General features: G+C 44.0%; 2 protein-coding genes and 1 pseudogene across 4 annotated transcripts; all 3 read left to right on the top strand.

Annotated features, from left to right (window-relative positions):
- The first annotated feature begins 17,136 nt into the window (after positions 1-17,136).
- LOC139380856 (ETS translocation variant 5-like) lies at positions 17,137-31,876 on the top strand. Of its 2 annotated transcripts, none has more exons than XM_071123989.1 (13): positions 17,137-17,264; positions 19,114-19,247; positions 19,766-19,859; positions 20,041-20,088; positions 21,010-21,060; positions 23,585-23,708; positions 23,833-24,132; positions 25,307-25,611; positions 27,395-27,457; positions 27,918-27,986; positions 28,786-28,955; positions 29,177-29,278; positions 29,475-31,876. In XM_071123989.1, the coding sequence occupies exons 2-13, from the start codon at positions 19,200-19,202 to the stop codon at positions 29,691-29,693; spliced, it is 1,593 nt and encodes a 530-aa protein (XP_070980090.1). In that variant the 5' UTR covers positions 17,137-17,264; positions 19,114-19,199; the 3' UTR covers positions 29,694-31,876. The 2 variants fall into 2 exon arrangements, with proteins under 2 accessions (XP_070980090.1, XP_070980089.1); XM_071123988.1 differs by having other exon boundaries at positions 29,177-29,284.
- Positions 31,877-44,026: 12,150 nt separating this feature from the next.
- On the top strand, positions 44,027-53,197 carry LOC139380122 (uncharacterized; annotated as a pseudogene).
- A 3,405-nt stretch (positions 53,198-56,602) lies between these two features.
- On the top strand, positions 56,603-143,675 carry LOC139380855 (integrin beta-5-like). Of its 2 annotated transcripts, none has more exons than XM_071123986.1 (15): positions 56,603-57,248; positions 58,044-58,129; positions 58,561-58,768; positions 59,057-59,306; positions 60,149-60,317; positions 63,841-64,002; positions 67,465-67,560; positions 67,725-67,814; positions 75,255-75,389; positions 91,053-91,482; positions 126,600-126,822; positions 132,886-132,986; positions 135,960-136,079; positions 140,747-140,913; positions 141,508-143,675. In XM_071123986.1, the coding sequence occupies exons 1-15, from the start codon at positions 57,167-57,169 to the stop codon at positions 141,601-141,603; spliced, it is 2,415 nt and encodes an 804-aa protein (XP_070980087.1). In that variant the 5' UTR covers positions 56,603-57,166; the 3' UTR covers positions 141,604-143,675. The 2 variants fall into 2 exon arrangements, with proteins under 2 accessions (XP_070980087.1, XP_070980088.1); XM_071123987.1 differs by having other exon boundaries at positions 56,936-57,248; positions 58,564-58,768; positions 141,508-143,540.
- Positions 143,676-144,179: the final 504 nt, after the last annotated feature.

Genomic DNA, 144,179 nt, shown 5'->3' with positions numbered 1-144,179 from the left:
CCTCTAGCCATGCTCCTTACCTTCAGGTCCTTCCCACCCACCCCCTGTAGCCATGCTCCTTACCCTCAGGTCCTTCCCACCCACCCCCTGTAGCCATGCTCCTTACCCTCAGGTCCTTCCCACCCACCCCCTCTAGCCATGCTCCTTACCCTCAGGTCCTTCCAACCCATCTCCTCTAGCCATGCTCCTTACCTTCAGGTCCTTCCTTCCCACCCCCTCTAGCCATGCTCCTTACCTTCAGGTCCTTCCCACCCACCCCCTGTAGCCATGCTCCTTACCCTCAGGTCCTTCCCACCCACCCCCTCTAGCCATGCTCCTTACCCTCAGGTCCTTCCCACCCACCCCCTGTAGCCGTGCTCCTTACCCTCAGGTCTTGGGCCCACACACACGCACGCAAAGGTTGTCCCAGCCCACCATAAAATTCAGCTTTGTTTTGCCTATGCCTGAGATATGAGGCCTAGAGCCAAAGATACCCAAACTTAACATGTTTACCTTCCACTTACACCCTTCTTAAGAGTTATGAAGACTTAATGTTTATTCCTAAGCAACCCCATACTGTGCCCTCACCTTCAGTTATTCCCTAAAATACAGGCACTTGCACTGAGAACCCCAAACTATCTAATAAAATCTAATGCAAAGAACGCTGGGCTATTCCTTTGTCATGAGGAGTGTATGCATGAACATATGGAGAGCCCTCTCCTCTCTCCGGTGTGTAATTGCTTATTTACAGGCTCCTACAGAGACACTGAGACAGGTGTTTGAGCAGAAAGGGAGAGAAGAGCTCTCTCTGGGTGTGTCCTAAATGGCACCCTATTCCCAGTATATTGCACTACTTTTGACCAGAGCCCAGTTACCTGTAAGTGCCTGTAGTGTTACCCATGGTGTTACCTGTGGTGTTACCCTTGGTAAGGACTCTGAAAATTCAGAAATCTATGCTTCAAGATTGTTTTGATCACACGGACTGGGACATTTTGGTCACACGGACACATCATACATTGATTCGGTGGCTGAGTATATCAGGAAGTGCATAGAGGATCTTTTTCCCATTGTGACAATTAGAAACCGTGGATAGATGACAGCATTCACCCAAAACTGAAAGTGCTAACCATCACATGTAACTACGGCAAGGTGACTGGGAACATGGACAAGTACAAACAATTCAGCTATCACACAGGCAAAACGTCAGTATATCAACCTCAGGATGCTGAAGAAATTTGGCTTGGCCCCTAAGACCATCACAAACTTCGACATATGCACCATTGAGAGCATTATGTTGGGCTGTATCACCGCCTGGTCAGCCCAACGCATCACTGGGGGCACACTGCATGCCCTCCAGGACATCTATAACACCCGGTGTCACAGGAATGCCAAGCATATCATCAAGGACCTCAGCCATCCGAAACACAGCCTTTTCACCCCGCCACAATCTAGATAGTTGACACAGTACAGATGCAACAAAGCTGGGATCAAAGTACTGAAAACAGCTTTTATCTCCAGGCCATTACTGTTAAATAGTCACCACTAGCCGGCCTTCGCCAAGTACCCTGCCCTGAACTTCAGTCACTGTTACTAGCCGTCTACCACACGGTACTCAACCCTTCACCTCAGAGACTGCTGCCCTATGTGCCTTCGGAAAATACAGTATTCAGACCCCTTCACTTTTTCCACATTTTGTTATGTTACAGCGTTATTCTAAAAATATATATATATATTTAACACAATAATCTTCACACAATACCCCATAATGACAAAGCGAAAACAGATTTTTAGAGAATTTTGCAAATGTATATAAAAAACAGAAATACCTTATTTCCATGAGTATTCAAACCCTTTGCTATGAGACTCGAAATTGAGCTCAGGTGCATCCTGTTTTCATTGACCATCCTTGAGATGTTTCTACAACTTGATTGGAGTCCACTGGTGGTAAAATCAATTGATTGGACATGATTTGGAAAGGCACACACCTGTCTATATAAGGTCCCACAGTTGCCAGTTCATGTCAGAGCAAAAACCAAGCCATGAGGTCAAAGAAGTTGCTCCGAGATAGGATTGTGTCAAGGCACAGAGGGTACCAAAGAAATTCTGCAGCATTGAAGGTCCCCAAGAACACAGTGGACTCCACCATTCTTAAATGGAAGAAGTTTGGAACCACCAAGACTCTTCCTAGAACTGGCCGCCTGGCCAAACTGAGCAATCAGGAAAGAAGGACCTTGGTCAGGGAGGTGACAAAGAACTCGATGGTCACTCTGACAGAGCTGCAGAGCAACTTTGTGGAGATGGGAGAACCTTCCAGAAGGACAACCATCTCTGCAGCCCTCCAGCAATCAAGCCTTTATGGTAGAGTAGCCAGACGGAAGCACCTCCTCAGAAAAAGGCACACGACAGCCTTCTTTGCTTCGGGACAAGTCTCGTGTCCTTGAGTGGCCCAGCCAGAGTCCGAACTTGAACCCGATCAAATATCTCTGGAGACACCTGAAAATAGCTGTGGAGCAACGCTCCCCATCCAACCTGACAGAGCTTGAGAGGATCTGCAGAGAAGAATGGAAGAAACTCCCAAAATACTGGTGTGCCAAGCTCATACCCAAGAATACTCAATGCTGTAATTGCTGCCATCCTAATATTTATTTTCCACCATAATTTGCAAAGAAATTCATAAAAAATCCTACAATGTGATTTTCTGGATTTTTTATCCTTGTGTGTATAAGGTAATAATTGTTGGAGGTTCCGGACTGTGAAACGTCTCTGGAAGCTCTGGACTGGGAACTCTCGCCGGAAGCTCTGGACTGTGGAGGCGCACTGGAGGTCTGATGCGTGGTGCCGGCACTGGTGATACCGGGCTGATAACACGCACCTCAGGGTGAGTGCGGGGAAGAGGAACAGGATGGACCTGACTGGGGACACGCACTTGAGGGAGAGTGCGAGGAGCAGGAACAGGACACACCTGACTGGAAAAGCACTTGAGGGAGAGTGTGAGGAGTTGGCAAAGGACGTACTGGGTTGTGAGGTACACTGGAGACCTGGTGTGTATAGCTGGCATCAATTGTTCCGGAACTTTAACACACATTTCAGGACGAGTACGAGGAACTGGCACAAGTGGCATCGGACAGCTAACATGCTCCTCAGGGCAAATGCCGTGCATACTACGCCAAACCAACAGCTCTCTCTCTTCACTCTCTTCCAATTTGCTCAACGACTCCTCAAAGGTCTCCAACTCTCCCCTCCGTTCACTCTCCTCCAATTTGTCCAATAACTCATCGAGTCTCTGACTCACCCCTCAACTTCGCCGTCTGCTCCATGTGCCCCCCCCCAAAAAATTATTGGTAGTTTCTGTGGCCTACCTCCCCGACGTCATTGCTGTCCTCTCATGCTCCTAGGCGACTCCCGCCAAGGAAGGCGATCCTGTCCTGCCAGGATTTCCTCCCAAGTCCAGGATCCCTTCACATCCAGGATCTCTTCCCAAGTCCAGGATACTTCCTCCTCCAGGGCCTTTGTTGGTGGGATCTTCTGTCACATTCGTCGTAAGGATCAGACCAAGGCGCAGCGTGAGTAGAGTTCCACATAATTTTAATAAACTGAAACTCCCCTAACAAAACAACAAACAACCAAACGAAACATGAAGCTATACAAATAGTGCTGACAGGCAACTAAACATAGACAAGATCCCACAAACCCAAAAGAGGAAAAATGGTTACCTAAATATGATCCCCAATCAGAGAGAACGATAAAAAGCTGTCTCTGATTGGGAACCAAATCAGGCCATCATAGAAATACAAAAAACCCTAGATGATCAAAACTAGAGTACCCACTCTAGTCACACCATGACCTAACCAAAATATATAGAAAAACAGGGATATCTGAGGTCAGGGCGTGACACACACCTGTTAATTGAAATGCATTCCAGGTGACTACCTCATGAAGCTGGTTGAGAGAATGCCAAGAGTGTGCAAAGCTGTCATCTAGGTAAAGGGTGGTTACTTTAAGAATCTCAAATATAAAATATATTTTGATTTGTTGAACATGTTTTGGTTACTACATGATTCCATATTCCATATATTTCATAGTTTTTATGTCTTCACTATTATTTGACAGTGTAGAAAATAGTGAAAATAAAGAAAACCCTTGAATGAGTAGGTGTGTCCAAACTTTTGACCGGTACTGAATATTTTTATATTCCATACTCTGACATTTCTTAATTCCATTGTTAACATTTTGGGGATTTGCGTGTATTGTTTTGTATTGTTAGGTATTACTGCAATGTTGGAGATACGAAACATAAGCATTTCACTACACCTGTGATAACATCTGCAGAATATGTGTAAGCGACCAATAACATTTAATTTCATTTAATTTGTACATTACCATATAAAAAGGTACACCATTAAACTAAAGTAACTGACAGGCTGCCAGGAAGTTACCTTAAAAGAAAGTTATAATTTTTACAGTGTAATTATACAACTGGAAGCCCCACAGAGACAGAGCCTTTGGCTGGGAGTTTTTTCTTCACCACGCTGAGATCATAAGGCAGGAATTATCTCTCTGTGAAGTGTCCCAAATGGCACACTATTCCCTATGCCCATAGGGCTCTGGTCAAGAGTAGTGCACTACATAGCGAATAGGGTGTCACTTGGGACGCAAACTTTGTGAAGCTATTAATAGCAAGGCAAGACAAGTCGCATCTCGTCTAGCGTCGCAGGGAGCATCAGTTGCCCTCAGCACTGATTTTGCCAGTTTTTCATTATCTTGGAAATAGCACATTCACAGTCAGGCATTCCCTTTGGTACGACCGCCAAGAAGACATTCAATGATTAAGATATGAGAGTGGTACTACAGGGGTACTACAGTATAATGATCCAGCTGTGACGGGACCTAGTTTGCTGGAGTGGGGAATGAGAGATGGGCGTAACAAGGGACCCTGTAGAAAGGACCAGGTATAGCCAAGATTTGATAAGGCTTTAGTGAAGGCTATTTCTCAAGTGCAGCTTCCATACTTTCATTACTTTATTGTATGAATGTTACTGTGTTGTTCCTATATTTTTCCTCATTGTGGGCTAAAATAGCACCTAATTAACAAACACAAACAGATCCCTGGTATACCAGCAGGAGTTAACGGGACATCACCTTGTGTCTGTGTGTGAGAAGACGAAGAGCTGGATTAGTTCATAAGGAGCAGAGATCTGCTATCCTAGTGGTTTGTTTGTGTCACGCTGACCCAGTCCCTGCTGACACAAGTAAGGTTGGCCCAGGACAGGGAACAGGAAATAATGCTGCTCCCTGCAGGCCTCCTCCAGACGGACGCTCTCCGACACAGAGGTCCTTCAGGAGTGGGTTGCATTTGTACACACGCAGGATGCATAACTGTGGCATGCCATGTGGCACGTGTCACTGTGTGTGTTGCATTTATTTATGGAAAGAATAGAAATAGAAACACAATATGCCCCTGCTACCTCCAACCCCGATACACACACACACACCTCCTACCACATCCGCACCAACAGAGAGACAGGACATACAGATCAAATCAAATCAAGCTTTATTAATACAGCAAATGTCAGACATGGAATGCAACGCAATGTGCTCTACAGGAAAAAACGATTAAAATCAATGAAAATTAAAGCTGAAATATTTACTACAGTACACAACAAACAGAAGATAAAAACAGAAGAATGACACAAACTAAAAAACACCCTCAGGAAAAGCAAAGCTAAAAATATGTATTTTAAGATCTCTTTTAAATATGTCCACAGTTTCGGCCCCCTTCAGGTTCTCTGGCAGCCTATTCCAGATGCTGGGGGCATAATAACTAAAAGCTGCCTCTCCATGCCTCTTGGTCCTAGACTTTGGGATAGTTAAAGGCTGCCTCCATGCCTCTTGGTCCTAGACTTTGGGATAGTTAAAAGGCTGTCTCTCCATGCCTCTTGGTCCTAGACTTTGGGATAGTTAAAGGCTGCCTCTCCATGCCTCTTGGTCCTGGGCTTTGGAATAGTTAAAAGGCCAGTGCCAGAGGACCTGAGGGACCTACTGGGTACATAACTAAAAAGCATGTCTGAAATGTATTGGGGTGCACAATTGTGGATTGAGATTAAAAAAAACAATAGAAGAATCTTAAAACGTATTCTAAAGCTCACAGCCAGCCAGTGCAGAAACCTTAAAACCGGTGTAATGTGTGCTCTCCGTCTGGTCTTGGTCAGTACCCACGCTGCAGCATTCTGTATGTTTTGCAGTTGACCAATGGCTTTCACATTCCGAATGTGTGATTCGAAATTCAGTTCAGAATCTAAAGTAACACTTAGGTTTTTTACCTGCTGATTTATCTTTATTGCCCGTGAATTCAAATTTGGTGGCTAAATTCTCTCTCTGTGTTTTGGCTCTAACAATAAATATCTAGGTCTTGTCTTGATTTAGCTGGAGCAAGTTGTGAGCCATCCAAGTATTGAAATCACTAATTCAGTGTAATAGTTTATCCATGGAGCTAAAATACTTTCGTAACACAGAAATGTAAAGGTGCGTGTCGTCTGCGTAGCAGTGAAAATCAATGCTGTGCTTTCTGATAACGCTGCCAAGGGGTAACACAAACTCAGCAAAAAAAGAAACATCCTTTTTTCAGGACCCTGTCTTTCAAAGATAATTCATAAAAATCCAAATAACTTCACAGATCTTCATTGTAAAGGGTTTAACACTGTTTCCCATGCTTGTTCAACGAACCATAAACAAATAATGAACATGCACCTGTGGAAAGGTCGTTAAGACACTAACAGCTTACAGACGGTAGGCAATTAAGGTCACAGTTATGAAAACTTAGGACACTAAAGAGGCCTTTCTACCGACTCTGAAAAACACCAAAAGAAAGATGCCCAGGGTCCCTGCTCATTTGCTTTAATGTGCCTTAGGCATGCCTCAAGGAGACATGAGGACTGTAGATGTAGCCAGGGCAATAAATTGCAATGTCCGTACTGTGAGACGCCTAAGACAGCGCTACAGGGAGACAGGATGGACAGCTGATCGTCCTCGCAGTGGCAGACCACATTTCACAACACCTGCACAGGATCGGTACATCTGAACATCACACCTGTGGGACAGGTACAGGATGACAACAACAACTGCCTGAGTTACACCAGGAACACACAATCCCTCCATCAGTGCACAGACTGTCCGCAATAGGCTGAGAGAGGCTGGACTGAGGGCTTGTAGGCCTGTTGTAAGGCAGGTCCTCACCAGACATCACCGGCAACAACGTCACTTATGGGCACAAACCCACCATCGCTGGACCAGACAGGACTGGCAAAAAGTGCTCTTCACTGACGAGTCGCGGTTTTGTCTCACCAGGGGTGATGAGCGGATTCGCGTTTATCGTTGAAGGAATGAGCGTTACACCGAGGCCTGTACTCTCGATTTGGAGGCGGAAGGTCTGTCATGGTCTTGGGCAGTGTGTCACAGCATCATCGGACAAAGCTTGTTGTCATTGCATACAATCTCAACGCTGTGTGTTACAGGGAAGGCATCCTCCTCCCTCATGTGATAGCCTTCCTGCAGGCTTATCTTGACATGACCCTCCAGCCTTACAATGCCACCAGCCATACTGTTTGTTCTGTGCGTGATTTCCTGCAAGACAGGAATGTCAGTGTTCTGCCATGGCCAGCGAAGAGCCCGGATCTCAATCCCACTGAGCACGTCTGGGACCTGTTGGATCGGAGGGTGAGGGCTTGGGCCATTCCTTACAGAAATGTCCAGGAACTTGCACGTGCCTTGGTGGAACTGGCAAATCTGGTGCAGTCCATGAGGAGGAGATGCACTGCAGTACTTAATGCAGCTGGTAGCCACACCAGATACTGACTGTTACTTGACTCCTCCCCCCTTTATTCAGGGACACATTGTTCCATTTCTGTGAGTCACATGTCTGTGGAACTTGTTCAGTTTATGTCTCAGTTGTTGAATCTTGTTAATTTCATACAAATATTTACACATGTTAAGTTTGCTGAAAATAAACGCAGTTGACAGTGAGAGGACGTTTCTTTTTTTTGCTGAGTTTATATAAACTGAACAGTACTGGACCCTAAATCGAACCTTGTGGAACGCCACATGTAATGTGTATTTTCTCTGAGTTATGTTCACCAAGGGTGACAAAATAATTATTGACCTGTTAAATAGGTCCTAAACCAATTTAGAACTGGACCGGAGAGGCCAACCCACTTCTCCAGTCTGTCCAGAAGGAGGTTTGAATTATTTTTTTTATATCACCTGTATTTAACCAGGTAGGCCAGTTGAAAACAAGTTCTCATTTACAACTGTGACCTGTCCAAGATAAAGCAAAGCAGTGCGACAAAAACAACACAGAGTTACACATGGGATAAACAAACGTACAGTCAATAACACAATAGAAAAATCTATATACAGTGTGTGCAAATGTAGTAAGATTAGGGAGGTAAGGCAATAAAAAGGCCATAGTGGGGAAATAATTAACATTTATCATTAACACTGGAGTGATAGATGTGCAGATGATGATGTGCAAGTAGATATACTGGGGAGCAAAAGAGCAAAGATAAATAACAATATGGGGATGAGGTAGTTGGGTGGGCTATTTACGGGTGGGCTGTGTACAGGTGCAGTGATTGGTAAGCTGCTCTGACAGCTGATGCTTAAAGTTAGTAAGGGAGATTTTTGCAATTTGTTCCAGTCATTGGCAGCAGAGAACTGGAAGGAAAGGTGGCCAAAGGAGGAGTTGGCCAAAGGATATACCTGCTGGAGTGCGTGCTACGGGTGGGTGTTGCTGTGGTGACCAGTGAGCTGAGATAAGGCGGGGCTTTACCTAGTAAAGACTTATAGATGACCTGGAGCCAGTGGGTCTGGCAAAGAATATGAAGCAAGGGCCAGCCAACGAGAGCGTACAGGTCACAGTGGTGGGAAGTATATGGGGCTTTGGTGACAAAACAGATGGCACTGTGATAGACTACATCCAATTCGCTGAGTAGAGTGTTGGAGGCTATTTTGTAAATGACATCGCCGAAGTCAAGGATCGGTAGGATAGACAGTTTTACGAGGGTATGTTTGGCAGCATGAGTGAAGGAGGCTTTGTTGCGAAATAGGAAGCCGATTCTAGATTTAACTTTGGATTGGAGATGCTTAATGTGAGTCTGGAAGGAGAGTTTACAGTCTAACCAGACACCTAGGTATTTATAGCATTCCACATATTCTAAGTCAGAACCGTCCAGAGTAGTGATGCTAGACGTGTGGACAGTGTGGGCAGGGATCGGTTGAAGAGCATGCATCTAGTTTTACTAGCATTTAAGAGCATTTGGAGGCCACGGAGGGAGTGTTGTAAGGCGTTGAAGCTCGTCTGGAGGTTTCTTAGGGCCAGGGGGCAGTGTTTGGGAAGTTCGGATGACTGACGTCAGGCCCAGAAGCTAGGATACGCATATAGTTGATAGCATTGGATATAAAACACTCGGAAGTTTCTAAAACTGTTAAAATCATGTCTGTGAGTATAACAAAACTGATATGGCAGGCGGAAACCGGAGGAAAATCCATCCGGAATATTTTTTCTTGAAGTCACAGGCCATTTCAATTCTAGCCTATGGGATATACAAATAAAAAGGCCCCAGGTTGCAGTTCCTAAGGCTTCCACTAGATGTCAACAGTCTTTAGAAAGGGTTTCAGGCTTGTTTCTTGAAAGATTAACAAGTAGTTGTAGTTTTTCCAAGGTGTCCTAGGTGACTAGTAGTCTTGTTGCGCACTTGAATGAGGTGCACGCTCTTCGTTATTTATCTTCCCTATTGAACATACTATTCTCCGTCTTAAATTTGATCATTTATTAGATATTAGAGTACCTGAGGATAATTAGAAACATCGTTTGACTTGTTTGAACAAACTTTACCAGTAACTTTTTTGATTTTTTTGTATGCATGTTGAACAAGTGGATTACTGAAATCAATGGCGCCACATAAACAGACTTTTTTGGATATAAAGAAGGACTTTATCAAACAAAATGACCACTCATTGTGTAGCTGGGACCCTTCAGTGTGCTGCAAACAGAGGAAGATCTTCAAAGGTAAGTGATTTATTTAATCACTATTTGTGATTTTTGTGACGCCTGTGCTAGTTTGAAAAACTATTTTGATATTGGGCACTGTCCTCAGATAATCAATCGTATGGTATGCTTTCGCGTAAAGCCTTTTTGAAACCTGACAATGCGGTTGGATTAACAAGAAGTGAAGCTTTTAAATGATGTAGGACACTTGCATGTTCATGAATGTTTAATATTACTATTTTGTAATTTGAATTTGACGCGCTCCAACTTCACCGGATGTTGTCGATCTTGATCCCGGTAACGGGATCGGATCCCTTTAACACAGTATCCAAAGAAGTTTACAGAATGGTGTCGTCTGCGTAGAGGTGGATCAGAGAGGCACCCCCATAGAGACTGCCAGAGGTCCGGACAACAGGCCCTCCATTTTGACACACTGATCTCTATCTGAGAAGTAGTTGGTGAACCAGGCGAGGCAATCATTTGAGAAACCAAGGCTTTTGAGTCTGCCGTTAAGAATACGGTGATTGACAGAGTCGAAAGCCTTGGCCAGGTCGATGAATACATTTGCACAGTACTGTCTTTTATCAATGGCGGTTATGATATCCTTTAGGACCTTGAGCATGGCTGAGGTGCACCCATGACAACCTCGGAAACCAGATTGCATAGCGGAGAAGATACGGTGGGATTGAAAATGGTCAGTGGTCTGTTTGTTAACTTGTCTTTCGAAGACTTGAGAAAGGCAGGGCAGGATAGCTATAGGTCTGTAACAGTTTGTGTCTAGAGTGTCTCCTCAGAACATCAGCTATCTGGATTTGGGTGAAGGAGAAGCGGGAGGGGGGACTTTGGAATGTTGCTGCGGGGGGTGCAGAGCTGCTTTGCCAAGGTCGCGGAAGCCAGGTGGAAAGCATGGCCAGCCGTAGAAAAATGATTATTGAAATTCTCGATTATCGTAGATTTATCGGTGGTGGCAGTGTTTCCTAGCCTCATTTCAGTGGGAAGCTGGGAGGAGATGCTCTTATTCTCCATGGACTTTACAGTGTCCATAAAACATTTTGGAATTTGTACCAGATTATGTAAATTTCTGTTTGAAAAAGCTAGCCTTTGCTTTCCTCACTGACTGTGTATATTGGTTCCTAACTTCCCTGAAAAGTTGCATAACGCGGGGGCTATTCGATGCTAATGCAGTACGCCATAGGATGTTTTTGTACTGGTCAAGGGCAGTCAAGTCTGGAGTGAACCAAGCGCTATATCTGTTCTTAGTTCTAAATTTTTTAAATGGGGCATGCTTATTTAAGATGGTGAGGAAAGCACTTTTAAAGAACAACCAGGCATCCTCTACTGACGGGATGAGGTTAATATCCTTCCAGGATACCCAGGCCAAGTCAATTAGAAAGGCCTGCTCGCTAAAGTGTTTTCGGGAGCATTTGACAGTGATGAGGGGTGGTCGTTTGACCGCGGACCCATTACAGATGCAGGCAATTAGTCAGTGATCGCTGAGATCCTGGTTGAAGACAGCAGAGATGTATTTAGAGGGCAAGTTGGTCAGGATGATATCTATGAGGGTGTTAATCATATCCCATTTTAGGTCACCTAACAGTACAAACTCTGAAGATAAATGGGGGGCAATCAATTCACATTTGGTGTCCAGGGCACAGCTGGGGGCTGAGTGGGGTCTATAACAAGCAGCAACAGTGAGAGACTTATTTCTGGAAAGGTGGATTTTTAAAAGTAGAAGCTCGAATTGTTTGGGCACAGACCTGGATAGCATGACAGAACTCTGCAGAAGATTGCAACTCCGCCCCTCTTGGCAGCTCCATCTTGATGGAAAATGTTGTAGTTGTGGATGGAAATTTCAGAATTTTTGGTGGCCTTCCTAAGCCAGGATTCAGACACAACTAGGACATCAGGATTGGCGGAGTGTGCTAAAGCAGTGAATAAAACAAACTTAGGGAGGGGGCTTCTGATGTTAACATGCATGACACCAAGGCTTTTACGGTTACAGACGTCAACAAATGAGAGCACCTGGGGAATAGGTGTGGTACTGGGGGCTACAGGGCCTGGGTTAACCTGGTCGTCTAGTGCATTGGGAACAGAGAATAAAAGGAGCACATTTATGGGTGTAGATAGATTCAGTGGAGGTGAACCTAGGTGTTGAGTGACTATGAGAGAGGTTTCGTCACTACTACGCTAGGTGAGTGGGAGACACAGCATTCAGAAAGCTAGCGGGCCGAGGCTAGCAGATGGGTCTTCGGCTACATCGCAAAGGAAAGTCCTGTTGAAACCACATCGGACAATTACGTCGGCAGACCAGAGGAGATGGATCAGCGTGGCTCTGTGTCAACAATAAAGGGTCCAGGCCAATTAGCAAAAGAGGTATTGTAGCCCAAGAATTCGCTGGTATTTGGGCCTAGCTCGAGGCTAGCTCAAGGCTAACTGGTGCTTGCTTCGGGACAGAGGCATTAGCTAACAGTAGCCACTGCGTGGCAGCTAGCTAGCTACGATGATCCAGTGTAATGATCCAGAGTGGCAGGAATCCGGTGATGTGGTAGAGAGAAGCAGTCTGATATGCTCTGGGTTGATATCTTGCTGTGCAGACTGGCAGGTACTGTCCACGCTAAAGCTGGCTGGTGTCCAAGCTAAAGGCGAAGACCGCTTTATGGAGGTTGTAATGAATAAAAATAGCAGATCTGTACCACATTGGGTGAGGCGGGTTGCAAGAAAGCATATTTAGTTTGTAGATAGAAAGTGAGGTTAAAATATATACAAAAAAATGGCTATTTACACGGAATAAGACACGGGATAAGACAAAGACAAACAAATGTCTGACTGCTACGCCATCTTGGAAAACCAACCATCATGGTCAACAGTGTTGAACACTTAAATCTAAGAGTACAAGGACAGAAAGCTGTTTGCCACCTGTGTTTGCTTTAAGATCATTTACCACTTTAACTAAGGCTGTCTCTGTGCTGTGGTGGGCATGAAAACCAGATTGGAATTTCTCCAGAATTTTGCTTAAGAATGGAAGGTTGGAGATTGGCCAAAAATTGTTAAGAGCTTAAGAATCCAGATTACTTTTCTTCAGAAGGGGTTTCACCATAGCAGGCCAATAATAAAAAGGCCCTCTACTGTAAATTGACCTCTCCTCCTGAGACCTTAGGGGCCAGGCAACAAAGAATCCACTATCCATGTATTTATCTATTCCTACTATTCACATTTCCCTGGATATTTCTCATTGACGTTTTTAAAGGGAGGGTTTGAGTTTATATACAGAACTCCCAATTTAGTGGCTTTGGTGGAAATGACAAGGGTTTACTACTGTGACCCCTGTCCCTTAGACACTAATCCTACCACCACATCACATATGTGCACAGACACACACACAAGCGTACATGCACGCAAGCATGCACACAGGTACACACATACATGGGCACACACACACACAGGGTTCAAGTGGCTCCCTTCTGGGTTTATACTGTTTACAATTATAACATGAGAGTGGAACAAGTAAATTTTCAAACAGGACAGAACATTTACAGTTTGTCCTTTCTGGCCACCCGTGAGAGTGAATGTCATTCCAGGTAATGTGTTATCATTTTTTTATGATTATAAGTTCCCAGCCAGCACTGAACCTTAAATGATATATGTGTATGTAGTGTGATACTAATGAGCCTGGAAAGGTTTTCATTGACAAATCAAATCAAATCAAATGTGTCAAATGCGCTGAATACAACAGGTGTAGTAGACCTTACAGTGAAATGCTTACTTACAAGCCCTTAACCAACAATACAGTTTTAAGAAAATACCTTAAAAAAGTAAGAAATAAAACTAACAAATAATTACAGAGCAGCAGTTAAAGAACAATAGTGAAGGGGGTTACCGGTACAGAGTCAATGTGCGGGGGCACCGGTTAGTCAAGATAATATGTACATGTAGGTAGAGTAATTTAAGTGACTATGCATAGATAATAACAGAGAGTATTAGCAGCATAGAGTGGGAGGGGGTGGGGAATGCAAATAGTCTGGGTAGCCATTTGATTAGATGTTTAGGAGTCTTATGGCTTGGGGGTAGAAGCTGTTTAGAAGCCTCTTGGACCTAGACTTGGCGCTCTGGTACCGCTTGCCATGCGGTAGCAGAGAGAACAGTCTATGACTAGGGAGGCTGGAGTCTTGGACAATTTTTATGAACTTCCTCTGACACCGCCTGGTATAGAGGTCCTGGATGGCAGGAAGCTTGGCCCCGTTGATGTACTGGGCCACACACATTACCCTCTGTAGTACCTTGTGGCCGGGCAGTTGCCATACCAGGCAGTGATGCAACCCGTCAGGATGCTCTCGATGGTGCAGCTGTAGAACCTTTTGAGGATCTGAGAACCCATGTCAAATCTTTTCAGTCTCCTGAGGGGTAATGAGTTTTGTCTTGCCCTCTTCACGACTGTCTTGGTGTGCTTGGACCATGTTAGTTTGTTGGTGATGTGGACACCAAGGAACTTGAAGCTTTCAACCTGCTCCATTACAGCCCTGTCGATGAGAATTGGGGCGTGCTCAGTCCTCCTTTTCCTGAAGTCCACAATCATCTTCTTTGTCTTGATCACGTTGAGGGAGAGGTTGGTGTCCCTTCACCACACGGTCAGGTCTCTGATCTCCTCTCTAGGATCGTCTCTCTCTCTCCTCTCTAGGCTGTCTCGTTGTTGTCGGTGATCAGGCCTACCACTGTTGTGTCATCGGCAAACTTCATGATGGTGTTGGAGTCGTGCCTGGCCGTGCAGTCATGAGTCAACAGGGGGTACAGGGGCGGACTGAGCACGCACCCCTGAGGGGCACCCGTGTTGAGGATCAGCATGGCAGATGTGTTGTTACCTACCCTTACCACCTGGGGGCGGCCCGTCAGGAAGTCCAGGAATCAGTTGCAGAGGGAGGTGTTTAGTCCCAGGGTCCTTAGCTTAGTGATGAGCTTTGAGGGCACTACGGCGTTAAACGCTGAGCTGTAGTCAATGAACAGCATTCTCACATACAGTTGAAGTCGGAAGATTACATACACCTTAGCCAAATTCATTTAAACTCAGTTTTTCCACAATTCCTGACATTTAATCCAAGTAAAAATTCCCTGTCGTAGGTCAGTTAGGATCACCACTTTATTTTAAGAATGTGAAATGTCAGAATAATAGTAGAGAGGAGGATTTATTTCAGCTTTTATTTCTTTCATCACATTCCCAGTGGGTCAGAAGTTTACATACACTCAATTCGTATTTGGTAGCATTGTCTTTAAATTGCTTAACTTGGGTCAAACGTTTCAGGTAGCCTTCCACAAGCTTTCCACAATAAGTTGGGTGAATTTTGGCCCATTCCTCCTGACAGAGCAGGTGAAACTGAGTCAGGTTTGTAGGCCTCCTTGCTCACACATGCTATAGGATTGAGGTCAGGGCTTTATGATGGCCACTCCAATACCTTGACTTTGTTGCCCTTAAGCCAACTTTGGAAGTATGGGGGTCATTGTCCATTTGGAAGACCCATTTGTGACCAAGCATTAACTTCCCGACTAATGTCTTGAGATGTTGCTTCAATATATCCATACAATTTTCCTCCCTCATGGTGCCATGTATTTTGTGAAGTGCACCAGTGTGTGCACCGGAGGTCTACAATTCTTTTTCTGAGGTCTTCGCTGATTTCTTTTGATTTTCCCATGATATCAAGCAGGGGCAGGTACACCTCCAAATGACTCAAATTATATCAATATGCCTATCAGAAGCTTCTAAAACCATGACATCATTTTCTGGAGTTTTCCAAGCTGTTTAAAGCCACAGTCAACTTAATGTATGTAAACTTCTGACCCACTGGAAATGTGATACAGTGAATTATAAGTGAAATAATCTGTCTGTAAACAATTGTTGGAAAAATTACTTGTTTCATGCACAAAGCAGATGTCCTAACCGACTTGCCAAAACTATAGTTTGTTAACAAGAAATTTGTGGAGTGGTTGAAAAATGAGTTTTAAAATGACTCCAACCGAAGTGTATGTAAATTTCCTGACTTCAACTGTAGTTGTTCCTTTTGTCCAGGTGTGAAAGGGCAGTGTGGAGTGCAATAGAGATTGCATCATCTTTGGATCTGTTGGGGTGGAATGCAATTTGGAGTTGGTCTAGAGTTTCTGGGATAATGGTGTTGATGTGAGCCAGCCTTTCAAAGCACTTAATGGCTATAGACGTGATTGCTACTGGTCGGTAGTCATAGTGTTCTTGGGCACAGGGTCTATGGTGGTCTGCTTGAAACATGTTGGTATTACAGACTCAGTTCTTGATTAACAGGAAATAAACAGAAAATTAACTGAATTGCTGTAACCCAATTGAAGAATAATGAATAGGTAATTCCAACGTGAAAAGTCAACTTGGTACAAAATGAAAAATGGGTTGCATAGATATTAGTTTGCCTTTATTTTCTTTATTAGGTTAAACAAAAGGGGGAAAGTAAGTTGAGTGTTGAAAGAAATAGGTTGCAACTTGAAATATAGGTTTGCCAATAACCAAATATAACACTTGGCATTGAATCATATGGTTTAAACTAATTTATTATAGTCAGTTAACACATGTTTTATGTTGATAGTATGGGTATGATCTGTCTAGAATTTATATTTGTCTTAATTAAGGAACAGTTAGAGCAGGAAAGCAGCTGTGCACAGACTGTGCCACGTTCACCATCCGGGTAAATTGAATATTCCCAGGATTAAACTATCCATTCCTGTTTCAAAATGACGATCCTATCTGTCTTTGATAAAAACATACAAACACTTTGTTGAAGTGAGACTGTAACCATAGGTTTGTAGATTTCCACTGTCTGTTATTAGCCTACCAGGTTATTACACAGCTGGCCCTTTAAACATCTCACAGCGGTGACGAAACGTGAATGAAAGTGAATGAAACACAGCCATTCATTAAAAACAAATAATAGGACCTTTTGCCATCCACGTTTCCATTGGTCCTCGAGCACTTGAAATATAATTAATTAATTTCGAATGCCCATTGGTTACTCGCAAGAATGACAATGCCGACGAGCCAATGAGAGTGTGGCTCTGTGTACCACTCGAGCCCCAGGGAAAACCAAGCCATCGTTATCTAAAAGCTCAGTCAATTGTGTGAGTCGGATGGAACGCGTCAATTGATCATTGAACAGAGACGTTTCTGTCTTTTTTTTTGTATGGATTTTTCTATTTCGTTCTTGTCATACTGTAACTGAATTGAAACGCGCACAGGGTGAGTAGTCTGAAATCTGAGTTGTTATTTTGCCTGGATATCCATCTGTGGCGATGGAATATCAATAAGTTTACGATCGCCTGCAACAGCAAATTTAGATCTCTGCCATGGGCGAAAACGGATCGCCATCTTTCTCCAAGAAAACATTTACTTTGGCAACCATTTTCTCTCGATTTGTACTAATTGCTGTGTAGTATTGCTCGTTCTTTATCTGAGTCTACATATTTATTTTATCTCCGATTCGGAAGACTGTTTTCTGATTTTATGAATGGAGAGGTCAGGTTATTTTCTTCGTAGTGTTTCACACGGATCGAGTTTCACTTCATTAAAAAAAAAACATGTAAAGGTCCGTGAAGGGGGGGGGGGGGGGGTTGTCGGTCGGATGTTATTCATCAACCCCTTCAATTGCTTTGAACTTGCTTGGAAATAAATTACGTTAGCGTTTTCAAATACATAATCAGTTTTCCCAATTAGGAGTCTTGATTTTCATCAGCAGTCTGCAATATAGGCTATTGTCTTTTTTTGTTTGCCTACAACTTTCCACTTGCTGCTTTTATAGGGCAACTACCGAATTTTACTCCAGATATGATTTAACAACATATTGTTGGTATCCATTACTGAGAATGTTCAACAATTCTAAAGCACCATGCAACTAGACACGGACATTTTTAGAATATACATATTTGACCGAATCCATAACGAAGCCTGTATGGCAAAGTTAAGGTTGGTCAAATTCTCTTTCACCAAACAGTACCTATCCTGTAACTCCCAGTAATTGGATACCAACAATCTTTGGTTAGATCTCATTATCTGGAGTAAAAATCGGTGGTTACGTTTAGGCTACACCAAGTTACATGATCAAATGTGGGAACTTTAATTATATTTTGGGGGGGGGGGGATAAAACGGATCACCTGCTACTTTGGATTTGTGGCCATTGACAACGCCACTGTTTTCAAAACTTGTTTAAAATATGCTTAATGTTGTACACTATGATTTGTCCACTGTTGTACTACCATTTTATGCATCAGTAAAGTTGTCTGTGTATCTACTGTGTCGCTGTAATGGCCGGTTATCGCTGTATTAGTCATCCATTTAATATAATAAACGGGTGAAAGTATAGTGACTCGTGTCAAGCTCAAGGAGGTTTGGAGTGGGAGAGCTATCCACGTGGAATGGAAGGTTATGAATTTACTATTTGTTTTATTCCCAGCCCATTCTCTGACACTTTTTCTGTCGGGTTTTATGTGCAAGTGCGCGTAACTTCCCTATGCCCAGGGGATATGGAAGCTGTGCTAGGATTTTATATTTAAAGGTCACTACGAAACAAGTAATTTGCCTCAGTATGGAGAGGTATATTGTAACAAGATGTTTCTATTGGGATTTATTTATAGACAGGATTTTCTGTTTAATATTCTTCAGTAATTCGTTAATGAGTAAACAAAATTAAATAACACTCGTGCTCTATACAATACGGTGGCGTCAAATGCCTCAGTGTGTAGGGTTGAAGACCCATCCTTGAAGGTTTCCCCTGCTCAGTCATAGCTGATTATGAATGCAGTCTCCTAATCGCCTGAACAGATGGGTGGCTTTGCTTTATGTAAGAGTTACATACGTCACACAACTACAGCGTGTATTTAAGTTGTGCATGCAGGACATGCTCTAAACCAGCATGTTCAGTTAGAAGAGCTGTTGTTGCAATAGGAAACAAGAGCAAGAGGCTGTGCGGGTTATATGGGTTCTGATAGGACCCTAGTGAAGTGTCTATTTTTGTGAAAGAAACTGGATGATCGAGTACTCTAGCAGAGTTGAACTACTAACATATGTTTTCTATTTTGTTTTTGTCCACAGTTGAACAGTTAGTGCATAAAGTGACTTTTGCGATATCGCTTTAAAGCGAAGACCCTTTTTTGGGAACCTTTGAAGACCTGGATAACATGGACGGATTCTACGACCAGCAAGTCCCATTTATGGTCCTACCCAATGTAAGCATGCCCCTCATATCTTCATAGAAATATAATGACTAGAACGCTCAATGGGAATGCCCAATCTAATTATTCGATTTGTATGGTTCTCTTGGATGTCGCTTTAAGGCAGGCAGGCAGCCCCCTCCCTCCCACCTCTCTGATTCAGAGGGGTTGGGTTAAATGCCAGAAGACATTTCAGTTGAATACTTTGTTGGACCACTGACTAGATACCCCCCTTTCCCTTTATCAATCAGGAGCATGGTCGTCATCATTGGCTCTGTTCCAATATCCAAACTTCCATACTACTTGCAATACAGAGTCAGAATGTATTGACCATGTATTCTAAAATGGTTTGCTAGTGTGGCTATTCAAACAGAGCAATAGATTGAGGTTTGTCAACATTCCAACTAGAAGTGGAGGTGATGTAACATTCTCAAGTCACACCAGAGGCATATTTACATACACCAGAGGCATATTTACATACACAGCTGAGTCACACTAATCAGCTCTAACTAATAAGTTGGTTATGATTTCAGCAAAAATCTCATGTGGAGGAACCATACAGCAGACCAATCATAGACAGCAGGAAAAGGAAGTTTGTAGACACAGTACTCGCCCAGGACACGGAAGGTAATTGGACAACTACTTATTCGTTACCCTTTGACATCAGCATGAGCCACCCGACACAACTATACTTTTTATTCCTGTCATATGTAATGTGGATTGTTAAAGTGCTCTCTACTTACCAATCTGACATTTGAACAGAGGTCTGTAGGCTCAGTTTAAAAAAATAAAAGCAATTCTGTTTCAGACCTCTTCCAAGACCTCAGTCAGTTGCAGGAAATCTGGATTGCAGAAGGTGAGTTATCTAGTAATCATAAAATGGGTGGTTTAGGCCCTGAATGCTGATTGGCTGACAGCCGTGGTACATCAGACCATATACCACGGGTATGAGACAACATTTATTTTAACTGCTCTAATTGGTAACCAGTTTATAATGGCAATAAGGCACCTCAGCATATTGGCCATATAACACACCCCCCTCGGGCCTTATTGCTTAAGTGTACCACAGAGTTGATACTGAATGCTTCCCTTTTTCTGCTGAATTTCTTTTGATGTATTCTGTTGCTCTCAGCACAACCCGGCAGTGCTTGCCCTCTGGTAGACATTGGTTATGTTAATTCAATCTCATCCATAGACTTTGGAAAAGTAATACAATTCCCCTTGAAGTAGCTGTCGTCAATACAGGCAGAAAAATAAGTATTTTCTTTGGAAAGAGGGTGACCAAATGGAGAAAAATGTTTTGGGTGATTGAATTGTGTTTCCAGATGGTTTTTGAGATGCATTGAGCAAGTGGGCAGATTAACCTAAAAATGAGAATTTGAAATATTCATCACTTTTTTTTCTGTGCATTAAACTACAGCAAAGTCTCATAAATAAGCAACTATGCTGACCTAAGAGTCCTTGAATTTAACTACAACATTTCTATCAACGTTCACTTTTTTTTTTAAATTGTCGCACTCTAAATTAAATGACAAATCTTAACAGGCATTTTCTACCCTTGAACCACTGCAAGAGTGGTATTACTCGTCCATTGTCTTGGGATTTTAACAAAGTTCCTAAGTATTTCCCAATGTTAATTTTTTCTGTGGATTGAACAAAATAGCTTTGGTTCCTTTTGAATAAAGACATCAAGATGAGATTTACAGTTTGTTGTTCACCCAGTGGAAACCCAGTTAGTATACACTTGTTTAACACTCTCTCTTTTCTCCCTAAACAGCCCAGGTGCCTGATGATGAACAGTTTGTCCCGGATTTTCAGTCGGATAGCTGTGAGTACCTGAGATGTATTATTTATACCAGGCTGGGATGTAGAGGTGTCAAGTTCCCCGACGCACACAATGTTGCAAGATCTGATCTTGGGACTGCTGCTGTGCTTGTCTGAAAGACCTAGGCCTTCAGGATTAAACCGAGCTTCACTGAAGGAGCCATTTGCCCATAGAAATGTTAACTCAGTTCATTCTGTCTTTACTCTGCTCCATTGACTGGGTTCAGATAACAAACCCTGATGATCACTCTCTCATATTCTCCTGGTCTCTCTCATTCTCCTGGGCTCACTCACTCACACACCATCCTTAGAGGGCTTTCATCCTGCCAGGGCTTGATGCCATTCTTCTTACCCTAAAACATCCTTCTTTACTCTGAAGAGACTTTCCCCTCCTCCCATTTTGGGTTTAATCAGGCGATTGGCGTGGGGCATCACATGAGCCAAGCTCATAATCTGATTTCACACTTTCATGCACTCAAATCCAGCCTCTGGAGTGGGATGGATTCCTGGGGGTGGGGGTATCCAATAGAGTCCCAGTCCACACAGCCCTTCTCCCTCCCCCTCTCACAGTACAGCTTCACCTCCCCCATTAGTCAGCAGTGCACAGAGCCTTTTATATGGCAGCCAAGGGAAATATTTGAGTTATGTTCAGTGGAGTGTTTTATGATTTCCCCCCCCCCCCCTCTTACAGTTTGTTTTTGTCTGATGTGGCATCAGAGACAGGGTGTGGTTGCTGGCATCTGTCTTTGTTGCTGTTTTGGACCCCGATCTGCATGGTAGCCTAGCATACTGTAAATGACTGCTGAGGTGCTGCAATATATTATTAAGGTTGCTGCTGTCATGTGTGTTTAGACAGTGGGGCCCATGCTGGGGTGTGTAGTAGGGCTTGTGAGGTCTCTGTGCAGTATAGTTCTTGACCTAGCCGTTTGGGTGCATGTGTAAGTGTGCAGGATAGTGTAGCAGCGACCCCATAGCCAACCGGGCCAGGCTCTCTATTCACCAGCTGTCACATGGCAGCCAATGTCCTCCACACACACTCCTGTACTGAACCTTGCCCTCCAATCATCTCGACCCCTGTCTAGGAGAGTGGGGAGGAAAGACTGCTTATTAGCTGTGCCTTCATTTCCCATTCTTCATCCATTTTCTCTCGCTTTCATGTGTTCCATCTGAGGCAGTACTGCATGTGATCCTGCTCTGAGCTTTTATAGTATGCATGAGCAGGGAGCTCTGCTCACATGCCTATTGGTTCCCTGTCACCCCTCCCTTCCCTGGTCCATCAGTTAGGGTGACGTATCCAGCTCCTGTTACGCCTCTCGCCTGCGCATCCGGTTTCACTGGCCCATTATGTGGTGCGGGAAATGGGAGCCGACTGGAGATCTAATGGTTAGAGAGGAGAATTATTGAATTACGGCCACACTGATTCATGGGTAATGACCAGGGCTCCCCCTATTCCATATAGTGCTAACCTTTTGGCCAGAGCCCTATGGGTGCCATTTGGGAGGGAACCGGTGTCTAATGGACATCTGACGGGAGAGGACGGTGATGATAGTATGATACTGATGGAAGTCTGATGGAAGTTTTCTATTGGGCTGCCACCCGGGGCTGGGCTGGGCTGGGCTGGGCTGGGCTGGGCGGGGCTACGACGGGGTTGGGCTGGGCTGGGCTGGGCGGGGCTACGACGGGGTTGGGCTGCGACGGGGTTGGGCTGCGACGGGGTTGGGCTGGGCTGGGCTGGGCTGGGCGGGGCTACGACGGGGTTGGGCTGCGACGGGGTTGGGCTGCGACGGGGTTGGGCTGCGACGGGGTTGGGCTGCGACGGGGTTGGGCTGCGACGGGGTTGGGCTGCGACGGGGTTGGGTTGGGCTGCCACCCGGGGTTGGGTTGGGCTGCCACCCGGGTTGGGTTGGGATATGCGAAGGGGTTGGGTTGGGATATGCGAAGGGGTTGGGCTGGGATATGCGAAGGGGTTGGGCTGGGATATGCGAAGGGGTTGGGCTGGGATATGCGAAGGGGTTGGGTTGGGATATGCGAAGGGGTTGGGTTGGGATATGCGAAGGGGTTGGGTTGGGATATGCGAAGGGGTTGGGTTGGGATATGCGAAGGGGTTGGGTTGGGATATGCGAAGGGGTTGGGTTGGGATATGCGAAGGGGTTGGGTTGGGATATGCGAAGGGGTTGGGTTGGGATATGCGAAGGGGTTGGGTTGGGATATGCGAAGGGGTTGGGTTGGGATATGCGAAGGGGTTGGGTTGGGATATGCGAAGGGGTTGGGTTGGGATATGCGAAGGGGTTGGGTTGGGATATGCGAAGGGGTTGGGTTGGGATATGCGACGGGGTTGGGACGGGATATGCGACGGGGTTGGGACGCGACGGGGTTAAGTGGCTCACAGCGCTGATTGATAGTCTTGTTTTCCCCCAATGTCCATTCATTGAAAAATGGAGGATACTGAATAACCTCTGACTTGTTTTCTAGGTTGATTTAAGTAGCGCTAAAAGTGTTTGTAATGTGTTTCCCCTCTCTCTTCTCAGTAATGTTTCATGGCCCCCCACCATCCAAGATTAAACGGGAACTGAGTCCTTCTGAAGAGATTTGTCCTTGTAACCAGGAAAGGAGTCCCATGCCGTATGGAGATAAGTGCCTTTACAGCGACAGGTATGGACCGTTGTGTACACACACACATTTTATGTTACTTTTCACCACACCAACAAAAGAGACAAGTATTCTGACCATGCTGACACAAGCCTTCCGTCTGACCGGCCTCTGTCTCTCTCCACAGTGCCTATGAGAGGAGACCCAGTGGGGCCTATAAGCCATTGACCCCTCCCTCTACACCCGTGTCACCATGCAGCTCTACCAACACCCCAAGGACACACCCAGTCAGCCAGCAGACTCCTTCCCCTCATCAAATACCCTATCGGAACCAAGCGCAAGGGCCACACCCCCTGCAGCCTGACAACCAAGCAGTTGGCCCAGCCCACAACCAGCAGAGGCCACTCCCCCTCCAGAGCCCAACCTATGCAGTGCCCTGCCCCCCCTCACTCCTCAGTCAGGAGGGTAACTACAGCCCTGAGCACAGGTGATTGGTCCTATCCTGCCATGCTTACTGGTATAGGAGTTAATCATGAGGGAGCCTGAGGCTTACTGGTATAGGAGCTAATCATGAGAGAGCCTGAGGCTTACTGGTATAGGAGCTAATCATGAGAGAGCCTGAGGCTTACTGGTATAGGAGCTAATCATGAGAGAGCCTGAGGCTTACTGGTATAGGAGCTAATCATGAGGGAGCCTGAGGCTTACTGGTATAGGAGCTAATCATGAGAGAGCCTGAGGCTTACTGGTATAGGAGCTAATCATGAGAGAGCCTGAGGCTTACTGGTATAGGAGTTAATCATGAGGGAGCCTGAGGCTTACTGGTATAGGAGTTTATGCAAATATGGAGTTTAACATCCACATTGCTGAACAGGTGAATGACTCCATCCAGGTGTTTACTAACATCCTAACTAATGAGCCTGTCTGTATAGAAAACTCCTGACCCTAGGTTAAATGTAAACATCCAGCTCAATAAGACAGGCGTTCGCATTTCCATTGCATTCTGAGACACACCGTGCAATTTAACACAGCACCAGTGGAGAGGATCAGGCTTTGTGACTAATGCTGCCTTTAGGAGGGGTGTGGAAGGTCCCCTATATTGAGGAGTGAAATGTGCTGTCAGTGTGGGAACCCCCATGGGAACAACCCACTGCTCCGTCACCCCCACCTGTGACAGGACTCCTGGTGGGATGTGTTGACGCAGGGCATGTCATCACCAGCCAGTAATATGCAATCTTTGTGTAGCCAGAAGCTGTTGGCCTTGTCTCGATCTTACGGTCACCGGAGAATCTTTTATACCTGCTAGCTATTGACACCTGCCCCCATCTCATTTACAGCTTGTATTCGCAGGCTTGGTTCATTTGGTTCCTGAGTGGTGCGCGTTGCGTTTTGGTCTTAAGCTGGACGCTCAGTAGTTCCTCAATGGTCGAAGACTAACTCACATTTACTGTAAATGTATGCCTTATATATTTAAACAGTTTTCATCAAGATTCCATTCTCTTTAAATCTGAAATGTTTTTAAGCTACAGTTTTCATAGCCATCAGTAGTATAAGAGTCTAATGAACTTTAAATGCATCTCTCTGTTCAAACATTTGTTTATAGCCACAGTTTTCATTAATAATAACCTTCCACCCACCCTCTCCCATGTCTTCCTCCACCCCAGGTTCCAGAGGCAAATGTCGGAGCCATGTCTACCCTTCCCTCCCTCTGAGAGCCGGACTCACCCTCAGTTCCTAGCCCAACCGCAGGCCCCCAGCCACAGTGCCCTACCCAGGGACGGGAGGCCCCCCTACCACCGCCAGATGTCTGAGCCCCTGGTCCCTGGTCCCGTGCCTCAACACGGCTTCAAGCAGGAGCTGCTGGACCCTCGCTACACAGAGCAGGGTGTCCCCTCCATGGGTCCCCCTCAGGCTGCCTTCCACCCCATGGCCATCAAGCAGGAGCCCCAGGACTTCTGCTTCGACTCTGGTGAGTGGCTGGCTACCTTCAGGCTCCTCTGGATCGGTCACCTACACTACACAGACTACAGCATTACAGCTGACCCACAGGGTTGTGATAGGGTTTGAGGGGTGTGACTCTTGACATTGGTTCCAAATCTTTACCCTTAAGTGTACACTCCTTAATGCATTGGATTGGTGTAAACACATGAGTTTCCACCATATTTCTTCTACCCTTCCTTTCTTTCCATAAAGTGGAGTGAACAAGTGCACCCTTAGGACAAAGGGAAAGTGAAACAGGAAACCACCTTGGGGCTCTCTGATGCAGGTTGCTGTCCTAGGAGAGTTAGTCCCCTCCAGACAGGCTGCATAGGAGCAGACTGGTTATATGGTGAAAAGTGTCTGTCCCTGTTGATTTTGCTCGCTGGCACGCGGTTGTTAGTTTTAGCGCAGCAAATCCCAGAAACCATTAACAAACACAACCGTGTAGACCCTCGCCTCACACCGCCCTGCGTCAGCAGTCGTAACGCACATACAGACATCACTGTGTTACTTCCAAATACGTCAACCACTCTGCTCTGACAGTCAGGCCAGTAAAAATGGGTCTCTTAGCCTGACTTGAGCCTCGGCAGGACAGAGGGGATGAGCAAATGGGTCAGTCATCCCCAGGCACAGGGAAACCTACTTCACAAGTATAGGGCTACCTAGAATAGATTTGGGCCACTGCGCTGTGTTTACAGAGGGCGCTAGAATGCAAGTATGAACACTACATGGATGTAATGGACTTATGCCGCATGTCCTTGTCCCAATAGCAACGCTGTGTACCTAATAAGTTAGCCCACGAGAAGGAGAATTCTGTTTTACTTTTCATCTCGATGCCCACGCACCCCAGCTGTTGTCCCTATTCCGCCACCAACACCCACCTTTCCTTCCGTCCTCCGCCCAGGCCAGCTTTGCACTGTCCCTCTTTCATTCTCCCTCTCAGCTTTATGATTGGGGGGCCAGTGATGTAATGCCAAATCCTCTTAGCTTCTTACAACCTATAAATACATGCGTCAGCATAAAGGTCCACTGGCCCGGCCTCTGTCTCTCTCTGGATGGCTGGATAAGAGCATAGCCAGTAGCCACCATAGTCACATCACTTATTTGTCTCTCCTGGTTGGGACTGCTCACCACAACGGATGTGTCTGAAATGGCCCCCTGTTCCCAATACAGTCTACTACTTTTGGTTTCTGGGCAGAATGTGTGCACTATATACTGAATAGGGTGCCATCTAATGCAATTGGATAGAGGATCCATGATGCTTTAACTAGCCCAAACTTGAGAATACTAGTGTAAATGCTTTGTAAATATGGCCCTAAAGTGTGATAAAGATCTGATCCTTAGGAGAGGACAGGAAACCGAGGGGTGGAGTGGGACCGTGGGGGCTTTTCCAACTCAGCAGATCGGGGGGTGGGGCTTGACCCCATGGGGACCAGCCAGGCATAACATGATTTGTCATGATTTGATGTGGGTTGGCTAGTGGACATCTACAGCCCAGCTGATTGGTTGCTAGGTCGAAGTCAGTTGTATAATAGAGGAAGTGCTGCAGCGGCAGGTTGATAAGAGTTGAAGAATGTATCGTGTTCATCCTCATGTCAACAACCATGGGAATGGGTTGTTGCACCACACATAGACAGAGACGGAACGTATCCGTAAATGGATACTGCTTGTATGTACAATCTCCTTTTACTAGCGTGCAAGCAGAGCAGTGTTCTAAATATACTCCTGTCAGAGGTCGATGTTGATATGTTGTCTCGTCCTCCCTCTGTTAGAAGTGCCTATCTGTCAGTCTACATTTGGAAGAGCAGGGACCTTCTACCAAAACAACCATGAAAGTAAGTATCCATTTCCATCTTAGCAGTGGCATGTTTCAAGTTTGAATTCCTCTGTAATAAATACATAGGAAATCCTACTCAAAGCTCTCGCAATAAAAATGTTATGAGGGCTTACTGGTAGCTGTTGCCTCTCTGGTTGTGACTTATTGAGAGGTTATAAAGTGCTGCGTGGTTGGGGAATAGGACATGCTGCAAGGTACAAGTCAACATTAGAATGACGTCTCTTGAGATGTTGCATCTATCAATGAGGCCTGTTTTCACTGTTTCAACACCGCTCTGCAGCACTGCTGTCCGCATCATGTTCGCACAACATACTTTCCCACTCTTGTGAAGCTACCTGGCTATATTGCTTTGTGAGCAGTTTAGTCTCCCTGGAAATAGTAGCTGGCCTCCACAGCTAAATGTAGGCTGTGTTCCCATGCCCTCCCCTGGCTAGCTAATCTCTCTCTTCCAATCACAGGTTTCTCCTTTGACAGAGAGCCTCACCTGTACTATGATGATACCTGCGTGGTTCCTGACAGACTTGAAGGTAAGAAAATACTTTACATTACTTTACATGGGCCGGGCGAGAGGTATTTGAGCAGCATGGGGTTCATCCTGTCCTTGGGGGGGTTAGGGTTAGGGGGGGGGGGGGGGGGGGGGGGGGCTTTACAAGCATCACAGGGGACTCCGTCTATACTCAACTGCTGGCAGCATTTGAAAGGACAGGATTATTACTATGCCTGTTGCATCACTGACTAGAGAGGAGAACTGTAGAAAGTCTCCTTTGAGCAGCAGAGATGGCAGGCGGGTGCAAAATGAGTAGCCTGCTCCCCTTCACAGTCCACAGCTCATAGAAATGTCTCACCACACTAGCTAGCTGTCGGGTGGACTAGCAATTTTAACTCGCTAGTTCATTATAATTGAGGCCCCCATGATTAGCCAGATAATTAACATTTTGCACTAATGCCAAAGTTAGTTTTGACTATCTTAATATCCTTTTTGTGCTAGTTGGCTGTACCTGCACCAAAACTCCAGTATTTTTCCTTCATAGCTTGTTCTCCTTTTAAAATACGGAGCCAATTTTATTATCAGCTATTTTATTTCCATGACTGGTCAACATATTTTCTCATGGCTCTTGTCCATCTGCAGCAGACACATGGTGCGGAATGGCAATAGTCACATTATTGAATTGTAATACATATTGTATCGGCACCTAAGTATTGTGGTAATTGAGGTCCCTGTAAAAATTCCCAACTCTGTAAAAATAAAATACAATTTGCCTGACATGCTAGATGGCCAGGCTGCTCCAGAGTACAGTGCTCACTCCCCCCTCCCCCCAACCACAGGGAAGGTCAAGCAGGAGCCCTCAGTGTACCGTGATGGCCCACCCTACCAGCGGCGTGGCTCTCTGCAGCTCTGGCAGTTTCTGGTCACCCTATTGGATGACCCGGCCAACGGTCACTTCATTGCCTGGACAGGCCGGGGCATGGAGTTCAAACTCATTGAGCCAGAAGAGGTCAGTTGGAAATGTTTAAATAATTTTTTTGTTGATGAACTTGACAGATTCTCTTTCAAATGACTTTTTAGAGGTCAGTTCCTTGCCCTGGTCCTAGAAGTTGTTCAGGCCATTAAAAGTCAGTGTACTCATTCAATCCCTCCTTTTTTATTTAAATAAAAAATGAAGATGTTCAATCAGGCATTGTGACTGATTTAGTGTTTTCTGTCTGGTCTCTTCAGGTGGCTCGCCGCTGGGGCATCCAGAAGAACAGGCCAGCCATGAACTATGACAAGCTGAGTCGTTCTCTGCGCTACTACTACGAGAAGGGAATCATGCAGAAGGTAAAGGCAGGTTCACCCTTTCTAATCTTCCCCATTTTTCCTCAGCAACAGCCTGATGCTTCCTTGGCTCATTTGAATACGACCTTGGAGGGTGATGCAGCCATAGAGATCCATATTATATCATGTTAGAACTATTGTGTTCTATTTGATTCTGTGGATCTAACTAACTTGCTCTTCTCCGATTGGTCCTTTCCAGGTTGCTGGCGAGAGGTACGTGTACAAGTTTGTGTGCGACCCTGAGGCCCTGTTCTCCATGGCCTTCCCTGACAACCAGAGGCCCAACCTGAAGGCCGACCCAGACAGCCTGCCCTGCGTTGGGGTGGATGATGACACCCTGCCCCTCACCCACTACAAGAACACCCCTTACTTGGTGGACTCTGGGGAGCAGTGTGTAGTTCTACCCTACGGGTACTGACTGCCCCCCCCACTGCTCCTAAACCCAACCCAGAGATCAAGCTCCGACTGCTGAGGCTGAGCAAGAAACTGGATCAAACCTGAACCCGAAACCTCCCTCTCTCCGCTAAGTTACTCCTCCAATCCTGCCCACTTACGGATTAACATAACCCTCCCCCTAAAACGACTGAGGAGAAACCTGCACCAACCACGTTCCTTGGCATCATCTATAGTACCAAGAGAGGGGACCGTGGAAGTAAGGGTGTTATGGACTTCAGTGGCTCCGCCAACGCTCAACTCAAGGTGAACTGGTGTCATTGCTATGGAGACGAAGAGGAAGTAATGGACCAGGGGCCGTGTTATTATGGCAGCATGCCGGAGGACAGACCGATAGATCTCTGTGTAGACTGCAAGAATTGTAACAGTTCTGATTTTGGACAATCTGCTTTTTCTAAAATAATTATATTAAAAGTTAATTCTGACAAAAGTATCTATAAATAAAGCACTATTCTGTAGTTGCCTTTTTGGTCCCCAATAAATGTATTTTTCTGCCACGTAGTAACAATACGATCTGTGTAAGCAAGGGCTTTGATTTGCAAAAATAAATAGTAATATTTGAATATTTATAAAGAAACCTACATACCTGTTGGGTTCTGAGGACTTGGTATAGAAAAGAATGCTGTCTAGTCTACGATTGGTTAAGGATTTAGATCTGTAGTACTCCAGCCCAATAGGATATTCTATGGTTTCCATGGATGGATTCCTCAGACCAGTGACCTACGTTTTTGTTTTTAATGCTGCCCCAGCTGTGTATTTATCCAGTGTAATGAATGTTTGTGCTGGGCTAGCTGAGGTTACTAGTGAGTAGCCAGACTAGCTCGGAGTACTGTCGCTCGGAGTACTGTCGCTGCGTCTGGAATGACCCTATGCACTTCTTTACAAAACCCATATGGCTCTGGTCAAAAGTAGTGCACTGAATAGGGTGTCATTTAGGATGCAGACTCTGTCTTGTTGTCCATTCTCATTTCAACTGACACTCCACAACATTGATTTTTTTCATAAACTACTTCTATTTCCTAAAGGTTGTAACTAATCAGCGTTCCACCTCAAACAATAAATCCCCTGCAGGAATCTTTCATTTTCCAAAAAGGGACCACTGTCTATTTTTCCCAGAGATTTAGAATTTTTTAAAACATAAGGTTAACTCTTTAATTTTATTTTGTTGGGTGCTTGATGTTTCCGTGGCAGTGAGTGTACTAGATTCTTAAATGCACCAGGATGGCATCTTTCAGGACATTGCATGCGAAGGTGTGGAATTATACACCTTTCCCTGGAGTCCTCTTTCTACCAATTGCAGGTTGTCAACAAGAGACCTCTGCTTCTCTTTGCATGACAGTGTATTCAAACAAACTGTCCACTAACATATGGCTTTACTCTGGACAAAGAAGACAAATTGTGAAAGTTCTCTGCATTTTGTTTGTTTCTTAAATGGGGGGAAAAAGACAAACTTATATAAATATATATTTTTGCTAAGGCTGCATCTGATTTTATTGTATAAGCCTGTATAGTTCTGCCTATAACTCATGTATCCCTGTGACGTGATTATTACTGCAGATCGTTTTCTTTTTAGAGGCCGTTATTGGTGAGTGAAATGGTAGGATGAAGAGCGAGAAAATACTATTAGTTATAAAGAAGTAGTGTGACTTGGGTTCCGTTCAGTGTGGTGCAGTGGTCTAAGGCACTGCATCTCAGTGCAAGGGGTGTCATTACAGTCCCTGGTTCGAATCCAGGTAGTATCTCATCTGGCCGTGATTGGGAGTCCCATAGGGCGGCGCACAATTGGCCCAGCGTTGGCCGGGGTAGACCGTCATTGTAAATAAGAATTTGTTCTTCACTGACTTGCCTAGTCAGCCAAGGGGGGGGAAAAATCCCAAATGGCACCCTATTTCCTATATAGTGAACTACCTTTTGAAAAGAGCCCTATGGGCCCTGGTCAAAAGTAGTGCACTATATATAATGAATAGGGTGCCAATTCAGACAGTTAAGAGATGCAAGTATCCACCTCTAGTCTCTACCCTGACCTGACCAAGGGTTGTCTGAACTTGTATAGGCTTCACCTTCTCTCCCTCTTCACAATGTGTACCTTTACACTGCAAAGTTTATAATGATCTGTACTGGGTACAATAAACTCTACTTTCTGCTTCACTTCCGGTGGACTGATCTGTTTTGTCGTTCCCTGTTCCCGCTCCTCCTCATCCTCACACAGGCTGCGTTACCAAATGGCACCCTATTCCCTATAGTGCACTACTTTTATCCAGGACCCTGGTCAAAAATAGTGCACTATATAGGAAATAGGGTGCCATTTGGGACTAAACTGATGTTCTGCACTGAAGTGCTTGGCTTTGCTAATTACTGACAAGTCACCTTTTTTCCCTGTTTTTTCCTTCTCCAGTTGTGATATTTCCTTTGTTAAAGATTACCGTCTACTCTCCTATTGCAAATGGTTTAGCAATACTGACTAATATGGCAGGACTCCCTGGAAATCAGTGGCAATTGTTACAATGTACAGATGAATCATTGATCATCGTGCTCTCATGAATTACACCTTTTCTACCTGTACATGTCCTTGTTTATGTTTGATTTGTGTTTTTATGTCTGCACAGTGGTGACACAAATTCACCCACAGAGATAAAGACCTCTTGCAGTAAAATTAATGAAAGCAGTGAGTTTGTTTCACTCTTTTTATTTTAGGCTAGGATGACATGTCCAAAGGATTCTTGAAAGTTGGATTATTCTTCAAGCAGGCTAGTTTTAACTCTGCGTAGGAGTTGAATGTTCCCTGAGTATGTACAACGACAAACATTAGCCGAGTCTGTACAAGGACAAACAGTAGCTGAGTCTGTACAAGCTAAGCGCCAGTACAGAGACAAAGTAGAATCTCAATTCAACGGCTCAGACACAAGAGGCATGTGGCAGGGTCTACAGTCAATCACGGACTACAGGAAGAAATCCAGCCCAGTCAAGGACCAGGATGTCTTGCTCCCAGGCAGACTAAATAACTTTTTTGCCCGCTTTGAGGACAATACAGTGCCACTGACACGGCCTGCAACGAAAACATGCGGTCTCTCCTTCACTGCAGCCGAGGTGAGTAAGACATTTAAACATGTTAACCCTCGCAAGGCTGCAGGCCCAGACGGCATCCCCAGCCGCGCCCTCAGAGCATGCGCAGACCAGCTGGCCGGTGTGTTTACGGACATATTCAATCAATCCCTATACCAGTCTGCTGTTCCCACATGCTTCAAGAGGGCCACCATTGTTCCTGTTCCCAAGAAAGCTAAGGTAACTGAGCTAAACGACTACCGCCCCGTAGCACTCACATCCGTCATCATGAAGTGCTTTGAGAGACTAGTCAAGGACCATATCACCTCCACCCTACCTGACACCCTAGACCCACTCCAATTTGCTTACCGCCCAAATAGGTCCACAGACGATGCAATCTCAACCACACTGCACACTGCCCTAACCCATCTGGACAAGAGGAATACCTATGTGAGAATGCTGTTCATCGACTACAGCTCGGCATTCAACACCATAGTACCCTCCAAGTTCGTCATCAAGCTCGAGACCCTGGGTCTCGACCCCGCCCTGTGCAACTGGGTACTGGACTTCCTGACGGGCCGCCCCCAGGTGGTGAGGGTAGGCAACAACATCTCCTCCCCGCTGATCCTCAACACTGGGGCCCCACAAGGGTGCGTTCTGAGCCCTCTCCTGTACTCCCTGTTCACCCACGACTGCGTGGCCACGCACGCCTCCAACTCAATCATCAAGTTTGCGGACGACACAACAGTGGTAGGCTTGATTACCAACAACGACGAGACGGCCTACAGGGAGGAGGTGAGGGCCCTCGGAGTGTGGTGTCAGGAAAATAACCTCACACTCAACGTCAACAAAACTAAGGAGATGATTGTGGACTTCAGGAAACAGCAGAGGGAACACCCCCCTATCCACATCGATGGAACAGTAGTGGAGAGGGTAGCAAGTTTTAAGTTCCTCGGCATACACATCACAGACAAACTGAATTGGTCCACACACACAGACAGCATCGTGAAGAAGGCGCAGCAGCGCCTCTTCAACCTCAGGAGGCTGAAGAAATTCGGCTTGTCACCAAAAGCACTCACAAACTTCTACAGATGCACAATCGAGAGCATCCTGGCGGGCTGTATCACCGCCTGGTATGGCAACTGCACCGCCCTCAACCGTAAGGCTCTCCAGAGGGTAGTGAGGTCTGCACAACGCATCACCGGGGGCAAACTACCTGCCCTCCAGGACACCTACACCACCCGATGTCACAGGAAGGCCATAAAGATCATCAAGGACATCAACCACCCGAGCCACTGCCTGTTCACACCGCTATCATCCAGAAGGCGAGGTCAGTACAGGTGCATCAAAGCTGGGACCGAGAGACTGAAAAACAGCTTCTATCTCAAGGCCATCAGACTGTTAAACAGCCACCACTAACACTGAGTGGCTGCTGCCAACACACTGACACTGACTCAACTCCAGCCACTTTAATAATGGGAATTGATGGGAAATGATGTAAATATATCACTAGCCACTTTAAACAATGCTACCTTATATAATGTTACTTACCCTACATTATTCATCTCATATGCATACGTATATACTGTACTCTATATCATCGACTGTATCCTTATGTAATGCATGTATCACTAGCCACTTTAAACTATGCCACTTTGTTTACATACTCATCTCATTTGTACATACTGTACTCGATACCATCTACTGTATCTTGCCTATGCTGCTCTGTACCATCACTCATTCATATATCCTTATGTACATATTCTTTATCCCCTTACACTGTGTACAAGACAGTAGTTTTGGAATTGTTAGTTAGATTACTTGTTATTACTGCATTGTCGGAACTAGAAGCACAAGCATTTCGCTACACTCGCATTAACATCTGCTAACCATGTGTATGTGACAAATAAAATTTGATTTGATTTGATTTGATTTACAAGGACAAACATTAGCTGAGTCTGTACTAAGACAAACATTAGCTGAGTCTGTTCGAGGACAAACATTAGCTGAGTCTGTACAAAGACAAACATTAGCTGAGTCTGTACAAGGACAAACATTAGCTGAGTCTGTACAAGGACAAACATTAGCTGAGTCTGTACAAGGACAAACATTAGCTGAGCCTGTACAAGGACAAACATTAGCTGCTGTTCAGCTAAATGCATTTTCATGAGTTGGTTTACAATACAGTAGTCTTGAAAATACCATCTTTTTAAATACAGTACTAGCATATTCATGGCATATTTTAATAAAATGACGCAGTAAACAAGTCAACCTGCCAATACGTAACAAGAATGCAACCTGTATATTAAATATTTCTATGAATAAAAGATTCATGCTTTCCTCAGTCGAGTGTAAAAACTCACTAGGATTACATAGAGCTGTTAAGGACGAAGGAGTGATTTACAGATCGTGATTCTGTTACTAATACTACCTTTTCAACAGAGACCAATCACAAACTACAGCTGGTCTACTTCAGTAAGGAATAGTTCAGAAGGGAGATTAAGTTTTAAACTAGATCCTTTTGAAGTTTTATTCTATTGATACGCTCCCTCCACCACCACTGTGCATTCGATGGTGCGGTTGGTGGAATCTTATCCATTTGCCTATATGTTCACTAGCTACTGACTGTTGATGGAGGCCCTCTGAACCTGTCCAGCTCTTTATTCTTCAGTATTCCAGTGCTCTCTAAAAGCTCAAAGTGTATCGGGGCCAGAGATGGGTAGGCCCTCCATCACTTGTCTGGCTCGCTGCTCTCTTTCTCTCACACACTATTTCTTCATCTCTCTCTCTCTCGCTGAATCTCCATCGATTGGCAGAGAAAAGAGAGAAGAGTGCTTCTCAGTGCTGTTAAAGGCCCCAGTGGGACTCGCACAGCCCTGACATCAACTGCACCTGGACAGCTACTAGGGTTGGCTGGAGAGCCCATTGTGTCAGCATTGCAAATGGCACCCTATTCCCTATATAGTGCACTGCTATCGACCAGGGCCCATAGGGTGCCATTTGGGTCGCTGACTGTGAGTCTGCCTACGCTGAAGGTATGGAGCATCACTCTGTCATAACTGATGTTTATTTAATCAACTCTGCTACACTCTCAGTTCTCACCCTTGTGTTTCAAAATCTAGACACAGATGTTAGGCTATGTATGTCAAGACGTCGAGTTTCAATGATATATTTTCACCTCAGAAGGAGAGTACCGACGTCCTATATAACATACACTACATACCGTTACACTAGCCCACAACTTTCTTCATAAGTCTATAGTTAAGGAAGAAATGGCAGTTACGAATACATTTATTCTTAAGAAGGTTTTGGGATGCACAAAAGGAGGCTAGTTCAGCTTACAATTCCATCACTAAAACAATTCCCCAGTTTGAGGTCAAAAAATAGGAGATAGAAAAACATTTTTGTTTTCATGTAAAATGCATGAAATGTATGGCTCAGATGTACGGGTATGCAAAATATACTCTGAGGTCCTGGACATCAGCACTCTGTGAACCACATGGGAAGAACAGTTGCACTTTTGTATGTAAAATAGATGAGTGAGGGGTAGTTTTTTAACTGAACAGTTGACTATAATCACTGCAGTGGTAGGCCAGGCCTACTCAAAAAATAAGACCACAAATTCAATAGTGAATAAATAGAATCTAGTTTATTTTCAGAAATTGATTACCAAAGTCTTATCAATGTACGTACCTTCCTTCCCTGTAAATCTCTCTTTCTAATAATGCAAGTCTTTCCTCCCCCTCACTCTCCCTCTCTCCCAATCAGGATTTAGCACTGATCCCTATTTGACGAGCTTGATCCACTTAATGAGGATGCACTGATCAGATTGAGTCTGATCAGATGTCACATCACTGTGGAAATATCCACTCTTAGAAAGCCACTTAACCTTCAGCCCCACCATCTTCAATCCTCCCTGGAAATCTTAGTGCAGGCCAGATAGCAGACCTGGGTTCAAATAGTATTTGAAATCATTTTAAATACTTTATATGTGCTCAATTGAGCTTGCCTGGCTTAATACACCAACCGAATATCCCTAAAACTCGAAACACAGCCCATCTGGCACTACAGGCCAGCTAGAGCAAATGCTCACAGTATTTAAAAGATTTAAAATACTATTTGAACTCAGGTTTGCCAAATAGAACTGGCCCACTAATCACAATCAGCAGAGTCAGAGTCAAATATCACCCATGGTTTCTCTCACCTATATACAGTCATACTTTGTGGTGAAAAGACGGTCGGAAAAACTCTTAGAGAGCAATTTATGACAGTGTGCACAAACTAAATGGACGGTCCATCAACATACATTTCACCATACAGGCAGCTAATGACTAAATCCAAAGTGACTTATTGATCCTCTCTCTGAAAAACAAGATGTGGGACAGGCAGCTAATGCATATAGAGGTTTTAGTCACAGGGCCAGGACTCACTGCAGTTTGCTGCTTTCAATGCAGTAGGAGCGGTAAGAGACACACCCTAATCTGACTCAGAGTGGTTCCTGGTTTAGAAGAGTTTTATAGTAACATTTTAACAATGTAACTTAATTGGGGAGGACTGGCTCATGGTAATGGCTGGAGAGGAATGGTATCAAATACATCAAACTCATGGTTTAATGCCATTCCATTGACTCCGTTCCATAAAATATTATGAGTCGTCTTCCCCTCAGCAGCCTCCACTGGTAATGAGGCAAGGCTGCTGAGGGAAGGCTGCTGAGGGGAGGCTGCTGAGGGGAGGCTGCTGGGGGAAGGCTGCTGAGGGAAGGCTGCTGAGGGAAGGCTGCTGAGGGGAGGCTGCTGAGGGGAGGCTGCTGGGGGAAGGCTGCTGGGGAAGGCTGCTGAGGGAAGGCTGCTGAGGGGAGGCTGCTGAGGGGAGGCTGCTGGGGGAAGGCTTCTGAGGGAAGGCTGCTGAGGGAAGGCTGTTGAGGGAAGGCTGCTGGGAAAGGCTGCTAAGGGGAGGCTGCTGAGGGGAGGCTGCTGGGGGAAGGCTGCTGAGGGAAGGCTGCTGAGGGAAGGCTGCTGAGGGAAGGCTGCTGAGGGGAGGCTGCTGAGGGGAGGCTGCTGGGGGAAGGCTGCTGAGGGAAGGCTGCTGAGGGAAGGCTGCTTAGGGAAGGCTGCTGAGGGAAGGCTGCTGAGGGGAGGCTGCTGAGGGGAGGCTGCTGGGGAGGGCTGCTGAGGGGAGGCTGCTGAGGGAAGGCTGCTGGGGAGGGACGGGTCATAATAATGGCTGGAACAACGCTAATGAATTGGCATCAAATACATAGAAACCATGTATTTGATACCATTCCACGTGTTCCACTCGAGCCATTACCACAAACCCGTCCTCCCCAATTAAGGAGCCACCAACCTCCTGTGGATGTCACATTGTAACAGAAAATTCCTCTTTTTGAGACTAAAATAGGCTATTTGAGGCCTTGGCGTTTGGGACAACACAAAGTTTTTTCTTTGGATTATATGCAGATTTTTTGTATTATTTCATGAAACAAAACTAATGATGAAATGCGGTCTATTAGCTGGATTTAAATACGAGTGAGTAGAATACAGGAACATACGTAGGTACAGTGCCTTGCGAAAGTATTCGGCCCCCATGAACTTTGCGACCTTTTGCCACATTTCAGGCTTCAAACATAAAGATATAAAACTGTATTTTTTTGTGAAGAATCAACAACAAGTGGGACACAATCATGAAGTGGAACGACATTTATTTGATATTTCAAACTTTTTTAACAAATCAAAAACTGAAAAATTGGGCGTGCAAAATTATTCAGCCCCTTTACTTTCAGTGCAGCAAACTCTCTTCAGAAGTTCAGTGAGGATCTCTGAATGATCCAATGTTGACCTAAATGACTAATGATTATAAATACAATCCACCTGTGTGTAATCAAGTCTCCGTATAAATGCACCTGCACTGTGATAGTCTCAGAGGTCCGTTAAAAGCGCAGAGAGCATCATGAAGAACAAGGAACACACCAGGCATGTCCGAGATACTGTTGTGAAGAAGTTTAAAGCCGGATTTGGATACAAAAAGATTTCCCAAGCTTTAAACATCCCAAGGAGCACTGTGCAAGCGATAATATTGAAATGGAAGGAGTATCAGACCACTGCAAATCTACCAAGACCTGGCCGTCCCTCTAAACTTTCAGCTCATACAAGGAGAAGACTGATCAGAGATGCAGCCAAGAGGCCCATGATCACTCTGGATGAACTGCAGAGATCTACAGCTGAGGTGGGAGACTCTGTCCATAGGACAACAATCAGTCGTATATTGCACAAATCTGGCCTTTATGGAAGAGTGGCAAGAAGAAAGCCATTTCTTAAAGATATCCATAAAAAGTGTCGTTTAAAGTTTGCCACAAGCCACCTGGGAGACACACCAAACATGTGGAAGAAGGTGCTCTGGTCAGATGAAACCAAAATTGAACTTTTTGGCAACAATGCAAAACGTTATGTTTGGCGTAAAAGCAACACAGCTGAACACACCATCCCCACTGTCAAACATGGTGGTGGCAGCATCATGGTTTGGGCCTGCTTTTCTTCAGCAGGGACAGGGAAGATGGTTAAAATTGATGGGAAGATGGATGGAGCCAAATACAGGACCATTCTGGAAGAAAACCTGATGGAGTCTGCAAAAGACCTGAGACTGGGACGGAGATTTGTCTTCCAACAAGACAATGATCCAAAACATAAAGCAAAATCTACAATGGAATGGTTCAAAAATAAACATATCCAGGTGTTAGAATGGCCAAGTCAAAGTCCAGACCTGAATCCAATCGAGAATCTGTGGAAAGAACTGAAAACTGCTGTTCACAAATGCTCTCCATCCAACCTCACTGAGCTCGAGCTGTTTTGCAAGGAGGAATGGGAAAAAATGTCAGTCTCTCGATGTGCAAAACTGATAGAGAGATACCCCAAGCGACTTACAGCTGTAATCGCAGCAAAAGGTGGAGCTACAAAGTATTAACTTAATAAGTTAATAAGGGGGCTGAATAATTTTGCACGCCCAATTTTTCAGTTTTTGATTTGTTAAAAAAGTTTGAAATATCCAATAAATGTCGTTCCACTTCATGATTGTGTCCCACTTGTTGTTGATTCTTCACAAAAAAATACAGTTTTATATCTTTATGTTTGAAGCCTGAAATGTGGCAAAAAGTCGCAAAGTTCAAGGGGGCCGAATACTTTCGCAAGGCACTGTAGAGAGAGTGAGATGTTGATCTTCACATGAACCCCCTGATTAGACCCAATCCTGATCTCTCTCAAGGAGCTGTCACACTGCCCTTAATCCTGTATTGCACAACATACTTTACCTAGTGGACACACAGACACACACCAGACTCTTCAACCTCAGGAGGCCTTCACAGTGGTCTACAGGAACACCATCAAGAGCATACTGTTGGACTGCATTACAGCCTGGTACGGCCACTCCACCACCGCTGATTGCAAGGCTGCTGAATAGCTGCGACTAGGCAGTTTCCTGCTCCCCCTCCTGTAAATATGAAATACCTGTCGGTCAAACAACCTAAACTGGCTTTACTAGCACTTTCAGTTCCAGATCTAGTTCTTGTACCGTTTCCACCCATATTTTTGCTGATTAAAGTAAAAGCACACTGTACATCAAGGTTCCCCAAATGGCAGCATGCCACCCCCCCCCAAAAAAGTTTTTCTTAGCAAAAAATATACACTGCTCAAAAAAATAAAGGGAACACTTAAACAACACTCCAAGTCAAACTCCAAGTAACTCCAAGTCAATCACACTTCTGTGAAATCAAACTGTCCACTTAGGAAGCAACACTGATTGACAATAAATTTCACATGCTGTTGTGCAAATGGAATAGACAACAGGTGGAAATTATAGGCAATTAGCAAGACACCCCCAATAAAGGAGTGGTTCTGCAGGTGATAACCACAGACCACTTCTCAGTTCCTATGCTTCCTGGCTGATGTTTTGGTCACTTTTGAATGCTGGCGGTGCTTTCACTCTAATGGTAGCATAAGACGGAGTCTACTCCCCACACAACTGGCTCAGGTAGTGCAGCTTATCCAGGATGGCACATCAATGCGAGCTGTGGCAAGAAGGTTTGCTGTGTCTGTCAGCGTAGTGTCCAGAGCATGGAGGCGCTACCAGGAGACAGGCCAGTACATCAGGAGACGTGGAGGAGGCCGTAGGAGGGCAACAACCCAGCAGCAGGACCGCAACCTCCGCTTTTGTGCAAGGAGGAGCAGGAGGAGCACTGCCAGAGACCTGCAAAATGACCTCCAGCAGGCCAAAAATGTGCATGTGTCTGCTCAAACGGTCAGAAACAGACGCCATGAGGGTGGTATGAGGGCCCAACGTCCACAGGTGGGGGTTGTGCTTACAGCCCAACATCGTGCAGGACGTTTGGCATTTGCCAGAGAACACCAAGATTGGCAAATTCACCACTGTCGCCCTGTGCTCTTCACAGATGAAAGCAGGTTCACACTGAACACATGTGACAGACGTGACAGTCTGGAGACGCCGTGGAGAACGTTCTGCTGCCTGCAACATCCTCCAGCATGACCGGTTTGGCGGTGGGTCAGTCATGATGTGGGGTGGCATTTCTTTGGGGGGCCGCACAGCCCTCCATGTGCTCGCCAGAGGTAGCCTGACTGCCATTAGGTACCGAGATGAGATCCTCAGACCCCTTGTGAGACCATATGCTGGTGCGGTTGGCCCTGGGTTCCTCCTAATGCAAGACAACGCTAGACCTCATGTGGCTGGAGTGTGTCAGCAGTTCCTGCAAGAGGAAGGCATTGATACTATGGACTGGCCCGCCCGTTCCCCAGACCTGAATCCAATTGAGCACATCTGGGACATCATGTCTCGCTCCATCCACCAACGCCAAGTTGCACCACAGACTGTCCAGGAGCATGCCCAGGCGTTGTAGGGAGGTCATACAAGCACGTGGAGGCCACACACACTACTGAGCCTCATTTTGACTTGTTTTAAGGACATTACATCAAAGTTGGATCAGCCTGTAATGTGGTTTTCCACTTTCATTTTGAGGATGTCTCCAAATCCAGACCTCCATGGGTTGATAAATTTGATTTCCATTGATATTTTTTATATGATTTTGTTGTCAGCACATTCAACTATGTCAAGAAATAAGTATTTAATAAGAATATTTCATTTATTCAGATCTAGGATGTGTTATTTTAGTGTTCCCTTTATTTTTTTGAGCAGTGTATATAAATCAAAAACATTTTTTAAATAAATACAGTTGAAGTCGGAACTTCACATACACTTAGGTTGGAGTCATTAAAACTCATTTTTCAAACTATAGTTTTGGAAAGTCGATTAGGACATCTACTTTGTGCATGACACAAGTAATTTTTCCAACAATTGTTTACAGACAGATTATATCACTTATAATTAATTCACTGTATCACAATTCCAGTGGGTCAGAAGTTTACATACAAGAAGTTGACTGTGCCTTTAAACAGCTTGGAAAATTCCAGAAAATGATGTCATGGCTTTAGAAGCTTCTGATAATTGACATTATTTGAGTCAATTGCAGGTGTACCTGTGGATGTATTTCAAGGACTACCTTCAAACTCAGTGCCTCTTTACTTGACATCATGGGGAAATCAAAATAAAAAATGTAGACCACAAGTCTGGTTCATCCTTGGGAGCAATTTCCAAATGCCTGAAGGTACCACATTCATCTGTACAAACAATAGTATGCAGGTATAAACACCATGGGACCACCCAGCCGTCATACCGCTCATGAAAGAGACGCGTTCTGTTTAATGTACATTGGTGCGAAAAGTGCTAATCAATCCCAGAACAACGGCAAGGGACCTTGTGAAGATCCTGGAGGAAACAGGTACAAAAGTATCTATATCCACAGTAAAATGAGTCTTATATCGACATAACCTGAAATGCCGCTCAGCAAGGAAGAAGCCACTGCTCCAAAACCACCATAAAAAAGCCAGACTACGGTTTGCAACTGCACATGGAGAAATGTCCTCTGGTCTGATGAAACAAAAATAGAACTGTTTGGTCATAATGAGCATCGTTATGTTTGGAGGAAAAAGGAGGAGGCTTGCAAGTTGAAGAACACCATCCCAACCGTGAAGCACGGGGGTGGCAGCATCATATTGTGGGGGTGCTTTGCTGCAGTGGCTGGTGCACTTCACAAAATAGATGGCATCATGAGGGCGGAAAATTATGGGGATATATTGAAGCAACATCTCAAGACATCAGTCAGGAAGTTAAAGCTTGGTCGCAAATGGGTCTTCCAAATGGACAATGACCCCAAGCATACATCCAAAGTTGTGGCAAAATGGCTGAAGGACAACAAAGTCAAGGTATTGGAGTGGCCATCACCAAGCCCTGACCTCAATCCCATAGAAAATTTGTGGGCAGAACTGAAAAAGCGTGTGCGAGCAAGGAGGCCTACACCAGCTCTGTCAGGAGAAATGGGCCAAAATTCACCCAATTTATTGTGGGAAGCTTGTGAAAGCTTGTCAAACCCGAAATGTTTGACCCAAGTTAAACCATTTAAAGGCAATGCTACCAAATACTAATTGAGTGTATGTAAACTTCTGACCCACTGGGAATGTGATAAAATAAAATAAAAAGCTGAAATAAATCCTTCTCTCTACTATTTTTCTGGCAATTCACATTCTTAAAAATTCCCTGTCTTAGGTCAGTTAGGATCACCACTTTATTTTAAGAATGTGAAATGTCAGAATAATAGTAGAGAGAAGGATTTATTTCAGCTTTTAATTTTTTAGAGAACATTTTTAGAAAACCTCAATTATATTTTTTAACTTGAAATTTGATGACTTCTCCTAGAGTGACCCCAAAATTAGAAAAAGTTAACCATCGCCTTTGTTCATATTTTCATGAAAGCTGTACACCACCAGGGTACAAAGATTGTCTTAGGGTCATTTTGACCCAGCAGTTATAAAATAATTTACACACCGCAAAAACCACAAAGACACACACACACGCACGCACGCACGCACCCACGCACACACACACACACACACACACACACACACACACACACACACACACACACACACACACACACACACACACACACACACACACACACACACACACACACACACACACACACACACACACACACACACACACACACACACACACACACACACACACACACACACACACACACACACACACACACACTCACTCACACACATTCACACACACACACAATGAGAAATTGAGATTGAACTCAGCCAGCAGCTCCTGAAGAGGAAGATTACCATGGTTGGCACAGTTAGAAAGAACAAGCCTGAGCTCCCCCCTGTACTAATCGCAACAAGGGGGAGAGAGGCCTTCTCATCAAAGTTTGCCTTCACCTCCACCATCACTCTAGTTTCTTACCTCCCAAAGAGCGCACTGCACAAAACAGCCATCATCCTGGACTACAACCAAAACAACGGAGGCGTGGACAACCTGGACAAGGTGATTGGAACTTACAGCTGCAGAAGGATGACTGCCCGCTGGCCCCACATTGCCTTTGTGATATGGAACAAGATCAACCCTACCTGGATGCCTTATAAGCGGAACAAGAGGAGGGTGTTCCTGGAACAGCTGGGAAAGGCATTTGCAACCCCACACATTCAAAGAAGGGAGCGCCTCCCCCGCACAGCAGCCTCTGCAGCGCTTCTGAAAGCTGTTCAGGGGGCTGAATCTTGTCCTGATCCACCTGAGGCTGCATTCATCTGCACTGTCCATGGACACACACTGCATACTGTCCTACATGTGCTAATTAGAGTTGATTGATTTATTTTCTTCAGGTTTTTGTTTTGTATCTATTATCTTATTTTATTCTTATTTCTTATTGTTGTTTATACACCTTGTGGGTGGGGGCAATGGTTCAAAAAAATGGGAGAAGACTAGTATTTTGTAGATGAATTCCTCATTGTACAGTATATAAGAATTTATCACTATGCTGCCAAAAAAGTTCAAGACTGTTATTGTTTCCCTTCAATAAAATGCAGGTTTGTGATGAATGACAGGTTGATTCTTCACGCAAAATAGATTCGGGTGTTAAAATTCAATCAAGCTGCTTCATTTTAGGGCTTTAGTGAAGGCGGTCATTTTTTACCCTTAAGACAAGGGAGTTTACAGAATGTTAAAGACTACACACGAGTTAAACCACATCAGGAGACCACTTGAGGTCTGGGAAAAATCAAATAATTATTTAATTCAAGTGTGCAGGCACCTAGCACTTGATTAGCTGTGTTTCTGTAGCGTACGCATGAGATGGCGTATGCCAAAGAAATGGCCCCTGGATTGACGTAAATAACCACGGTATCATTCTGACAGGTAGGCATTGACTATTTTGTAGCTAGTTAACGTTTAATGGGTGGTTTAACATTTAATAAACCATTCCATCTACCAGAAGACAGTTAGACCTATCATTAGCATCGCTATATTTTTCCTGTTCCTTAATTGTTCGAAACCTGGACGTTTTACTTCCTGTTATGAGGCATGTCTTACCTTGTTTCAAAGTAGCCTATAGACAAAATCCCACCATAGAAACGTGGAGGCAATTATTTTTACAAGGACTTACTCATGTGTTCTCCAGTTCTATTGGTTTTCTTTCAGCTTTTCGTATTGTCTAGCACCCAAAGGCATTATCCTAATAATATTAGCAAACCATAATAGTTGTTGAATCTTTAAATCCCCTCTCTTTCTAAGTAGAATTACATCTCTGTCCCTGAAACCCTCGTGCATGTGTGGTGCTCATTTTAGAACGGTGTTTTCCCGCAAATAGAATTTTGGAATCATCACACATAGACCTACTGCCGTGTGTACATTGGTGTGACTAAAATGTGAATAAACAAGAATTTAGCAACCTTTTAAGCTAAACGTTCCAATCAGCCCTATTAATTGATACGGCATATACCTCCACGACACTACTTTGATACATATCAGTGGGGATTAAGAATGGAGTATATGCAATGCCCACTGAAAAATAAATGGGCATACGGAGTATACCCCCAACTATACCACTGCAGTTAGGCCTATGTCACAGATCCCCTATGCATCAGGGGTGATCCAGATGGATATTGTGCCTTACCAACGTGGGTTTCAAAATGCAATGAACAACTTGGCTGGTAAATCAACGGGAATCGCTTCAAAATGTTCAAAACACACTATTCAAAGTAATAAGCACAAGAAGGATGCTTCCTCTTACAACACCAATCTCATAACCAATGGAATGCATGTTCACTTTTTAACTTGAGCTAGGCCATTTTAATACAAAATAAATAATATTATGTCCAACCCATTTAGAGTATGTAGTTTGGAGAATCGGGATGCAACGTAGGCCTAACTCCGTACGTTTACAGGTCTGTGTTTGACCTGGTGAATGTCACCCGTTTCCAGGAGCTGACCCCAAGCTGCTGTGTTGGTACTTATCCCTGCCTGTAGAGGACAGGAAGTTTATACAAAGTACAGCAGGGACCAGGAAATGTATTACAAATGTATTACAGAGCAACACAAGAACGAAAGCTCCCACTTGTGTCATTATATTCTAAACAGTTGTATAGAATCCCTACCTAGTGATACCAAATGACTGTAAAATATTAATTCTATTGACATAGCCTACTTACTATAGACTCAGTAAAACTGAGCAACGGATTAGTTGTCCTTCCCCTCAACTTTCTTCTCCACAGAGGAAGGAGTATTCCATCAGCTTCTGCAGAGGCATCCTGCTCTGGAAGTAGCCAGACAACTGGTTTATGTGAAACGTAATGGCTCTGCTTGACTTTGAACTATTTTCTGTTTTAACCCAGGTTTAATTATCCTTAAGGAAGAATAGCCTACATACCATACTCACGTTACTCTGTATATTTTACTCAATTAATCATTTTCTTATACTTTTATAACAGTTTATATTTGATAACATAACATTTATCAAATATAAACTGGGGGAGGAGAGGAGGAGGAGGGGGAGTAGGAGGGGGAGGAGTAGTAGTAGGAGGAGGAGGTGGAGTAGGAGGGACAAGAGGAGGAGGAGGATGGGAGGAGGAGGAGTAGTAGGAGGAGGGGGAGGAGATGAGGAGGGGGAGGAGTAGTAGGAGGAGGAGGAGGGGAGGAGGAGGAAGAGGGGAGGAGGAGGTGGAGTAGGAGGCAGAGGAGGAGGGGAGGAGGAGGAGTAGTTGTAGGAGGAGGGGGAGGAGGAGGAGGAGAGGGGGGGAGGAAGAGGAGGGTAGGAGAAGAAGGATTAGTATGAGGAGGAGGATAGGGAGGCGGAGGGGGAGACGAAGCAGGAGGAGTAGACAGTAGTCGTGGAAGGAGTAGGAGAGGGAGGAGGAGGAGGTGTAGTAGTAGGAGGAGGAGGAGTAGTAGACAGTAGTAGTAGAAGAGGAGAGGAAGTAGGAGGTGGAGTAGACAGTAGGAGGAGGGGGAGGAGAAGGTGTAGGAGGGGGAGGACGAAGAGGAAGAGGAGTAGACAGTAGGAGGAGGAGGAGCCGGAGTAGTAGTAGTAGACAGTAGTAGTAGAAAGTATTAGTAGTAGTAGTAGTAGAAGACAGTAGTCGTAGACAGTAGTAGAAGTAGTAGTAGTAGTAGTAGTAGTAGCAGTAGTAGTAGCGGTAGTAGTAGTAGCGGTAGTAGTAGTAGCGGTAGTAGTGGTAGTAGTAGTAGCGGTAGTAGTAGTAGCGGTAGCAGTAGTAGTAGTTGTAGTAGTAATAATATACAGTAGTAGTAGTAATAGACAGTAGTAGGAGTAGTTGTCATAGTAGTGGTAGTAGTAGCAGCAGTAATAGTAGTGGTAGTTGCAGTAGTAGTAGTTGTAGTAGTAGTAGTAGCAGTAGTAGTAGAAGTAGTAGTAGTAGTAGCAGTAGAAGTAGTAGTAGTAGTAGTAGTAGACAGTAGTAGTAGAAGTAGTAATAGTAGTAGTAGCGGTAGAAATAGTAGTAGTAGTAACAGTAATAGACAGTAGTAGTACTAGTAGTAGTAATAGACAGTAGTGGTAGAAGTAGTAGTAGTGCTAGTAGTAGTAGTAGATGGTAGTAGTAGTAGAAGTAGTAGTAGTAGTAGTAGACATTAGTAGTAGAAGTAGTAGTTGTAGTAGCAGGAGTAGTTGTAGTAGTAGTGGTAGTAGTAGACAGTAGTAGTTGTAGTAGCAGTAGAAGTAGTAGTAGAAGTAGTAGCAGTAGACAGTAGTAGTTGTAGTAATAGACAGTAGTAGTAGTAGTAGTAGTAGTAGTAGACAGTAGTAGGTGTGGTAGCAGTAGAAGTAGTAGTAGAAGTAGTAGTAGTTGTAGTAGTGGTAGTAGTACTAGTAGTAGGAGTAGGAGGAGGACTTCATTAATCCCACGAAGGGACATTGATTTCATCACAACAGCATCAAAGTTGTTTTGCTTCAGCTTCATTGTTTCTTTATTTTGATACAACCATGTTATTTTTGTTCCTCTTCCCAACAACATGAAAGAAGATCTAAATCTGTTCAACTGTTCAGGGCACGGAGGAGTCCAGACAGTCTACCACCAGGTGGCAGCAGGAACAGTGCTGCAGTTCAGGGCCTGTCAGCCTCAGCAGCCCTTCACTACCCCAGCAGTGGGCTGTCTAGTCAGCCTACAGGACAGCTTCCAGTCAGCCTGTGGTGATACCAGTGGCGGCCATATTGGAGCCACAGAGGATTCTCCAGGCCGACAGGACGGGCACTGCACCTAGGTCCAGCTGCTGTCTCAGCTGTGGGAGGAAGGAGGGTGGCAGGATGGCAACAGCAGTAGTTTGATGGTGTGTAAGGACCCGTCAGCCCAGGCTAGCTTCTCTCTGGATATGGAGCTGGAGATGCAGAGCCTGTCTGCCATCCATGACCAATGAGTCCATGGCCATCTCCGTGTCCATGCACGACCAGACGGCAGACTTCCCCATGTTGGACCAGGAGACTCCTCCAGAGAACTTTAATTTCAACAGCACTAGGATGGACCGCACTAAGTGTAACAACAGGGGTGCAACTTTGGTTTTCGAAGTGGGGAGACATTATTATTATTATAAAAATGTATGTCAGATAAACACTCCAAACAGCCTCCCCGACCTCTCTGAGGAGTACGCATGGTCCTAAAGCACACCAGTGCCTTGTTTGTATCACATTCCATTGATAAAACCTGGGGGGGACCCATCCCCAGTGAAAGTTGCACCACTGTGTAACAACACCACCAACACCAGCATCAACACCAGCCAGTCAGCGGAGCCGGACTGTGACGACTCACTGTCACTCGTGGTCACCAAGTGAAGCACTGGGCAGCCCAGAGGAGCAGAGGAGGCGGCGCCACCTGAAGGCAGTATAGTGTCTTCCTGCACAGGAGACTGCAGCGAGTACTGTGATTGGATTTACGACAACTGCCCCGGGATCCTAGCTAATGAGGAGGAGGCCTCGAGGTACGAGCCAGCAAATAACAATGTTAACTATCACAGTGTTATGGATTAGGATGGGATTGTTCTCATGTATAAAGCAAGTAAATGAGGGGACACCTGATTCAAACGAGACACCCCCACTAGGCGAAACCAAGATGGATCAGTCTCAGTGCACACCAGACTCCACCAGAAGGTGTCGCAAGTCCTGAAGGTGGACGACAGAGAGATGAGACAGGTCCTGTCGGGTACCCCTCGACCAGCTCAGACCCCTGTCTGTCGACTCACAGAAGATCACCTCGGGGACCATCTACATCCACCCTACAGTTGAGCATCCTCTGGTACCCCTCCTTCCTCTCAGTACATTTAGGGTTGTACTATGCAGTCAGATAATTGACGAGTCTTTGGGAAATGCTCTGTCTGGGTAGGTATATTAATGAATTAAAGAATGAATGGATGAATAAATAAATAAATGAATCGAGTTGGATGTTGTTGAAATGTTATTATTTTTATCCTCCAGTGCCTCAGATAGGAGATCCCAGTAGTTTCAGGTAGGGGATATTCGCGTAGAGGGCGTCAGTATAGGTGGTGAAGAAGAGGTAGAGTTAAACAGACTGGTGTCCCAGTCTCTTTCATCGGTTCTTAGGACAGGAGGGTCCTATAGGGGGAAAGGTCCAGTGGTCCACCCGGAGACTGAGGGAAGCAGGTCTGGGAAGGCAGTCATCCTCCTCCCAAAGCAGCCTGTGGCCAACCGGGGGGCCAGGTAACGAGACCTATTCACTCATCCATGGACATGTTGAATGAATAAACATGCAATGCGTTGCACTATGGTGTTCCACAGTGTTCTCAGAGCTGGTTCAGATCCACCTGGATTTACTAACTCTCACACTCAACAGGTGGAACCAAAGACCACAACTCCAGCGAGGCATGGTACAAGGCAGCGGAGGACCTTGGGCCTGAAGGTGGGGCACTGAAGGAAGGAGGTCTGGCTGTGGTCTTGGAGGAGGGTGAAAATGGCAAGTATTTGGGTAGTGGAAAAAGCTGCATGACGGACAGAAGATTTTCCATACACAGATGTTTGAGTTTCAAGTGTTTCAAAGTGCATCGTTTGGGATTGGGTCGTAGTTCAGTATTTGAATATAGCTGAATTTGATGTTTCGCTAACACTACCTATCGGTAGGTACATAAGGACTTCATAACACATTCATAACACATTCATAACACAAACACAACACGTTCATAAGAAGTGTTTAAACATTCATTTATATTTTCATTTAGGAGACATTAGGGAAAAGGAGAAGGATCAGAGCTCCTTCCTATGCCTACCCTGTGATGTAACGGAGGTAAGCCTCAGTATGAGACGATGTCTCTTACTCAATTAATCTTTTCTCAATTCCTTGAGACTGTTTTGGAGAAGGTCCAAGGTCCCTCCCCTTTGGCCTTCTTCTCCAATTCTGTTTGAAAGGAAGCAAGGAGATAGGATGTGAGGAATCAAGTAAAGAATGGAATTGGGAAAGTGTGAGTAATGTGGCCACCAGAGAGCAGAAGATCCTAATAAAAGTTCACTGTCTGTCCAATTTTACAGGGAGAAGTAATGCTCTGGTTTGAGAACTATCAGGCAGCAACAACCTCAGTGTAGACTGAAACTACATACAGTGCCTTGCGAAAGTATTCGGCCCCCTTGAACTTTGCGACCTTTTGCCACATTTCAGGCTTCAAACATAAAGATATAAAACTGTATTTTTTTGTGAAGAATCAACAACAAGTGGGTCACAATCATGAAGTGGAACGACATTTATTGGATATTTCAAACTTTTTTAACAAATCAATCACTGAAAAATTGGGCGTGCAAAATTATTCAGCCCCTTTACTTTCAGTGCAGCAAACTCTCTCCAGAAGTTCAGTGAGGATCTCTGAATGATCCAATGTTGACCTAAATGACTAATGATGATAAATACAATCCACCTGTGTGTAATCAAGTCTCTGTATAAATGCACCTGCACTGTGATAGTCTCAGAGGTCCGTCAAAAGCGCAGAGAGCATCATGAAGAACAAGGAACACACCAGGCAGGTCCGAGATACTGTTGTGAAGAAGTTTAAAGCCGGATTTGGATACAAAAAGATTTCCCAAGCTTTAAACATCCCAAGGAGCACTGTGCAAGCGATAATATTGAAATGGAAGGAGTATCAGACCACTGCAAATCTACCAAGACCTGGCCGTCCCTCTAATTTTTCAGCTCATACAAGGAGAAGACTGATCAAAGATGCAGCCAAGAGGCCCATGATCACTCTGGATGAACTGCAGAGATCTACAGCTGAGGTGGGAGACTCTGTCCATAGGACAACAATCAGTCGTATATTGCACAAATCTGGCCTTTATGGAAGAGTGGCAAGAAGAAAGCCATTTCTTAAAGATATCCATAAAAAGTGTTGTTTAAAGTTTGCCACAAGCCACCTGGGAGACACACCAAACATGTGGAAGAAGGTGCTCTGGTCAGATGAAACCAAAATTGAACTTTTTGGCAACAATGCAAAACGTTATGTTTGGCGTAAAAGCAACACAGCTCATCACCCTGAACACACCATCCCCACTGTCAAACATGGTGGTGGCAGCATCATGGTTTGTGTCTGCTTTTCTTCAGCAGGGACAGGGAAGATGGTTAAAATTGATGGGAAGATGGATGGAGCCAAATACAGGACCATTATGGAAGAAAACCTGATGGAGTCTGCAAAAGACCTGAGACTGGGACGGAGATTTGTCTTCCAACAAGACAATGATCCAAAACATAAAGCAAAATCTACAATGGAATGGTTCAAAAATAAACATATCCAGGTGTTAGAATGGCCAAGTCAAAGTCCAGACCTGAATCCAATCGAGAATCTGTGGAAAGAACTGAAAACTGCTGTTCACAAATGCTCTCCATCCAACCTCACTGAGCTTGAGCTGTTTTGCAAGGAGGAATGGGAAAAAATGTCAGTCTCTCGATGTGCAAAACTGATAGAGACATACCCCAAGCGACTTACAGCTGTAATCGCAGCAAAAGGTGGCGCTACAAAGTATTAACTTAAAGGGGCTGAATAATTTTGCACGCCCAATTTTTCAGTTTTTGATTTGTTAAAAAAGTTTGAAATATCCAATAAATGTTGTTCCACTTCATGATTGTGTCCCACTTGTTGTTGATTCTTCACAAAAAAATACAGTTTTATATCTTTATGTTTGAAGCCTGAAATGTGGCAAAGGGTCGCAAAGTTCAAGGGGGCCGAATACTTTCGCAATGCACTGTAACTGTTGTTACACAAAGATGTCAACATAATTACAACTAGATCAATAGCAGAAAGACTTTTGTATTCACAAGGGCTTTAACCCTCCACATGAACGAATGGACTACATGTGAATGTTTTCACCTACGTTCTCTGTTCCTGTAGAGTTGCCAAAGTGACCATGAGTGGTCCAAAGGTGGCTGAGAGTGCAGTGCGTGAGATGGACGGGTACAGTATGCCGGGACAAACTGTGCATGTCGTTCACATCCACTGACCCAGCAACACTGGGAGCCAGGGTCAGAGTCAGGACCAGGGGGCAAACCCAACAGCAGCAGTCAGGTTCCACAGCCAGCACAAAGACAGGGCTATCTGGAGACGCCCCAGGCCCCCAAGACTACAAGACAACACCTAGACTACAAGACAACACCTAGACTACCACTTGACTGAAGGTTAGGGGGACAGGACTCTTCCTACCAATGGTAGAACGTTTCTCTACAGTTTTGTTATTGTTTTGGTTTGTAATCAGGGATTGTAGATATAAATATGATTTGTTTTCAATATGTTGCAATGCGTGGATTGCTCCCAAATTGTTTTGCCCATAATCCTTGTCTCTCTCCCATGTCTTTGATCTCTGCTCTCATCTGGCATTTCTCTCTCCAGCCCCTGCAGCTCAGCCTCCAAAAGAGGACAACCATGGGCAGCTTCAATACGCTGATGGCAGCGCTGTCAGAGCGCCACCCCGAGGTGGGGAAGCAGAAGATTGTAGACGCACTGCTGGAGCTGAGGGCCAAGCAGTAGGGGTTCCTCAGCAGCCTGCCCCTCAAGACCATCGTAGACATGACCTCTGACCTGCTGACACGATAAGCACGTCCTTTGTTTTTAAACACAGGTTACTAAATTTATTGTCAATTTTGATTCATTTTAATGAGGTAAGCAACTCATCCACTATGTTTAGTTTACTATGGTAAGCAGGCTATACCACCTGTTTTCAAGTCCATTCCCTAATTTTTCACTCCTCTGACATGCAGCAATGATTAATAATGGTGTAATAGTCTACAGTTCTCTTGACATTTTGTTTTATTTATTATAATAGGCTGTTTTACCAGTACGCCTTACTTTCACCCCTGCACATCTCTCATCATGTGTATGTTCTCGCACGTCTCTGTCTATGGTCAGCAGGTGGCGCAAGCTTCCAGTTTTTTGTTGATCACCGAATACTTGACGAAATATTCGACTGAGCCATTCTAGTGAGGTGTGAACCGTTGGGGTATCAATGCATATGTAAAAGAGTGCTGATTACATGTGCTCCCTGGATAATGAGGATTCACTGTACAAACGCTCTATCGTATCACTTAACAGAGATCACATCACATGACTGCTGACTGTGCTCAATAAGGCAATTAGGTTATATATTGACTAAGTGAGACAGTTTTTGTGGAAGACATTATACTGTATAGCTTAATTCTCACTTTATACCATCAATAGACTGGGCCAAGAGCCTAATTCAATATCCTCAATAAGCCTAGTTACTCAAATGGCAGTCACAGCCCTAAATGTAAAATGTATGGTGACCTTACTGCTGTTACAGTAGCATACTGCCTATTCTTTGTTGACTTCTGTAGGTCAATATCATGGATTTGTGTGTCAGCTACCAAGGTTTCAATGCAACATGTTAAAGCAGGGTTGTCAAACTCATTCCATGGAGGGCCAAGAGGCTGCTGGTTTTTTGTTTTTCCTTTCATTTAAAACCTAGACAACCAGGTGAGGGGAGTTCCTTACTAATTAGTGACCTCAATTAATCAATAAAGTACAAGGGATGAGCGAAAACCCAGAGACACCCGGCCCTCTGTGGAATGAGTTTGACAGGTACGTTACACGCTGATCACACCGGCTGCGTTGTGTGCACCAGCCTTGCAAAATAATTTTACACATACATATTAAAGGCCCTGCATGGTCAATCCGGTGTCTGCATTGGCCATGCAATATTTACAGTGAATCGGCCTCTGCGTGGCATTTATACTTCTTACGTTTCACGGAGCAGCGTGGAAGTTGTCAAGGAAGTGAGTTTGTGTTTATACAGGACCTCCTGCCCTCACCTACCATCAATCACCGCAATGTTACAACATTTGAGAAGTGCATGGCGATGCGGTGATGCCTCCGGAGGCTTCGCAATTGCATCACACCATCCATATGGTGGCTCCAACCACATTGTCAGATCAAGCATAAAGTGGCTCTTACACATTGCATTCTGAAATTATTCAGACCCCTTGACTTTTTCCACATGTTGTTACTTTACAGCCTTATGCTAAAATATATTAAATAGTTTTTTTCCCTCATCAATCTACACACAATACACCATAATGACAAAGCAAAAACACGCTTTTAGAATTTAAAAAATATATTTTAGAATAAGGGCTGTAACGTAACAAAATGAGAAAAAGTCAAGGGATGTGAATACTTCTGAATGCACGATATACGGAGCCTTCCGCATTGTCACAAATGTGTTTTTTTTACATTTACATAAGTATTAAGACCCTTTACTCAATACTTTGTTGAAGCATCTTTGGCAGCGATTACAGCCTGGAGACTTTTGGGTATGGCGCTACAAGCTTGGCACACCTGTATTTGGGCAGTTTCTTCCATTCTTCTCTGCAGATCCTCTCAAGCTCTGTCAGGTTGGATGGGGAACATCGCTGCACAGGTATTTTCAGGTCTCTCCAGAGATGTTTGATCAGGTTCAAGTCCAGGCTCTGGCTGTGCCACTCAAGGACATTCAGAGACTTGTCCCAAAGCCACTCCTGCGTTGTCTTGGCTGTGTGCTTAGGGTTGTTGTCCTATTGGAAGGTGAACCTTTGCCCCAATCTGAGGTCCTGAGTGCTTTGGAGCAGGTTTTCATCAAGGATCTCTCTGTACTTTGCTCAGTTGATATTTTATTTGATCCTTACTGGTCTCCCAGTCCCTGCCGCTGAAAAATATCCCCACAGCAGGATTCTGCCACCATCATGCTTCACTGTAGGGATCGTGCCAGATTTCCTCCAGATATGACGCTTGGCATTCAGGCCAAAGAGTTCCTTCCATCTGGGTTTCGTCAAACCAGAGAATCTTGTTTCTCATGGTCTTAGGTGCCTAGAGTCCTTGGGTGCCTTTTGGCAAACTCCAAGCCGGCTGTCAAGTGTATTTTACTGAGGAGTGGCTTCCTTCCGCCATAAAGGCCTGATTGGTGGAGAGGCTTTAGATATGGTTGTCCTTCTGGAAGATTCTCCCATCTCCACAGAGGAACTCTGGAGCTCTGTCAGAGTGACCATCGGGTTCTTGGTCACCTCCCTGACCAAGGCCCTTCTCCCTCGATTGCTCAGTTTGGCTGGCCAACCAGGTCTAGGAAGAGTCTTGGTGGTTCTAATCTACTTCCATCTAAGAATGATGGAGGCCACTGTATAGGGAGCCCTCCGCATTGTCACGAATTTGGGAGGCGATGCGGTACGGAGCTGAATTTGGCCTCTGCATGCCTCTGGAGGCTACGCAATTGCATTACACCCTACATACGGAGCCTCCGTCCACATTTTCAGATCGAGCATAAATGGGCTTTTATTTAAAAATGTCATCCTAACTGCTCTCGCATGTCAACGAGCGTCTGCATAGACAGGCGCTAAAATAGAACTTGGTTCTATTTGAGACACCTGAAGCACTGTCAGGCCTACGTTACCCATCCCCTCGTTGTTTTTTATGACCATATACCAATGTGGGTGATTGAAAGATGATTGAGGTTCACATTCCAGTCCAGTTGGTTGCAGTAAAGCATCTTAAAGTTGGTTGCCAACCGCCATATAAAATCCACAGAAGAAGAAGACAACTATGAGAGATTACTAGAAACTGACTAGGTGTGGATTAATTGTAGGAGTAGAGAATTTAAAAAAAAAAACTTTTTACATTTTAGGTAAAATAACAACACAATTTTTATATTCAAGGACAAATTATCTAGCAACAGCAAGCTAGCTGGCTAAATGTCCATGAATGTTTCGACCTGTCCAAAATAATATAGCTGGTTCAGAGTTCGTTTTGATATTTCAACCTGTGTCCTGAGCGAGTCTGGTGGAGATAGACAAAGCGAACTGGTGTGGAATGGTAAACAAAGAAAGGGGTTAACGGATACCCCCCCCCATTTGGAAATGTGCGGAGACTCAACCCACCAGCGGCAAGTGGGCGGAGACTCCAACTGGCAAAGCGTTGAACACAGAAGGGGACTGAAGAACAAACTTGTTGGGTAGGGGTAAACTATTCTCGTGAGCTGGAATTCTATTCTACATTTAGGCCAAACTTGTACCTACATTTAATTTTTATCAAGGGAATTGTTACACACCAAATAAGGGGTTATAACGGATGGGAAAATATTGGAAAACAAGAACCAAGGAAGTCGGCTATGGGTGAACTACGGACAACATGATAGGCCGGCTCTGCATAACTATTTGCAAAAATCACAGCTCTTGACTCTGAACCCAGTATTTAAAAAATATTGTTTTGTTTCTGTTATGTGGAATACTTCTGAGGGACAATGAATTGCAATGTTTGTTTAGAGGCCGCGTAACATTATCGGGCCAATTCGCTTTGCTGGAGTTTAAATGTGACAAAGACTTGTTCACTACTCTGCACCGACGGAGAGGACAGAACGTGGATCTATCGAAAGGTTCGACTGTAGACTTTAGTGCCACAAACGTTCCAGAAAACTTATCGAAACGAGGCTTTTGAATAACGATCCAATACGAGGAAATTATGTGGAACCCGTGGCAGTTGTTGTACCGTACAGCTCTTGGCTGCATGATTCTGGAAATATTTATTCACAATGTTGCACAAGGTAAGAACGTTTTTCTTAAATGTTTTGATACCCAGTTTTCGCAAAACTTGTCTTGTAATGGCCTATAATGGCAGTATTCCACGGGAAAGTGCTGACTAGTTTTCATTTTAGAAGGCAACGATACGTGTATTAACATCTGGCCAGTTGTTACAGTAGCCGCGAATATCCTGCAACAATGTTGCCATATACACTAGAAAACCACAAAAGGGTAACGTTATTTAGTAATCAGTCTTTCTCTTTGAAATGTTTGAGATGATTGTCATGTTGCATTGAAGTATAAATCCTATTTAGTAGAAAGAGGAGGAAGGGAAGCGCTACTAAGGTACACAATAGTACATGTTGGTAGACAGAAGGTGCTCTTTGTTAAAAAGGGGTAAATTGGTCATCAAAAAGAAAGGAGGACCAAGGCACTATTAATATAATTAATTAAAATGCCTTTATTAGTATGGCATGTTCAATAGAAACCAAATCATATTTATTTGAATTATGTAGGCTATTTCTAAACGGTGGTCATCAGTTATAGTTATTTAATTGCTTCAAAGGTCTATGTTTCACTCTGACGCGTAAGAAATAATTCAAGACTAAATTATAATTTGCCATACCCTACCTGCGCGCTTTAGCACGAATCAAACTGAATGTAATGTGTCAAATAGTAGGCTATTGTATTACATCGTTTATTAGACTGTGACTTTAATGCATATGTCCTGAGTTTCATTGGCTAGTAATGAAATGTCATGAATGATCAAATAGAATCTCTGGAACAATGTTGGTAACTTTGACTTTTTCCACTTTCAGGTCTGAATGTGTGTATGAGTGGCAGCGCTATGTCTTGTGAAGAATGCCTCATCATCCATCCAAGCTGTGCCTGGTGTGCGCAAGAGGTAGGGCACGTGCCACATTCCTCCAACTTGTTGGGTTTATGATGCACCACGTGGTGACAGTAGTAATCCTCACACTACATTTCTAAATGTGGCATACTGAACCCAATAGCTGGCTGAGTGTGCGTGAGGTGAGGACTCTCATATGGTTGTGTAATATTTTATATACTCAGGAGTGATGATGGCATGTTGTTTCAAAGAGCCAAAACATGTCAGTGTACCAGTGCAGTTCTGGAACCATTGTTGATCTCTGTTTATAGTGGAGTGTCTACATACCTCCTGTTATAGAGGACCTATAACTAAAATAATAATATAAAAGATTCCCACCTCCTCTATTTTCCCTTACCATACTCAACTGAAGCCAGATCTGAGTCAGACCAGTGTGCTAACTCTACACGGGATTACAGGCGCTATTTGTTTTGTTCTTCCGTCAGAAGTTTGGCAGTGCGAGGACCCTGATGTCGCGGTGTGACCTGCGTCAGAACCTGCAGAAGAGGGGCTGTGAAGCCCATCATATGGAGAGTCCCAGTAGCAGCACCACGGTAGTGAAGAGCGAACCCCTCAGCTCCAAAGGCTCTGGGCCTACCCAGTATGATGTCATCCAGATCATGCCCCAGAAGATCTCCCTCAGTCTCCGACCAGGTAATCCTCCAGTCCTAGCCTAGTAGTCCAGTTGGTTTGTTTCATGTATGGCATGAAAACAGGAAAAGTTACCCACTTTACATGCAATATAAGGTAAGCCTAGTTCACCATCTCAGACCACAATGGGCTGCCAAGGCAACAGAGTTTGAACCTAAGGATTTGGAGAGTCCTGAGCTGTACGAGAAAAAAACAAAACGTAAAAAGGCAACCTAGCAGAACAATTTGTGTGCTGATTGATTTGTCAGCCTACTAAAGCAATGACACGTTATCCATATCCCCTCCCACAAGGTGACCAGACATCATTCAAAGTGCAGGTGCGTCAAGTGGAGGACTACCCAGTGGACCTGTACTACCTGATGGACCTGTCTCTGTCCATGAAGGATGACCTGGACACCATCAGGAACCTGGGCACCAAACTGGCCGATGAGATGAGGAAACTCACCAGCAACTTCAGACTGGGCTTCGGATCCTTTGTCGACAAGAACATGTCCCCCTTCTCCTACACGGCCCGCAAGTACCAGGACAACCCCTGCAATGGGTGAGGACTCAGAAAGGGCACTACTGCTACTGACTTACAGTAGCATGGTCATGGGTTTGGGTGTAGGATTGAGAATCAAAAAGGAGGATTGCAGTTTAATTTTGGTCCATGTTGTGACTGTGGTTTTTGCTGTGCAAGTGCAGATTTCTATTTTTTACTAAGAAACTGTCACCAACAGACACAAAATGGACACTGTCCTCATACTGTAAGGTTAGTGATGCTGAGGCTTGTTGTGGATGATGATGGCAGGCTGAAAGGGACCAGACATCACACACACATACCACATTTTCCCCGAGGTGAGATTAACGCTGCACTAACTTACTGACATCATCACACATCACTTCCCAGTTAGGTTATTCCCTGGGTCCTGCGTGTGGACTGTGTGTGTCGCAGTCAAAGAGACAGTACTGCTGGAAAACATTAAAGACGCAGAGGACAGATCATAACATCTGGGCCTCTCATCCTTAACACAGCCCTTCCCTCTCCCCCTTGCAAAAACAAGCTATACAAATGACTCAAATTCAGGATCTGTGTTTCCTCCAGGATGAAGGGTGTGTTAGAATGTCCCCGAGGTCTTCCTCTTGGGGAAACTGTTTTATTTACATTACGTACACATCCTCAATGTAGCCAACAGACCTAGGTTGAAACAGTATTTCAAATAGTTTTCCTGAAGGAGAGCCTGTGTGGATGTGCCAGATGGGCAGGGTTGGCACTTTTGGGACCATTTAATTGGTTCCATTTGGGACAGACAAGCTCAATCAGAAAAACAATGCCAGGTCGGTTACATGCATAGCATCCTCTATGTAGTTAAACATTTTATTTAAAACTTTCTCTCTCCACAGATACAAACTGTTCCCCAGCTGTGTCCCCTCCTTCGGGTTCCGCCACCTCCTCTCCTTGACTGACAAAGTGGATCGCTTCAACGAGGAAGTACAGAAACAGATGGTGTCTCGCAACAGGGACGCTCCGGAGGGAGGCTTCGATGCCATCCTGCAGGCTGCCGTCTGTAAGGTGAGCTGAGGCCACGGTGCGACTGAAGGGACGTGACTGACTGGCATGTCAACCTATAACCCTAACCTTAACCCTAACCAATCAGGACCAGGTCTGCTGTAAGTTAAGTCCTTTTAGTTTTTTCCCTGTGAGCTGTCAGTCAGACAGACATGATGGATTTAGGCCCTGGTAGTGTTCATTGGCACACACAATGGAAAACTCAAATATGGCATTTCTTATTGGACAAGTCTAGGTAGTTCCTTCCTGTTCCCGGTTAGTTTTTTTTTCACTGTTGGCCTAATTAGCCCAAGTCACAAACACTATTGACCAGGGGGTTGAACAGGAATTGTAGTCTGGTGCAGCTGTTTAAATAAGGAGATAACTGACTCACTAACAGAGAAACAGGCCCAGTCATATCCCAGTGTTGGGCTGTTGTCTGAACAGGAGTTAATTGTTTTTACTGGAAGAGAATGTCTCCCTTCCCTCCCAGCTCTACCATGTAATTGGGTGTAGCACCTTGGATTGGACAGTTTGGTGGTTGGTCAAAACTTTTTTCATATCTTTGTTTCACTTACTTTGAATGATGAATAAGTTGCATTGTTGACCAATTCAAATCAAATCAAATTTTATTTGTCACATACACATGGTTAGCAGATGTTAATGCGAGTGTAGCGAAATGCTTGTGCTTCTAGTTCCGACAATGCAGTAATAACAAGTAATCTAACTAACAATTCCAAAACTACTGTCTTGTACACAGTGAAGGGGATAAAGAATATATACATAAGGATATATGAATGAGTGATGGTACAGAGCAGCATAGGCAAGATACAGTAGATGGTATCGAGTACAGTATATACAGTGCCTTGCGAGTATTCGGCCCCCTTGAACTTTGCGACCTTTTGCCACATTTCAGGCTTCAAACATAAAGATATAAAACTGTATTTTTTTGTGACGAATCAACACCAAGTGGGACACAATCATGAAGTGGAATGACATTTATTGGATATTTAAAACTTTTTTAACAAATCAAAAACTGAAAAATTGGGCGTGCAAAATTATTCAGCCCCCTTAAGTTAATACTTTGTAGCGCCACCTTTTGCTGCGATTACAGCTGTAAGTCGCTTGGGGTATGTCTCTATCAGTTTTCCACATTGAGAGACTGAAATTTTTCCCGTTCTTCCTTGCAAAACAGCTCGAGCTCAGTGAGGTTGGATGGAGAGCATTTGTGAACAGCAGTTTTCAGTTCTTTCCACAGATTCTCGATTGGATTCAGGTCTCGACTTTGACTTGGCCATTCTAACACCTGGATATGTTTATTTTTGAACCATTCCATTGTAGATTTTGCTTTATGTTTTGGATCATTGTCTTGTTGGAAGACAAATCTCCGTCCCAGTCTCAGGTCTTTTGCAGACTCCATCAGGTTTTCTTCCAGAATGGTCCTGTATTTGGCTCCATCCATCTTCCCATCAATTTTAACCATCTTCCCTGTCCCTGCTGAAGAAAATCAGGCCCAAACCATGATGCTGCCACCACCATGTTTGACAGTGGGGATGGTGTGTTCAGCTGTGTTGCTTTTACGCCAAACATAACGTTTTGCATTGTTGCCAAAAAGTTCAATTTTGGTTTCATCTGACCAGAGCACCTTCTTCCACATGTTTGGTGTGTCTCCCAGGTGGCTTGTGGCAAACTTTAAACAACACTTTTTATGGATATCTTTAAGAAATGGCTTTCTTCTTGCCACTCTTCCATAAAGGCCAGATTTGTGCAATATACAACTGATTGTTGTCCTATGGACAGAGTCTCCCACCTCAGCTGTAGATCTCTGCAGTTCATCCAGAGTGATCATGGGCCTCTTGGCTGCATCTCTGATCAGTCTTCTCCTTGTATGAGCTGAAAGTTTAGAGGGACGGCCAGGTCTTGGTAGATTTGCAGTGGTCTGATACTCCTTCCATTTCAATATTATCACTTGCACAGTGCTCCTTGGGATGTTTAAAGCTTGGGAAATCTTTTTGTATCCAAATCCGGCTTTAAACTTCTTCACAACAGTATCTCGGACCTGCCTGGTGTGTTCCTTGTTCTTCATGATGCTCTCTGCGCTTTTGACGGACCTCTGAGACTATCACAGTGCAGGTGCATTTATACGGAGACTTGATTACACACAGGTGGATTGTATTTATCATCATTAGTCATTTAGGTCAACATTGGATCATTCAGAGATCCTCACTGAACTTCTGGAGAGAGTTTGCTGCACTGAAAGTAAAGGGGCTGAATAATTTTGCACGCCCAATTTTTCAGTTTTTGATTTGTTAAAAAAGTTTGAAATATCCAATAAATGTCGTTCCACTTCATGATTGTGTCCCACTTGTTGTTGATTCTTCACAAAAAAATACAGTTTTATATCTTTATGTTTGAAGCCTGAAATGTGGCAAAAGGTCGCAAAGTTCAAGGGGGCCGAATACTTTCGCAAGGCACTGTACATATGAGATGAGTATGTAATCAAAGTGGCATAGTTAAAGTGGCTAGTGATACATGTATTACATAAGGATACAGTCGATGATATAGAGTACAGTATATACGTATGCATATGAGATGAATAATGTAGGGTAAGCAACATTATATAAGGTAGCATTGTTTAAAGTGGCTAGTGATATATTTACATCATTTCCCATCAATTCCCATCAATTCCCATTATTAAAGTGGCTGAAGAATATTCAGCTATATGTACCTCTTTGTTCCCCTGTAAAAAAAAAACACAAGGGGTTCCCTTCAAGGAACGTAAATAGCAAATGGGCATGGTAACATGTCCCACATGCTGTCCCACATGCTGAACTACAACTCCAGCCAAAACACATTTGAAGTATGGCATAGCTGAATATGACAGGGATGCATCTAGCATGCTGTTCAAAAAGACTGTGTGCCAACTCACATCTCTTTCTTTTGTGTACTGTGGCACATAATGTACTGAGTTGGGCATCACATGGGTGCCTTTATATGCCTACACACTGGTGAAAGGTCAGGTTTGTTTAGTGTCAAGCCATTACTCATCACTGTGTTGAGACTAATGCGCTCTCTGCTTCTGTACTCTTTTGTTGGCCTCTGCTTCCCGTTGACAATGGCCTTGTTCTGGATAAAACACTTGTGTTACCCTCCTTGTTTATCTGTGGGTCAGTGGTTGTCAAGCTGGTGGAAAGTGATAGGGTTTTCCTTTCCTGGGCTTAGTGAAGTGATATTGTTTTATAGGGTCTGGAACTGTTACTCTCTGTATAGCTGAGAGGTTGTGTTGTTGTGCCAAGGTCTTTTACAAACTCTTTATAGAACATATCTCAAATAAATTCCATAAACAATTTCTCAATAACTATCTAGGATCAGTTGGGGAACACGCCTCTTTTTTGTTATTAAGCCTGTATGTTCACGTCTGTTTTGATCTCACGGACTTATCCCCTGTGCATTTACACATAGCCTACTATGGAGGGGACTAATTTAGACCCAAGTTAGGTGTCTCTAAGACTTTCAGGGATGTGACCATCTCTTTTCCCCTGTGCAGGAGAGGATAGGCTGGAGGAAGGAGGCCTTCCACCTGCTGGTGTTTGCCACAGACGATGTACCTCACCTGGCCTTGGACGGTAAGCTGGGAGGGCTGGTCCAGCCCCATGATGGGGAGTGCCACATGAATGAGAAGAATGAGTACAGTGGCTCCACCAACATGGTAAGACAAGAGTCATGGTTACCATAGCTATAACATCACTGTCATTATAACATGGTTACCATAGAGCTAGAACATCACTGACATCATTATAACATGGTTACCCTAGAGCTATAACATCACTGTCATTATAACATGTTTACCCTAGAGCTATAACATCACTGTCATTATAACATGGTTACTATAGAGCTATAACATCACTGACATCATTATAACATGGTTACTATAGAGCTATAGCATCACTGACATCATTATAACATGGTTACCCTAGAGCTAGAACATCACTGACATCATTATAACATGGTTACCCTAGAGCTATAACATCACTGTCATTATAACATGGTTACTATAGAGCTATAACATCACTGACATCATTATAACATGGTTACTATGGAGCTAGAACATCACTGACATCATTATAACATGGTTACCCTAGAGCTATAACATCACTGTCATTATAAAATGGTTACCCTAGAGCTATAACATCAGTGACATCATTATAACATGGTTACCCTAGAGCTATAACATCAGTGATATCATTATAACATGGTTACCCTAGAGCTATAACATCAGTGACATCATTATAACATGGTTACTCTAGAGCTATAACATCACTGTCATTATAACATGGTTACCCTAGAGCTATAACATCACTGTCATTATAACATGGTTACTATAGAGCTATAGCATCACTGACATCATTATAACATGGTTACCCTAGAGCTATAACATCACTGTCATTATAACATGGTTACCATAGAGCTGTAACATCACTGACATCATTATAACTTGGTTACTCTAGAGCTATAGCATCACTGAAATCATCATAACATTGTTACTCTAGAGCTGTAACATCACTGACATCATTATAACATGGTTACTATAGAGCTGTAACATCACTGACATCATCATAACATGGTTACTCTCGAGCTATAACATCACTGTCATTATAACATGGTTACCATAGAGCTATAACATCAATGACATCATTATATCATGGTTACTATAGAGCTATAACATCACTGACATCATTATAACATGGTTGCTATAGAGCTATAACATCACTGACATCATTATAACATGGTTACTCTAGAGCTATAACATCACTGACATCATTATAACATGGTTACTATAGAGCTATAACATCACTGACATCATTATAACATGGTTACTATAGAGCTATAGCATCACTGACATCATTATAACATGGTTACTATAGAGCTATAACATCACTGACATCAGTATAATATGGTTACTATAGAGCTATAGCATCACTGACATCATTATAACATGGTTACTATAGAACTGTAACATCACTGTCATTATAACATCATTACCCTAGAGCTATAACATCACTGTCATTATAACATGGTTACTATAGAGCTATAGCATCACTGACATCATTATAATATGGTTACTATAGAGCTATAGCATCACTGACATCATTATAACATGGTTACTATAGAGCTATAACATCACTGACATCATTATAATATGGTTACTATAGAGCTATAGCATCACTGACATCATTATAACATGGTTACTATAGAGCTATAACATCACTGACATCATTATAACATGGTTACTATAGAACTGTAACATCACTGTCATTATAACATGGTTACTATAGAGCTATTGCATCACTGACATCATTATAACATGGTTACCCTAGAGCTATAGCATCACTGACATCATTATAACATGGTTACTATAGAGCTATAACATCACTGACATCATTATAACATGGTTACCCTAGAGCTATAACATCAGTGACATCATTATAACATGGTTACTATAGAGCTATAACATCACTGTCATTATAACATGGTTACTATAGAGCTATAACAACACTGTCATTATAACATGGTTACTATAGAGCTATAACATCACTGACATCATTATAACATGGTTACTATAGAGCTATAACATCACTGTCATTATAACATGGTTACTATAGAGCTATAACATCACTGACATCATTATAACATGGTTACCATAGAGCTATAACATCACTGTCATTATAACATGGTTACCATAGAGCTATAACATCACTGTCATTATAACATGGTTATTATACACATTGCCATTGTGATATATTGCTTGGGTTATTCAATAGATATTGAAATTCTCTACTCAAGCGGCACCTCTCAAGAATGGACTTTGCTTTGCTTTGAGGTAAAGATAACTTGTCGGGCGCATGAGTCTGCCTGGCTCTGCTTCCGCTGGAGCTCCTGTTTACTTTCCTGGGAACTCACTTCATGTCTTATTGCAGCTGCTTATCTCCTGACAGCCACAGGAAGTGCAAGTTAAAAGCTGTAATTATCTCAGGGAAAGTTCACATAGAAGTTAATTTAGACAACAGAGCTCAGCAATGGTCCCATGTGGCTCAGTTGGTCGAGCATGGCACTTGCAACGCCAGCGTTGTGGGTTTGATTCCCACAGGGGACAAGTATGATAATGCATGCACTCCCTACTGTAAGTCGCCGTGGATAAGAAATTACTAGAAAGTTAAATGTCTTGAGAGAGGGCATAAAGAAATTCTAGAAACCATGCTAAACAGATATTTTTTTTCATTTAGTTTGATTTAAACAAAGATATATTCATGCACACAGTTTGAGTTTACATAGCTATCGCTATTTGTCCAAAGAGCTAATGTAATGAAAACATAATTAACATCATGTGAATTTCAATCAATCCAACTCAATAATATGAAAATTGGCTAAGTGAATAAAAATATTCTGGTATTCGGGTGGTTTCTCCCGGAATCGCTAAATGTTTCTATAGTTATTTGCTCTGTGTCATTGGATGCTCTGGGCATTGTAGTCATGTTACATCCGATCGCATTAAGTTCAGTGGAGGTACTCCAACACAAATCCAAAGAATTCACCATCCGTGGATCCTCAGCAACAGGCTTCTGTAGGTTCTGTAGGGTTCTCCTCTCTCATCTGATTGTGGGACGAAAGGAATACGCACTTCCTAGAACAGAGCTCTGTTTTTCAGGGAAACCGTTGAACTGGAGAAGGTGCAGAGGCAAATGTTTGTCACAGTCCATTTCAAGTGTAACTCTCACTGTTGATTGATTTGGATGTACACTATGATATAGGCTTACTGAAGCCAAAAATCTCTAATCTGATTGTGAGAAAGTGATTATTTATTCAATGCTTAAACATTTTCACTCATTCATACCTTCACTATAGCGAACATTTTACTTAAGTGGAAGTTAGGATTCACATTTTAATGCACAACTCTAGTGCAGAGCTGTAAGTTCATAGGTCTAAACCACTTCAGTGTTCTTTGTCCTTTCTGCTGGTGAGAAAGGAAATGTCAGGGGACTCTAACGTAAACACTACACTGGAATCAGGGGAGAAATCGCTTCTCTTCACTAACTTCCTGACGGGGTGAGATGGAAGCTAAACTATTGAGAACTTTAAAGAAATGTCTCTAACATAAGATTTGTCTCTGTAGGACTACCCCTCTCTGGCTCTACTGGGAGAGAAGCTGGCTGCAAACAACATCTATCTCATCTTCGCTGTGACAAAAAGGCTGTATGTCATTTACAAGGTATATATTTTTTATTGAATTGTATGTTCAGTATTGAGATTAGCTGTGTGTTTGGTGTTTATGGTGTGTACAGTGTGGTGTGTACAGTTTGGTGTGTAGAGGGGCCTTTATTGTGCAAATATTTGTTTATTTAATAACATTTCTTCCATCTTGTGTTTATGCAGAATTTCACAGCACTGATACCTGGAACCACAGTGGAGATTCTGGATCAGGACTCCAAGAACATCATACAACTCATCGTTAACGCCTACAATGTAAGTAAAGGAGGGTTCTCTTCCATTTGGAGCACAGATTGTGTGTGCTTTAGAAGAAAAGAGTCTCAGCTGTCCTCTTTTGAAATGGATGTTGGTTGAAAACATTTTGAAACTGAGGGGAAAAGACAGGTATTCCCTGAAATTGTTGTTTTTCCTTTTTGTGCCCTACTGAACTTGACCCTGGTCTCAAGAGGAGAAGAGGAAGTATTGAATGTTCATGTTTTAGCATTAGAGATGGATACCCTCACCCAGCCCTTCTATTTAGTGTGGGGTTCTGGGGGTTTACTTCTGTCACACGCTACAGCCCTGTGTCTGTAACTCCGCACTAGTCTAGCACTTTATGGTCACAGAACAAAAAGCAGGTTTATGGCCCAAATCCCGAGACTGAGACCCTCCTGTTACTCCCCAGTCCACCACACAGGAAATAGATTCCAGCATTCCAGTACTTTGAAGGAAGGATTCTGGAAGGGGCTGAAAGGGGTTCTAGAAGGGCTGAAAGGGGTTCTGGAAGGGGTTGAAAGGGGTTCTGGAAGGGGCTGAAAGGGGTTCTAGAAGGGCTGAAAGGGGTTCTGGAAGGGGCTGAAAGGGGTTCTGGAAGGGGCTGAAAGGGGTTCTAGAAGGGCTGAAAGGGGTTCTGGAAGGGGCTGAAAGGGGTTCTGGAAGGGGCTGAAAGGGGTTCTGGAAGGGGCTGAAAGGGGTTCTAGAAGGGCTGAAAGGGGTTCTGGAAGGGGCTGAAAGGGGTTCTGGAAGGGGCTGAAAGGGGTTCTGGAAGGGGCTGAAAGGGGTTCTAGAAGGGCTGAAAGGGGTTCTAGAAGGGCTGAAAGGGGTTCTGGAAGGGGCTGAAAGGGGTTCTAGAAGGGCTGAAAGGGGTTCTAGAAGGGCTGAAAGGGGTTCTAGAAGGGCTGAAAGGGGTTCTAGAAGGGCTGAAAGGGATTCTAGAAGGGCTGAAAGGGATTCTAGAAGGGCTGAAAGGGGTTCTAGAAGGGCTGAAAGGGGTTCTAGAAGGGCTGAAAGGGGTTCTAGAAGGGCTGAAAGGCATCCACATTCTTGTGTATTTTTAATTTTTGTGTATTGTAATCCAAGGAGTCAATTTGAGGGACAGAAGAGAAACTCATTGTGTAGCAGGTTTAGTTTTTCGTAAGGTTGATAAATATTTGTCCTGGGAACATTGCTGAGATGGTTCTAATTGAGGTCACTGCTATGCTGGAAAAACGGCAACAGACTGGTGTGCTAGGAGATTTGCATCTTGTCCTTGTTTAGAATTGTAATTTCATTTTCCCTTGGTTATATGGAACAAGAAACACCACATTTATGGAAAAAATAAGACCAGAGATTTAAATTCCCACCAGACTAATTGATGGGTCATGCTAAATCTATCATCTTCATTATACCAAAGTTAAGCCGGGGCCTCTAATGATCTTGAATTATAATTTGACGTTAATGTTTATGATTGTCATAGCAGACACTCTCCTAATCCATTCTCAAATCATCCATCCATCCATCATCCTTCCGTCTTGTATTATTGTGCTGTGGTCAGTTGACTAAAACCGGACTCTAGGTCACCGTATATCTACTTTGCCACTGTGGTTCCTGTTTGGCCATAGAAGGGATCTTAAAGCCAGTCTGATTTGAGTGGTTAGGCTACATTGCCCCAGCCCCATTTCTCAGCTTACCAAACAAAGTGGCGTTCAGGCTGTTGAAATGGCAGATTGTGTCTTTAATGCGCTGCAGGAAGGCAGTTACTGTAAATAATTCACTCGTTTGTACTAGTTGAGAGGAAACAACATGTAAGGGATGAAATAATGTCTTTCTCTGTGTATTTTGAATATTTTTTCTTGTTTTAGTCAAGTTTTCCTTAAAAATAATTCCAATCAAGCCGTGTCATTTTTGTCAAACAAAACATTTTACTTTCTGAGATCGAGAGGACTTGTTTTTGCATAGTTAAGTACACAAGAGTTGATTCTAGAACTGGTAATTATGGCAAACAAAGTGTTGAGACTGTCAAATATGGATGACCACCAGCGAGCAAAGTGTTGCCTATATTCTGTACATCTATTCACTTGTCAAGATACCACAACATTGGCTTCGTAGCACGGTCTTTATTGAGGGTGGTGCGGTTTCAACGCATAAGCAATTTAGCTATTTCAACACATTTTGTTATCAGAGAAGAAAAAGTCATTCTCAGTTCATTGTGTTCTTTTCCCAATACAGGCCAAAGCAAGGCAGAGATCAATCATGGGTATCTGTCTGTCAGTCAGGCATGGTTCAATCAATCATGGGTATCTGTCTGTCAGTCAGGCATGGTTCAATCAGTCATGGGTATCTGTCTGTCAGTCAGGCATGGTTCAATCAGTCATGGGTATCTGTCTGTCAGTCAGGCATGGTTCAATCAGTCATGGGTATATGCCAGCCTGGCATGGTTCAATCAGTCATGGGTATCTGTCTGTCAGTCAGGCATGGTTCAATCAGTCATGGGTATCTGTCTGTCAGTCAGGCATGGTTCAATCAGTCATGGGTATCTGTCTGTCATTCAGGCATGGTTCAATCAGTCATGGGTATATGCCAGCCTGGCATGGTTCAATCAGTCATGGGTATCTGTCTGTCAGTCAGGCATGGTTCAATCAGTCATGGGTATCTGTCTGTCAGTCAGGCATGGTTCAATCAGTCATGGGTATCTGTCTGTCAGTCAGGCATGGTTCAATCAGTCATGGGTATCTGTCTGTCAGTCAGGCATGGTTCAATCAGTCATGGGTATATGCCAGCCTGGCATGGTTCTGATAACCCTCCTGTCACAGTTCTGTAGCTGTGATGCGTTGGAGAGAACACATACTCTCGTAAAATACAGACACGGCTGGCACGTAGTGGAAAAGCCACGCTATTGTACACACACTCCGTATCCATGCCAACCGAACCGCTGTGGGGTAGGATCATAAGAGACAGAATAAACCATTATAAACCTTGCTTAACCAAGGCATTTTATTCTCTCCTATTCTCCATGTTTCTCTCTTTTCCATCCCAACTGCTAACAGAAACAGATTGGATTACAAGTTCTTGCTGGTTTCATTATAAAATGCTGAGTGGTGGTGTTTCTGAGTGGATCCAGTGCCAGGGGTACTGGAAAAATGTAACCAGGGTTGCACATTTTGGGGAATATTCAGAGGTGGAAACTTTCCGTGGGAATTAATGGGAATATATGGGAATTAATATTAATACCATTTAAATGTAGATTTTTTTTGCATTGGATATATTTACCATATCATATTTATTTATTTATTTCACCTTTATTTAACCAGGTAGGCAAGTTGAGATCAAGTTCTCATTTACAACTGCGACCTGGCCAAGATAAAGCAAAGCAGTTCGACACAAACAACAACACAGAGTTACACATGGAGTAAAACTAACATACAGTAGAAAAATCTATATACAATGTGAGCAAATTAGGTGAGATAAGGGAGGTAAAGGCAAAAACAAAAAGGCCATGGCGAAGTAAGTACAATATAGCAAGTAAAACACTGGAATGGTAGATTTGCAGTGGAAGAATGTGCAAGGTAGAGATAGAAATAATGGGGTGCAAAGGAGCAAAATAAATAAATACAGTATGGGGAGAGGTAGTTGTTTGGGCTAAATTATAGATGGGCTATGTACAGGTGCAGTAATCTGTGAGCTGCTCTGACAGCTGGTGCTTAAAGCTAGTGAGGGAGATAAGTGTTTCCAGTTTCAGAGATTTTTGTAGTTCATTCCAGTCATTGGCAGCAGAGAACTGGAAGGAGAGGCGGCCAAAGGAAGAATTGGTTTTGGGGGTGACCAGTGCGATATACCTGCTGGAGCGCGTGCTACAGGTGGGTGCTGCTATGTTGACCAGCGAGCTGAGATAAGAGGGGACTTTACCTAGCAGGGTCTTGTAGATGACCTGGAGCCAGTGGATTTGGCGACGAGTATGAAGCGAGGGACAGCCAACGAGAGCTTACAGGTCGCAGTGGTGGGTAGTATATGGGGCTTTGGTGACAAAACGGATGGCACTGTGATAGACTGCATCCAATTTATTGAGTAGGGTATTTTAGGTTATTTTGTAAATGACATCGCCGAAGTCGAGGATCAATAGGATGGTCAGTTTTATGAGGGTATGTTTGGCAGCATGAGTGAAGGAGGCTTTGTTGTGAAATAGGAAGCCATTTCTAGATTTAACTTTGGATTGGAGATGTTTGATGTGAGTCTGGAAGGAGAGTTTACAGTCTAACCAGACACCTAGATATTTGTAGTTGTCCACATATTCTAAGTCAGAACCGTCCAGAGTAGTGATATTGGGCGGGCAGGTGCAAGCAGCGATCGGTTGAAGAGCATGCATTTAGTTTTACTCGTATTTAAGAGCAATTGGAGGCCACGGAAGGAGAGTTGTATGAAGATGAATATGAAGACAGAGGCATAAACCTTTTACCTTATCAAGTAGACATAATTGCAAATGATGAAATCCTTTCAATAGAAATTTAAAAAACAATTTAGTTACGAATTGAACTTTAATTAAATGAGTTGACTCTTCACACGGGATGATTTTATTGAACAACAAAGAAAGGGAATATTGAATGATCCATCGCATCTCCCAAAAATGTTTTCAACATGCATCTGTAAAATGATAGTCTAGAAACTAAGGCTTTGGTTGTCTTCCTCTCAGACTTCCATGTCTTCTCCCTGGACCTGCTCAATGTCCACTTCTTGAACATCAGACTATGAGGCCTCATCTTCACTGTCACTTTCCAACCTTGTTGGGGATGGCTTGTTGTCAGGCTCAAAAAGCCTCAAATTTTCCCAGACAGCTACCAAATTTTCAACCCTTGTTGGTCAGCCTATTGCGTGCTTTGGTGTGTGTGTATGTGTGTGTTCCCAAACAAGGACGAGTTGCGCTCTGAGGCGGCTGATGTTGGTGGGATTTGTATGATGGAGGCAACAGGGGAAAGAGCCTCAGATCAACAAAGTCCCTTCCACCAGGTGGCTGATGCAATATGGCAGTCGTGCCAACAAATCTCATCTCCAACCCAAAGCCCTTGCTTGGAAGTGTACTTCGCCAGACTGCCAAGAACCTTGCCCTCATCCAGGCCAAGGTGGTAAGACACGATAGTGATGACACCATTGGCCTGGTTGATCTCTGCATCAGACAGGATGCTCTTGCCAGCATAATTGGGGTCTAACATGTACGCTGCATCATATATGGGCTTCAGGCAGAAGCCTGAACATCTCTTCACACTTTTTGATGTATTTCAGAACTGCAGTTTCCTCTGATTGGAGCAACAGTGAAGTGGGCAGGGCAATACAGATTTCTTCTCTTACATCTGCGCGCAGAGTATGAACAAAAGACAGGATGACAATGTCTCCCTCAATCCGTGCAATGGTTACTGCTATAGGTTTCAGGAGTTTCAGGCTGCTTACCACTCTCTCCCAAAATACATCATCCAGGAGGATCCTCTTGATGGGGCTGTCCATATCGGCAGGCTGTGATATGGCCATTTCTTGGAGAGACTCCTTCCCCTCCAAGAGACTGTCAAACATGATGTCAACACCACCCCCAATGGGTGTTGCTGGGCAGCTTCAATGTGGTGTTCTTATTCGTCACACTTTGCTTGGTGAGGTAGATTGCTGCTATAACTTGATGACCCTTCACATACCTAACCATTTCCTTAGCTCTCTTGTAGAGTGTATCCATTGTTTCCAGTGCCATGATGTCCTTGAGGAGCAGATTCAATGCACGACCAGCACAGCCAATGGGTGTGATGTGAGGGTAGGACTCCTAGGACCAAGCAGCCTTCATGTTCACAGCATTTTCTGTCACCAGTGCAAATACCTGCTGTGGTCCAAGGTCATTTATGACTGCCTTCAGCTCATCTGCAATGTGAGACCAGTGTGTCTGTTGTCCCTTGTGTCTGTGGTCTTGTAGAATACTGGTTGAGGGATGGAGATGATGTAGTTAATTATTCCTTGCCCACAAACATTCGACCACCCATCAGAGACTGCTTTCTCTATGATTTGCTTGACCTTCACTTGAACTCTGTTGAACTCTGCATCCAGCAAATTAGTAGATAAAGCATGTCTGGTTGGAGGGGTGTATGCTGGGTGAAGAACATTCAGGAATATCTTCCAATACACATTGCCTGTGAGCATCAGAGGTGAAGCAGTTGAATACACAGCTTGAGTAAGACATTCATCAGCATTTCTCTTGCTACGTTCCTCCATTGAGTCCAAAAAAAACTTCTGATTCCAGGAGGACCATGAGCTGTTAATATCGATAAGGTGTCTGATTCATCATTTTCACCTCGAATATAAGTTTTTTGTCAGAGGTTGCTTGTTGTGAGCGCTGAGCGATCTTTATGCGCTTGGCCATGATTCTGCATCTTTATTGCATCCTTCACATATGATTTGGCACAGTATTTGCAAATGTACACAGCTTTTCTTTCTACATTAGCTGGAGTGAAACGTCTCCCCACATCAGATAGTACTCGTGGCATTTTCCTGTAAAGATTAGAAGAAAAAAAATGTTTAAAAAAAAATACAATTCCATGTACAGATAAATATTTAAGCAGTTAGATTAAACAACTCCTTTGTAAGATACTTTAAAAAAAAAATGAAACATGTATGGAAACAGGTGAATTAACACTCCTCAGTTAGTAGGCTAAAGCAAGCTAAAACCCACATGGTAGCAACAACTAACTAGCAGAAATTGTTAACAAGTTAGAAATTATTTAAACACAATTTGCTGTAGACTACTATTTACTAGTTAACAAAAAATAATGTATATCATATAAAATATATTCACCCCACCCAGTATTGTAATCAAAACAAAGCATGTAGTCCTTGGCTCAGACAGTGTAGTAGTGTGCCCTCAATAGCATCTCAGTAGTGTGCAAGATCTTGAGAAGCAGCTGTACATGTGATGGAAGAATGCACTGTGCATGCAGAGGGTTGCAATTCTATTGAATTGGGGATATTTTAACCATAATATGCCACAAGACCTAGAATTGCCTTGTGTGTATCCCACAAAAAAAGGTTCACTGTTATAAGCAAACTTTTTTGATGAATTTAAGCAACATTTCCAAAATTCCCGGGCTTAACTTCCTATGGAACATTTCCTAAAATTCCAGAAATTTACCGGAAAGTTTCCGACCTTTTGCAACCCTAAAAGTAACATTCAGATAGTATAGAAACCACCAGGGAACCTCTGTGCCAACTCTAATATACAGAGATACTTTAACTCTCATGTGATCTATTGATTAGTCTTTGATCAGACTTGTGTTTGGATAGTTGACCAGTCTTGTTTTCAAATAAATCAAACATTTACTACTTTGATGTAAAGGTCAAAAGTACTTATTCATAAAGGTCTATGTTTTTGTGTTCAAAGCATATGCTTTTGTGAGTTTATTCAAGCCTCTCTCTGTGTCTGTGTCCTCCCTCCAGAGCATCCGGTCCAAGGTGGAGCTGATCGTGTGGGATCAACCTGAAGACCTCAGTCTGTCCTTCACTGCCACCTGTCAGGACGGACAGCCTCTCCCAGGCCTCAGGAAGTGTGCCGACCTCAAGATTGGAGACACGGTGAGTCATACATAGGCCTCCTGGCTTTCCATGGATTTTCGCTATGTGGCCAAGCTGGAAAGTCAAAATTGGCTGTATCTTAAAAATGTATACTGAACAAAAATATAAACGCAACATGTGAAGTGTTGGTCCCATTTTTCATGAGCTGAAATAAAATATCCCAGAAATGTTCCATACGCACAAAAAGCTTATTTCTATAAAATGTTGCGCACAAATTTTTACATCCCTGTTATGAGCATTTGTTCTTTGCCAAGATAATCCATCCACCTGACAGGTGTGGTATATCAAGAAGCTGATTAAACAGCATGATCATTACACAGGTGCACCTTGTGCTGGGGACAATTAAAGGCTACTTTAAAAAGTGCAGTTTTGTCACAACACAATGCCACAGATGTCTCAAGTTTTAAGGGAGCATGAAATTGGCATGCTGACTACAGGAATGTCCAAATGAGTTGTTGCCAGATAATTTAATGTTAATTTTTTGACCATAAACCGCCTCCAATGTCGTTTAAGATAATTTGGCAGTACATCCAACCGGCCTCACAACCGCAGACCACGTGTAACCACTCCAGCCCAGGACCTCCACATCCATCTTCTTCACCTGCGGGATTGTCTGAGGAGGGTGGGTGCTGAGGAGTATTTCTGTCTGCAATAATGCCCTTTTGTGGGGAAAAACTCATTCTGATTGGCTGGGCCTGGCTCCCCAAGTGCGTGGACCTGGCTCCCAAGTCGGTGAGCCTATGTCTTCCCAGGCCCACCCATGGCTGCGCCCCTGCGCAGTCATGTGAAATCTATTTCAATTGACTGATTTCCTTCTATGAATTCTAATTCAGTAAAATATTTGAAATTGTTTCATGTTGCGCTTTATATTTTTGTTCAGTATACATTACCAGTCAAAAGTTTGGAGACACCTACTCATTCAAGGGTTTTTTCTTTATTTTTACTATTTTCTAAATTCTATAATAGTAGTGAAAACATCAAAACTAGGAAATAACACATATGGAATCATGTAGTAACCAAAAAAGTTTTAAACAAATCCAAACATATTTTATATTCTTCAAAGTAGCCACCATTTTCCTTGATGACAACTTTGCACACTCTTGGCATTCTCTCAACCAGCTTCACCTGAAATGCTTTTCCAACAGTCTTCAGTTCCCACATATGCTGAGCACTCTGTGGTCCAACTCATCCCAAACCATCTCAATTGAGTTGAGGTCGGGTGATTGAGGAGGCCAGGTCATCTGATGCAGCACTCCATCACTCTTCTTCTTGGTCAAATAGCCCTTACACATCCTGGAGGTGTGTTGGGTCATTGTCCTGTTGAAAAACAAATGATAGTCCCACTAAGCGTAAACCAGATAGGATGGTGTATCTCTGCAGAATGCTGTGGTAGCCATGCTGGTTAAGTGTGCCTTGAATTCTCAATAAATCACTGACAGTGTCACCAGCAAAGCACCCCCACACCATCACACTACCTCCTCCATGCTACACGGTGGGAACCACACACGCGGAGATCCTCTGTTCACCTAATCTGCGCCTCACAACGATACGGCGGTTGGAACCAAAAATCTAAAATTTGGCCTCATTAGACAAAAAAGGCAGTTTTCCACCGGTCTAATGTCCATTGCTAGTGTTTCTTGGCCCAAGCAAGTCTCTTCTTATTATTGGTGTCCTTTAGTAGTGGTGTCTTTGCAGCAATTCTACCATGAAGGCCTGATTTCACGCAGTGTCCTCTGAACAGTTCATGTTGAGATGTTCATCTTGAACTCTGTGAAGCATTTATTTGGGCTGCAATTTCTCAGGATGGTAACTGTAATGGACTTATCCTCTGCTGCAGAGGTAGCTCTCTGTCTTCCTTTCCTGTGGCGGTCCTCACGAGAGCCAGTTTCATCATAGCGCTTGATGGTTTTTGCGACTGCACTTGAAGAAACTTTCAAAGTTCTTGAAATGTTCCATATTGACTGACCTTCATGTCTTAAAGTAGTGATGGACTGTCGTTTCTCTTTGCTTTTTTGAGCTGTCTACAGCTGCACCATCGAGAGCATCCTGACCAGTTGCATCACTGCCTGGTATGGCAACTGCTCGTCATCCGACCGCAATGCACTACAGAGGGTAGTGAATACGGCCCAGCACATCACCAGGGCCAAGCTTCCTGCCATGGCCCAAAACAGTGACTGGAAATGTTGTTTTATCATTCTAGGAACTACTTCACAAAATAACCTTCATTATCACCGGAGTTGACAATGGAAGGCTGCTGGTCTGTGATCCCAAGTATATTATATCTCCTGCCGTTGTGGCCTTGAGTATGGCACTTAATTTAACCCCCCACAAAGTAAAATACTGCACTGATGGGCTACTGTTTAAAACACGTGTCAACCCTCCATCTGGAGAGATATTGGGTGTACAGGATTTTTATCCAACAATGCTCCTACACACCCTAGTCAGCTTATCAAGGTACTGTTGAGCAGCTTATTTTAAAAAAAATGTGTTAGAGCAGGGCTGGAGCAAAATCCTGCACATCCAGGATTCTCCTGGAGTATGGTTTGCTGCCCTGCAACATTATAATTACTGTACAACCAAATACTTTTTATGTCTTTATAAAATAATTCCCTCATTCAATGGACGAGGGATCCAATTGCTAACGGGGGCAACTTCAAAGCAAGATAGCTAGCTAAGACGTTTATCTATTTGTAAGGATAACATATTCAGGGTTCATTACAGAGCGACGTACAGTGCATTCATCTTAAGATAGCTAGGTGGGACAACCACATATCACAGTCATTGTAAGTACGTTTTTCCTCAACGTAGCTGTCAGTAAAGTCATGTGAGAGGATTTTTTTTGGAAGCTGATTTACTGCATTTCTACACAATAAAACAATTCTAAAATGCTATTTTGAGAACAGCAAACACAAATGATGATGATGTGTAGCCTAACGGGTGCGCCATGATGTGCCAAATCTTGATTTAGAGCATTATTATTAAAGGGAAGGCATAAGAATAAGCCGGAGCCGATCCGTCGTCAGTATTGTGGAATAATTTGAATGTTCAGGTAAGATTTGAATTAAGAAAGCTGATCTGAGAGCAGCGCTGCCTTTCTTTCGATCCTATCAGTATCGACACATGCCTCAATAACGCACTTAGCGAACGCTCTCTCTGCGTGGTATTTTGGAAAACGTTACTTTCGTCTGTTGCAGGACAGATGCACCGTTAAAACACTCGTAAGCCTACGTTCCATTGCTATTGGGAAACCTGGCCCGGGTGGTTAATTGTGTTACAACAGCAAATCAAATGTTATTTGTCACATGCGCCAAATACAACCTTACAGTGAAATGCTTACTTAAAAACCCTTCATTTAACCAAGAATGCAGTTAAGAAAATCCCTAACAAAGTAAGGGATAAGAATAACAAATTATTAGAGAGCAGCAGTAAATAACAATAGCGGGGCTATATACAGGGGGTACCAGTACAGAATCAATGTGTCAATGTGCGGGGGCACCGGTGTCGAGGTAATTGAGATAATTATCTCCATGTACTTAGAGTTATTAAAGGGGCTATGCATAGATATTAACAGAGAGTAGCAGCAGCGTAGGTGGGGGGGAAATGAAAATAGTCTGGGTAGCCATTTGATTAGATGTTCAGGAGTTTTATGGCTTGGGGTTCGAAGCTGTTTAGAAGCAAATCAAATGTATTTATATAGCCCTTCGTACATCAGCTGATATCTCAAAGTGCTGTACAGAAACCCAGCCTAAAAACCCAAACAGCAAGCAATGCAGGTGTAGAAGCATGGTGGGTAAGGAAAAACTCCCTAGAAAGGCCTGAACCTAGGAAGAATCCTAGAGAGGAACCAGGCTATGAGGGGTGGCCAGTCCTCTTCTGGCTGTGCCGGGTGGAGATTATAACAGAACATGCCCAAGATGTTCAAATGTTCATAAATGACCAGCATGGTCAAATAATAATAATCACAGTAGTTGTCGAGGGTGCAGCAAGTCAGCACCTCAGGAGTAAATGTCAGTTGGCTTTTCATAGCCGATCATTAAGAGTATCTCTACCACTCCTGCTGTCTCTAGAGAGTTGAAAACAGCAGGCCTGGGACAGGTATCACGTCCGGTGAACAGGTCCTCCTTGGTAACAATGATCTCTCAAATGTGAAGACAACTTCTTCAGGGTTAGGAGAATCTAATAGAATTTACCACATATAATTTTGTCTTGATAGTACTCTGTGAATATCAAATGTCATTGTCAAAGATGAGAATAGTTTTCCCCTGAGTAAAGGAGATTGTCCTGCTGGGCTACCGTTTACAACATAAAATTAGTGTGTTTTGGCAGCCAGCGTATCACAGCTGTATCAACTTTTGCTCATGCATGCAAGCACACACACCACATCTGCTCCCCCCCCACACTTAATTTCTCTCAACCTCTGAGCTAACAGGCCAACTGTGTTACGCAGTCAACTCTTTCATTGAGACAGACTGGTGAATCATCTGCTGCTCCCTCCACTCCACTTCTATATTCCAGCCCTCTCTCCCAATCACAGCAGTGATGTCCTGTGATTTGCAGATGGCCCTGACAGATATGGCAGCTCTGCTTCTAGCTCCTAAGCAACTTTGCTTAGGAGCTATTTTATTTTTTGTGTGTTATTTCTTACATTATTAGCCCATAATTTGTCTTGTGTTATTACATACAGCCAGAAATAACTTTTGGATATCATAGCAGCGGTAACTCCCCAGCATTACGACCAGGAGTGTGACTTTCCTGAGTTGGATCCTTTGTTCGTACCCCATCCACCGCTTTCGAGTATATTACTCGCTGGTATTGAGTCTCTGGATAACAAAGTGGATGAGCTCAGGGCAAGGATCTCTTTTCAGAGAGACATCAGGGATTGTGGCATACTCTGTTAGACGGGAACATGGCTCTCTCGGGATGTACTGTCCCTGTTCATACAGCCATCTGGGTTCTCGGTACATCGCGCAGACAGGAATAAAGAACTCTACCGGGAAGAATAAAGAAGTGTTTCATGATTAACTACTCATGGTGTGATTGTGATAACGTACAGAAACTCAAGTCCTTCTGTTCACCTGCCCTATAATACCTCACATTCAAATGCTGACCGTATTACCTCCCAAGAGAATTCTCTTCGGTTATAGTCACAGCCGGGTATATTCCTCCTCAAGCCGATACCACGACAGCCCTCAAAGAACTACACTGGACTTTATGTAAACTGGCAACCACATATCCTGAGGATGCATTTGTTATAGCTGGGGATTTTAACAAAGCAAATTTGAGGAAAATGCTACCGAAGTTCTACCAACATCTTGACTGTAGTACTCACGCTGGTAAAACATTGGACCACTGCTACTCAACTTTTAGAAAATGCCTACAAGGCCCCTGTCCGCCCTCCCTTCCTATAGGCAGAAACTCAAACAGGAGGTACCTGTGCTAAGGTCTATTCAACGCTGGTCTGACCAATCGGAATCTATGCTTAAATATTTTTTTTCATCACACACACTGGGATATGTTCCGGTAGCCTCTAAGAATAACATCAACGGATACAGTGACTGAGTTCATCAGGAAATGTATAGGGGATGTTGTACCCACTGTGACTATTAAAACCTACCCAAACCAGAGACCGTGGATAGATGGCAGCATTCGCACAAAACTGAAAGCACGAACCACTGCATTTAACCACGGCAAGGTGACTGGGAATATGGCCAAATACAAACAGTGTAGTTATTCCCTCCATAGGGCAATCAAACAGACAAAACGTCAGTACAGAGACACAAAGTGGAGTCGCAATTCAACAACATGAGACGTATGTGGCAGGGTCTACAGACAATCACAGACTACAAAGGGAAAACTAACCACTTTGCAGACAGATGTCTTGCTTCCGGACAAGCTAAACTCCTTCATCGCCCGCTTTGAGGATAACACAATGGACTGTGGGCTCTCCTTCTCTGTGTCCAACGTGAGTGAGACATTTAAGCATGTCAACCCTCGCAAAGCTGCCGGCCCAGACGGCATCCCTACCCTACGGACATATTCAATCAATCCCTATCCCAGTCTGCTGTCCCCACACGCTTTAAGATTGGCACCATTGTTCCTGTTCCCAAGAAAGCCAATGTAACTGAACTAAATGATTATCGCCCTGTAGCTCTCACTTCTGTCATCATGAAGTGCTTTGACAGACTAGTCAAGGATCATATTACCTCCACCCTAACTGTCACCCTTGACCCACTTAAATTTTCTTACCGCCCCAATAGGTCCACAGACGATACAATCGCCATCACACTGCACACTGCCCTATCCCATCTGGACAAGAGGAATACGTATGTGAGAATACTGTTCATCGACTAGAGCTCAGCATTTAACACCATAGTACCTTCCAAACTCATCATTAAGCTGGAGTCCCTGGGTCTTGACCCTACCTTGTGCAACTGGGGCCTGGACTTCCTGACGGGCCGCCCCCAGGTGTTGAGGGTAGGAAACAACATCTACACCCAGCTGATCCTCAACACTGGGGCCCCACAAGGGTGCGTTCTCAGCCCTCTCCTGTACTCCCTGTTCACCCATGACTGCGTGGCCATGCACGCCTCCAACTCAATCATCAAGTTTGCGGATGACACTACAGTGGTAGGCTTGATTGCCAACAGCGACGAGACAGCCTACAGGGAGGAAGTGAGGGCCCTCGGAGTGTGGTGTCAGGAAAATAACGTCTCACTCAATGTCAGCAAAACAAAAGAGATGATCATGGACTTCAGGGAACAGCAAAGGGAGCACCCCCTATTCACATAGACGTGACAGCAGTGGAGGAGGTGGAACGTTTTTCACACTGCCTTATCCCATCTGGACAAGAGGAATACCTATGTAAGAATGCTGTTCATTGACTATAGCTCAGCATTCAACACCATATTACCCTCCATGCTCATCATTAAGCTTGGGGCCCTGGGCCCCGCCCTGTGCAACTGGGTCCTGGACTTCCTGACGGGTCGACCCCCAGGTGGTGAAGGTAGGAAACAACACCTCCACCTCAACACTGGGGCCCCACAAGGGTGCGTGCCTAGCCCCCTCTTGTACTCCCTGTTCACCCATGACTGCATGGCCTGGCACGTCTCAAACGCAACAGAAGTAGGCCTGATTACCAACAATGACGAGACCGCTTACAGGGAAGAGGGGAGTGCCCTGGGAGACTGGTGCCAGGAAAATAAATAACCTCTCACTCAACGTCAACAAAACAAAGGAGCTGATCGTGGACAGGAAACATCAGAGGGAGCACACCCCTATCCACATCGATGGGACCGCAGTGGAGAAGGTTGAAAGCTTTAAGTTCCTTGGCGTACACATCACTGATGATCTGAAATGGTCCACCCACACAGAGTGGTGAAGAAGGCGCAACAGTGCCTCTTCAAACACAGGAGGCTGAAGACATTTGACTTGGCCCCTAAAACCCTCACAAACTTTTAGAGATGCACAATTGAGAGCATCCTGTCAGGCTGTATCACCACCTAGTACGGAAACTGCACCGCCCGCAGTGGCAGGGCTCTCCATAGGGTGGTGTAGTCTGCCAAACGCATCACCGGGGCCAAACTACCTGCCCTCCAGGACTGAAAACAGCTCTTATCTCAAAGCCACCAGACCTGTTAAATAGCCATCACTAGCCGGCTTTCACCCGGTTAAGCAATCCTGCACCTTAGAGGCTGATGCCCTATATATAGTTGAAGTCAGACGTTTCATACACCTTAGACAAAAACATTTAACCTCTAGCGTCTAGCCATCCCGGATCCGGGATCGTGAATACAGCCTGAAGCTCATTACCATAACGCAACGTTAACTATTCATGAAAATCGCAAATTAAATGAAATAAATATAGCCTATAGCCTTTTGTTAACAACACTGTCATCTCAGATTTTCAAAATATGCTTCTCAACCATAGGAAAACAATCGTTTGTGTAACAGTAGCTAGCTAGCGTAGCATTTAGCATTAGCATTAGCGTTAGCGTTACCAGAAAAGCATTCAAATAAAATAATTTACCTTTGAAGAACTTCAAATGTTTTCAATGAGGAGACTCTGTTAGATAGCAAATGTTCAGTTTTTCCTGAAAGATTATTTGTTTAGGAGAAATCGCTCCGTTTGGTGCGTCACGTTTGGCTACCAAAAAAAACTGAAAATCCAGTCATCAAAACGCCGAACTTTTTTCCAAATTAACTCCATAATATCGACTGAAACATGGCAAACGTTGTTTAGAACCAATCCTCAAGGTGTTTTTCACATATCTCTTCGATGATATGTCGTTAGTGGAAGTGTGCTTTCTGTCCTGAATCCCAGGAGAAAATGCCCGCAACTGAAGATTACGCACCAATTTAGACAAAGGACACCGGGCGGACCCCTGGAAAATGTAGTCTCTTACGGCCAATCTTCCAATGATATGCCTACAAACACGTCACAATGCTGCAGCATCTTGAAGAAACGACAGAAAGCGTAGGCTCGTTCCCACAGCCATATAAGGAGACATTGGAAAACAGAGCTTCAGAAATTCTGCTCATTTCCTGTTTGAAGTTTCATCTTGGTTTCGTCTGTAGCATGAGTTCTGTGGCACTCACAGATAATATCTTTGCAGTTTTAGAAACGCTAGACTGTTCTCTTTCCAAAGCTGTCAATTATATGCATAGTCGAGCATCTTTTCGTGACAAAATATTGCGCTTAAAACGGGCACGTTTTTTTTATCCAATAATGAAATAGCGCCCCCATAGACTCAACAGGTTAAACTCAGTTTTTCACAATTCCTGACATTTAATCCTAGTAAAATTTTAAATTGTTTAATTTGGGTCAAACGTTTCGGGTAGCCTTTCACAAGCTTCCCACAATTTCTCCTGACAGAGCTGGTGTAACTGAGTCAGGTTTGTAGTCCTCCTTGCTCCCACATGCTTTTTCAGTTCTGCCCACAAATATCTATAGGATTGAGGTCAGGGCTTTGTTATGGCCACTCCAATACCTTGACTTTGTTGTCCTTAAGCCGTTTTGCCACAACTTTCAAAGTATGCTTGGGGTCATTGTCCATTTGGAAGACCCATTTGCGACAAAGCTTGAACTTCCTGACTGATGTTGCTTCAATTTATCCACATAAGTTTCCTCCCTCATGATGCCATCTATTTTGTGAAGTGTACCAGTCCCTCCTGCAGCATAGCACCCCCACAACATGATGCTGCCACCCCCGTGCTTCACAGTTGGGATGGTGTTCTTCGGCTTGCAAGCCTCCCCCTTTTTCCTCCAAACATAACGCTGGTCATTATGGCCAAACAGTTCTATACTTGTTTCATCATACCAGAGGACATTTCTCCAAAAGTACGATTTTTGTCCCCATGTGCAGTTAATACAGGTATTGAGTGGAGAACAGGAGGGCTTCTTAAAGAAAAACTAACAGGTCTGTGAGAGACGGAATTCTTACTGGTTGGTAGGTGATCAAATACTTATGTCATGCAATAAAATGCAAATTAATTACTTAAAAACATACAATGTGATTTTCTCGATTTTTGTTTTAGATTCCGTCTCTCACAGTTGAAGTGTACCTATGATAAAAATGACAGACCTCTACATGCTTTGTAAGTAGGAAACACTGCCAATTTTGCAGGTTATCAAATACTTGTTCTCCCCACGGTATATATTTCCATTCTTTTACTTTTAGATGTGTGTGTATTGTGAATTGTTTTTAGATACTACTGCACTGTTAGAATACTACTGCACTGTTGGAGCTAGGAACACAAGCATTTCGCTACACCCATAATAACATCTGCTAAATATGTGTATGTGACCAATAGACTTTGATTTGATTTGGTTCCGTCTTTTTACTCCAGCAGCTTTCTCATAGCTACTAGTTTCCCTAATGAGCCAGTGTTTGAATGAGCTAAGTTCCTCGTGACTCACATGTCCCCTAAATCTCATTACCTCGTTAGAAAGAGACTAGCTGTAGTGGACGAGGAAGAGAGACAGGCCGACAGACTTTCCATGTGTTATGCTGTAGTGGACGAGGTAGAGGGACTGGCTGACAGGTCTTCCATGTGTTGCGCAGTAGTGGACGAGGTAGAGGGACTGGCTGACAGGTCTTCCATGTTGTGTTATGCTGTAGTGGACGAGGTAGAGGGACTGGCTGACAGGTCTTCCATGTGTTGCGCAGCAGTGGACGAGGTAGAGGGACTGGCTGACAGGTCTTCCATGTTGTGTTATGCTTAGTTGACGAGGTAGAGGGACTGGCTGACAGGTCTTCCATGTTGTGTTATGCTGTAGTGGACGAGGTAGAGGGACTGGCTGACAGGTCTTCCATGTGTTATGCTGTAGTGAACGAGGTAGAGGGACTGGCTGACAGGTCTTCCATGTTGTGTTATGCTGTCGTGGACGAGGTAGAGGGACTGGCTGACAGGTCTTCCATGTTGTGTTATGCTGTAGTGGACGAGGTAGAGGGACTGGCTGACAGGTCTTCCATGTTGTGTTATGCTGTCGTGGACGAGGTAGAGGGACTGGCTGACAGGTCTTCCATGTTGTGTTATGCTGTAGTGGACGAGGTAGAGGGACTGGCTGACAGGTCTTCCATGTTGTGTTATGCTGTAGTGGACGAGGTAGAGGGACTGGCTGACAGGTCTTCCATGTGTTGCGCAGCAGTGGACGAGGTAGAGGGACTGGCTGACAGGTCTTCCATGTTGTGTTATGCTGTAGTGGACAAGGTAGAGGGACTGGCTGACAGGTCTTCCATGTTGTGTTATGCTGTAGTGGACGAGGTAGAGGGACTGGCTGACAGGTCTTCCATGTTGTGTTATGCTGTAGTGGACGAGGTAGAGGGACTGGCTGACAGGTCTTCCATGTTGTGTTATGCTGTAGTGGACGAGGTAGAGGGACTGGCTGACAGGTCTTCCATGTTGTGTTATGCTGTAGTGGACGAGGTAGAGGGACTGGCTGACAGGTCTTCCATGTTGTGTTATGCTGTAGTGGACGAGGTAGAGGGACTGGCTGACAGGTCTTCCATGTGTTACGCTGTAGTGGGCAAGGTAGAGGGACTGGCTGACAGGTCTTCCATGTGTTATGCTGTAGTGGACAAGGTAGAGGGACTGCCCAGGAGGAACGTCCCACAATTTTGCAGTCATGTCTGGTTCTTCAGCCATGAATGTTGTTATGCTGGTGCATATGGAATAAAGTTGTTTTGTTGATTGTCTTTCTTCCATAACTCGTGTTTCCTTGGTAGCTTAGAATACCACCTTGGTTTGGTTTGGAAAGATGTCGCAGGGTGATGATGTCATGACTGTTTACTCCTCCACAAAGCCACTCCAACACACATTGCTCATTATCATGCAGCAGTTTTGTATTAGTCTTTCCTCCGCCTTCGAAGTGTTCAGGATTGTTCAGTCTTTTAGGACACACAGAGGCTCTCTCAGCATGGTCTCTGACCTCTTCATCACTAGGCATGTTGATGTTCGCTTCTTATTGAACGAGGAAGGCTAACGCTGAGATGCATCTGTAAACTCCTATGGCATCTAATAACATAGTAGTTAAATTAAAATACATTTTAAATGTATTGGTCACATACACATGGTTAGCAGATGTTAATGTGAGTGTAGCAAAATGCTTGTGCTTCTAATTCCGACAATGCAGTAATATCTAACAAGTAATCTAACAATTCCCCAACAACTACCACAACCACACACAAATCTAAAGGAGTGAACGAGAATATGTACATATAAATATATGGATGAACGATGGTCTACAGCCATGTCTCAGGGTTAGAGGAACTGGAGAAAGAAGATATAGCCCAGGAAACCCAGAGGAAGAGAGATGAGATCATGTATCCTGAGTGACAGGGCTCTGCTCTGTCCCCAAAAGACTCAGATCTGTGCGTTACGTGTGGAGCTGAAGCCAACATCAACACAGCCCTAACGTCCAAGTGTTTGGCTTTGGGGCTGCAGTCCAAGAGGCTGTGGGCGTTAGTATTTGATGGGAGCTGAACCCCTCACATCTTCACATCCCACGACCCCTCAGGTCTCCTGCAGACTGGTGTAATGCTCCTTCCCTGATCTGTATCCACTGGGATGCGGATGAGTGGCTCCCAAAGATGGCGCCGTACTGGATGGTACGGGACTCTCAAAACTGCATTATTCTTTGCTTTTAAAAAACATGGGTGTCGGACAAGATACTCCCCCATGGCTATCCAACTCAATGGATTCTCCATTCATCGGGAGGACAGGACAGTGGAGTCGGGGAAATTGGGGTGGGGGGGTTCCTCTACATATCACCAACTGGCGTGATAACTCCAGCGTGGTGGAAGTGTCGACCCACTGTTCACCTGTCTTGGAATACCTGATGGTCAAATGCTGACCCTTCTACCTCACGAGGGAGTTTTCAGTTGTTATCATGACTTGCATACATTCCACCTCAGGACAAGAAAAATGACAAGCTGGCACTTAATGGACTGTACAAGGCTATAAAAAAGCAAGAAAATCTACATCCAGAGGCTGCCTTTCTGGTTGCCGGCGATTTTAATTCCGCATCACTGAGACTAGTGATGCCCAACTTCAATCAATACGTCTCCAACGCCACTAGGGCCGATAAAGTCCTAGACCACTGTTATTCTACCCATAAGCAAGCATACAAGGCCCTCCCTCGTCCGGCATTCGGCAATTCAGATCATGACTCCCTACTCCTGCTTGCTGTTTACAAGCAGAAACTCAAACAGGAAGTACCCGTGACTCGCTCCGTTGAGAAATGATCACCAGAATCTGAGATTATCATAAAGGACTGCTTTGCTACCGCTGATTGGAATATGTTTAGAGACTCTGCCGATAACATTGACATGCTAACCACCTCTGTCACCAGCTTCATTAGAAAGTGTATTGGCGACATTGTCCCCACGGTGAGGATTCGCTGCTTCACCCATCAAAAGCCCTGGATTAACCCAGAGGTTGGCGGTAAACTAAAGGACAGGGCTACCAGACACAGAGCCATCGTAGACAACCCTGAGGCTAAGGCAGACGACAGAAATAAGTACAAGAAGTCCTGTTCAAATCAAATCAAATCAAATTTTATTTGTCACATACACATGGTTAGCAGATGTTAATGCGAGTGTAGCGAAATGCTTGTGCTTCTAGTTCCGACAATGCAGTAATAACCAACAAGTAATCTAACTAACAATTCCAAAACTACTGTCTTGTACACAGTGTGAGGGGATAAAGAATATGTACATAAGGATATATGAATGAGTGATGGTACAGAGCAGCATAGGCAGATACAGTAGATGGTATCGAGTACAGTATATACATATGAGATGAGTATGTAAACAAAGTGGCATAGTTAAAGTGGCTAGTGATACATGTATTACATAAGGATACAGTCGATGATATAGAGTACAGTATATACGTATGCATATGAGATGAATAATGTAGGGTAAGTAACATTATATAAGGTAGCATTGTTTAAAGTGGCTAGTGATATATTTACATCATTGTAAATGACCTCTGTTATGACCTCTGCAAAGTCATCAAACGTGAGAAAGGACAATATAGGAATAAGGTGGAATCATACTACACAGCCTCCGACGCCGACCCGATGTGGCAGGGGCTACAATCCACTACAGTCCATTACAAAGGAAGACGACTGTATGCACGCGTGGACAACAACAACATTGTGCCGGGTGTGAGGACCGTCACTGACTTAGAGGATTGGGTGATCTCGCTCTCTGTGGCTGACGTGAGGAAGGTCTTTAAACTGGTCAACACTTACAAGGCCGCGGGGCCCGATGGTATTCCAGGGCGCATTCTCAGAGCTTGTACAGAACTGCTAGCAAGCATATTCATGGTGATTTTCAACCTGTTTATCTTATATCCTGTTGCCTAGTCACCTTACCCTTATACATATCTACCTCCATCACCCCTGAACATTGTAAATATGGTATTGGAACTGACCCTGTATATAGTATGCTTACTCCTATACATATCTACCTCCATCACTCCAGTATTCCTGCACATTGTAAATATGGTATTGGAACTGACCCTGTATGTAGTATGCTTACTCCTATACATATCTACCTCCATCACTCCAGTATTCCTGCACATTGTAAATATGGTATTGGAACTGACCCTGTATGTAGTATGCTTACTCCTATACATATCTACCTCCATCACTCCAGTATTCCTGCACATTGTAAATATGGTATTGGAACTGACCCTGTATGTAGTATGCTTACTTACTTACTGACTTACTGTGTTCTTCATATTTCTTCTTATTTTTATTTTTTTCCGGTCTTACATTGTTATTGATTGTTAGGTTTTGAGTTTGCAAGAAAGGCTTTTCACTGTACTTAAATGTTGAGTGAACCTTCTCAGACAAGTCATTAGACTTCTTCTAGTGCTGCATGTGTTACACTCATATTGTTGGCCATATTGTGTAGATTAGTTTTCCTCCTTGCTGAACTTTGGTGATTAAAGGAACCATGCTTATCCAGAGATGTTTTGGTTGAACGTATTGAAAAGTCAACCACATTTCTTATGAATTCTATTGGATGTTATTGAAGTCGGTCCTCATTTGTTTTGTTTTGTCTGTTTGTTTCGTTTGGCCTCTGGCACTTTAGAATACAGTCCAAGGTTTCATGGAAGGTGATGATATGAAACTGACATGCGTTCTGTCGTTTTGTAGATTTCTGGTAATATTTATTTAACCGGGGGAATTCACGCCAGTATCCCATCTAAATGGAATGAAACCACAAAGATTAACATTCTGACTCATCTACAACAGGCAGTGTGTGGATGGTAGCTGTGCAGTTCAGCTACACATTCACGGACACACACACACTGGAGATGTTTGCTGTGCAGTTCAGCTACACACACACACACACACACACACACACACACACACACACACACACACACACACACACACACACTAGAGATGGTTGCTGTGGCAGTTGAGGTACAGAGAGACCAACACTAACCCTGCACAGTAACAGTTCATGCTGAGACAGGCCATGCTACAGGGAGGGTGGTGTTTCTGTCTTGTTCAGACTTCCTTCCTAAGAGCAATCAAATGGATGGAGGTCCTGTTCTGTCTGTGTCATCTGCTCAAATTGGCTGATTAATCAACTTTTTGATTTATTTTATTTTACCTTTATTTAACTAGGCAAGTCAGTTAAGAACAAATTCTTATTTTCAATGACGGCCTAGGAACAGTGGGTTAACTGCCTTGTTCAGGGGCAGAACGACAGATCTGACTCAGCCACATCAACTCTTATCTGAACTCTATCCGCCCTCTCTCTCTTTATCTTGCTCTTCCCCTTTCCCTCTGAACTTGCTGTCTCTGTCTCAGTCTGTGTCTCTGTGTTAGTGTGTGTCTGAGTTAATTAAGTCCACATGTATAAAAAACAGCTTGCAGGTCATATGTAATACACAGTCCTGTCCCAGCCAAGCCTAATGAAAGCAGAATAGGTTCTGAGTCATATGGAGGAAGATAATTAAAATGTAATGGTTCCAGGTCAAGGTGGCCATTTAAAAATCCACTTATGAATAATAGTCATTATTACATTGTTTTTTTGTAAGGCCCAACTCCTTGATTGAGAAGTGTTCTCAAATTGTGGCACATTTGTTTTCTCTAGTCCAGTCCATATACTGACCCTGTTGTACTGTTCTTCTTTCTTCCAGGTGTCCTTCAACGTGAGTATAGACGCCAGAGGCTGCCCCGCCCCAGGTACCCAGCAGGGTTTCACCATCAAGCCTGTGGGCTTCAAGGATCATCTGGAGGTGTCTGTGGACTACCGCTGTGCCTGTGGCTGCACCGACCAGACCCAGGCTAACAGTACCCACTGCAGCTCCATTGGACAGTACACCTGTGGTATCTGCCGCTGTGACCCGGGCTACCTGGGTGCCCGCTGTGAGTGCCAGGAGGGTGAGGCTGGCAGCATGTACCTGAGCGCCTGCAGGCAGGCTGAGGGGATGCAGATATGTGGTGGGAGAGGGGAGTGCAGCTGTAACCAGTGCCTCTGCTATGAGTCAGAGTTCGGGAAGATCTACGGGACCTTCTGCGAGTGTGACGACTTCTCCTGCGCTCGACACAAGGGCATCCTCTGCTCGGGTATGTGTGCATGTATTACAAAGGAAATTAGTATCCTGACAAACAGTAGTGCTTCATACAGTACTTGATATATGTGCAGAAAGAAACCCTGAACAAACCTTCCAAGAGCCTTACATGTGTGGTTATTTAGGGTGTGTCTAAGTTGGCTTGTGCTTTCATGTTGATGCAGAGTTAATGTTTTACTATCGTATCTTTCTCTGGGCTGTGTTTTCTTGACTTTAACACAGAGTGCTCTAGAACCCAGGAGAGTTGTGGTGGGCGTGTGCAGGATTCAGGAATACTTTCTACTACCAGAACCAGAGCTGAAAGATCCATTTTGTGTTCCGTTCTTAACAAAACTATTCTCCTCCATCCACCAACATTCTCCTCATCTTTCTTTAATTATTTTTGTTCCCCAGAGCATAAATGTACTCTTTTGATTTAAAGATGCATGCCCTGATGTCGACCACAAATAATGTCAAATTTTCTCCATCCTGAAAGCCCTGCTTAAAGCCCATGCGTTAGATGTCTGTTACGCTGGTCAGCAGGCAGGCAGGGTTGCTAGCTGGACGTATAACTGACTGAGTGACACACTAAACAGGCTGTCCTATTACGATTCCCAGAACATCAGGTCCAGTCCAAGCAGCCTCTGTGCATTTTGGGTCGAGACCTGCTGGATGTTGGCCCAGGCCCCCTGGTTTACCAAATCACAGAGAGAGCTTTGTAACAGAGGCCTCGCTCAGTGCTTTGTGTATTCCCAAATACTGTGGGGGTTATACCCAGTTAAAGTGCCTTGTTTAATTTATTCAGCAGAGGCGAATACACAATGGCCATTTGTTGATTGTTGGTCGGACCATAAGCAGGCCCTCTGGGTAGCATGTAAACTGGGATGGGAGGGGGGGGGGTTATTTAAATGTTAACAGTCCAGTACGCTCTGTGGTCCCCCACACTCTCTCTCTCTGTCGCTCTCTCTCTCTCACACGCACGCACGCACGCACACACACACACACACACACACTTCTCCTCCTCTCTGTTCATGGTTCTCAATCTATAATGAGTTCCAAATGATTCAGAATGATAGTCCTCTCCCACACTTCTTTGGCATGGTTACTTAATCGCTGAGGAGTATAAACACTAAACAATGTTGTAAAAATATTCTGTGTACCAGCACTGGTCTCCTAAACCCACAGATGGTTATGGGAAGGTTCTGCCTGCTCTGTAGCGAGTCCCATTCCCCTCCTGTTAAATGCTTTAAAACAGCATTGTACACAGTTTAGATTTGTTACGCTGCGCTGATAAAAGCTCATTTGCTAAGCTGTGCTGTGTAGTGTTGAGAAAAGCACGCTGGTTGGATTGAACTGCAGTAGGATCCAGACTGATTAACTGCTAAAAGGCATTCGGCTTGAGGAAATAAATTGGTGTGGTGTCCTGTATGGGTTCTCTTTTCTAGCTCAAAGCATTTTAATTCTGCCAGCCTTTGCATCATTACAGCGAGGTCTGGAAGTCATCTGGAAGGGAATCTTGTTGTTTTTGAAACAGTACTGCACCACCATATCAGTATAATGGAGCAGTAGGTACCAGCTTTATTGATCTGACACCGCTATTTGGGCAGAACTCACCTGTGTCAGTATTGAACATTAAATAGGTATTTGTAGAAACCACTGTTAGTATTTTTTTTAAAGCGGCAGGTAGCCTAGTGGTTAGAGTGTTGTGCCGGTAACTGAAAGGTTGCTAGATCGAATCCCCGAGCTGACAAGGTAAAAATCTGTCGTTCTGCCCCTGAACAAGGCAGTTAACCCACTGTTCCTAGGCTGTCATTGTAAATAAGAATGTGTTCTTAAGTGACTTGCCTAGTTAAATAAAAGGTTAAAATGGTATTGATGAATGAGTGTTCGCAGGTGACGGGCTCTTTCTTAAATATCTTAATCTCTCAAATTTAAATTTTATTTGTAACGTGCCGAATACAACATCGTGAAATGCTTATTTAGAAGCACTTTAGAAGCCCTTGCAGTTCAAGAAATCGAGTTATATATTTACTAAATAAACTAAAGTAAAAAAAAAAAGAAGTAAAATCAAAATGTAACACAAGAAAATGACATAACAATAATGAGGCTAAATGCAGGGGGTACCGGTACTGAGTCAATGTGCGGGAGTACAGGTTAGTCGAGGTAATTTGTAAAGTGACTATGCATAGATAATAAACAGCGAGAAACCCAGCCTGAAACCCCAAACAGCAAGCAATGCAGGTGTAGAAGCATGGTGGGTAAGGAAAAACTCCCTAGAAAGGCCTGAACCTAGGAAGAATCCTAGAGAGGAACCAGGCTATGAGGGGTGGCCAGTCCTCTTCTGGCTGTGCCGGGTGGAAATGATAACAGAACATGCCCAAGGTGTTCAAATGTTCATAGATGACCAGCAGGGTCAAATAATAATAATCACAGTGGTTGTAGAGGGTGCAACAGGTCAGCACCTCAGGAGTAAATGTCAGTTGGCCTTTCATAGCCAATCATTCAGAGTATCTCTACCGCTGCTGCTGTCTCTAGAGAGTTGAAACAGCAGATCTGGGACACGGTAGCACGTCTGGTGAACAGGTCAGGGTTCCACAGCCACAGGCAGAACAATAGCACGACCAGGTGGACTGGGGAGAGAAAGGAGTCATCAGGCCAGGTAGCCCTGAGGCATCGTCCTAGGGCTGTGAGTGAGTGAGTGAGTGAGTCATAAGAGACTGTACTGTAGCAGCAACAGTATGTACAAAATGAGTTACAAACAATGCGAAAAAATACCACAGTTGGATAGGAGCCTTTAAAATGGCAGCCTTCCCCCTCAGCGCCTCTCCAATTCTTTGAGATTAGTGCAATGAAGACGAGGAGATTAGGAAAGGACAGAGTTTAGACCATTGAGAAAGGGCGAATGACACCAGCATACTTGCCCTCCTCAGGGTTTAGACCTACAGTAGGCTGTGGGGGTCAGGGGTTAGAGAGCAGACCTACAGGAGGATGTGTGGGTCAGGGTTTAGAGAGCAGACTTACAGGTGGCTGTGGGGGTCAGGGGTTAGAGAGCAGACCTACAGGAGGATGTGTGGGTCAGGGGTTAGAGAGCAGACCTACAGTAGGCTGTGGGGGTCAGGGGTTAGAGAGCAGACCTACAGGAGGATGTGTGGGTCAGGGTTTAGAGAGCAGACTTACAGGTGGCTGTGGGGGTCAGGGGTTAGAGAGCAGACTTACAGGTGGCCAAGCGGATCGAGTTAGCAGCCAGGACTACATTAGGAAGGGGAAGCAGCTCTGCCTCTCTAGGGCCTAGACAATCTTCCCTCTCTTTGACTCTTCCCTGCTTCACTCCCTCCGTTTGATGTGACTACTGTGTCACTGGGCCAAAAGGCATGCCAGGACCAGGCCAGAACTCCTTCCTGCAAGGGGATTGGTTCCTGCTTACTCAATAAAAGACAGCTGTGGAGTGAGACAGGAGTGAGCCCAGCTCTGAGGTTGTACCGTAGTAGTTTTTTAAACAGAAATGTTTTACTGCAATTTTAAAAACAAAGATACTTGACTCTGCCAACCTGTACCATCTGCTATTTGTGTTTCTGGAATATTGTTATAAACAGTAATTGAGCTTTTTCCTACATTTCATTATCTATTGTCACTGTAAAGTGACTTTTCATGATTCTGGTTTATGTTTTTGGATATGGTGTTTCCTTCTGCTCTTGGATAGCCTCTTGATATTGTTTGCCCTGGCCGTCTCCAAGTAGAGTGTGAGTGAGGATGACAGTCTGGCGTAGGCCAGGCACGCTCCACACCCAGCGATTGCTTTTGTCATGTCTGTGCTGCCTGGTGCTGGTGCTTTGGGGATGCAAGGTAGTGCCAAGCCAAACCTCCATAGTGCCTAGCCGCCTACACAGTTGTGCTTTCTGGCCAGTGACTGTCAGCTCTAAACACCTGAACCAATTACACCCACATAAAACCCATTATTCAATCAACTGGTGTATGTAATGTAGTTGGCAATGGTTCAATTAAATATTTCAAGGACTTTGCATGAATGGAAGATTTGAGTTGGTAGGGGTGGTTCAGGTGAGGTGTGTGGAGATGTTTATTCACAAAGTTCCACCTTACCCTCTGATAGGATAGAGGGAATTTTCACAATATTTATGTACGGAACTAACGGTAAGTTCCTAGAGCGTAAGAGGCTAGGGGTTGGACAAAGTTCACCTTGTGATACTGAGCACACACAAGAATATCTTATGACTGTGCAAGGACAGCCCTGTTCTTTGTGACTTTGTGAGTGGTCTGTAGAACGGGGGTCAGGTCAGGGGCATTAATCTGCCTCTAAAGTTAGTTTGACTGACAGGAGCAACGATGGGGCAGGGGTGGTGTCAGTACCCTCTTGTGGGGCCACGCTGTGGCGTGTGTGTGTTGGTTCTGCTCATCTGTGCTCTCGAGACTAATGGTCTATGTATTTCTCTGTATTCACATGCAATCTAACCTTGGTGTCTTCTGAGGCCTGTGCTGAGTCTGTCAGGATAATGAAGTGTAGACTAGAGGTTGAGCAATTTATGATTTTTCAACGCCGATACCGATTATAAATAAGGAAACATGTTCAATTTGGTTTAAATAATGCAAAAACAAAGTGTTGGAGAAGAAAGTAAAAGTGCAATATGTGCCATGTAAGTAAGCTAACGTTTAAGTTCCTTGCTCAGAACATGAGAACATATGAAAGCTGGTGGTTCCTTTTAACATGAGTCTTCAATATTCCCAGGTAAGTCGTTTTAGGTTGTAGTTATTATAGGAATTATAGGACTATTTCTCTCTATACCATTTGTATTTCATTAACCTTTGACTATTGGATGTTCTTATAGGCACTTTAGTATTGCCAGTGTAACAGTATAGCTTCCGTCCCTCTCCTCACTCCTACCTGGGCTCGAACCAGGAACACATCGACAACAGCCACCCTAGAAGCAGCGTCACCCATGCAGAGCAAGGGGAACAACTACTCCAAGTCTCAGAGCGAGTGACGTTTGAAACGCTATCAGCGCGCATCCCGCTAACTACCTAGCCATTTAACATAGGTTACACCAGCCTAATCTCAGGAGTTGATGGGCTTGAAGTCATAAACAGCGCAATGCTTGAAGCACAGCGATGAGCTGCTGGCAAAACGCACTAAAGTGCTGTTTGAATGAATGCTTACGAGCCTGCTGCTGCCTACCATCGCTCAGTCAGACTGCTCTATGAAATCATAGACTTAATTATAACAAAATAACACACAGAAATACGAGCCTTAGGTCATTAATAAGGTTTTTGAGAATGTAACCATTCCGTATTTTATCTAACGGGTGGCATTCATAAGTCTAAATATTCCTGTTACATTGCACAACCTTCAATGTTATGTCATAATTACATAAAATTCTGGCAAATTAGGCGGCCCAAACTGTTGCATATACACTGACTCTGCGTGCAATGAACGCAAGAGAAGTGACACAATTTCACCTGGTTAATATTAACTGCTAACCTGGATTTCTTTTAGCTAAATATGCAGGTTTAAAAATATATACTTCTGTGTATTGATTTTAAGAAAGGCATTGATGTTTATGGTTAGGTACACATTGGAGCAATGATATGCACCGCATCGATTATATGCAACGCAGGACACGCTAGATAAACTAGTAATATCATCAACCATGTGTAGTTAACTAGTGATTATGATTGATTGATTTATCTTTATAAGATAAGTTTATTGCTAGCTAGCAACTTTCCTTGGCTTCTTACTGCATTCGCGTAACAGGCAGGCTCCTCGTGGAGTGCAATGAGAGGCAGGTGGTTAGTGTTGGACTAGTTAACTGTAAGGTTGCAAGATTGAATCCCCGAGCTGTGTGTGTGTGTGTGTGTGTGTGTGTGTGTGTGTGTGTGTGTGTGTGTGTGTGTGTGTGTGTGTGTGTGTGTGTGTGTGTGTGTGTGTGTGTGTGTGTGTGTGTGTGTGTGTGTGTGTGTGTGTGTGTGTGTGTAAAATAGACGCCAAGAGAGAGTTAAAAGATGTTCATTGAGGCAATGGTAAACTTTCTTTTCTTCTTTCTGTGCATGCATGGATCAGCTAAGTCTGTGTGTGAAAACCATCGGCTGCTTTTGACCAGGCCTGTCTCCGTAAACCTAGACGTGGTAGTCTTCTGCTCTGTCACATCTACAGCAGGTTCGCAGTAACAATCTAACTGCTCAATAGCACCAAATGCCAGGAATAGCTTGGCTTCGTTTCCAGATTTTCCAGACCGCAAACCCTTTCTCTCCATAAATCTGCAGCCTCAGATTCTTGTAGAAGCTGGCTGGAGATGGAGGACAAACAGTAAATGGGAACATGTGTTTATTTGTCTGTTAGTGTGTGTGCGCGAGTGCGCCTGTGTGTGACTCTCTGCCTGGCACGACCGTGACTGTGCCTTATTGAAATGAGAGCATCTGGCCAACTTCCAATCCCTCTCTGACATGGTTAGCCTATTTGAAAAAATAGTTATCCTAGCTTGTAACTAGTCCAATGTTTGCAAAACATTTAGCACACACAAGCACTTTGGTTTTATTGCTTGATGTGTCAAAATGAGACATCCTTTATCCTACAGCTTCTCCTATTCTCCTCCTCAGCCAGACACTTCCAGAGCTTTGTTCTAAGGAACTATCTGCAAAAACAGGATTCTGAGATCAAATTGTATGTCTCATGTGCCGAGTACAACAGGTATTACCTTGAAATGCTGACTTACAAGCCCTTAACCAACAATGCCGTTTTAAGAAACTATTTACTAAATAAACTAAAGTAAATAATTTGCTTTAAAGTTCTGAATCCTCATTGTTTTGAATGGTGTCAACAATTTGTATGCTGTATTGTTTTGAACTTAACATGAATTTGGGTATTTAGAGTACTATAAAAGTAAAGAATATTGAACTGAACAAGGCTATTTCAACAAAAATGCAGATAGAACCTGCCTAGTTAAATAAAAAATAAAATAACCTTATAGTCCCTAACTCTATTACAAAGACTACAGACATGCTAAACACCATATGTGGGGTAGTGCCAGAGGTACCTTTATTTAACTAGGCAAGTCAGTTAAGAACAAATTCTTATTTTCAATGACGGCCTAGGAACAGTGGGTTAACTGCCTGTTCGGAGGCAGAAATATACAGTGGGATTAGTGTGGTAGTCCAAAAAGAACAGGCCTAACTGGAACGAAGCTAATACCAGTACTCAAGATGTCCCAATCACCATCATGATTTGTAACTCCTGCTAACACCAACTGTAGCACCTACTCTTTCTGTAGTAGTAGTCGTCTGATTTCATTCAATCACTTTTGTTTTTGATTGGAACATAGTTTGAGCAGGATCTGAGGTTCTACAAGGCTGAAGCAGAAGTTCATTAAACATTTTGGCACAGCAGTGGAGTCAATTAGTGCTTTATTTGTTGTAAATTGAACACACAGCAATTAGTAGGCAATCTGTTCTGGGTTAATGCTTGACAACATGTAAACTACCGAGCTCAGCAAAGAGCTGTGAGCACAAACGTGCCTAACATATTGCTGTACGTATGTGTGTGTTTGATCATTTTGTCCCTTACCAAGTGTCCCCTCTCCCTTGCTAGGCCCCTGAAACTCCCTTGTCCCCTCACAACCCCCCTCAAACCTGACTGAACCTGACCAGGATAAAGACCCATACTCCCTCAGGATTGTTGTTTCTCCACTCTCTCCTTTAACTATAGACACAATAGAAGCCACTCTCCTCCCGTGCCTGCTGTGTTTGGGGCTGGTCTTGCCTCTTAGAAATACTTCAAATACAAGGATCTCCCTCTCAACCCCCCGTGTCTGCCATGTAATAAAGAACCCCAAAAGCACTGCAAGTGTTGCTGCTGGAAACCTACAGCTCTCTCTCTCTGCACCATCTGGGTGTATTTGATGAGTGGTACTCCAAGACTTGCATCCAAAATGACACTGTATTCCCTATGTAGTGCACTACTTTTGACCAGGGCCCGGACACACCCCAAGACTCATGTGCTGCTTAGAGTAGAGTCTCTCTGAAATATGCAGTGAAATGTGACACAGGAAAAGGGGCCAGATCTCTTCTCACAGCTTCTCACAGCTTCTCTTTAGTCCATTGTCCTGCTTTAGTAGGTAGAGGGTGTTACGGCTCTCGTTGGGAGAAAGAGTCCAAGGCGTACATCGTCTTTTTATTGATGACACTAAACAGAAAATAAGATCCACAACTGAAAGTGGGGAAAAGGGCTACCTAAGTATGATCCCCAATCTGAGACAATGATAGACAACGATAGACAGCTGCCTCTGATTGGGAACCACACTCGGTCAAAAACAAAGAAATAGAGAACATAGAATGCCCACCCAAATCACGCCCTGACCTAACCAAACATAGAGAATCACAAGGTTCTCTAAGGTCAGGGCGTGACAGAGGGTTAACCGCTGCTGCTGCAGGCCCACGCTGTACACATCAAACACTGTGGCCCACAGGGCATGTAGGCTACTTCCACGTCACGGCAAGGATCTGAGGTTACTGCCCCTAGGGCAGACAGAAAGCAGAATAGTGGTTTTTGGACAGGCAGGAAACAGAATAGTGTAGTTTTAGGACAGACAGGCAGCGGAATAGTGTAGTTTTAGGACAGAAAGGCAGCAGAATAGTGCAGTTTTTGGACCGACGGGTGGCAGATTAGTGTAGTTTTAGGACAGACCGGAAGCAGAATAGTGTAGTTATAGGACAGACCGGAAGCAGAATAGTGCAGTTTTTGGACCGACGGGTGGCAGAATAGTGTAGTTTTAGGACAGACCGGAAGCAGAATAGTGTAGTTTTAGGACAGAAAGGCAGCAGAATAGTGTAGTTATAGGACAGACCGGAAGCAGAATAGTGCAGTTTTTGGACCGACGGGTGGCAGAATAGTGTAATTATAGGACAGAAAGGCAGCAGAATAGTGTAGTTATAGGACAGACCGGAAGCAGAATAGTGCAGTTTTTGGACCGACGGGTGGCAGAATAGTGTAGTTTTAGGACAGAAAGGCAGCAGAATAGTGTAGTTTTAGGACAGAAAGGCAGCAGAATAGTGTAGTTTTAGGACAGAAAGGCAGCAGAATAGTGCAGTTTTTGGACCGACGGGTGGCAGAATAGTGTAGTTATAGGACAGACCGGAAGCAGAATAGTGTAGTTTTAGGACAGAAAGGCAGCAGAATAGTGTAGTTATAGGACAGACCGGAAGCAGAATAGTGCAGTTTTTGGACCGACGGGTGGCAGAATAGTGTAGTTTTAGGACAGAAAGGCAGCAGAATAGTGCCGTTTTTGGACCGACGGGTGGCAGAATAGTGTAGTTATAGGACAGACCGGAAGCAGAATAGTGTAGTTATATCAATCCAAACCATCACACTCTGGATATATGTAATTTTACTACAAATGGCTGTCATGACTACCTCTTTGTAGATACAGTGCCTTGCGAAAGTATTCGGCCCCCTTGAACTTTGCGACCTTTTGCCACATTTCAGGCTTCAAACATAAAGATATAAAACTGTATTTTTTTGTGAAGAATAAACAACAAGTGGGACACAATCATGAAGTGGAACGACATTTATTGGATATTTCAAACTTTTTTAACAAATCAAAAACTGAAAAATTGGGCGTGCAAAATTATTCAGCCCCTTTACTTTCAGTGCAGCAAACTCTCTCCAGAAGTTCAGTGAGGATCTCTGAATGATCCAATGTTGACCTAAATGACTAATGATAATAAATACCGGAATAAAAAGTGCGCCTGTTAACCACACTCTGCTCTCCTGCACCTGACTTCGCCTCCCGTACACATGTAACATGTCTTCTATGGCATGTCACTAAACTGTAATTTGTAATACAGTATAACAGGTCACTTAACACTAGATTCACAAAACATTTGCACCTGAGCAAAGTCAGTAACTTTACGTTCTCCCCAAACCTCAGGTGGGAAGAGTTTACAGTGTTTGCTTATCATTTTGTGGGCCCAACGCATGTTTTAAAAATGACGTGGCAGTATTCTGTGGCAGTATTCTGGGTGGTGCCTCAGCCCTCATAAGTCGTCGCAGGTCACAGGTTCAACCCATGGATCTGGACTCTTAAATAAAACTCTATTGCTTGGAAGAGATGAAAAACCACACCTTTGTAAATGGTGCTCTTGGAGTTCTATGGCACCTCAGACCTCAGATCCTCAGACTCTCAGATCCACAGACTCTCAGATCAACAGACCCTCAGACCCTCAGATCCTCAGATCAACAGACCCTCAGATCCACAGACCCTCAGATCCACAGACCCTCAGATCCACAGACCCTCAGATCCTCAGGTCAGGGTGCTAGAGAAAGAAGTAAATAGAGGAATTGGAAGTAAACCCTGCTTTCAGTTTCTATTATTTATCCAGATACCAGTCACTTTCTCCTAATCCCCGTTTATACAGATACCAGTCACTTTCTCCTAATCCCCGTTTATACAGATACCAGTCACTTTCTCCTAATCCCCGTTTATACAGATACCAGTCACTTTCTCCTAATCCCCGTTTATACAGATACCAGTCACTTTCTCCTAATCCCCGTTTATCCAGATACCAGTCACTTTCTCCTAATCCCGTTTATACAGATACCAGTCACTTTCTCCTAATCCCCGTTTATACAGATACCAGTCACTTTCTCCTAATCCCCGTTTATCCAGATACCAGTCACTTTCTCCTAATCCCGCTTATACATATGTAATTAAAATACTCCAGTATCCCTGCACATTGTACATGTGGTATTGGCACTGACCCAGTATATAGCTTCCTCTTATTTATTGTGTTGATGTGTTTTACCTGCCCATTCATGGTCCTTCTGTGTTTCGGTAGATAGGGGTTCAAATTGGGAGTGATGTGTTTTACCTGCCCATTCATGATCCTTCTGTGTTTCGGTAGATAGGGGTTCATATTGGGAGTGATGTGTTTTACCTGCCCATTCATGATCCTTCTGTGTTTCGGTAGATAGGGGTTCATATTGGGAGTGATGTGTTTTACCTGCCCATTCATGATCCTTCTGTGTTTCGGTAGATAGGGGTTCATATTGGGAGTGATGTGTTTTACCTGCCCATTCATGATCCTTCTGTGTTTCGGTAGATAGGGGTTCATATTGGGAGTGATGTGTTTTACCTGCCCATTCATGATCCTTCTGTGTTTCGGTAGATAGGGGTTCATATTGGGAGTGATGTGTTTTACCTGCCCATTCATGATCCTTCTGTGTTTCGGTAGATAGGGGTTCATATTGGGAGTGATGTGTTTTACCTGCCCATTCATGATCCTTCTGTGTTTCGGTAGATAGGGGTTCATATTGGGAGTGATGTGTTTTACCTGCCCATTCATGATCCTTCTGTGTTTCGGTAGATAGGGGTTCATATTGGGAGTGATGTGTTTTACCTGCCCATTCATGATCCTTCTGTGTTTCGGTAGATAGGGGTTCATATTGGGAGTGATGTGTTTTACCTGCCCATTCATGATCCTTCTGTGTTTCGGTAGATAGGGGTTCATATTGGGAGTGATGTGTTTTACCTGCCCATTCATGATCCTTCTGTGTTTCGGTAGATAGGGGTTCATATTGGGAGTGATGTGTTTTACCTGCCCATTCATGATCCTTCTGTGTTTCGGTAGATAGGGGTTCATATTGGGAGTGATGTGTTTTACCTGCCCATTCATGATCCTTCTGTGTTTCGGTAGATAGGGGTTCATATTGGGAGTGATCATTCATGATCCTTCTGTGGAGTGATATTGTGATGTGTTTTACCTGCCCATTCATGATCCTTCTGTGTTTCGGTAGATAGGGGTTCATATTGGGAGTGATGTGTTTTACCTGCCCATTCATGATCCTTCTGTGTTTCGGTAGATAGGGGTTCATATTGGGAGTGATGTGTTTTACCTGCCCATTCATGATCCTTCTGTGTTTCGGTAGATAGTGGTTCATATTGGGAGTGATGTGTTTTACCTGCCCATTCATGATCCTTCTGTGTTTCGGTAGATAGGGGTTCATATTGGGAGTGATGTGTTTTACCTGCCCATTCATGATCCTTCTGTGTTTCGGTAGATAGGGGTTCATATTGGGAGTGATGTGTTTTACCTGCCCATTCATGATCCTTCTGTGTTTCGGTAGATAGGGGTTCATATTGGGAGTGATGTGTTTTACCTGCCCATTCATGATCCTTCTGTGTTTCGGTAGATAGGGGTTCATATTGGGAGTGATGTGTTGGAACTGCCCATTCATGATCCTTCTGTGTTTCGGTAGATAGGGGTTCATATTGGGAGTGATGTGTTTTACCTGCCCATTCATGATCCTTCTGTGTTTCGGTAGATAGGGGTTCATATTGGGAGTGATGTGTTGGAACTGCACAATTAGTCACAATTCAAAATCAAAATCACAATATTGACAATATGCAATATTCATATCGCAAGATATCTATATCGCATGCAATATTGTGAAAGGCATCTCAGCTTTTATAGTTTATAATTGTTTTTCTTGTTCTTAACCAATTGTTCCAAGTAGGGTTGTGACTGTCATGGAATTTTGGATGACAGTAATTGGCCAGTCAAATGACCGCGGTCTCCGTAATAACCATTTTGAATAGCATATTTGTTTTACATTATTATAAAAATAAAAGCTAAATGTACGCACATTCTCTCCTCTTCTTCGCTGACTGCATGTGTTCCCATAGAAATAGAAGGAGCAGTCCAGAGGTGTGGACTCGAGTCACATGACTTGGAGCCTCAAGATTTGAACCTCAAGAACTCCTTTGTTAGGCAAGTCTAAATAAGTTCAGGAGTAAAAATGTGCATAACAAGTCACTTAAGTTGCATTTGCTCTGTGTGCAATAATAGTGTTTAGCACGATTTTTAAATGACTACCTTATCTCCTTATCTCTGCACCCCACACAATTATCTGTAAAGTCCCTCCGTTGAGTAGGGATTTTCAAACACATATTCAACCACAAAGACCAGGAAGGTTTTCCAATGCCTCTTAAAGAAGGGTACCTATTGGTAAATGGGTAAAACAATCAAATAATCTGTGCTTCAGAGCAAAACATTTGCGTGGCTTGACTGTTGACCAATGACCAGTCATCAGCATTTGCGGGTAAACCTACGTTAATATTATCCATATAAAATGACGTTTAGCAATGTGCTACAGACACATCTTTGCCAGAACATTTCGGTTTTCGTTCTGTTCCTCAAATTTCGTTATTTTCCGGTTCTGTTCCCTGTATCGGTTTTAACCCTTGGTTATAATTATATACCTCAGTGGTGGTACTGGCTATATGTCTAAAGGCTTGTTGTAACATCACACTGCCTTCAATAATTATGGGATGAAGATGTGACATAATTTGGCAAATTAATTACAATATTTGTAGGAAGAAAAAGGAAGAAGAAAGGGAAAAAAAGGCTACAGACAGATCCTGCTTTCCATCCGATCCTGCAACCCTCTAGCATACAGGTAGACCGTAGGATCCTGCAACACCCTAGCATACAGGTAGGCTGTATGATCCTGCAATCCCCTAGCATACAGGTAGACCGTAGGATCCTGCAACCCCCTAGCATACAGGTAGGCTGTATGATCCTGCAATCCCCTAGCATACAGGTAGACCGTAGGATCCTGCAACCCTCTAGCATACAGGTAGACCGTATGATCCTGCAACCCCCTAGCATACAGGTAGACCGTAGGATCCTGCAACCCCCTAGCATACAGGTAGGCTGTATGATCCTGCAATCCCCTAGCATACAGGTAGACCGTAGGATCCTGCAACCCTCTAGCATACAGGTAGACCGTATGATCCTGCAACCCCCTAGCATACAGGTAGACCGTATGATCCTGCAACCCCTTAGCATACAGATAGACCGTATGATCCTGCAACCCCCTAGCATACAGGTAGGCCGTATGATCCTGCAACCCCCTAGCATACAGGTAGACCGTATGATCCTGCAACCCCCTAGCATACAGGTAGGCTGTATGATCCTGCAACCCCCTAGCATACAGGTAGACAGTATGATCCTGCAACCCCCTAGCATACAGGTAGACCGTATGATCCTGCAACCCCCTAGCATACAGGTAGACCGTATGATCCTGCAACCCCCTAGCATACAGGTAGACCGTATGATCCTGCAACCCCCTAGCATACAGGTAGGCCGTATGATCCTGCAACCCCCTAGCATACAGGTAGGCTGTATGATCCTGCAACCCCCTAGCATACAGGTAGACCGTATGATCCTGCAACCCCCTAGCATACAGGTAGACCGTATGATCCTGCAACCCCCTAGCATACAGGTAGGCCGTATGATCCTGCAACCCCCTAGCATACAGGTAGGCTGTATGATCCTGCAACCCCTTAGCATACAGGTAGACCGTATGATCCTGCAACCCCCTAGCATACAGGTAGACCGTATTATCCTGCAACCCTCTAGCATACAGGTAGACCGTATGATCCTGCAACCCTCTAGAATACAGGTAGGCCGTATGATCCTGCAACCCTCTAGCATACAGGTAGACCGTATGATCCTGCAACCCCCTAGCATACAGGTAGACCGTATGATCCTGCAACCCCCTAGCATACAGGTAGACCGTATGATCCTGCAACCCCCTAGCATACAGGTAGGCTGTATGATCCTGCAACCCCCTAGCATACAGGTAGACCGTATGATCCTGCAACCCCCTAGCATACAGGTAGACCGTATGATCCTGCAACCCCCTAGCATACAGGTAGGCCGTATGATCCTGCAACCCCCTAGCATACAGGTAGACCGTATGGTCCAGCAACCCTCTAGCATACAGGTAGACCGTATGATCCTGCAACCCTCTAGCATACAGGTAGACCGTATGATCCTGCAACCCCCTAGCATACAGGTAGGCTGTATGATCCTGCAACCCCCTAGCATACAGGTAGACCGTATGATCCTGCAACCCACTAGCATACAGGTAGGCTGTATGATCCTGCATGATCTGAACTCCAGAGAAGTGACAGTGAGACATGATATCCCTAGTTTAAATTCATAAATATTTCACACATATTACAGAAATCTAGTGACTATATTTTCTGAAGTTTTTGCAGATGAGCACCAAAGCTTGGCTCAGCATACAAGAGGCAGCTTGTCATGGCCTGCATACTTGCTTAACACATTTTTCTGTTGAGAACTGTGTTAGTGTTATCCTCTCAGAGAGAGAAGAAGGACGCAGATGGGCCAGTCTTAATTTATCTCTGGAAGTCCAATAACTCATTGTACTGGTGTAGCAGGTAGTCTTGCGGTTAAGAGCGTTGTGCCAGTAACTGAAAAGTCTCTGGTTCTCCGAGCTGACAAGGGGAAACATCTGTCTGTGCCCTTGAGCAAGGCATTTAACCCAAATTGCTCTGGATAAGAGCGTATGTTAAATGACTGAAATGTAAGAAAAATGCAAATGCACTGAACAAACGTCGGAGCAGAGTCAAATACATCATAGTGTACAGCAGCACGAGTCAGAGTAGACTGAAATACATTGTAGCTCAGTCTGCAGCATATGGGAGCAATTTGGAAGGTAGCTAGGCTATATAAAACAGGTGAATTGAGCCAACTGTGTGGTAAGGAACAGTCCCTATCCACCACCACAGTACTCTGCCAGTGTCCTTGGTAACTGAGAAAGTTATGTCCCCCTATAGCTCCTTCCTGGGCCCTTGATTAGGGATATTTCAGACATTGTTTACATTAGAGCCTGTGTGTGTTTCTATGAGGATCATCGGTCGACCTTGGCAGTGCCTCTTCTACCTCTTCTGGTTTCAGGCAGTGAGCTGTTGAAGATGCATTGCCCTATGTTGCGCTGTTGTAGAAGCGTTGCGCTGTTGTAGAAGCATTGCGCTATGTTGTGCTGTTGCAGAAGCGTTGCGCTGTTGTAGAAATGGATGCTGACAGTAGAGCAGATGTTGTGCTGTTGTAGAAGCGTTGGGCTGTTGTAGAAGCGTTGCGCTGTTGTAGAAATGGATGCTGACAGTAGAGCAGATGTTGTGCTGTTGTAGAAGCGTTGCGCTGTTGTAGAAATGGATGCTGACAGTAGAGCAGATGTTGTGCTGTTGGCAACACCTGGCTGACTATCTCACAGACACACACACACACACACACAGTCTTGTACAGCTAACCTTGTGGGGACACACAATTCAGTCCCATTCAAAATCCTATTTTCTCTAACCCCTAAATTGTACCCTAACCCAAAAACCTAACCCTAAAACTATCCCTAGCTCCTAACCCTACAACTAGCCCTAGCTCCTAACCCTAAAAGTAACCCTAGCTCCAAACCCTAGCCCTTAACGTCATTCTAACACTAATTCTAACCTTAACCATAAACCCCCTAGAAATAGCATTTGACCTCCTGGGCACGAACAAAATGTCCCCAGTTGGTCAAATTTCTGTTTGTTTAATATTTATGTGGGGACTTCTGGTCCCCACAAGAATAGATAAACAAGTACACACACACACAGTCCTGGCAGTGCCTCAAGTCTGGTATAACAGACATTCACACTGCTGCCTTCCCTCTCACTGACGGAGAGCATTAGTTTCTCCCAGGCCCAGCCATAGTCCTCTCTGTTAAACTAGGCTACAGCAACACGCTGGATCACCCACTCACAGCCCTGTCATAACACAGTGGACATCACACATTCCTCTCAACTCGGTCTGTGTTTTCCTTTGTCTCCAAGTCAAACCATCCACAGATTCTACTTATCTCCCACAGCTGTCTGTCTCGGAGCATGAGTATAAGTACTTTTTTTTCTTTTTTCTGTGATGTTTAAGATGTTCCACTTCATGTCATAGGACACAGCAAGGAGGATTTGACCTCAAAAACAGTTCATCTCATTTGGTATTTTCCCTATGCTAAAACAGGATGTAATTTATTACCATTCCCCCTCTGCCCTCTCCCCAAGTTAGCTTTTTTTCTCTCACAATGTAGCAACATCAAATATGAGCAGCACTGACCTTGAGGCGTTGGGAGGGAGACAGTACAAATACTCCCTGTGTGTTATCTCTGACTGTGTAATCTAGGACACTTCTGCCTGCCTGCCTGCTGCACTGCTGCCTGCTGCACTGCTGCCTGCCTGCTACACTGCTGCCTGCCTGCTCAAGTAGCAGGGGGGGTTAGCAACTGGCTACTCAGAAGGAGCCGTTAGACTGTATACAGACTGTATCTTGCTTTATTCAGACCAGACTCACTTTCTAGTAAAATGTTAACATTTCTCTCTGTCTTTGACTTCTAATTAAATTGAAGGCAGAGGAGCCGTAGCAGAGACTCCACTCTATAAATATGTTAGTAATGCCACTATAACCCCCTTCTTGCTGAGTTTCGTTATCTATCTGGGTTTTTTATCTTGTCCAACTGAAACCTTTGGGAATTGATGTATGATGTGAAGAATTATTGGATTGATTGCATAGGCCTGTCTTGACTTGCAAGCTTTAGTTGAAATTGCCAAGTCTCACAGTACAGTTTCCTTCACTGAAGTGGAAAAGAGCTGGCTGATATGTTTACAGAAGCCACTGTCACGTTGTTGAGACTTTGCAGTGCTCAGTGCTTACAGTCTGTTTTTTGTGTGGCTTTTCTCCCTCATCGTGAAACCATCTCGGTACTCTTTGGCAGCGTGCTGACTCTCCGGGGGTGCAGTGTTTCGATGTGGTGTCATAATGGGGAATTGAGAATGTCCCTACAGATCAGCCTCATGGTAAATCTAAATTCTCTTTTGATGGCTTCTGTATGGTGTGTGTGTAGAGCAGCCAGGACCCCAAAGCCTGCAGACAGTACAAATAAGCTATCTCCTCCCATTGCTCTAAACAAGATTTGTAGAAAGGTAGATTGTTTGTGTATCCACAGCAGGGTCCTTCTAAATGAACACAGTATTCTGCGTTTGAAGACTTGTTTAGCTTTGTTCTACTTTGCTATTGGATAACAAAATGAATCACTTACTCATCACAAGCCAGTTCTTTATTCTTTTTTTTGTATTTTTTAATGGGGATAGCCAGCTCTTTGTACTATAGAGACCTAAATACTCTGCGACTGTGAGGCATATCTCATTTGAAAACATATAATTAAGTTGTGTGGTTATGGCGGTATTGTTCTGCTGTCAAAGCCTTCATTAGAGGCAGTATTTTGAAGATACTTCCCATACAAAGGGAGTGGCCCAGTGCAATAATAGCTGTATCTAGCCCTTTGAAGATAGTTTAAAGCATGCTATGACAGTAGTTCTCATTTTGTCTTTCAACATTTCAAAATAGCATGATTGACTCGGACTCCACACGTACCGTAAATACATTTCAGAATTTAAAAAAATCTGTACATCAAAAATGCTCCTCCATTAGACTCCCAATAATATCAATGACAAGGCCTTTTCCCATATCTAGTAAACGGATCATAAAGGAGGCGTGTCTTTAAACAGGCACCTATGTCTCCAGTCTGTGACACTGTGGAGCGCAGCAAGGCCCCGTTGTAGGTAGGTAGGGGTAAAGTGACTATGCATAGATAACAAACAGTGAGTAGCAGAAGTGTAAAAACAAAGAGGGGGGGGGGGGGTCAATGCAAATAGTCAGCCCTACTACTGGAGTGCAGAAGGGCCCAGCTTCCATCCTTACCTATGGACTTACTTGATAATATTATATGACTTATCTACTTCCTCTACACAATCTCTCCCCATCTCATCTCATCCCTACCATGAATCAGCCCTACTTCCTCTACACAATCTCTCCCCATCTCATCTCAGCCCTACCATGAATCAGCCCTACTTCCTCTACACAATCTCTCCCCATCTCATCTCAGCCCTACCATGAATCAGCCCTACTTCCTCTACACAATCTCTCCCCATCTCATCTCAGCCCTACCATGAATCAGCCCTACTTCCTCTACACAATCTCTCCCCATCTCATCTCAGCCCTACCATGAATCAGCCCTACTTCCTCTACACAATCTCTCCCCATCTCATCTCAGCCCTACCTTGAATCAGCCCTACTTCCTTGGGCCGAGTATTGACATCATCCAAAGATGTTTATTTTTGCTCCCTTAGTGACTATCCTCGTTCCTCACACCACTGTGCTCAACTGAGAGTAGGAACTTCAGGAAGTGTATTTCCTGCTGCTACACACGAGTCGTGGTAGGGGCACTGCGGTATATATGAACTAGAGACAGTGTCAAAGTTGGACGGCCGTTGTTTTCAATGTAATCTACTCATGTTCACATATGCCGTTTCGTGGTTGTCTAGAACTGGTTTTAGAGAGAGCCCATAATGCCTGCATAGTAGCACTCAGTGTGCACTGGAGATGTCATCCAGAAAAATGACAGACATTGGATGAATATAAAATGTTAAAATAGTCTGAGTGATATAAAAAATTGTCCTCAAAGACAATTACTTGAGTAATTTAATGGATGTTTTGTATACAAAGGTGATGACTAATGTCTTATTGGGCCGAAGAACATGGCTGACGTTTTACATTCTCCCAAGCAATTGTGGCTGTGCCATCGAGAGCATCCTGACCGGTTGCATCACCACCTGGTTTGGCAACTGCTCAGCATCTGACCGTAAGGCGCTACAGAGGGTAGTGCGAACGGCCCAGTATATCACGGGGGCCAAGCTTCCTGCCATCCAAACCTATATAATAGGCGGTGTCATAAAATTGTCAGAGACTCCAGTCACCCAAGTTATAGACTGTTTTCTCTGCTACCGCACGGCAAGCGGTACCGGAGCGCCAGGTCTTGGACCAAGAGGCTCCTCAACAGCTTCTACCCCCAAGCCATAAGACTGCTGAACAATTCATAAAATCGCCACCGGACAATTTACATTGACCTCCCCCCTCAATCCCTTTTGTACACTGCCGCTACTCGCTGTTTGTTTGTTACCTATGCATAGTCACTTCGCCCCCACCTACATGTACAGATTACCTCAACTAGCCTGTACCCCCGCACACTGACTCGGTACCGGTGCCCCCTATATATAGCCTTGTTATTGTTAATCTTATTGTGTTACTTTTTATTACTACTTTTTATTTTAGTCTACTTGGTAAATATTTTCTTCTTCTTGAACTGTGCTGTTGGTTAAGGGCTTGTAAGTAATCATTTCACGGTAAAGCCTACACTTGTTGTATTCGGCGCATGTGACAAATAAAGTTTGATTTTGATTTATTTGCAATTTTCTGATTTGACTTCTTTATGGGGCCGTCTATGGGAATTGTATTTTTTTTGCTTAATACCAAATGTTTCCTCTGGGTTCTTCTAGACCAGAACCCTGAGGCATTGGGTTGGGGAGTGCAGAGGCCATGTTTTCACTAGGAATGGAAGTAAGTCAATGGCCCTCAGATGGGTCCTCAGATCCTCAAAAGGTTTTATAGTTGCACCATCGAGAGCATCCTGACGGGTTGCATCACTGCCTGGTATGGCAACTGCTAGGCCGGTGACCGCAAGGCACTACAGAGGGTAGTGCGTACGGCCCAGTACATCACCGGGGCCAAGCTTCCTGCCATCCAGGACCTCTGTACCAGGTGGTGTCAGAGGAAGGCCCTAAAAATTGTCAGACTCCAGCCACCCTAGTCATGGACTGTTATCTCTGCTACCGCACGGCAAGCGGTACCGGAGCGCCAAGTCTAGGTCCAAGAGGCTTCTAAACAGGTTCTACCCCCAAACCATAAGAACAGCTAATCAAATGGCTACCCAGACTATTTGCATTGCCCCCCCTTTCCCCTTCTATGCTGCTGCTACTCTCTGTTATCATCTATGCATAGTCACTTTAATAACTCTACCTACATGTACATATTAGCTCTACACCGGTGCCCTCACACATTGACTCTGTACTGGTACCCCCTGTATATAGCCCCGGTATTGTTATTTACTGCTGCTCTTTAATTATTTGTTATTCTTATCTCATACTTTTTGAGGGGGGGTATTTTCTTAAAACTGCATTGTTGGTTAAGGGCTTGTAAGTAAGCATTTCACGGTAAGGTCTGCACCTGTTGTATTCGGGGCATGTGACAAATAAGATTTGATTTGAAGTCACTGCCTCTGGAGGAAGTCTGGCTGACGATCAGCATAGAGAGCTTCTAGTATCCCTGTATGGCCACGGCAACACCATGTAGGGGATATGTATTCTGGGTTATAATCAGGGGTGAAAGTAAGCCGGTCTGGTACCGGCAAAATAAATAGTGGGGGTACAACGTACTGGTAAAACATGAGACTATCACAATAATTAAAACAAAGTTTCCAAGACGACTGTAGGATATTACACCATTTATCATTACCGCATGTCAGACTTGTCAAAAATGAGCGAATAGACTCAAATGCAGTGTGGTTCTATGATAGCACTGAAATTATGCCAAGGCAGAGATGAGTGACCAAGAGGCACGCGCGCAGCAGTGTATGCATCAATTCAGGTTACGAGACTTGTGTAGGCCTAATAAAGAACAATCACTGAATGTCATTCATAAAACTGTTTGGTGTTTTGTAAGTGATGTCTCTTTGCATTTATCAAATGGCACTGTATGGATCCTGGCATTATTTTAGAGTGGAGTAGCCTACAAGTTGGACACTGAATGTGTGTCTCACATATAGCCTATTATAATGTTAGCTAGAGGTCGACCGATTATGATTTTTCTACACCGTTACCGATTTATTGGAGGACCAAAAAAAGCCGATACAGATTAATCGGACGATTTTATAGATTTTTTATTTGTAATAATGACAATTACAACAATACTGAATGAACACTTATTTTAACTTAAGATAATACATCAATAAAATCAATTTAGCCTCAAATAAATAATGAAACATGTTCAATTTGGTTTAAATAATCCAAAAACAAAGTGTTGGAGAAGAAAGTAAAAGTGCAATATGTGCCATGTAAGCAAGCTAACGTTTCAGTTCCTTGCTCAGAACATGAGAACATATGAAAGCTGGTGGTTCCTTTTAACATGAGTCTTCAATATTCCCAGGTAAGAAGTTTTAGGTTGTAGTTATTATAGGAATTATAGGACTATTTCTCTCTATACCATTTGTATTTCATTAACCTTTGACTATTGGATGTTCTTATAGGCACTTTAGTATTGCCAGTGTAACAGTATAGCTTCCGTCCCTCTCCTCGCTCGAACCAGGAACACAACGACAACAGCCACCCTCGAAGCAGCGTTACCCATGCAGAGCAAGGGGAATAACTACTCCAAGTCTCAGAGCGAGTGATGTTTGAAACGCTATTAGCGTGCACCCCTCTAACTAGCTAGCCATTTCACATCGGTTACACCAGCCTAATCTCGGGAGTTGATAGGCTTGATGTCATAAACAGCGATGAGCTGCTGGCAAAACGCACAAAAGTGCTGTTTGAATGAATGCTTACGAGCCTGCTGCTGCCTACCACCGCTCAGTCAGACTGCTCTATCAAATCATAGACTTAGTTATACCATGATAACACACAGAAATACGAGCCTTAGGTCATTAATAAGGTCGAATCCTGAAACTATCATCTCGAAAACAAGACGTTTATTCTTTCAGTGAAATACGGAACCGTTCCGTATTTTATCTAACGGGTGGCATGCCTAAGTCTAAATATTCCTGTCACATTGCACAACCTTCAATGTTATGTCATAATTGCGTAAAACTGCCTGGTCCCTAAACGTCCTCGCTCTGCGAGAGAAGCAGAAATGAAAGAGAACTTTACCGATGTCAACTAGATTGTTGATGATGCATTGACAAGGCTTTTAGTATTCTAGACAAGCATCAAGCTATGATGAGAAGCTGCATGTATCTAATTGTATCTAATTATAGACAAGTTGACTAACGAATAGCCTACCAAATGTTGTAAAATATCAGCAGAAAAAATATCTAAATGAGGCTATACTTTTATTCCTACAACATCTGTCTTTCCGCCATTCCTGAGTAACGTAGCTGACATGGCCATTTTGAAGTAATTGTTTGACAATCAGATGAAAACATGACTGGTTGTGTTTTTTGCCACATTATCAGGTAGGCTAATACATTTAAAAGTTAAGTGACAAATCTTTACTATTAGGCCCATAGAGATCCTATTAAATTAATATAGATTCTATATGTCATTCTATGATTAGGCCATAGAGATCCTATTAAATTAATATAGATTCTATATGTCATTCTATGATTAGGCCCATAGAGATCCTATTAAATTAATATAGATTCTATATGTCATTCTATGATTAGGCCATAGAGATCCTATTAAATTAATATAGACTCTATATGTCATTCTATGATTGGGCCCATAAAAAAGAATGTGTGCAAACATAGGAGGTCCCCGTACCAGGAAGACATTACATCTACTTTCACCCATGGTTATAATTGGGGTTACTGAGTTATTTAGGGTCATCCCACAGAGCAGGCTTTCTATAGGGTAGGTCTTAAAGCTGATGATACTCTAACATTTTTGGGGGGCAATATTGCCTAACAGTGTTGCTGGCAACGGAGTGGGGTATGAGACACTAGAGTGATGATGAGCAATGAGCAACATGGACATGAATAATACATTTCATATGAAGCATATCTCAACTTAACTTGATTTCCTCAATTTAGTCATCTCGTATAGCTTGTCCCAATTGACTGCCACATCTGTACTGGAATTTATCAGCTAACTAACAAAGGAGTGGGTAAAGGAGTGGGCATCAACTCAACCTACTGCCAGTCAAGTCAATGGTGACAAGGATAACTAGACATTTTACTTTATCATTCTAAGCTAGGAAGTTTAAATGGTATTCATCCAGCTAGCCAGCTAGTTAAACGTACATAAAAAATGTATCTAAAACTAAATGTAAAATATACATGACTAGCTAGGTGGATAAGAGCATCTGCTAAATTACTAAAATGTTTACAGTACCAGTCAAACGTTTGGACACACCTATTCATTCAAGGGGTTTTCTTTATTTTTACTATTTTCTACATTGTACAATTATAGTGAAGACATCAAAACTATGAAATCACAATAATGGAATCATGTAGTTGTGGAATTTATTTCCTTAATGCGTTTGAGCCAGTCAGTTGTGTTGTGACAAGATAGGGGTGTTATACAGAAGATTGCCCTATTTGGTAAAATACCAAGTCAGTTAAGAACAAATTCTTATTTACAATGACGACCTACCCCCTCCAAACCCTAACCCGGACAGCGCTGGGCCAACATACGATGTTTGAAATCTTTCTACCCTTTTAAAAGCTAGAATCCTTAATGGTGAAACGTCTACGTCCGTTTGCGATATTATAACAACAAGGAAGTTACTGCAAACAACAAACACAGTTTTTTCCCCTCAGACATCATTTCACGCATGATAGAAAAGCACAAAATGTACCGTATTTATTATGATATTTTTATTTATTTTAATTTAATTAAACAGTGCCACTGGCCTTTCCCAGTACTGCAGATTCCATCTTTAATGGAGGGCTTAACATTTCAGTGACACGTTATTATTTTTAGCTGTAATGTTTTCATTGAAATAATATTTAGGTCCATAAATGAGCAACAGAATGAAAAGCAGCAAAGAGGGCTAAAGGTAATGCTTTCAACGAGGCTCACACCAGTTCTAAAGCAGCTGTTAACTGATGTGGGTCTTCTGACAGAAAAGCCAGCTGAGCGCAATCAATTGAATGACTGCTGCCCTCCCATTTATGATTTCTCTCTCCCTCTCTCTCTTTTTTTCTCTCTCTCTCTCTCTCTCTCTCTCTCTCTCTTCTCTCTCTTTCCCTCTCTCTCTCTCTTTCCCTCTCTCTCTCTCTCTTTCCCTCTGTGTCATGAAAAGACACCAGAGCAGTGAGTCAAGCAGGAGTATGGACACTTCAGGCAGCAGACAGTAAATATTTGGAAAAGCACAGCAGTTGGTCCAGAAGCGGCCAGCAAAATGTTTCTACCATTTGTTTTAAAGCAGAATCTCTCCACCTTGTCAAACGTAGACATTGATAGGCTCTCTCTCTTGCATCGACCATTCTCTACCCCACACTTACCAGCCCCCCTAACATTTCTTAGAAATCAGCCAACCCAATACTCAACGCATTCAAACCCTATACTTCATCCTACACTATATATACAAACGTATGTGGACACCCCTTCAAATGAGAGGATTTGGCTATTTCAGCCATAGATGTTGCTGACAGGTGTATAAAATCGAGCACACAGTCATGCAATCTTTGTAGACAGTAGCCTTACTGAAGAGCTCAGTGACTTTCAATGTGGTACCATCATAGGGACCGCCGAGTGCTGAAGCTCATAGCAAATCAAATCAAATTTTATTTGTCACATACACATGGTTAGCAGATGTTAATGCGAGTGTAGCGAAATGCTTGTTAAAGCACGTTAGCACGTTAAAATCATATGTCCTCGGTTGCAACGCTAACTCCGAGTTCCAAACTTGCTCAGAAAGCCACGTCAGGACAATAACCGTTTGTGAGGAGCTTCAGGAAATGGGTTTCCGTGGCCGAGCAGCCGCATACAAGCCTACGATCATGCGCAATGGCAAGTATCGTGGTGTAAAGCTCCCTGCCATTGGACTCTGGAGCAGTGGAAACACTTTATCTGGACTGATGAAACACGCTTCACTATCTGGCAGTCCAACGCTACCTGCCCCAATGCATAGTGCCAACTGTAAAGGAGGAGGAATAATGGTCTGGGACTGTTTTTCATGGTTTGGACTAGGCCCCTTAGTTCCCACAAAGGGAAATCGTAATGCTACAGCATACAATGGCATTCTAGACAATTCTGTGCTTCCAACTTTGTGGCAACAATTTGGGCAATGCCCTTTCCTGTTTCAGCCTGACAATGCCCTCGTGCACAAAGCAGGGTGCATACGGAAATGGTTTGTCAAGATCGGTGTGGAAGAACTTGACTGGCCTACACAGAACCCTGACCTCAACCCCATCGAACATCTTTGGGATGAATTAGAACGCTGACTGCGAGGCAGGCCTAATCACCCAACATCAGTGCCCAACCTCACTAATGGTCTTGTGGCTGAATGGAAGCAAGTCCCCTCAGCAATGTTCCAACATCTAGTGGAAAGCCATCTCAGAAGAGTGGAGGATGTTGGGGCAACAAAGGGGACACCAACTCCATATTAATGCCCATGATTTTGGAATGAAATGTTCGACGAGCAGGTGTCCACATACTTTTGTGTATATATTATCCTATATTCCAGCCCTATATCTTCAGTGCTATTAAACCCCAGCAACGAGGGAAGCAACACTCTCCTCTCAGCCCAACCTCCCACTTCTGTTTTAATTACTCTCTTGTTGTCTCTCCCTCTCTTTCTACCTCTCTGTGGGTGGATCTGCACTCGCCCGTGTGCGATTTGGTTGCTTTACCTTGGCCTAGCGCCCTGGACTGAACTAAGCTGAGCTGGGCTTTGGCTGTGAAAGGGATAGACTGCTAGATGTTAGCAGCCTTTCATGCATGTCCCTTCTGTCACGAGAGGTTGTTGCTGGGGTTGGCTGTGAAAGGGATAGACAACACGTTGGTTGGTACTTTTCTGCCCTTCTCTCTCCATGGCGCTCAGTCAGAGAGGGCATTGATGCGAGGTGTGCATTAAGTTAATTAACTCACTGACCTGCATCCTGCCAGGGAGAGAGAGCATGCAGAGCTGGGATAGAAGGAGAAAAAGTGGCTGCGGATAGCTGCTGCAGCATGCCAAGCTTGTCTGCCTGAGATGAAGTGGGTCGGCGCTCCCCTCACTAGGGCTCTGTTTATCTGGGGCTATGTCTGATCTCTCAGCCACATTATACTGGCCTGGTGTCAGGATGACCAGGTCATTAGGAAGGGGGAAAATGTATATATAATGCTAATGAATTTTTTTATTTTATATTTTTATTTCACCTTTATTTAACCAGGTAGGCTAGTTGAGAACAAGTTCTCATTTGCAACTGCGACCTGGCCAAGATAAAGCATAGCAGTGTGAACAGGCAACACAGAGTTACACATGGAGTAAACAATTAACAAGTCAATAACACAACACAAGACTATTGCTGAAGTCCCAAATGGCACCCTATTCCCTGTATAGTGCACTACTTCTGACCAGAGCCCCATGGTCTCTGGTCAAAAGTAGTGCACTAAATAGGGAATTGGGTGCCACTTGAGACTTATACTATGATGATTAACAGCACCAGAGCAGTACCTATGCATTACGCCAAACATGCATCTGGTTGAGGGTGTGAGAAAAATGTAGTGATGATTTTAGCATGTGTGCTAGTTGTTACATACAGTTGGGTGTTTTTATTATTTATTTCTACCCCAGTAACCACACACTACACTATGCTTTTTCACTGCACGTATGTTGGGGACCCATGCCCAATGGAGAATCTCCGATATCCATTGTAAGTGGGGATTTTTGTCCAGAAATCCAGAAAATGACCCATAGCATTTTAGCACCTGATGTTATACCTACAGTCATCTCGGAGACCGAGAACTAAAATCTTGCTTAATTGCGCCAGATGCTCGATTAAATTCTGGGGGGAGTTGTGTTAGAAAAGATACTAGAATGAGGAGGGGAAGCAGGGCGGTACACTCTCAGGGGGAAAAAAGCTATGTAGAGCCATTTGTCCCTGTAGGAGAACCCTCCTTAATAAGGTTCCAGATGGAACCCTTTCGAGTCAGATAAAAACCCTTTTTGGTTACAAATAGCACCCTTTGAATGGTTATATTTGGAACCAGAGGTCCCCTCCTGGACCAAGAGCCTTGCTGTCTAATATTTGTTTTGCGCATGTAGCAAACTGTGAGTAGCAGTTTTTAGTCACTTGTATGAGCTGGGATTTCTCTCCTACAAATACTTTAGGTCAGAGGCTCTATAAAACGTTCGCAATGCGCTCGTTAGCATGATTTCACATGATTTTGTTAGCATTGCTACCCTCGTTAGCATGATTTTACATGATTTTGTTAGCATTGCTACCCTCGGTAGCATGATTTTACATGATTTTGTTAGCATTGCTACCCTTCGGATTACAGAGGCTCAGCGGGGTTTAAAAATATTTTCCCTTGATTTGAGTGCCAGTATTACCGAATATCCTAGGATGGCACAAGGTCGGTATGACAATCTGGAGACCGTCCAAGCCTAGTAAAGGCACGAACACCTATGAAATCATGATTTGTCTAAATGATCAGTGACAGAAAAAACGTTGTACCAAACAAAGTTCCTTGTTAGTGGTCACATCCCAGTCTGTTGACAAACACTACCATACCATTTATGTTACATGTCTATCAACAACATAATATACAGTACCAGTCAAAAGTTTGGATGCACCTACTCATTCAAGGATTTTTCTTTATTTGTACTATGTTCTACAGTGTAGAATAATAGTGAAGGATTCAAAACTATAACCAAAAAAGTGTTAAACAAAAAATATATATTTATATTTTATATTCTTCAAAGTAGCCACCCTTTTCCTTGATGACAGCTTTGCACACTCTTGGCATTCTCTCAACAATCTTCACCTGGAATGCTTTTCCAAAAGTCTTCAGTTCCCACATATGCTGAGAACCTGATGGCTGCATTTTCTTCACTCTGCAGTCCAACTCATCCCAAACCATCTCAGTTGGGTTGAGGTCGGGTGATTGTGGAGGCCAGGTCATCTGATGCAGCACTCCATCACTCTCCTTGGTCAAATAGCCCTTACACATTCTGGAGGTGTGTTGGGTCATTGTCCTGTTGAAAAACTAATGATAGGGGCCTCCCGGGTGGCGCAGTGGTTAAGGGCGCTGTACTGCAGCGCCAGCTGTGCCATCAGAGTGGGTTCGCGCCCAGGCTCTGTCGTAACCGGCCGCGACCGGGAGGTCCATGGAGCGACGCACAATTGGCCTAGCGTTGCCCGGGTTAGGGAGGGCTTGGTCGGTAGGGGTGTCCTTGTCTCATCGCGCACCAGCGACTCCTGTGGCGGGCTGGGCGCAGTGTGCGCTAACCAAGGTGTTTTCTCCGGCGCATTGGTGCGGCTGGCTTCCGGGTTGGATGCGTGCTGTGTTAAGAAGCAGTGCGGCTTGGTTGGGTTGTGTATCGGTGGACGCATGACTTTCAACCTTCATCTCTCCCGAGCCCGTACGGGAGTTGTAGCGATGAGACAAGATAGTAGCTACTACAACGAAATTGGGGAGAAAAAGGGGTAAAATTCAAAAAATAAAAATAAAATAAAACTAAAACTAATGTAGTAATCTAGTAGAACCACTAAGCGCAAACCAGATGGGATAGCGTATAGTTGCAGAATGCTGTGGTAGCCATGTTGGTAAAGTGTGCCTTGAATTCTAAATAAATCACAGACAGTTTCAACAGCAAAGTACCATCACACCAAATTTGGACTCATCAGACCAAAGGGCAGATTTCTACCCGTCTGCTTGTGTTTCTTGGCCCAAGCAAGTCTCTTCTTATTATTGGTTTCCTTTAGTAGTGGTTTGTTTGCAGCATTTCGGCCATGAAGGTCCGATTCACACAGTCTCCTCTGAACAGTTGATGTTGAGATGTGTCTGTTACTTGAACTCTGTAAAGCATTTATTTGGGCTGCAATTTCTGAGGCTGGTAACTCTAATGAACTTATCCTCTGCAGCAGAGTTAACGCCAGGTCTTCCTTTCCTGTGGAGGTCTTCATGAGAGCCAGTTTCATCATAGTACTTGATGGTTTTTGCGACTGCACTTGAAGAAACTTTCAAAGTTTTTCGGGTTGACTGAACTTCATGTCTTAAAGTAATGGTGGACTGTCATTTATCTTTGCGTATTTGAACTGTTCTTGCCATTTGGTAAAATACTTGGTCTTCTGTCAAATGGGGCTATATTCTGTATACCACCCCTACCTTGTTTCAGCACAACTGATTGGCTTAAACGCATTAAGAATAAAAATTCCACAAATTAACTTTTAACAAGGCACACCTGTTAATTGAAATGCATTCCAGGTGACTACCTCATGAAGCTGGTCGGGAGAATGCCTTGTTGACAGCTTTGTACACTTTTGGCAAAGGGTGGCTACTTTGAAGAATCTCAAAAATAAAATATACTTTGATTAGTGTAACACCTTTTTTGCTTACTACATTATTCCATATGTGTTATTTCATAGTGTTGATGTCTTCACTATTATTCTACAATGTAGAAAATAGTAAAAAATAAAGGAACTGGTACTGTACCTACAGTACCCAAGTGAATGCAGACATTGTGAGGTAGATGATTAATGTTCCTCTCTATCTACATTCTGTAGCTATCTGGTCCTATGATGTAAATGGTGACAAAGGGACAAGAGTTAGTCGGGCTCTGTGAGCATGAGTCAACTACTGCTGATCTTACAAAGGAAGTCCTCAAACGGTATTAAAGATCCTGATGCTATCAGATGAAGTACTTGACATCCCTGACTGGGGCATTAAATACAGGATTGCACAGCACTAAACCAGCTCTACTGATCCTCATCTAGATGTTCTGGGAACCACACACACACATTTAATAATGAGCAGCAGAGCAGAGAGCGATGGAAGAAACAGCTGTGATGGCAACATGTCAGGACTTGCCTCTTACCGTAGAAGCCGTAACATTGAGTCAGCAGTGTGCCAGGTAGACAGTCAAGTGAGCATTACCTCCAAGATTAATCTATTGTAATCTGTCTGTGTCCTAAATGGTACACTATTCCCTTTAAAGTGCACTACGTTTCTACCATAGACCTGGGTCCAGGTCAAAAATAGTGCACTATAAAGGGAGATTCAGTCTCTACCTATGAACTTTCCAGAGGTGCAGTGCTCTCTCCTAAGGACATGTTCCCAGGCCTCAAGCCACCAGATTCAGGAGGCACCCATACCTCATGGTTGTGCACACACACAGTTTTGTATTGCTATCCTTGTGGGAACCAAATAATTGATTCCCATCTAAAAATCCTATTTTCCCTAAATCTAAATCTAACCCTTAACCTAACCATAACCCTAATCAACCGTAAGCCTAAACTTAACCCCTAACCCTAAAACTATACCTAACCCTAACTCCAAACCAAACTTTAACCTCTAACCCTAACCTTAATACTAACTGTAACCATAACCCTAAACCTAACCCCTGAGCCCAAAATAGCATTTTTTTCACTTGGGACCGAGATAATGTTCCATGTTTTACTATCCTTGTGAGGACTTCTAGTACCCACAAGGATAGTAAAACACAAACACACACACACACATCATGGTTGTGCTTCTGGCCACCACCAGTGACCAACAGTCATTGAGCGTGGCGACGTGACCATAAACCACAAGAACAATTTAATCAGACCAGACTCAACTTTTCCACCTCTGAAAATATGGTCCTTATTAACAACAGTACATGCCCTTTACACAGGCCCTGGTGTAAATGTCTTAAGTTACTACTCACCAGTTTGGGGAAAGGATGAATAAAGAAAAGCAAATTCCACTTACTAGAAACTTCTTACACACATCATACAGTGCCTTCAGAAAGTATTCTGCCTTCTTGACTTTTTCCACATTGTTGCATACCAGCCTGAATTTAAAATGGACTAAATTGAGATTCTGCGTCACTGGTTTACACACAATACCCCATCATTTCAAAGTGGAATTGTGTTGTTTTTTTATATTACAAATTCATTAAAAATGTAAAGCTGAAATGTCTTGAGTCAATAAGTATTCAACCCTTGTTATGGCAAACCTAAATACGTGCAGGAGTTAACATGTCCTTAACAAGTGACTTAAGTTGCATTCGCTCTGTGTGCAATAATAGTGTTTTACATGATTTTTAAATGACTACCTGATCTCCTTATCTCTGCAGCCCACACAATTATCTGTAAAATCCCACAGTTGAGTAGTGATTTTCAAAAACATATTCAACCACAAAGACCAGGGAGGTTTTCCAATGCCTCGCAAAGAAGGTTACCTATTGGTAAATGGGTAAACAATCAACTATGCAGACATTGAATATCCCTTTGAGCATGGTTAAATGATTAATTACACATTTGATGGTGTATCAATACACCCAGTCACTACAAAGATACAGGCGTCCTTTCTAACTCAGTTGCCGGAGAGTAATTAAACCAATCAGGGATTTCACCATGAAGCCAATGGTAACTTTAAAACAGTTACAGAGTTTATTGGCTGTGATAGGAGAAAACTGCGGATGGATCAACAACATTGTAGTTACTCCGCAATACTAACCTAATTGACAGAGTGAAAAAAAGGAAGCCTATACAGAATAAAAACATTTCTAAACATTCGGCCTGTTTGCAACAAGGCACTAAGGTAATACTGTAAAAAAATGTTGCAAAGCAATTCACTTTTTGTCCTGAATACAAAGTGTAATGTTTGGGGCAAATCCAATACAACACCCTACTGAGTAATTTTGAAGCATAGTTATTGCTTGTAATCATTAAGAACTGGGGAGTTTTTCAGGATAAAAAAACAAACAAAATGGAGCTAAGCACAGGTAAAATCCTAGAGGAAAGCCTGGTTGTCTGCTGTCCACCAGATATTGGGAGATGAATTCACCTTTCAGCAGGACAATAACCTAAAACAAAAGGCCACATCTACACTGGAGTTGCTTACCAAGAAGTCAGTGAATGTTCCCGAGTGGCTGAGTTACAGTTTTGACTTAAATCTACTTGAAAATCTGTGACAAGACCTGAATATGGTTGTCTAACAATGATCAACAACCAATTTGACAGAGCTTGAAGAAATTTGAGAAGAATAATAGGCAAATTTTGCACAGTGCAATTGTGGAAATCTCTTGAAGACTTACCCAGAAAGACTCACAGCTGTAACCGCTGCCAAAGGTGTGTTTCATTTTCAATACATTTGCTACAATTTCTAAAAACATGTTTTCACCTTGTCATTATGGGGTATTGTGTGGAGTTGGGTAAGAAAAAAAATGATTTAATCAATTTTGAATTCAGGCTGTAACACAGTAAAATATGGAATAAGTCAAGGGGTATGAATACTTTCTGAACACACTGTATATGTTTCTGATCAAATTGAAAGGGCTTTGCCGACTGTCCTCTTTCATTTTGAAAAGCGTATTTTAGGCTTTGTCTTTTTATTGCTTTTAGGCACCATCTTTCCGAGGGGCACTTCAACCTGGAACTCATTACCCATGATTGAGATGTATGTCCTTAAAACAAAGTATCCTACTCCAATAGACAGCACAAATTAAATTAGTTAGGCGACCTACATTCTCTAGGCCCTGTCTGTCAGTCTGCATACATCTCTACCAACCCACAACAGAATGGAATCCTTCTATAGATTCTAGAACAACTTGAACAAAATAACCCTAATAGGTGTTCTATAGATGAGGCAGCACTCTGTGTGCTAGCAGTGCAGCACTGTTGTTGTGCTGTAATGTTCAGACTGGTTAGTTTGCCCCCTGTTGTCCCGTCTGTGAAGTTTATTATAAGTCAAATGAAGTAAGGCTCTTCTAATACCTAATCTCAGTGGAATTATCCTGCTATTAGAGGAGAGGGAGGCAACAACACATGGATTGCATTAGGAGAGCTTTCTTGGAAGATCAGACCAGACTTGGCTTTTTCTCTGTTAGAAAGGGCCTGAGAAAGCTCTGTCTCACGCAATTGAGGCCTAAGTCCAAGTGTCCCCTTACTTCCCAGGTCTAAATAGATGAGTATTGCAGGTGGAGATTCTAAAGAACCTTAGAGGTCACTCTGTTCCATACAGAAGACATCCTGCTTTTTACTAGAGCTCACAGGGTTGAGGCCTGTAGGAACAGATCCTGGAGCAGGTCAGTTCAACCTCCTGTACTCTTCTACAGCAGTAGACTCCCACCTCAGACAGTAACCTCCAGCTACCAGCTGTGGTGTGGTGGGGCTCAGTTAAACAGCAGTGCTGTTACACTTCCAGGTCAGACTAACCACTCTGGCTAGTGCCTCTGTCCCAAACAGGGCCTTTTTTTAAAAAGTTGCTTTATTTCAGATTTGCCAAGTTGATTGTTTTTTTTATTTTTTTTTATTGCAAGGCCTTTGGTCATCAGATGTAGACTAATTGTGTAACATTGAGGCTTGCCATCTCTTTGCTTCTGTGCTGGTCGTCTTTTGCTTTTTTCAACTGCCTAATATGAATGCTCTCGTTGTGGGGCCTTGTGGGAACAACTGGCTTAAAGTCAGCGTGGAAGCACAGCAGTTAAGACTTAATTACAGCTGTTCTTGTCTGAAGAACCCAGCCTTCCCATCTCACACACACACACTGACACAGGGCCCGCTACTAAAACAAGTCAGTGTTTGAACAGGGATTATTTCCACTGTGACATCACACCCTTGGGCTGCCTCTGGGTTGACCTCCATAGCTTCCGATGTAGATAAGGTTTGTTCCATTAAAGTCCCAATGCAGCCATTTTTAAATCAATATCAAATCATTTCTGGGTAACAATTAAGTACCTTACTGTGATAGAGTTCCATTAAAATTGGCAAAAAATAGCTTTATAGCAAGAATAGCTTTATAGAAAGAATTTTGCTAGGACTGTCTGGGAGTGGTCTGAGTGGGGAGGGGAAAACTGAAAACTAGCTGTTATTGGCAGAGAGGTTTGAAACTCTCTTTTTTTTATTGGTCTTTTAACCCATTTGTCACCATGGAAAGCCGAAACTCCCGCTCATGCAAACCTGCTGATTAGAAGGTCCTATGTAGATTGTATTTTCAACCAGCAACTACAATGTCAGGAAATAACACTGATCAAATGTTTTCACACTTTTACAGTGTTAGTTTCATCAGCTGTTGTACAATATGATTTAAAACGGGGGAAATACATTTGGACTCCACCGGGCCTTTTAAAGACTGTTAGTGGTTCATGGCTTGTTGCCGGCATTAGATGCCCAAGCTCTCCCCCGACTGAAATAACTGTGATCTAGTCTAGTTGTTCATCACTGGAGACACATTTCTGGCCAGTAAACAGCTTTTCACAGATTTTGTGATCAATAATGAATGATGAAGTGTGTGATTGGCTGTATTGTCTATAAATGCGTTGTTAATGTTTGGAAATCATTCCTTGCTAGATAATGGCCTGTTGTGGGAATTTGAACGTGGATGTGTATTTTTTTCAAATCACTTTGTCTCAGAAATGATTTTATCTGTGTTTTTTTTGTTTTCTTGTGTAAAGCTAATTGGTGCTAACATATTGACTTATTTTTATACCATTTGAAACTCTGTTTGAAGAACTGTCCTCACAAGCTCCCTCATCTATCCTCTTCCTCAGGTCACGGAGAGTGCCACTGTGGAGAGTGTAAGTGCCATGCGGGCTATATCGGGGACAACTGTAACTGTTCCACTGACACCTCATCCTGTGTGTCTGATGACGGGCAGATCTGCAGCGGGCGGGGCAGCTGTGCCTGTGGGCGCTGCCAGTGCACTGAACCAGGGGCCTTCGGGGACACCTGCGAAAAATGCCCCACCTGCCCTGATGCCTGTGGCACCAAGAGGTATGGGACAGGGAGGAGAGAGGGAAGGGAGAGAGGCAGAGGAGAGGGGGAGAGAGGGAAGGGAGAGAAGGGGAGGGGCAGAGAGATGGAGGGAGAGATACGAGGCAAGAAGAGGGAAGGAGAGAGAGAAAGGGAGGGAGAGATACGGGGCAAAAAGAGGGAAGGAGAGAGAGAGAGAGGGAGGGAGAGGGGCAAGAAGAGGGAAGGAGAGATAGGGAGGGAGAGATACGAGGCAAGAAGAGGGAAGGAGAGAGAGAAAGGGAGGGAGAGATACGAGGCAAGAAGAGGGAAGGAGAGAGAGAAAGGGAGGGAGAGATACGAGGCAAGAAGAGGGAAGGAGAGAGAGAAAGGGAGGGAGAGATACGGGGCAAGAAGAGGGGGAAGGAAAGAGAGGGGAGGGATCGATATGGGGCAAGAAGAGAGAAGGAGAGAGGGGGATATGGGGCAAGAAGAGAGAGAGGAGGAGGGAGAGATAAGGGGCAAAAAGAGAGAGAAGGAGAAAGAGAGAGGGAGGGAGAGAGATATGCGGCAAGAAGAGAGAGAGGGAGGGAGAGAGAGATATGGGGAAAGAAGAGAGCGGAGGAGGGAGAGATATGGGGCAAAAAGAGGGAGAGAGAGCGAGGGAGGGAGAGAGAGATATGGGGCAAGAAGAGAGAGAGGGAGGGAGAGATATGGGGCAAGAATAAAGGGAGAAAGGGAGAGCAGGGTCAGCCATGCCTTAAGTGTCCAGGGGTTTCTAATGTGCACCTGATGATGATATTTGACCCATCATGATAGGACCCATATCATCGATGACCATGCATTAAGATACAAATAGGATTTAAGATGGATATAACTCACACTAGATTAGTTCTAAATTAGTTCTGTAAGACAAGACACATAAGAAATATGTTATGATCCCTTTCCATTGGTAACCCCCAAAGAAACTAACGGTTCTGACCCAAACTCCTCCTGTATCAGGCTCCGTGTGTATAAGCAGGTTATCCCGGGGATGATGGCTCCGACAGACACGGTCGCCCTGTTTCTAGCTCCTAGCCAACTTAGCATTTATTTTTTGTTCAGTGTGTGGCAAACGGCAGGGAGAGGTGAGGGGAGTGGTTATTGAGGGGAGATATCTTGTAGCCTGCTGGCTCAACCCCAAGCCTTATATGGACTTCCTGCCCCAACGAGGCGAGGCTCTGGATCATTAAGCCAGGGAGTGCTTGGAGATAAAAGAGGAAGCGGCCTGCACAAAGAGGCAGAGAATGGAGAGAAAAACGTGCATTATGAAGAGTGTGATTACCCGTTGTGACCTGGACTGTCTGATTACCCACCTTGTGTACCGGATTGGCTGAGGACCCGAGTTTTAGGATTACCCCTGGAGAATGGAACGGTCAACGGGAACAGCTTGTGGACTGTGAGGTAATTGGTGAATTCCCCCTTCTTCCCCAGTATACAAAAATCCCTAATAAACTCTCATTTGCATTCTAGTTGTGCTACTGGTGCATGTTTGTTATTGTACATGGCGACGTGGAAACCCCACACACTTGAGCCTGCTACAAGTGTTATTTCTTACATTATTCGCTCAGAACCTTTCTTGTATTATCTACTGCCAGAAATAACTTTTGGATATTAGATCGGCAGTCACTCACCAGAAATTCGACTTCCCTGACCTGGATCCTTTATTTGAACATCCAGAGGCAACTCTGTTCATCCCGGGAGTGGCACCATGCCGAAGAAGAGGTAGAAGGAGTGAGGCCCTAGTTAGACTCAGAAGGAGTGCATACCATCCACCGTTTCCGAGTATATTACTTGCTAACATTCAGTCCTTGGACAATAAAGTAGACAAGCTCAGGGCAAGGATCTCCTTCCAGAGAGACATCAGGAACTGTAATCATGGCTTTCTCTGGATACATTGCCCCCATCAATTCAGCCACCGGATTTCTCCGTCCATTGCGCGGACAGGAAGAAAAAACTCTGGGAAAAATAAAGCGGAGGGTTTGTTTCATGATTAACAACTCATGGTGTGATTGTGGTAATGTACAGGAACTCAAGTCCATTTGTTCTTCCGATCTGGAATATCTCACCATCAAAAGCAGACCGCATTACCACCCAAGATAATTTTCTTCACTTCAGTCATCGTCACCGCCGTGCGTATATTTCCCCAAAGCAGACACCGCTACGGCTCTCAAGGAACTAAACTGGACTATGTGCAAACTGGAAACTACATATCCTGAGGCCGCATTTATTGAAGCTGGGGACTTAACTTTTTCGGGTTTGTGCTACTATTTATGTGACACTGGAAAGTCCAGGGAGAATAAGAGCACCTCCTCCCAGCTGCCCACTGCATTGAGGCTAGGAAACACTGTCACCACCGATAAATCCATGATAATTGAGAATTTCAATAAGCATTTTTATACGGCTGGCCGTGCTTTCCACCTGGCTACCCCTACCCCGGTCAACAGCCCTTCACCTCCCACAGCAACTTGCCCAAGCCTCCGTTTCTCCTTCACCCAAATCCAGATAGCTAATGTTCTGAAAGAGCTGCAAAATCTGGACCCCTACAAATTAGCCGGGCTAGACAATCTGGATCCTGTCTTTCTAAAATTATCCGCCGAAATTGTTGCAGCCCCTATTACTAGCCTGTTCACCTTCTCTTTCGTATCGTCTGAGATCCCCAAAGATTGGAAAGCTGCCGCGGTCATCCCCCTCTTCGAAAGCCAAGTTAACAAACAGATCACCGACCATTTCGAATCCCACCGTACCTTCTCTGCTATGCAATCTGAGCTGATCATTGGTGCACCTCAGCCACGCTCAAGGTCCTAAACAATATCATAACTGCCATCGAAAAGAAACCATACTGTGCAGCTGTATTCATCGACATGGCCAAGGCTTTCGACTCTGTCAATCACAACATTCTTATCGGCAGACTCAACAGCCTTGGTTTCTCAAATGACTGCCTCGCCTGGTTCACCAACTACTTCTCAGACAGAGGTCAGTGTGTGAAATTGGAGGGCCTGTTGTCCGGACCTCTGGCAGTCTCTATGGGGTGCCACAGGGTTCAATTCTCGGGCCGACTCTTTTCTCTCTATACATCTGTGTTAACTAACCTCCAGACAAGCTTCAATGCCATACAACTATCCTTCAATGGCCTCCAACTGCTCTTAAATGCAAGTAAAACTAAATGCGTGCTCTTCAACCAATCGCTGCACCTGCCCGCCCATCCAGCATCACTACTCTGGACGGCTCTGACTTAGAATATGTGGACAACTACAAATACCTAGGTGTCTGGTTAGACTGTAAACTCTCATTCCAGACTCACATTAAGCATCTCCAATCCAAAATTAAATCTAGAATCGGCTTCCAATTTTGCAACAAAGCATCCTTCACTCATGCTGCCAAACATACCCTCATAAAACTGACTACTCTGCCGATCCTTGACTTCGACGATGTCATTTACAAAATAGACTGAGTAGGAGGCTATCTACACTCTGTGTAGTCTATCACAGTGCCATCTGTTTTGTCACCAAAGCCCCATATACTACCCACCACTACGACCTGTATGCTCTCGTTAGCGGGCCCTCGCTTCATATTCGTCGCCAAACCCACTGGCTCCAGGTCATCTATAAGTCTTTGATATGCAAAGCCCCGTCTTATCTCAGCTCACTGGTCACCATAGCAGCACCCACCCGTAGCACGGGCTTCAGCAGGTGTATTTTACTGCTCACCCCCAGAATGTTGTTCATTGACAACAGCTCAGCCTTCAACACCATGTGCCCTCCAAACTCATTACTAAGCTCAGGGCCCTGGGTCTGAACCCCTCCCTGTGCAACTGGGTCATGGACTTCCTGACAAGCAGAAACCAAGTGGTGAAGGTACTCAACACGGGGCCCCACAAGGGTGCGTGCTCAGTCCCCTCCTGTACTCCCTGTTCACCCATAACTGATTGGCCAAACACGTCTACAACTCAATTATCAAGTTTGCAGATGTCACAACGATGAGACAGCTTACAGGGAGGAGGTGCACACAGCAGAGAGTGCACATCCACATCGACGGGCCGCAGTGGAGGGGGTTAAAGCTTCAAGTTCCTCTGCGTATACACCATTGACAACCTGAAATGGTCCCTTTACACAGACAGTGTGGTGAAGAAGGCTCAACAGCGCCTCTTCAACCTCAGGAGACTGAAGAAGTACGGCTTGGCCCTTAAGACCCTCACAAACGTCTACAGATGCACCATGGAGAGCATCTTGTCAGGCTGTAGCACCGCCTGGTATGGCAACTGCACCGCCGGCAACCTCAGGGTTCTCCAAAGGGTGGTGCGGTTAGCCCGATGCATCACCAGGGGCACGCTACCATCTAGACGGTGTACAGGTTCTTCAAAGCTTGGACCGAGAGACTGAGAAAAAACTTATATCTCCAGGCCATCAGACTGTTAAACAGTCACCACTAGCCAGCCTCCGCCCAGTACCCTGCCCTGAACCTTAGTCACTGTTCTAGCCGGCTACCACCCGGTACTCTACCCAGAACCTTAGAGACTGCTGCCCTATGTACAGCGTCATTGAACACTGGGGTGGCAGGTAGCCTAGTGGTAGAACTGACAAGGTTCGGGGATTCTGCCCCTGATTGTCATTCTGCCCCTGAACAAGGCAGTTGTTCCTAGGCCGTCATTGAAAATAAGAATTTGTTCTTAACTGACCTGCCTAGTTAAATAAAGGTTAAATAAAAAATGTTTACATACTGTTTTTCCCACTGTATATGTATATACAGTATTCTAGTCATGGCTCTACCTATATAACTGCTGTGCTCTACACATCTTTTATATATACTGTCCATGCTGTCTTTGCACACCATTTTATATATTTGTATATGTATGTGTGTATGTATGTATGTATGTGTATATAATATATATACAGTTGAAGTCGGAAATTTACATACACCTTAGCAAAATACATTTAAACTCACAATTCCTGACATTTAATCCTGGTAAAAATTCCCTGTCTTAGGTCAGTTAGGATACGTTGCTCAATTGGTATCAAGAGACCTAATGTGTGCCAGGAAATCATTCCCGCGACCTGCCTGTACCGTTGACACCAGTCAGAATGGGGCCATGGACTCAAATCAAATTGTATTTGTCCATGCTCCAAATACAACAGGCTTACTTACAAGCCCTTAACTCGTACTGCTTACGCAAAATCCTGACTCTGCCTTCAGCCCATCTGTGACAAGGACCAACGAGTTGTGCCTTCCAAGATGCCTTTCTGCACACCACTGTTGTACTGCGTCGTTATTTACCTGTTTGTGGCCCGCCTGGTAGCTTGCACTATCCTTGCCATCCTTGCCTGTTTTCACCCACAGGACTGCCGCTGACTGAATATTGTTTTGTTTGTCGCACCATTCTGGGTTAATCGTAGACACTGTCATGTGTGAAAATCCCAGGAGGCCGGCAGTTTCTGAGATACTGGAACAGGCGCGTCTGGCACCAACGATCATACCATGCTCAAAGTCACTTAGGTCCCTTATGTTGCCCATTCTTACGTTCAATCAAACAGTAACTGGATGCCTGTCTGCCTGCGTTATATAGCAAGCAACGGCAACGTGACTCACTGTCTGTAGAAGTGTACCTAATAAATTGGCCACTGTGTATATTTTTATACCAGTTTCTGACATTTCTCATTATGATATTTCTATTTTTTTTTGGGGGGGGGGGGTTTATGTGTGTATTGTTTAGTATTTTGTTGCTAGGTATTACTGCACTGTTGGAGCTAGAAACACAAGCATTTCGCTGCACCTGTGTACGCAACCAATAAACTTTGATTTGAATTTGTTGCTATCAGTCAGGCAGGAGTCAGGACTGTGGAACCCTCACAACATGCTCCTATCGTCACACATGGATCGTATTTGAGAGAGGTAAAAGGTGACCTTTTAGTGTGTGACCATTGACCCTAACCTGACCTTAACCTCAAGTCCTGTTCACACACAGTCTGTTCACCTCTGTGCTCCTATGAACACGACACGTGTATGATGTATGTCATTATGCCACGCTTACAGTCTCTCTCTATCCATCCCTCCCTCTCTCCGCTCCAGGGAATGCATCGAATGCCGGCTTTTCAGCTCTGGAAGACTGTCCGACAACCAGACCTGCCAGCGGCTATGCAAGGATGAGATCATCACTGTGGAAACGCTTAGTGAGTAAACAACACACTGACTGTGGTTCCTTTCTTTAACATCAGCTGGCCTGCAGACACACATAGAGAGGTGTATCAACATCTGTGGTTAGCGTCTGCAACACTTTCAGTTGTGTCGATGCAATACATACTGTACTTCTTCCCTTGTCCTTGTTTATTAGCTGTCCCCTACTCTTACTGGGCACAGCCTCGCCAAAACATGCCATACATACAACTGATACAGCTGTTTTAGATAATGTGACATGACCCAGTTGCTCTGACAGGGTAGCTTCAGACCAAAGTAAAGCACACTCATGAACACACACAGTGTCTGGCCATCTCTGTGCTAATACAGCCCCCACGTCACATGTATTTAATTATGAAAATAAATATACCCTCTGCAGTCCAGAGTGGGCGTCTGTTTATGTTAATATCTGGCGAGTGTCAGTCTGGGTCTGTAGTGGCAGAGCAGACAGATATCTTATGTTCTGTCCTCCTGATAGCAGCTTATAATAACAGCCGGGCTGCGCCATGCAGCCACAGCCTTCATTTTGTCCAAAGACACGCAGTCCCATTTCAAATATGACGCCCTAAAGGCGTCCGAATACATAGGTTTGGTTTGCTGCTAGCAGAACTCGGCTAGGCGCCACGAACGTCTGTGCTTGCATATTCCCTATAGGTCTTTGCTTGAAAAACTAGAAAAAAGTGGCAAAATATTACTGTTTGTCCCTTTTGAGCCACCCTTAGCAACAACGTGCCCAGTAACACTTCTTCATAATAGTCAGAATTAATCTAAGATAAATCAAGAAATCTGTCATTCATTTTGACCTTTTTGCAGGGGTCTTAATCGAGCAATTGTACATCTAAGATGTTTGGTGCACTACTTCTCCAGATAAAAAATGTAGGGTGGCTTCCATCTTTCTTAAATGGAAGAAGTTTGGAACCACCAAGAGTCTTCCTAGAGCCGGCCTCCTGGCCAAACTGGGGAGAAGGGCCTTGGTCAGGGAGGTGACCAAGAACATGATGGTCACTCTGACAGAGCTCCAAAGTTCCTCTGTGGAGATGGGAGAACCTTCCAGAAGGACAACCATCTCTGCAGCACTCTACCAATCAGGCCTTTATGGTAGAGTGGCCAGACTGAAGCCTCTCCTCAGTAAAGGCACATGACAGCCCACTTGGAGTTTGCCAAAAAGCACCTAAAGGACTCTCTGACCATGAGAAACAAGATTATCTGGACTGATGAAAGATTGAACTCTCTGGCCTGAATGCCAAACGACATGTCTGGAGGAAACCTCAGCACCATCTCTATACAGCGAAGCATGGTGGTGGCAGCATTATGTCTGGAGGAAACCCGGCACCATCTCTACGGTGAAGCATGGTGGTGGCAGCATCATGTCTGGAGGAAACCCGGCACCATCTCTACAGCGAAGCATGGTGGTGGCAGCATCATGTCTGGAGGAAACCCTGCACCATCTCTACAGCGAAGCATGGTAGTGGCAGCATCATGCTGTGGGAACGTTTTTCAGCGACAGGGACTGGGATACTAGTCAGGAATGGTGCAAAGTACAGAGAGATCCTTAAAGAAAACCTCCTCTCAGGACCTCAGACTGGGGCCAAGGTTCATCTTCCAACAGGACTACGACCCTAACCACACAGCCAAGACAACACAGAAGCGGCTTCAGGACAAGTCTCTGAATGTCCTTGAGTGGCCCAATCAGAGCCCGGACTTGAACCCGATTGAACATTTCTGGAAAGACCTGAAGATAGCTGTGCAGCTCCCCATCCAACCTGACAGAGCTTGAGAGGATCTGCAGAGAAGAATGGGAGAAATTCCCCAAATACAGGTGTGCCATGCTTGTTGCGTCATACCCAAGAAGACTTGAGGCTGTAATTGCTGCCAAAGGTGCTTCAACAAAGTACTGAGTAAAGGGTCTGAATACTTATGTAAATGTGATATAAGTTTTTTTTATGTATTTCTCCACCTGTTTTTGCTTTGTCATTATGGGGTATTGTGATGTCATTATGGGGTATTGTGTGTAGATTGATGAAGGGGGGGGGAAACAATTTAATACATTTTAGAATAAAGCTGTAACATAACAAAATGTGGAAAAATCAAGGGGTCTGAATACTTTCCGAATGCACTGTATGTGCAAACTGTTTAGACTGGGAAGCATGCCACAGGTTTAGAAGCACCCCTGCCTACCTCCTCCCTACCGCGCCCTCAAAACAAACATGTAACTCTACCTGCAACCATAAAGCTAAACTGTCATCGCGTGATGTCTTTTAAAAGCATGGCCCGTAAGTGGAACAGTCCCAGGGCTTTTGACCGTAAAAAAATAAGCTTTTCACTCCACCTCAGCATTGCAGGATATATTTAACTTGTGCCTAGGAATGTATTAATATGTTAATGTTAGTTGTCTGGGAATTATCATGATGGCATGCCTGGCGGAGAGTTGAAGGGATTGTTATTCAACTATTTTAAGGCCCTTCCCTCTGTGTCGCCCAGCTCCGCCCTCCCTGTTCCAGGGCTGCTCTGTTTTACTGCATTCTCTCTCTGCTATTCCAACCATCTGACTTCCCCTAATGGACTCCTCATGTACATTCCGGGAACTTATCTTTCGCCAAAAGCTAAGGGGAGAAGGAAGGGCTGGAGGTGGCGATGGGGTAAAGGCTGGAGGTAGTCTGGCTCCTCAAGGCAGTTAGAATATTTCAATAATAAAGAGTTTGCAAAAACAAGGACAAGAAAGCAAAGCAAATTTCTGTCCTTACCGTGGAGTGCAATCATTCACTATCCAAGAATGCTTTTCCAATAAAATAATACATGTTGATCTGTTTTTACACAGTGTTGTGCTGTTGGATCTCTCCCCATTCTCTTGTTTTCTTTCTTTTCTCTTTCTCTCCTCCCTCTCTCCCTGAAGCTGTACGTTTAGCCAGCTGTTTTATTGCTTGTGTCTCACCAGTGCCTCCCTCTCTCTCTTTTCTCCCCTCTCACAGAAACAGACGACCCCAACGCTGTCCTCTGCCTGTACAAGACGGAGAACGAATGTGTGATGAAGTTCACATACTCTGAACACGCCAACGGCATGTCAGTCCTCACAGCTCTCAAAGAGCCAGGTCAGTACTGGTCAAAGACTATCCTCTGCTTCACGAAACATGGACATAACCCATCAGCCAACTGCTTCTCCTCATACATTCATTTTCACAGAAATGGAGGAAGAAAACACAAACACAGAAGGCCATGTGTTGCTGATGTACGAAAATAGACCCTATCTGTTTATTATTATGAGTCTGTGCTGGGCCTCTTGTGCACATGCATTCTATTGGACCGTGTGGGGATGATATTAGATTTATATGTCATTGTGTAAACAAAGGCCTGTTTTTTAAGAGCTATTGTTTATATTAGTTTGTTTGTGACTTTCCTGTGTATATATCCCTTCCTGTCTTTGTATCCTGTCCATGCCTTTTTCTATGTTTCTGGTCTGTCTCTTGCCTATATCGGTCTATTTATATGTTCCTGTCTATATATATCTCTTTCTATATTTGTCCTGTCTATCTGTCTATTTCTATGTTCCTATCTACAGTGGGGAGAACAAGTATTTGATACACTGCCGATTTTGCAGGTTTTCTTACTTACAAAGCATGCAGAGGTCTGTAATTTTTATCATAGGTACACTTCAACTGTGAGAGACGGAATCTGAAACAGAAATCCAGAAAATCACATTGTATGATTTTTTAAAGTAATTAATTTGCATTTTATTGCACGACATACAGTGGGGCAAAAAAGTATTTAGTCAGCCACCAATTGTGCAAGTTCTCCCACTTAAAAAGATGAGAGAGGCCTATAATTTTCATCATAGGTACACTTCAACTATGACAGACAAAATGAGAGAAAAAAATCCAGAAAATCACATTGTAGGATTTTTAAAGAATTTATTTGCAAATTATGGTGGAAAATAAGTATTTGGTCACCTACAAACAAGCAAGATTTCTGGCTCTCACAGACCTGTAACTTCTTCTTTAAGAGGCTCCTCTGTCCTCCACTCGTTACCTGTATTAATGGCACCTGTTTGAACTTGTTATCAGTATAAAAGACACCTGTCCACAACCTCAAACAGTCACACTCCAAACTCCACTATGGCCAAGACCAAAGAGCTGTCAAAGGACACCAGAAACAAAATTGTAGACCTGCACCAGGCTGGGAAGACTGAATCTGCAATAGGTAAGCAGCTTGGTTTGAAGAAATCAACTGTGGAAGCAATTATTAGGAAATGGAAGACATACAAGACCACTGATAATCTCCCTTGATCTGGGGCTCCACGCAAGATCTCACCCCGTGGGGTCAAAATGATCACAAGAACGGTGAGCAAAAATCCCAGAACCACACGGGGGGACCTAGTGAATGACCTGCAGAGAGCTGGGACCAAAGTAACAAAGCCTACCATCAGTAACACACTACGCCGCCAGGGACTCAAATCCTGCAGTGCCAGACGTGTCCCCCTGCTTAAGCCAGTACATGTCCAGGCCCGTCTGAAGTTTGCCAGAGAGCATTTGGATGATCCAGAAGAAGATTGGGAGAATGTCATATGGTCAGATGAAACCAAAATATAACTTTTGGGTAAAAACTCAACTCGTCGTGTTTGGAGGACAAAGAATGCTGAGTTGCATCCAAAGAACACCATACCTACTGTGAAGCATGGGGGTGGAATCATCATGCTTTGGGGCTGTTTTTCTGCAAAGGGACCAGGACGACTGATCCGTGTAAAGGAAAGAATGAATGGGGCCATGTATCGTGAGATTTTGAGATTCCTTCCATCAGCAAGGGCATTGAAGATGAAACGTGGCTGGGTCTTTCAGCATGACAATGATCCCAAACACACTGCCCGGGCAACGAAGGAGTGGCTTCGTAAGAAGCGTTTCAAGGTCCTGGAGTGGCCTAGCCAGTCTCCAGATCTCAAACCCATAGAAAATCTTTGGAGGGAGTTGAAAGTCCGTGTTGCCCAGCAACAGCCCCAAAACATCACTGCTCTAGAAGAGATCTGCATGGACAAATGGGCCAAAAAACCTTGTGAAGACTTACAGAAAACGTTTGACCTCTGTCATTGCCAACAAAGGGTATATAACAAAGTATTGAGAAACTTTTGTTATTGACCAAATACTTATTTTCCACCATAATTTGCAAATAAATTCATAAAAAATCATTTTTTTATTTTTTTTTTCTCATTTCGTCTGTCATAGTTGAAGTGTACCTATGATGAGAATTACAGGCCTCTCTCATCTTTTTAAGTGGGAGAACTTGCATAATTGGTGGCTGACTAAATACTTTTTTGCCCCACTGTACGTATTTGATCACCTACCAACCAGTATGAATTCCGGCTCTCACAGACTTGTTAGTTTTTCTTTAAGAAGCCCTCCTGTTCTCCACTCATTACCTGTATTAACTGCACCTGTTTGAACTCGTTACCTGTATAAAAGACACCTGTCCACACACTCAATCAAACAGACTCCAACCTCTCCACAATGGCCAAGACCAGAGAGCTGTGTAAGGACATCAGGGTTAAAATTGTAGACCTGCACAAGGCTGGGATGGGCTACAGGACAATAGGCAAGCAGCTTGTTGAGAAGGCAACAACTGTTGCCGCAATTATTAGAAAATGGAAGAAGTTCAAGATGACGGTCAATCACCCTCGGTCTGGGGCTCCATGCAAGATCTCACCTCGTGGGGTATCAATGATCATGAGGAAGGTGAGGGATCAGCCCAGAACTACACGGCAGGACCTGGTCAATGACCTGAAGAGAGCTGGGACCACAGTCTCAAAGAAAACCATTAGTAACACACTACGCCGTCATGGATTAAAATCCTGCAGCGCACGCAAGGTCCCCCTGCTCAAGCCAGCGCATGTCCAGGCCCATCTGAAATTTGCCATTGACCATCTGGATGATCTAGAGGAGGAATGGGAGAAGGTCATGTGGTCTGATGAGACGAAAATAGAGCTTTTTGGTCTGAACTCCACTCGTCGTGTTTGGAGGAAGAAGAAGGATGAATACAACCCCAAGAACACCATCCTAACCGTGAAGCATGGGGGTGGAAACATCATTCTTTGGGGATGCTTTTCTGCAAAGGGGATAGGACGACTGGATGGATGGGGCCATGTATCATGAGATCTTGGCCAACAACCTCCTTCCCTCAGTAAGAGCATTGAAGATGGGTCGTGGCTGGGTCTTCCAGCATGACAATGACCCGAAACACACAGCCAGGGCAGCTAAGGAGTGGCTCCGTAAGAAGCATCTTAAGGTCCTGGAGTGGCCTAGCCAGTCTCCAGACCTGAACTCAATAGAACATCTTTGTAGGGAGCTGAAAGTCCATATTGCCCAGCGACAGCCTCCGAAACCTGAAGGATCTGGAGAAGGTTTGTATGGAGGAGTGGGCCAAAATCCCTGCTGCAGTGTGTGCAAACCTGGTCAAGAACTACAGGAAACGTATGATCTCTGTAATTGCAAACAAAGGTTTCTGTACCAAATATTAAGTTCTGCTTTTCTGATGTATCAAATACTTATGTCATGTAATAAAATGCAAATTAATTACTTAAAAATCATACAATGTGATTTTCTGGATTTTTGTTTTAGATTCCATCTCTCACAGTTGAAGTGTACCTATGATAAAATTACAGACCTCTACATGCTTTGTAAGTAGGACAATCTGCAAAATCGGCAGTGTATCAAATACTTGTTCTCCCCACTGTATATGATTGTGGACTACAGGAAAAGGAGGACCGAGCACGCCACCATTGTCATCCACTGGGCTGTAGTGGAGCAGGTTGAGAGCTCCATGGTGTCCACATCACCAACAAACTATCATGGTCCAAACACACCAAGACAGTCGTGAAGATTGCCCGACAAAACCTATTCCCCCCTCAGGAGACTGAAAAGATTTGGCATGGGTCCTCAGATCCTCAAAAAATTCTACAGCTGCACCATCGAGAGCATCACTGCCTGGTATGGAAATTGCTCGGCCTCCAACTGCAAGGCACGACAGAGGGTAGTGCGTACAGCCCAGTACATCACGGGTGCCAAGCTTCCTGCCATCCAGGACCACTATACCAGGCGGTGTCAGAGGAAGGCCCTAAAAATTGTCAAAGACTCCAGCCACCCTAGTCATAGACTGTTCTCTCTGCTACCGCACGGCAAGCAGTACCGGAGCGCCAAGTCTAGGTCCAAAAGGCTTTTTAGCAGCTTCTACCCCCCAAGCCATAAGACTCATGAACAGCTAATCAAATGGCTACCCAGACTATTTGCATATCCTCCCCAGTTTTACGCTGCTGCCTCTCTGTTTATTATCTATGCATAGTCACTTTAATAGCTCTACCTTCATGTACATATTACCTCGACTAACCGGTGCCCCCGCACATTGACTCTGTACCGGTACCCTGTATATATAGCCTCGCTACTGTTATTTTACTGCTGCTCTTTAATTATTTGTTACTTTCATTTTTAACATATCTATTTTTTACTTAACACTTATTTTTCTTAATACTGCATTGTTGGTTAAGGGCTTGTAATTAAGCATTTCACTGTAAAGTCTACACCTGTTGTATTCGGTGCATGTGACAAATAAAATTTAATTTGATGTCTCTTTATTTATCCTGTCTATTTAAATGTTCCTGTCTATATCTCTCGTTGTATATTTGTCTTAATCTTTGAGTATTTTCTTTGTTCCTGTGTATATCTGATTTTTTATAACCTTTGTTTTATGTTTGTTTGTTTGCCTCTCCTCCCGTCTCCAGAGTGTGGCGCAGCGCCGGACGCCATGACGGTCCTCCTGGCGGTGGTGGGCAGTATCCTACTGGTGGGCATCGTGCTGCTAGCCATCTGGAAGCTGGTCATCACCGTGCACGACCGCAGAGAGTTCGCCCGCTTCCAAAGCGCACGCTCCCGCGCACGATATGAGATGGTGAGGAAGGGGAGTAACCTGCCTACTTCAGTGATTTACATATGAAAGGTTGAATTTATGAGACTGACAATTTTCTGCCAAATACTGTAGTTATGGGAATCATTGAGAAGGATAACTGTCCTATCTATTACACTGACTACAGTATCTATCAAATGAAAGGCTGTGAATTACTGTTACTGACTGTTTTGGGCCAGAGTAGATCTATAGAAGTAATGCATGTCTGAGAAGGATAGGATATATGCACATTCCATTTTAAATGTTGAGATGTAATGTAGACGTCTAACAGTTGTGGAATTTCAAGGTCATTGAATCTTATTGTGGTGTACCTTTTGAACAGTTTCCAAATATAACACTCCAGCTCACTGAAGACGTATGTAGGATCTGGGATGGGAACATAGTTGTGTATGATATGATCGGTGTGATCAGTGTCAACAGCCTAAGTTGAAGCATCCGCAGGAGAAAAAACATAAACAACAGAGCTGTTTGGAAAACTGACTGTTCCAAAGTTCAGAGGCTGCACCTCAAATGTCCACCCTGCCTCGACATGTGCATTTTAATCAACTGACTGACCCATTTTTCTCCCCCCCCCCCCAGGCCTCCAACCCCCTGTACAAGCAGCCCATCTCCAACGACTATGTAGAAACCGATTTCAGTATGTACAGCAAGTCTTACAACGGAGCAGCCCACTGACCACCTCCACACGGGGTGTTGTTGTGGCGGGGGGCACGGCAGGACCGGTCCAAGTAGAGAACCAAGAGGGCTGGGAAATGAAAAAATAAACTCAACCATCTATCTGATCTGCCGAAGACTTATGACGAACTGAAACAGAAGTGAAAATAGTAGTCTGGATTGTTTCTGGGGAACCTGTGGCCTTTTTTTCTCTCCCTGACTGAGAAGGGAAAATACCCACTGCCATGACGTGATGAGATGTGACTGAAAGCTCTGGTCGGCCCTGTGTGCTTTACTGGGCTCTGGTCTGCCCTGTGTGCTTTACTGGGCTCTTGTCTGATCTGTGTGATTTACTGATGTCAGTAGAATTCAGCCCAGAGGACGAGCAGCAACATTCATGGACTCTTGGTCTGGAATTTGTTTAAAGAGGACAGAGTTAATATGTGCTCCTCCGAGTCTTTTCTCCAACTAACAAGCAGATGTTATATAAACAAAATGGACTTCGTAGACAGAACAATGAAACCATGTCTTTCACTGACAATTTGAGTGAATTTACCAACTTTATAGTACATAAACCATAACCCCTCCTTCACATAAGCAGCAATATATATATATATATGCATAGTCAAATTCAATTCTGTACAGACAGGCACACAAGGCATCAAGTTGTATTTTGTTTTTTTTACTCTGAAAATGCCTTTCCTGACAGTCAACTATGCATCCTTCTTCATAACAAGTGGAAATATTCAAAATTGTAACGTTACATCAGCAGGAGTCGTTCAGGTTCATGACATAAAAAGAGCACATATTTTTGGGTGACGATGACGTTGACATCATGGTACTAAACATTAAAAGAGCACTAGTTTTCTTACCCTTGTTTTACACGACAGATGAGGATGTTATTAGGAGAGTCTCATAAAGTGACTAAGAATCTCTCTATTCTCATTGTGTTGTTGTTACACGCCATTTGCACTCTAGTCTTGATCTGTTTAGTTAGCCTGGACCCAGATCTGTTTGTGCTGTATCCAACCCCTATGGTCATTGTCATTGCCAAACAAATAGATACATTTGGATACATCACTAAGAGATCTGGCCCCAGGCTACTATTAAGTATGGCTGCAATAACCCCTGCTGTCATGCTGTGAGGGTGGGTGGGTGGAGAGGCTGGGAAGGCCTCTAAGCTGTGTTGACATGAGACATAACTCTCCCTCACCCATTCCCACAGGAAGAGGCAGGACTTTAACATGGCACTGGAGTAATGAAAGTGCTTCAGTATGAGTTGGGAGGGTTAACTCCTCGTCAAATGTGTTCTGTGACCTTTTTTGTGATGGTGTGTGTGTGTGTGCGAGACAGACAGACAAAGGGCGGAGAGAAGGAGTGTGTGCGTGCCAGCGTGAGAGTGTTTGAGACAAGGGGGGGGGAGAAAGAGTGTTTGAGACAGAGAGAGAGAGCGTTTGAGACGGGGAGAGAGAGTGAGTTTGAGACGGGGAGAGCGAGAAAAAGAGAGGGAGAGAGAGAGAGTGTGTTTTAGAGAGGGGCCGAGTGTTTTTGAGACAAAGGGAGAGAGAGAGAGAGAGAGAGAGAGGTGTATTTGAGACAAAGGAAGAGAGAGTGTGTGTGTGTTTGAGACAAAGGAAGAGTGTGTGTGTGTGTTTGAGACAAAGGGAGAGCAAGAGTGTTTGAGACAGAGAGAGAGAGAGGGTGTGTTTGAGACAAAGGGAGAGAGTGTGTGTGTGTTTGAGACAAAGAGAGAGAGGGTGTGTTTGAGACAAAGGGAGAGAGTGTGTGTGTGTTTGAGACAAAGGGAGAGAGAGCGTGTGGATGCGCCAAATGTAATAAGAGTCACATAATAACTGTCTCACAGTTGCGTTGTGCTTACTTGTGTCTTGGCACCCTGTGGGGAAGTGCATTAGCCCATACCTTTGTGAGTTCAACAGTAAAATATACATTCTCCAGCATCCTTCCTGTACAGCATTGATAATTCACCAATCGAGACCAGTAGATTTACAACACTACTACATGCACACTTCATTCTGCACACAGAGCAGGAATACAGAAAACAGCAATAAATTGATGACATAAAAGCAAACGTATAGCCCACTTATTTGACGTTTATTCCCTGTGGTGACCCTCTTGCAATTTTTTACCTGTGCAGCAATCGTGAAATTATACATTTTGAAATAACAAATTAACAGCCGGTCTGTAGTTGTTTTTGAAGGAAATTAACTGTAAGTGGTGGAGGGTGACACCGAACATTAACTAAGAAAGGCATGAATGAATTGGGGGTGTGGCTCTGAACCAGGGCTGCTGTGTCTGTGTGTGGCTCTGAACCTCAGGTGACAGGGCTGCTGTGTCTGTGTGTGGCGCTGAACCTCAGGTGCCAGGCAGCTGTGTCTGTGTGTGGCTCTGAACCAGGGCTGCTGTGTCTGTGTGTTGCTCTGAACCTCAGGTGACAGGGCTGCTGTGTCTGTGTGTGGCTCTGAACCAGGGCTGCTGTGTCTGTGTGTTGCTCTGAACCTCAGGTGACAGGGCTGCTGTGTCTGTGTGTTGCTCTGAACCTCAGGTGACAGGGCTGCTGTGTCTGTGTGTTGCTCTGA

The sequence above is a fragment of the Oncorhynchus clarkii genome, chromosome 22, assembly GCF_045791955.1.
Source record: "Oncorhynchus clarkii lewisi isolate Uvic-CL-2024 chromosome 22, UVic_Ocla_1.0, whole genome shotgun sequence".
Lineage (NCBI taxonomy): Eukaryota > Metazoa > Chordata > Actinopteri > Salmoniformes > Salmonidae > Oncorhynchus > Oncorhynchus clarkii.
The sequence above is the reverse complement of the archived record's forward strand: the minus strand, read 5'-3'. Positions and strand labels throughout refer to the sequence as shown.

Excerpts from the sequence above, each read along its gene's own strand:
- LOC139380856 (XM_071123988.1), top strand. The coding sequence starts at position 19,200 with ATGGACGGATTCTACGACCAGCAAGTCCCATTTATGGTCCTACCCAAT. Across the intron at positions 19,248-19,765 it reads CATTTATGGTCCTACCCAAT|CAAAAATCTCATGTGGAGGA; the intron begins GTAAGCATGCCC and ends TTATGATTTCAG. Across the intron at positions 28,956-29,176 it reads AACTCATTGAGCCAGAAGAG|GTGGCTCGCCGCTGGGGCAT; the intron begins GTCAGTTGGAAA and ends TGGTCTCTTCAG.
- LOC139380855 (XM_071123986.1), top strand. The coding sequence starts at position 57,167 with ATGTGGAACCCGTGGCAGTTGTTGTACCGTACAGCTCTTGGCTGCATG. Across the intron at positions 58,769-59,056 it reads CTCCCTCAGTCTCCGACCAG|GTGACCAGACATCATTCAAA; the intron begins GTAATCCTCCAG and ends CCCTCCCACAAG. Across the intron at positions 60,318-63,840 it reads TGCAGGCTGCCGTCTGTAAG|GAGAGGATAGGCTGGAGGAA; the intron begins GTGAGCTGAGGC and ends TCCCCTGTGCAG.